This window comes from Littorina saxatilis, linkage group LG17 (genome assembly GCF_037325665.1).
Source record: "Littorina saxatilis isolate snail1 linkage group LG17, US_GU_Lsax_2.0, whole genome shotgun sequence".
Lineage (NCBI taxonomy): Eukaryota > Metazoa > Mollusca > Gastropoda > Littorinimorpha > Littorinidae > Littorina > Littorina saxatilis.
This window is the reverse complement of record NC_090261.1, coordinates 50100457-50244635: the sequence shown is the minus strand read 5'-3', so window position 1 is coordinate 50244635 and position 144179 is coordinate 50100457. Positions and strand designations below refer to the sequence as shown.

General features: G+C 42.8%; 7 protein-coding genes across 12 annotated transcripts in view; 4 read left to right on the top strand and 3 right to left on the bottom strand.

Annotated features, from left to right (window-relative positions):
• The window catches only part of LOC138953750 (uncharacterized), a 20868-nt gene extending 11129 nt beyond the window's left edge, over window positions 1-9739 (bottom strand). For 2 of the 3 annotated variants that reach the window (XM_070325642.1, XM_070325645.1), the window contains exons 1-2: window positions 9391-9739; window positions 7137-8134 (exon numbers count right to left, since the gene is read on the bottom strand). In XM_070325642.1, coding sequence (XP_070181743.1) covers window positions 7137-8103 — 967 coding nt within the window. In that variant the 5' untranslated portion in view covers window positions 8104-8134; window positions 9391-9739. The remainder of the gene's footprint in view (window positions 1-7136; window positions 8135-9390) is intronic. The other variant, XM_070325643.1, reaches the window with a different exon arrangement.
• Window positions 9740-11836: 2097 nt separating this feature from the next.
• LOC138953309 (uncharacterized) lies at window positions 11837-31740 on the top strand. Its single transcript, XM_070325108.1, has 12 exons — window positions 11837-11983; window positions 14237-14380; window positions 14733-14834; window positions 15026-15140; window positions 15699-15785; window positions 16152-16312; window positions 17574-17696; window positions 18182-18284; window positions 19266-19361; window positions 25123-25209; window positions 29220-29465; window positions 31646-31740. The coding sequence occupies exons 1-12, from the start codon at window positions 11837-11839 to the stop codon at window positions 31738-31740; spliced, it is 1506 nt and encodes a 501-aa protein (XP_070181209.1).
• A 102-nt stretch (window positions 31741-31842) lies between these two features.
• On the top strand, window positions 31843-36461 carry LOC138953816 (uncharacterized). The gene is made up of 3 exons (XM_070325760.1): window positions 31843-32311; window positions 33507-33581; window positions 35623-36461. The coding sequence occupies exons 1-3, from the start codon at window positions 31853-31855 to the stop codon at window positions 35638-35640; spliced, it is 552 nt and encodes a 183-aa protein (XP_070181861.1). The 5' UTR covers window positions 31843-31852; the 3' UTR covers window positions 35641-36461.
• A 3287-nt stretch (window positions 36462-39748) lies between these two features.
• LOC138953817 (protein lin-52 homolog) lies at window positions 39749-50856 on the bottom strand. The gene is made up of 6 exons (XM_070325761.1): window positions 50776-50856; window positions 47071-47151; window positions 44465-44499; window positions 42968-43040; window positions 42551-42634; window positions 39749-40901 (listed from the first exon to the last, which is right to left on the bottom strand). Exons 1-6 carry the CDS (start codon window positions 50804-50806, stop codon window positions 40840-40842), a joined length of 366 nt encoding a protein of 121 aa, XP_070181862.1. The 5' UTR covers window positions 50807-50856; the 3' UTR covers window positions 39749-40839.
• A 108-nt stretch (window positions 50857-50964) lies between these two features.
• LOC138953813 (probable methylmalonate-semialdehyde/malonate-semialdehyde dehydrogenase [acylating], mitochondrial) lies at window positions 50965-63760 on the top strand. The gene is made up of 14 exons (XM_070325756.1): window positions 50965-51089; window positions 53302-53343; window positions 53891-53965; window positions 54416-54577; window positions 54920-54998; window positions 56656-56810; window positions 57237-57384; window positions 57991-58055; window positions 58382-58438; window positions 58772-58831; window positions 59464-59593; window positions 60005-60186; window positions 60859-61137; window positions 62060-63760. The coding sequence occupies exons 1-14, from the start codon at window positions 51054-51056 to the stop codon at window positions 62162-62164; spliced, it is 1575 nt and encodes a 524-aa protein (XP_070181857.1). The 5' UTR covers window positions 50965-51053; the 3' UTR covers window positions 62165-63760.
• A 316-nt stretch (window positions 63761-64076) lies between these two features.
• On the bottom strand, window positions 64077-92393 carry LOC138953810 (ABC transporter F family member 4-like). Of its 3 annotated transcripts, XM_070325747.1 has the most exons (13): window positions 92334-92393; window positions 91507-91635; window positions 90888-90959; window positions 89883-90049; window positions 84872-84951; window positions 82632-82702; window positions 82035-82206; window positions 81324-81767; window positions 80195-80337; window positions 77732-78420; window positions 75361-75468; window positions 73885-73928; window positions 64077-71294 (listed from the first exon to the last, which is right to left on the bottom strand). In XM_070325747.1, the coding sequence occupies exons 2-13, from the start codon at window positions 91600-91602 to the stop codon at window positions 71077-71079; spliced, it is 2304 nt and encodes a 767-aa protein (XP_070181848.1). In that variant the 5' UTR covers window positions 91603-91635; window positions 92334-92393; the 3' UTR covers window positions 64077-71076. The 3 variants fall into 3 exon arrangements, with proteins under 3 accessions (XP_070181848.1, XP_070181849.1, XP_070181850.1); XM_070325748.1 differs by lacking the exon at window positions 73885-73928 and having other exon boundaries at window positions 71122-71294; XM_070325749.1 differs by lacking the exon at window positions 73885-73928 and having other exon boundaries at window positions 71122-71291.
• Window positions 92394-92446: 53 nt separating this feature from the next.
• LOC138953749 (uncharacterized) lies at window positions 92447-132190 on the top strand. 2 transcript variants are annotated; one of them, XM_070325641.1, is made up of 13 exons: window positions 92447-92583; window positions 93669-93774; window positions 96622-96720; window positions 97078-97230; window positions 101536-101663; window positions 101960-102068; window positions 102852-103132; window positions 104220-104364; window positions 124468-124624; window positions 125772-125901; window positions 129186-129278; window positions 129809-129962; window positions 130412-132190. In XM_070325641.1, exons 1-13 carry the CDS (start codon window positions 92522-92524, stop codon window positions 130622-130624), a joined length of 1830 nt encoding a protein of 609 aa, XP_070181742.1. In that variant the 5' UTR covers window positions 92447-92521; the 3' UTR covers window positions 130625-132190. The 2 variants fall into 2 exon arrangements, with proteins under 2 accessions (XP_070181742.1, XP_070181741.1); XM_070325640.1 differs by having other exon boundaries at window positions 101960-102072; window positions 102856-103132.
• Window positions 132191-144179: the final 11989 nt, after the last annotated feature.

Genomic DNA, 144179 nt, shown 5'->3' with positions numbered 1-144179 from the left:
AGGAGGGTGTTTTGTTTTGGGTTTCATTGTATTTCAATTAAATGACCAGTAAGAATAGTTTGTTTAACTGATCTGTTGATAACAAAAAAAACCATGGGATAAAATTATACTATGTAGTTACTTTACACTATTTGTAATGGTTGATTGTTTAAACACCTGTACCATATTTTCATCTTTTATGAAATTGAAAAAAAAACTATAAAAGGTTCGGGATTCGGGGGTGGGGTGTATGCTCCGAAACAGGTCGTCAGCCTTTTTAGAGAGCCGTTATCTGAAGAACCACGGCAGAGTTGGGAACCATTTCACCTCAAGTGGGTGCCGGGATAAGAAAGATAATAGAAACAAATCTCTCAGCTTCAGTTACTTCGTGCCAGACAACGAACAGCACTTATCTACCGTCTTCCCACGGTTTAGGGCACCAGTCTTTTTTTTTTTAACCTACCCCCTCCCATTCGCCCCCCCCCCCCCCCCCCCGCATCTCCTTCTGTTTTTGGGTCATCACAGGTGAAGAACAACCCAGCCAATCCGTCGCTTTCTCGCCCTTATCTGCGGAGTCTCTGCGCACGCGCACAGTCGTGGTCACCGCACGTGCAGCTTGAAGTGTGTGTCGGACGGAGATAAGATTAGAGAGAAAACATTGAGGTCTGCTTTGTATCTGCCCCGTTAATTTTCTGTGTGTTTCAAGCGAAATGAGGTGTACATGTCCACAACCATTTTGTACTGAACTGAAAAGAGTGAAAAACCAAACAAACAAACCGTCAAACAAGTGACAAAAACAAAAACAAAAACTGAAGCCGTAGACCTACGAGTAGACAACCATGGTACACAGTCATGGACCTATAGTGTGACATCTATATATATATATCGACTAGTGTCTGTGTGTCTGTCTGTCTGTCTGTGTGCGATGCGCGGCCAAGGTTCTCGATGGATCTGTTTCAAATTTGGTGATCTTATTCAGGTACACCCTGGACACAACCTGGTCGATGAGATATTTCAACACGTGCTCTCAGCGCGCAGCGCTGTGCGCGCTGAACCGATTTTGTTTTTTTGTGGTCTGGATCCACTACCAGTAACTCTTCCTTATCTTCTCCAGTGTTTTCAGCCGCGATTATCTCCCTTCCTCCGTGTGGCGTCAATCCATATTCCCGTTACTACGTTACTATTTTTAGAAGGTCACTGCACGTTACTATTTTTAGAAGGTCTCCAGTGTTTTGCGCGTTTATCTTCTTTCCTTCGTGCGCCGGCAAAGCAGGTATTCGGCTCTACTTCTTCCCGGCGAAGCCGGTACCCGGCGAAGCGGGTAATCATCTAGTATATATATATATCACCGTGACTTACAAAGAAAGACGAAATCCAAGTATATCGACCATCAAACAAACAATACAATCACAGTTAGTTTTACGCGGTCGTTTTTATTTGTCTATCTATGCTACTGATTTACCTATTTATCTTTTCTTTTTTTTAACGAGAGATGACATCTGATATATATATATACTGAACAAATAGAAACGTTTTATTCAAATATTTTTTCTCCGAACACTCTGCCATCACATAAATCCAAGGTGTCACTAATTAAAGCAACACTCAGCGCAAAACGAGTCACGTCTTCGCAGTTTCTTGAAACATAATACAGCCATGTGCACTAATAGGACGGGAGTGAAGAAAGCATCATTTAACCGTCTCGTAAGGGGAGGGAGGAGAGAAAGGGAAAGAACGAGAGAAAAATTAGCAAAATAACAACACAACAAAAGAGAAAAATCATTACAACCCGTATCGTACGACTCGACTCGGGCCCGGCGTTGTAAAACGTAGCGTGGAAATCGTGTCGTCTAAACAGAGTATAGTAACCTTGACCTCAAACGAGGGCATACTACGATTTGTTTTGACGCTGAGTGCGTACGTCACAAAACAGCTGATAGCGAGGCTGTCGCGAGACGACCTCGTGCAAAGCAGACTTGCCTTGCGCTATGCTCGGGCATAAGCACGTGCTGTTGCTAACGCCGCTCAGTTCTCGCGAACAGCACTAGTCTTGCTGGGCTGCGGCTATTTTTAGCGCTGACGCTTTATGTTTTGAGGGGAACATGCCTATGGGGCTGGCCCGCCGCGCGCGAAAAAAGTTTCTGTGTTGTGTGTGTCTGTGCAGCAAAAAAGTAGAACAGTTTCTGTCACTCTCTATTCTGTCTGTCTGCACGTTTTAGTAGTGCTATTTCTTGCGGGATTTCTTATTTTTGGTTGAGAGAATGTTTTTCCGTCGAGGTTTATTGTCGGAAGCATATTTTAAAAACAAACAAGCAAAAAAGGTCCCCACTAGTCAGTCTCTGAAAGTTCTTCTTCTCCCCTCCCTCCCCCTCCCCCTCCCTCTCTCTCTCTTTCTCTCTCTCTCTCTCTCTCTCTAATACACACACACAGACACACACAGACACACACACACACACACACACACACACACACACACACACACAATTTGATGAGTTTTCTGAATCGAGGAGAAAAGTGGTGAAAGAAAAAGAAGAGAAGAAAATATGTTAGCAGAACAGCCGATCAGACTTAAAATGATTATTTAAGAAAAAGAAGAAAACGAAGAAGGAGAAGACTGTAGAAAATATCAAAGGTGACTTTTGTTTTCAATCATTATGGGCTGACGCATCAATTTGGGGAAAATACAGCCGCGCAGGGCAAACGCTGTTAGTGCTATCGCACCAATACTTTTAGGCCAAGGGAAGCAATCGCACCTACTACCAGATTATTACGTCATTGAAGGTTATCGATTCATGACAGAGCGGGGTGTTGCGTAAGATTTATCTTTATCTCTGCCCTTTAGACAGCAACATGTTCGGACGTGCAGCACAGGGTCTGCAATCTATCAAAGAACGATTACAAAGAAACACACACCACACACACACCACACACACACCACACACACACACACACACAAACGAATAATGAAGCAGAAAAAAGGAGTCCTGACACTTTTTAAATACCCATATTTGTTTTGTAAAATGAAAGTCGAAAATTCAACTTAAAAAAAAAGAAAAAACAAGTCGCGTAAGGCGAAATTACTACATTTAGTCAAGCTGTGGAACTCACAGAATGAAACTGAACGCACTGCATTTTTTTCACAATGACCGCAGTCCGCCGCTAGTGCAAAAGGCAGTGAAAGTGACGAGCCTGTTTAGCGCGGATGGGTTGCACTGTGCTGCATAGCACGCTTTACTGTACCGCTCTTCGTTTTAACTTTCTGAGCGTGTTTTTAATCCAAACATATCATATCTATATGTTTTTGGAATCAGGAACCGACAAGGAATAAAGATGAAATTGTTTTTAAAACGATTTTGAAAATTTAATTTTAATCATAATTTTTATATTTTTAATTTTCAGAGCTTGTTTTTAATCCGAATATAACATATTTATATGTTTTTGGAATCAGAACATGATAAAGAATAAAATAAAAGTAATTTTGGATCATTTTATAAAAAAATAATTTTAATTACAATTTTCAGATTTTTAATGACCAAAGTCATTAATTAATTTTTAAGCCTCCATGCTGAAATGCAATACCGAAGTCCGGCCTTCGTCAAAGATTGCTTGGCCAAAATTTCAATCAATTTGATTGAAAAATGAAGGTGTGACAGTGCCGCCTCAACTGTTACAAAAAGCCGGATATGACGTCATAAAAGACATTTATCGAAAAAAAGAAAATGTCTGAGGATATCATACCCAGGAACTCTCATGTAAAATTTCATAAAGATCGGTCCAGTAGTTTACTCTGAATCGCTCTACACACACACACGCACAGACAGACAGACAGACAGACAGACAGACAGACAGACACACACACACACACACACACACACACACACACATACACCACGACCCTCGTCTCGATTCCCCCTCTATGTTAAAACATTTAGTCAAAACTTGACTAAATGTAAAAAGAGGAAAATTCTACAGATCTGATATTATCGCGTGAATTAAATTAACACAATGATTTCTTTTCATTAACGAAATTAGATCTCAGAGAGAGAGAGAGAGAGAGAGGGGGAAGGGTGGGGGGGGGGGGGGGGGGGAGAGAGCGAGAGAGAGGTCGGGCTGTGGCCGCGATAAGCCACGAGTATGCAAAATTGCCATAGAAACAACATTTGTCATTGGTCCGGGTGGATAGAGATGTCGACAAGGGTGGAGAAATCGGGTGGGGGAAGGATTGTCAAGGTCAGATCAATCTGACAGTGACAGAGAAATTCCACAGGCGCCCAACAAAATGAACTAAATAATACGATTTGCCAGAAACATTGACGCTTTTCAACATCGCGATGAATTATATTATTAATAAACACGGTCAGCTGTCTAAGAATAATAACTGTTAACACAAAATGCACACACAAAGAGAAATCGTTCTGAAGAAACGCCGGGAAGAGGTCACAGTACTTTCTGCATCATGTGTCGTCTTTCTGTTGTTCAAGAGAGAGGGACGTCAGCAAAGAAGAAGAAAGAAATACAATTAAAAAGAAAAAAGTCGCGTAAGGCGAAAATACAACATTAAGTCAAGTAGCTGTCGAACTCACAGAATGAAACTGAGCGCAATGCAACGCAGCAAGACCGTATACTCGTAGCATTGTCAGTCCACCGCGCACGGCAAAGGCAGTGAAATTGACAGGAAGAGCGGGGTAGTACTTGCGCTGAGAAGGATAGCACGCTTTTCTGTACCTCTCTTTGTTTTAACTTTCTGAGCGTGTTTTTAATCCAAACATATCATATCTATAATTATGTTTTTGGAATCAGGAACCGACAAGGAATAAGATGAAAGTGTTTTTAAATTGATTTCAAAAATTTAATTTTGATAATAATTTTTATATATTTAATTTTCAGAGCTTGTTTTTAATCCGAATATAACATATTTATATGTTTTTGGAATCAGCAAACGATGGAGAATAAGATGAACGTAAATTTGGATCGTTTTAGAAAAAAATATTTTTTTTTACAATTTTCAGATTTTTAATGACCAAAGTCATTAATTAATTTTTAAGCCACCAAGCTGAAATGCAATACCGAAGTCCGGGCTTCGTCGAAGACTACTTGATCAAAATTTCAACCAATTTGGTTGAAAAATGAGAGCGTGACAGTGCCGCCTCAACTTTCACGAAAAGCCGGATATGACGTCATCAAAGACATTTATCAAAAAAATGAAAAAAACGTTCGGGGATATCATACCCAGGAACTCTCATGTCAAATTTCATAAAGATCGGTCCAGTATCGGTCTGAATCGCTCTACACGCACGCACACACGCACGCACGCACACACATACACCACGACCCTCGTTTCGATTCCCCCTCGATGTTAAAATATTTAGTCAAAACTTGACTAAATATAAAAAGAAGAAAGGAGAAGTGTTTTCGTACAACTGACTTGCTGTCATTCCCGAGCAGTCGTGATGCGTCCGACACACTCAGAGATCAGTTTCAACGACATGAGACGTCACGAGGACAGACAAAACTAATAAGAAAGGCTTGAAATGTGTGGGTCAGCTTGTGTAAGTGTCAGTGACAAATGTTTTCCTTTTCCAGGGGCGACATTCATGAGATTGTTGTGATATTTAACTTCGCACCGAGCGAAGCTCCATTTTCAGCAGGAAAAAAAGGAAGTATTTATAATTTATAACGCAAAATCTCTCTCTCTCTCTCTCTCTCTCTCTCTCTCTCTCTCTCTCTCTCTCTCTCTCTCTCTCTCTCTCTCTCTCTCTCATATAATGCTGTTCGTTCTAGAACCAAACGATTCGCTGGTTTACATCAGCAGACGATGCTTATAATGTTCGTTTTCTAGTGACTTTTTCCTTGTCAAAGAGCAACATGGGGGAAAGAAGGTAAAACTAAGTGCAACACTTTTTTAAAAACTCGACGGCAGCCTTGACATGAACAAACTTTAAACATTTTGTTAAAAAACAACAACAACAAACTCACAAAGAATTGTAACGAGACAAACACACTCACGACAATAAGCCGAAGAACATAGCAAACAAAAGAAAAGAAGCACAAACAAAGATAAAGATATAAAGATATAAAGAGATAAAGATATAAAGAGAGAGAGTGAGAGAGAGTGAGAGAGAGAGTGAGAGAGAGAGAGAGAGAGAGAGAGAGAGAGAGAGAGAGAGAGAGAGAGAGAGAGAGAGAGAGAGAGAGAGAGAGAGAGAGAGAGAGAGAGAGAGAGAGAGAGAGAGAGAGAGAGAGAGAGAGCAAACATAAAGGCAGAAAATCGGTTTGGGTTTTGCAAGCAATCCAACCAACCGCTGCAAAACTGACTTTTGCAATCACTACCAGTCATAAAACGTTTAAAATATGCACCATACCCAGTTTGAAAACGTGCCAAAAACATATTGAATTAAATGAAGTTTCTGTCGTATGATAATTTCTGAAAATTATACAAGGTCCACTATACAAAATGTACAAGCTTCATTTTTCAAACTACAGAAATAGAAAATATTATTGAAAGCGGTTATTTTTTCACACACCCATTTTTAATTTAAAACCAACCAATGATCAACGACTGACGTTATAAGTAGTCTTATTGTTTTATTTCACACAGATAGAGTAAACACAACATAATTGAAGGCTCTTGGACCTCTCTTCTGCATAACTGAGTTACATCCCATTCTTTCAACTGATTTTTGATAAGAGCTAAATAATAAATTTGAAAGAGGATTCCGAGGCATGAAAACGGGACAGAGGAAGTATCCTAAATGTGAAGCTGATGGTATATCTTTGTGACACACGAACACGTACAGGAAGTTTATTATATATATATATATATATATATATATATATATATATGTATATTTAACACGCTAATATATACTACAGATGAAATACCAATTCGATACACGGGAACATCAAGTGGCAAAAGTATCACTGAATCACACACGAACAGAGATGGGAGAAGATATATAGATCTACACATGAATACGTGACAGAGGACACACCAAATCCTACAGCAGAAGAATTACAACTACAAGTCGACCACAGAAAAAAGAAGTAGAAATGAACATGCACATGAAAGGAATACCACAACTCGCGGACATAGACGTTTATCACGACACATGAAAATGCAACAGAGTGGGTGATATTAAAAAGATCAGACAGCTCACCTCGTGCATTTGGACTTTGCGGGAACTCCTGGGGATAGGCCAGGATCTGGTCAATGAGCTGACTGTGGAGATGGGGGGTCTGAGTGGCGGTCGTCCTTGTTAGCAAGGGTTGAATCCTCTCACCCCCGGGTAAAGTGACCATGGAGAGTGGACCGTGGTGATAGTCTGTGCTGGACACCCCCTCTCCCTCCTCCTCCTCCCCCTCGTCGTCACTGTGGTCAACAACGCGGTACCTCAACGCAGGGAAGTGAACGTTTCTGGGAGAATTACCCACACTAGCACTCCCGCCGTCTCCGCGTCCTCCTGCGCCTCTGTGACGTAATGCTGATGTCAATCTCTCGTCGGCTTTACCGTCCGTTTCGTCCTCGTTATTTGACGTTGACGGAGACTGTCCTCGTCGGGACAAGGCACTACGCGGGCGCAAAGAGGAAGCGAGCGTCACTGTCGATCCTGGCAGCTCTGACGTAGCACCGACTGGGACGTTATCCGAGGCGAAAGCGTCATCATCACCTTCGTCATCACTGCCCAAGTCGGACATAATCCTGCTGGGCTGCCACCCGGCGTAGCTGAGGGGCAGAGAAGGCCTCGGGACGGGGAAGGAAGTGCCTTGGAGGGTCCCCTGCTCGGGGAGGGTTTCGGGGGTGTCGAAGGTGAAGTGGGAGAGGGTAGAGAAGGGGGCTGGGGAACAGTCAGTATGGTAGCCGCTGTCACGTTTGGAGGGCTGGCGGGGGGTGGTGGGGGTCTTGGCAGAACTGTGTCCTCCCTCAACCATCCACCCGACACTGCCGCTGGTGCTGTCGCTACGAACACGTCCCATAGTTGTTGCTCTACTAGTACTATCTCCACCGCTGGTCACAACCACCACCTGGCTTCTGATGTTGCTGGCTGTTGTCGTCGTCGTTGTTGCTGCTGCTGATGGAGGTTGCGTACGTTGATGTCGTCGTTGCTGTGTTATCTTCTCCTCCATCTGTCTACTGGAGTCATCTGGTCTGAACCTGCTGCCAGAAAAAAAACGCAACAGTTAAAATGTCATCCAAGTTAGAGCAGAAGAGATATATACATATATACCTATGGTTAGAGGTAATAGATCAGTAAACTGGATGAACTTGTAACCGGATCACAAACAAACAAACGTAAAAACAATAATGAATAAAGGGGAAAAAAAGGAACTGTAGAAAGAGCAACAACAAAAGGCAACAGAAGGTAAAAGTAGACAACTGAAAAACGGGAAGTAGAAAACACTGAGTAGTAGCAAGAACACAGCAGCTAACACACTCGCACAAGTTACAGTAGTCATGCAGTGTCTTCAGTAGTACATTTTACTTGCGAAGAGCTGATAAAACTGATCTACTGACGAATACGTGAGACGATTCTCCAGCGTGTATCATTGATAGACAACGTGCCTATGGAAAAGAAGGGGGTGGGGGGTATTCTGCATAGTCGGTGTCTTCGGAGAAAAATGTTAGAAGATGAATATTAAACGAGCTCTATAAAAAAAATGATAAGCTCCCCTACAACACTTTGTCAGTGTAGATAAAACACAAAATATAAGACTTGTTGCAAGTGTGACGTTTTCCCCCAGTTTTTCACTCTTTATTGTTTTTCCTTTTTTTTTTCTTCTCCCTTTTTCTTGTCTTTTGTGTGCGTGTTTAGCTGTTGTTTTTTATTTTTCAAACACCAGTGACTTACGAAGTTTTTTTTCACGACCCTGAAGTTTGTTTTCCCAATGATATCTCTCTTTATTCTCCCCATTCACAAGAAACGAAGCCCAGCCTGGTGACAATCGTCTGCATTCTTGCGAAATGAGTAGAGGGAGCAACTCGGAAAGATAGCTGATGTCACGTTGTAGTCTCGATGCGCCAAGAGCGCTGAAGTGTCCCGAGAGCGCGCGTGAAGAGTAAGTGGCACTATGTCATGTAAGTATGTCAACTTAGCCTCTCTTGTGCATGATGGGTCAAACCAGTTTACACGCCCTTGCACGATTTTTGCTGAAAGTTTTCATGCTGCCACTGTCAGTACTGCGGGGAGCAAGGAAATCATTAAAACACACACTTCTGTATTTTTTACTTTCCTGGTGAAAAATCAACAGTAGAAAGCTTGGAAAAATTCAAGTCAAAACAAAAACATAAACAAGACCATGCGGGTTTGTTGTCATTCACAACCGCGCGATGTTATAGGACTTTGACGCACTGGTTGGATTTCGCCACAAATAAAATATTCACTAGACGCATAAAAACTTGAAAATGAAACCTACCTTTCACACTCGGTTGCAAATGATGTCTTCTGGAATAAGTTTCGCGTCTGAAATGAGTGACTGCAGAAAGCGATTGCCACTTTGTTTTGGAAAATGATGTCATCTGCTCGCACAGCATCGACCAATCAGAATGTACAAGAGGTGGCGTGTCCCGACCTGCGCCGCACTCCAAACGTTCGCGCGCAGCCGATCTGAGAAAATTCTGCGAAGTCCACGTGCACTTTGTGTTCGTGATGCTACTCTGCAGTGACTGCTGTAGTAAATGACTGAAATTTGCCCACTGTTCGCGGTTATAAACCCGTGCCGAAGCATACATTTGCAGAAGCCACCAATCACGCGGTTTTGTTTGTTTACATGCCCAAGTCAATGCTGCTGACCTTCACCCCCATAACAAGACAAGCGGGCAAAGTGGAAGTCTCGCGAGAACCGACCACTACACGTGTGTGTGTGTGTCAAGCGCAATGGCGCGCAGATAGTCAAGTTCAAAACAAACGTAGTTTGGAGGAGGATAGAAAGTCAGAAGATCTTACTTCACGGTCAGTTTGACGTTGTCAGGTACGACTGCACCTTGCCCCGCTCAGCATGGTCTTGCATGCATGTCTAGAGTATTCGTAACAAAAGTTTCAGCTCGAGTCGCATCAGTCAGTGAAAGAATACCTGAATACCAACCTGCATGCGTTTTATTATGTTGAACGTAACGCACACGCGCTGATTTGTAATTTGCATTGTTGATGTTCCCCCAAATGCCTATTTTAGGCATGTTCAACGTAACTGATATATTCCGTGCAGCAGGTATTTCGGTATTTCCATGCATATCTCAACGTGAGGTACACGCCCATTCTCTGTTTACCTGGCTGATGTCACTTCGTTTAAATATAGGTCCCTGGTTTGGCTAACAAGACAGTGGGTGAGTTAAATCTGTTTGCACTTTGATAACCCAAGTTTGAGGAAGGGCCAACTTGTACTTAGTAGGTGATCACTGGGAATTCCCAATCTGATTCAATGATTGAATCAGTGTTGAAGCATCGACAGTTCTCAAAAGCATACATGCAACTTGTTAATTGTCACATCTGATTTACTAGTGGAGTTTTGACAAAATGTGTTAACATAGACTTGGAATCGAGACGAGGGTAGACCTACCCACGTGGTTATGTATGTGCGTGTAGAGTGATTCCCAGAAAGCTACTGGACCAATCTTCATAAAACTTTACATTCAAATTATTCCAGATGATATCCCCAGACTAGTTTTCCTTTACCCTCCCTCCCCCCCCCCCCCCCCCCCCCCATAAGTGTCTCTGATGACGTCATATCCGGCTTTAACAAGTTTTAGGCAAAGTTGAGTGAGGCCCTCATTTTTTTCTCTCCTCAAATTGATTTGACAATTTGGTCAATCATTCTTTGACAAAGCCCGGACTATGGGATTCCATTTTGAACAGCTTGGAACTGGAAGTGGAAGCTTGAAAATTAATGAATGAGTTTGGTCATTAAAAGTCTCATATAATTCTGATTAAAATGAACATTTCAGTAATCTATTCAAAATTGATTTAATCTTATTCTTTATCAATTCCTGACTCCAAAAATAAATATATTGATAGATCTATAGATATGCCATATTTACTCTGAAAATGTACTCACAGTTGAAGAAAATAGGTTAATTAGGCACTACGTTTGCATGCTTCGCGGAGACAAGCTGGACCCGTCCCAGTCTTCGGGTTAAATCTAGAGAAGCCTCAGTACATGTATGTAGTCTCGGTGTTAGCTGTTTTTTTTAAGTGTTGATCTTTTAGTTTCAAGACGACAGATTGACTCAATGTTTTTATATCGTATCACGCGACGTTTTTAATCTGTCTTCATTCTGATTCAGCAAGAAAAGGCACATGTAACATTTTTGAGCAGATTGATCAAGTTCCTGAATATTTCAACTGATTGGCTGTCATATTGTAATATCAATTATCATGTGCTATACACATTTTGGTGTCTTATAGACTCTTAATAATCTGCTGAAGCATTTGCTGCATACATGATAATGACAATATATATATGAGTGCTCACCACCACCACAAGCGGACCCCTTCCAGGGTAATTACTATTTACATTAAAAATAGAGTGAAGTCTTAGTCTTATATCAGTGGTTCTAATAGTTCTAAATGTGTGGTGGGAGGTGGGATTCCACTCCAGTAAATAATATTCTGTTAGACAAGTGACTTTTGCACAGCCAGTACTCTGAAAATTGTGGCTGTCACTTTCAGTACCCTTCAAACTCCAAAGATATCCCTCCTCAGCCCTGAGAGAGATTTGCCGTCACATGAGAATGAATCTCAAAATGATTACTCTACATTCAGTATGAGACACCGTTTCCACAGGGCTATTTCTGGATATAGTCAAAACAATCTGATCATCTGGGTCTAACTCTTCTTTCCAGGATTAGTATCACTATCAATCAGTCATGGAGACGGAAAGCGGAAGGAGTGGTCAATTCACTAATGAGCAAGGTCAGTTCTTGCTGGCATGCAGCACAGTCCTGTTTGACCGATACCGTGTCTTGAAAATCATCCATCACCGTGGACAGTCAGCAACCATTATCTTGGCAAAGGTGAGCATGGCTAGCTGGCTGGTTCTGTTTTCAGTTGGCAATGAGATTTCTTGGATACTTAGATTTTTAGATAATATGGCATGCTAATTGCTTTGTTGATCAGAATGGGCTGGCAAACTTACCGGTTCCACGGTTTTCAGGGGGGAAAGAACGTCTTCCGGAGAGAACATTTGGGATTGAGAGAAAACATTTCCCATGAAGAAAATAATTGAGAATTACATTCGTTTTGTGTTGTACTTGTAGCTGCAAGGAGAGACCATCACATTTTCACTGTATTGTACAAGCTTTCTGTTGTGAAAATCAGGAAACTTCTTCTTCTTCTTTGTTCATGTGCTGAAACTCCCACGTTCACTCATGTTTTTTGCATGAGTGGGTTTTAACGTGTATGAGTCTATGACCGTCTTTACCCCGCTATTCTGGAAGCATACGCCGATTTTGGGGGAAACCAGGAAACAAATGTAAACTTCTCTGACAAAGGACTAGCAATTTCCAGCATGTGAAGTAGACAAAGACTGCTCTGCTGTGGAGTCAGATTAAGTTAGACAAAACTTGCTTTCACCACTCAAGGCGCACTCTTGACCTTCTTCAAGATTATTTTCATTGGAAGTCAGTGATGCAGAAAAGTGCATGGGGTCAGGGGTGGCTTGACCCTTTGCCTGTGGTTAGCACCCATGTTATCTTCACACTTCATTAGTCAGATACCTGAGCAGTGAGCTACTGTTAGAGGGACAGGTGTTTTCAGGAGAAAAAGGAAGTGCAGACACCCCCCCCCCCCCCCACATGGAAGCTTGTAAGGGATTAGAGTTCTAAATTTGAGCTGACCTTGGTTTATTTATCTCAGCAAGGTTTGTAGTGCGTATGCACTTGAAAGACGTGGATTCACTGTGGATTCACTGATACAGTCAGAGGAAAATGGTGTAAAGGGAGATAACCACATTAATTTTAGCCATGATGATGGCAGTAACCCTGAGATAAATGTACAGCATGTTGACATAACAGGGTTCGCACGGTCTTTACAAGTTTTTAAAGAACTTGTAAAAAATTACCCCCTTTTTAAATTTTTAAAAGTTTTTTAAAATATACAGTTTTTTACCGCTGCTATTTGATTTTTTATCATTTTGTTATTAATGGGACGTAATTTATTGTTGTAACACTCATGATTTTCAATTTCAGATTTTCTGTTCATGTTTAAATATTACTCCATTATACAGGGGTGAGACTTTTCCACGGATTTCCGCAGACACAACTTAAGAATTCCGCTGGAGTAATCTATTTTTCCACGTCTCATTTCATCACAGTATCTAATCCCGGTCGCTGCCGCCTGGTGGGTTAAGAGTGGAGATTTTTCCGATCTCCCAGGTCAACTTATGTACAGACCTGCTAGTGTCTTAACCCCCTTCGTGTGTACACGCAAGCACAAGACCAAGTGCGCACGGAAAAGATCCTGTAATCCATGTCAGAGTTCGGTGGGTTATAGAAACACGAAAATACCCAGCATGCCTCCCCCAAAATTGGCGTATGGCTGCCTGAATGGCGGGGTAAAAACGGTCATACACGTAAAAATCCACTCGTGCTGAAAACATGAGTGAACGTGGGAGTCTAAGCCCATGAACGAAGAAGAAGAAGAAGATCACAGTATCTATAACTTGTTGACTGAATGATATGGAGAGAAGTGAAGATGGAACAGAACACTGGAGGCTTGAGAGTTAAATTGTGCTGACGGTGAAAACTCCTGATAACTAATAGTAATTTTGAGCTTCAATGCATTGGGGCGTCACTTGGATCATACTATTGCCAGTATTGGATTATGGATACATGGTTCATTACGTAAATATGCACCATTACAATGTTACCATTGTTGTGTGAAAGTGTTTTATTTGTTTGGTTGGGTGTTTTTTTGTGTGTTTTTTTTTGGTGGGGGGGAGTGAGGAGAAATGTCTTTTTTTACCTGATCCAAACGAGTTGATATGTAGTCTAAGAATGCACCAGATCGCACAGATTTTAGTGTACCATTTAAAAAAAAATTCGGAGGAGCATGCCCCCGAACCCCCCTAGAAAAAAAGGGATTTCCTCTTTTTTCATCACAAGAGAGTCCCTCCCCTGCTTGCAAGACCTCTGGCTCTCTCATTTATGACTTCATGTTTTACGGATTTTTTGGTGGGTAAAAAAAATTGGTTCCACTGTATTTCTACCACAAAATTGACAAATATCTTATTTTTGATTATTTTTAAATGTATTTAATTTTGATTGCAGGATACACAACGTGACCGTCAAGTTGTGATTAAGGCGCTGCATGCTCACAGTGTGTGGTTTAACATTGGGCTTCAGGAGGCCAGGATACTGCGACAGTTGGCCAACGCTGATCCACACAAGTTCTCGCGTACTGCAAGGCTGCTAGTGAGTGTGGTTTATGGTTGGTTTAAAAACAAGGATGCCATTGACTGGAAACTTCTCATGTATTACTGGTTAATATCTGAAATTTAAGATTTAAAATGCAAAAACACAAAATTGGTCATTTGGTGGAAACATTCACATGAATAATCAGCCATCATTACTTTCTTCTTCTTGTCGATCACTCATATGAGCCATCATTACCAATTCGGAACAATTTGATTTCAGATTTATAAAAAAAAAATAAAAAGTAGAAACAATTAACATGTCTTTATTGTTGATAATTTTGTTGGACCTTGCAAAGCTAAACTGATGAAGTAGTTAGTTGACTATTACCTACTGCTTGTGTCTTTTGCAGGATGTGTTTGTGTACGATAGTCACATCTGTCTGGTGTTTGATGCCTTGAACCCCAAGCCAATCACTCAAGTGTTCAAAGGATCCAGTTACACTCACGAAGAGGTCAGTTGCTTTGGAACTTGAGGAATGTAACAACTTTATTTCACACATTTTTAAGTGTGAGTGTTAGTAATGAGCAATGTTCCTATGTATGGACAGCAAAGCAAAGTCTTAAAGGGGTGGGGGGGGGGGAGGGGGGACTCTTAAATTGGGGGTCTTCAAAAGGGAGTTCCACTGTGATTTTTATTTTGCAGAAGCTGAAGAATCTTCGCAAAATGACGCTACAGCTGCTACAGGTGGCTGGCTTCCTCAGACAGAACCATGTCATCCATGCTGACCTCAAACCTGAAAACATTCTCTTCAAAGACGGTGAGTAGCTTCTTCTTCTAGGTTCCTAGGCTTTTCACTCTCAGGGTCACCTTATGGTGAGACTTTAGTGTGACACACTGCAATGTTGACAACATGGCACCGTCTTTGAGGGTAAAAAGAATGAGATTTATGGGTGGGATTCTTCCGGTGTATGCCGGAAATCCGGATTCGATTATGGCGTACTGTGAACGGTGTACTTAACATTGCTGATGCTTGTGTGATATGCAGCCTAATTGAAAACTACCCTTAACTTTGCAGTGACAGACCTGAACACGATGAAGGTGGTAGACTTTGGCAACGCCATTCGCCTAAGATCAGAAGAGCTGGCACTCTACCATGAACACTTTGAAGTCCAGTCTCCACTGTACAGAGCCCCAGAGGTAAAAGGCTAAATGCAAATAACACGGTAAAATCAAATTTTCAATTTAGTTGCTGGGTGAGTAGGGTAAGCAGGGGTGGGACTCTTCCGCGGATTTCCGTGGACACAACTTACGAATTCCGCTGGAGTAATCTATTTTTCCGCGTCAAATGATATTTAACGATTTTATTCTCAAACAGACGATCTGGTGTCTGAGATGCCCAAGGGGATCAAAGCTGCTCTCTACGCAGACGACCTTGTGATCTGGTGCAAGGAGGAGCACGCAAGTACTGCCACCTACCGAATGCAACAAGCGGCAGATAGGCTGAACGCATGGGCAGAAGATTGGTGCGTCTCCATCAACCAGGAGAAATCCTCCACCACCCTATTTACACTGTCGCCAAAGCAGAAAGCCGGAACCATCAGGCTTGGTGGAACTCCTCTGAGAGAGGATGAAGAAGCGACGTACCTTGGTGTCACCTTTGATAGACGGCAGACCTGGAAACCACACATTGCACAGGCAGAGACGAAGGCCCGGCGCAAGCTAGCCATACTCAAGAAGCTGGCAGGTACCACCTGGGGAGCGAACGAGAAGATACTGAAGACAGTATATCAGGGAACAATCGGACCCCACCTCGAGTACGGCTCCACAGCGTGGTCAACCTCAGCCAAGACAAACCTGCAGACCCTCGACCGTGTGCAAAACCAGGCCCTCCGACTCATCACTGGTGCAATGAAATTCACGCCCATCAACGAAATGGAGAAGCTTACCACCATCCAACCCCTCTGTCAGAGAAGAGAAGCCAAGACTATGGTAGAGGCCGAGAAGCTCAAGTGCCTACCCGACCACCCCATGAAGCACAGACTGAGCAACCTCACCAAGAACCGGCTCAAACGGAGCAGTTTTGTACACGAGAGCAAGAGACTTTCTCGACAGTACAGGGAAGTCCTCCCACAGAACACTCTACCTCCAGAGAGCAGTAAGTCAACCTCATCAGGTGCGTACTGGCCACAACAGGCTCAATGCTCACATGAACCGAAAGTTCAAGCTGGCGCCATCACCAACCTGTGCCTGCGGTCAAGAAGACCAAACAGCGGAACACATCTTACAGCGATGTCCCTGACTAGATGAGGAACGGAAAGAAGTGTGGCCGTCACCAACTCCCTTGCAGACCAAACCATTTGGCAGTCGACAGGAGTTGGAGAAAACGACAACATTTATCACCAGTGCTGGACTGATCGTGTAACCTCTGCGAACGCCAAGAAGAAGAAGAAGATTCTCAAACAGCATTTATTTCTCAAACAGTTCGGAATCGTATTTGGTACAGTCTTCGCCTTTGCATTTTCCAGTTTGCGAAACAAAATGGCGCACCGCAAAGACATTGTCGAACGAAGCAAATGTTCAACAAGAATAGAGATATAGAAATGCGTGCTATACTCCTCAGCGCAACCGCTACCGCGCTTTTCTGGATTGTTAATTTCACTGCCTTTGCCACGAGCGGTGGACAGACGATGCTACAAGTGTACGGTCTTACGGAAAAAATGCAATGCGTTCAGTTTCATTCTGTGAGTTCGACTGAGCTTGACTAAATGTTGTATTTTCGCCTTACGCGACTTGTTGTCTGTTCAAAATGCCTGTAAATTTATCGTTTCAAAATTCCCTCCTTTCTCATATTTTTGGCGGTATTTAACAGAGGGTTCTAGTGTATCAAACTTGAATTTTTAAAACAGCATCACTTGAAATGTACACGTATTTTCTAGTTTGTTAAGGGGGTAGTAAGGTAAGGGAGGTAACTACGGGAGGCTCACCCATTGCAGTTGAAAAAGAACCATATCGCTCCTCCCAAAAGAGTGTGCATCCTCAAAGCTTTGTATTGTTTTGTTGGTGAAAAGGTTGTGAAGGTTATTTAAACATTTTGTTGGTATTGTACCTTAGCATGGCAATACACCAGGTTTTGATCTTGTTAAGCAGTTTTCAGTATATGATTCAGGTGTGTGGTTTTATATTTATTTTGAGGAAGTGACTGCTGGTCTTGATGAGGGCCGAGTTAAGACACTTGTGTGACACATTGCAGGTGTTCTTTGGGCTGCCCTTTTATGCTGAGATAGACATGTGGTCTATTGGGTGCATCTTGGCGGAGCTTTACCTCGGAAAACCGCTCATCCGTGGCACCACCAGGGTAGAAATGGTTCAATCGGTGAGCTGCTGAAATATGTAAATTCTATACACACTGACTTGTCTGTGATTTTGTCATTTTGTTGGGTTCAACACTTTCATGAGCGTCTATATGCTACCTTACTGTTTTGACTTGTATTGAAACCAGTTAGTTGAAGATTAATGGGTCGACTCTTTTCCCAAACTCTGGTAAATGTAATGTGTGGTGGTGGGGGTTGTGTGTGTGTGAAAATTAATTCATTCTGAACACGTGATTGTGAGAGGTAAAAATTATTAAAAAAATGTAATGATTGTTAATGAGTCTCGTTGAGATCAGACAGGGTACTTTTTCTATTCCAATGTAAAACTCTTACTCAAATTTAACAGAAAGAAGAAGATAAGACTACTAAGCAAACTAAGTGCTGCTTCTTTCCCAAAGTGCATCAGAATAATGCACTCACATGGCACTTGGTATTAAACTGGTTGTACATGTAGTCTGAAAGATATATTGAATTGTTGGTTCTCCAGATGAGGGATGTGCTGGGCCCACTGCCGAGAGGGGAGTTCTGTAAGGGCAAGTTTTACCCTCTGCTGCAGGAGTTCACACACCACGATGTTGACAAAGGACATGGTAAACAAAATGTGCCTTTTTGTGTTTTTTTCAAAGTTCTGAATATCTTGTGTTGATTGTTGCATTGGTTTTTGTGGTGTTGCTTAAGATCAATTGATGAATGGAGAATGAGTACTTTATTCTACAATCCAAGAACAATAGACAAACGCTTCAACGACAAGCTGTTAGGCACTTATACTCATGCATGCTTGTAAATAAGTGGAAACGTCTGACACACACACACGCACGGACATACACACACGCAAACACCAACAGCGTTATTTTAATTTCGAACGTCCTCAATTAGTATTAGGCAGAGTAATTCACATACACACACACACACACACACACACACACACACACACACACACACACACACACACACACACACACACACACACACACACACACACACACACACACACACACACACACACATACTCATACACAGTCAAACACACACATGCATATTCAATGTGATTCCGAGTGACTTCATGAAGCTGTTGTGGGTGTTACTACTCAGAGCCCTGACTTCCATTTGTTATTCATACACCACTCGATTATGATTTTGACGTCATGAATGCAAAAGTGTTTGTGCGTGAAAAGCTAATGACTTGGATTGGATGGATTGGATGGATTGGATAAGATTTACAGTCCAGTGAGGTTACCCTCATGGAAATTCGGGCTGCTTTCTCCCCGGGGAAAGCGAGCTGCCATACATACGGCGCTACCCATATTTTTTTTTTCTGCATGCGTGTATTCATGTTTCCTGAGGCTTAATGCCGTGTGAGATGGAATTTTTTTTACTTTATTCCAAGTCCCACGGGTATTTGATGGACATTTTTATCTATGCCTATACAATTTTGCCAGAAAAGACCCTTTTGTCAATCGTGGGATCTTTAACGTGCACACCCCAATGTAGTGTACACGAAGGGACCTCGGTTTTTCGTCTCATCCGAAAGACTAGCACTTGACACACACACTTGGATGGTTATTGTGCAGTGGCAGTACACCTGTTCAAAGCTTTCAAGAAGCTGACCAGTCAGGTTGACCACAACTTTGTCCACCTGCTGGCGGGCCTGCTGGAGTATGATCCAGGTCAGTGGTGTCTTGTGTGTCTGTTGTCACTTCTGCTGTTGCAATATGTTGGTAACAATTTTTAATTTCTCCATTTTCTGACAGAATGAGATGGTTGAATTTCTTGTGTAAGCGAAGATTGTTGAAGGATCCTGATACTAAAAATATTGGTTAAAGGCCGAGGGTCGGGTATAAAAGCAGAGCGGCGCGTGGCACTTCAATCTAATGTCCAGCCCTTTTCAGGAAACGAGCTCTCACTTGAAATATTATTTTCAAAAATACTCTATCTATACCAAACTCAAAAGCACCATTTTTGTCAAGCAAACATTTGAAGGTGTACACCACACAAGCACCCCAAAAAGTGTTTATAATAACCCCTGGATAACGTACTTTCAGAAAAAAAATTCACTCATCAAATTTGAATTCAAAATCAAACGGCTGTCAGTCGTGGTGGACTGGGCGGAGCTAAAGACACGAGAAAGATAATGTCCACGCACCCACCGCTCATTCCTTTTCGGCAACACACACCCGCCACATTACGTTTACCAGATGTTGCCTGACCCCAAAGTTTCGGTCACTCCACGCTCTTGCAGCAGCCATGGATGCTACATGACACCACTGGCTAATCTGCCTGAGAGTGAAACACTTTCAATAATCGTTCTGTAATTAATTAATCGTTTCAAAGATAGTCTGCACTTTACGAATGTTAGTTTGGTATTTATTACTTCTTTTTTTAAAAAGTGAAACATATTCAACCGAAAAAAAAGTTTTCTTCTTGGGCTGAAAAAGGAAGCTGAAGTTATTTGGTGGATGAATACAATCGTGAGTTAGGTACCGTAAAATCCCTAGCAAACGCCCAGTATGTAGCAAACGCCCACCCCCCACTTTTGACCAAAACAGGGTTCGTACGCTCCTTGAATCTCCTTGAATCCCCTTGAATTTTCAACCCCCCTTTTCAAGGACCTTGAATCTCCTTGAATTTGGAGAAAATGGTCATTCTTGTGTTTAACCTCCTTGAACCTCCTTGAATTCTGAAGTGCAGGCAAAAAAAAAAATTTTAATATTAAAGTTTTTCAGCAAAATGAAGCAACTTGACATTTTTGTTCGTTGCTGGAACGGGCAGCAAGTACAAACGGAATACTACGCTTCCAAATTTCTTGGACATGCTTATGCAACCACCCTGATTGATTCTCTGGAGCCTGCCATGGTGGAGCTGGGATACTGGAAATACTCCTTGAAAACTCCTTGAATACTCCTTGAATTTCACTGTCAGGTGTCTGTATGAACCCTGCAAAAGTTGTGCAGAGGGGTCACTACCTAGCAAACGCCCACCCCGGTTGTTTGGTTTTTTTAATAGAAAAAGGTACCTGATTCTATTGTTATAGTGGGGTTTTTTTTATTTACAAAATATATACAGTCCCAAAAGAAACAAACATTGATTTAAAATGTGTCTATATCACAAACCCAAAATCATCACCATCGCTCGGAAGATCACGCTTATTTACGAAAATAATTGATATCTGTTATCTTTTAGCGTGCAATCGCTTGACTGAATGGTTAATCCACGCCTCAGCGTTCTTGTTGCTTCTTCATTTATTGGAGTGACTTTCCCGTCTGGTTAATACTCGGTTTGATACTCAACTCAAATCAACTCAACTCAACTCAAATTTATTAATCCATATGGAAACTACATTGTAACAATACTCTTTTCCAATCAAAAGAATAAGAATGCATAATAAAAAAAAAATCAATTATTTTCGTACATGGTGTGTGTGTGTGTGTGTGTGTGTGTGTGTGTGTGTGTGTGTGTGTGTGCTCGCGCGCGCACGCGCGTGTGTGTGTGTGTGTGTGTGTGTTTGCTGAACAATCCACGATCTCTTTTCATCAAAGGAAGCAAGTATTCTTCCGAATCAGTCTCACTTTGCGGCGGAAACATCTGCTGCCTCAAAGATATCAACGTTGAAACTGCCAGTCAGACATATCATTTGGAGGCTTTTTGTGCGTTTTAATTGTTTTGTTTTGTGTGTGTGTTGAAAGAATGGCCCATATCTGTGCTTTTGAAGTTACAGGCTACAATGTCAGGACATAACGTTTGCAAATGAGCAGAGTTGTTTGTAGAATATATTACTTTGCAATCAAAAAGTTTTTCTGATGGATGCTTACTGCTTTCATATGTCAGACGGCTGTCACCAGAAAAGCTCACGATCCATTTAAGGCTGCCATATTGTTTTGTGTGTGTGTTGAAAGAATGGCCCATATCTGTGCTTTTGAAGTTACAGGCTACAATGTCAGGACATAAAGTTTGCAAATGAGCAGAGTTGTTTGTAGAATATATTACTTTTGCAATCAAAAAGTTTTCCTAATGGATGCTTACTGCTTTCATATGTTAGACGGCTGTCACCAGAAAAGCTCACGATCCATTTTAGGCTGCCATATTCGTAGCAATCATTAATTAATTCATATTGTTTACATGAGCCAATAATGTTATAAAACTGTACCTAAGGGGATATAATAACGATTGGCTGTAGCTTTCGAACACAGAAAAAACTTATTTCATTATTGCAAAGTGATGTTGATAGTGTCGAATGTAAACAGAACAGTCTCAAACGCCATCTTTGGTTTACGACGTCAACGGTCTAAAAATAGCCCAAGTCCTGGAGAACTGTTACTAAACAATGCAATAAAGAATTAATTATTTCTCGTAATTGGTAAGGACTTCAAACCTAAAACTTTGCAGGAAGCTTAATTTATACATCCCCGCAACGATGGGAAAAGCCCTGAAAGTAATTAAACTAATTAAATAGGACTATGTCAGCCTTTAATCTTGCCTGTACTTCTCTGTGATATCCAAAGATCAAAAGGCACAGCTTTAGTGTGCGCGTGTGTGTGTGTGTGTGTACGTGTGTGTGTGTGTGTGCGTGTGCGCGTGTGTGTGTGTGTGTGTAAAAGGAACACGGATGTAGTTTAGCGTGCAATCGCTTGACTGAATGGTTAATCACGCCTCAGCGTTCTTGGTTCTTCTTCATTTATTGGTGTGTGTGTCTGTGTCTGTATGTGTCTGTGTTGTTTTTTTTTGTCCCACTGTATTTCTCTGACATTGTTGTATCAATTTATTTCTCGTGTAAATGTGATGACACCTTATCTTGCCAAGGGGTGTATACCTAGCAAACGCCCATCCCCTACTTTTAGCCGAAATCTGTGCGGAGGGGGGGTGGGCGTTTGCTAGGGATTTTACGGTACCAATGTCTTCAATTTATGGCAGACTTTTCCAGAGAAAATAATTGTATACGCGTTGCTTGATGTTTCCGGTAGAACACCGCGTATCACAGTCATGCACGTTGGAACCAGGCACTCATGACTCATGAAAGACACTTTCTTCACTTTTTCACACACTAAAACACCATTCTTCAGGCGACTCTGCAACAAATGTCGTAATCCCTGTCTGTCACAGATATCATATTCATCAACATCCAGCAATAGTGATGCTCTGCTATCTAATTAAACATTTATTAGTCACAAAGCTGTTCTCCTCCGGACACGACGCGAGACCATGCCTTGACTGACTAAATGCAAGTTTTCCCACCAAATTTCTCCTCTTCCCGCAAATTTTGGTAACCTAGTTAGTCTTAGACAAAACCAAACATGTGGGCTCGGGGAGCGAAATGCACGCTCACAGTGCCGTTATGTATCTGGATTTACTGGTCAACCTGAAGCCAACGGTCACATGCGTAATTAACAACCGCAAACTATATCTTTTGTTCAAAATAAGGGTGTCCAACAAGTCAGTTTCAACTTGTTAGATTCACAGGCTTTACATTTGGCTTGTTATGGCAAAGACAATGGTCAATATATTTTCTTTAGAGAATGCAGTCGGTTTGTGTAACAAGGGTTCCACTGTTCCAAAAGCCGGCTAGACTGACCTACTCGTCTTGAAATCAGTACCGACCTTGATACCTTGGGAACTGTAAAACCAAGACACAGAGCTACATAGTGGCGCCAATGTCTTGGGTGAAACATTCAAACATGCATGTACAGAAAGCAGTGACACATTTAACTCTGTAGATGGTCCCTCAAGTTCTTGGCATCCGATTGTTGGTGCGATTTTCCACTCAGGTTCTGCACCAAGAGAGAGGGTATTTCTACTCTTCAGTCTACAACACAAAGTCAGGTTGACCGGTTGCGTTAGTGCATGGCACTGCATAACTTTCACCATGTGCTCAGTTGTATTGCACAAGTGTACAAATGCGGGCGCGCATGCGACGGCGTGTGTGTATGTGTGTGCGTGTAATCTGCATTCAGAGGATTTATTGCTGGTGTGAATAAATTATTGCAACTAATAATGCTTCCAAATAACCGTCAGAAAAAAAGGTGAATACCACACGCACACACACACACACACACACACACACATACATAACGGGACTTTACAGAGGTTCACAAGAAAGGCACACACACCAAGGCGAGGTATGCAGTCTGCTGTTGGCTCCCGCAGTGGGGCACTGCGGTTATGAAATTAAAGGCCCCTCCTGTTTTTGGAACCGCAGGAGCTTTCTAGTTTGCTGTTAGGTAGATTTTTGGTTCCTCTTTCCTGTCATGCTCTCTTTTTCTTCATGAATTCTTTTCTTTTTTCTGCCTTCTTGCTCATTCACCTGTATTTTTTCCAAAAATCTCTTCTCTTGCCGCTTGTCTCGCGATTCATGTATAGTTTAATCTGTTAGTGTTCTGATGTAAGTCCAGCAGTAGATAGTTAAGCCTATTTTAACATACTGGAAACTGGTAATCTTCCAGTAGGTATTAATTTAGTTTTACTAAAGCCTGCTGGGACACAAGTAATGGGTTAGTGCATTTGTAAACAGGAATCGCTTGACAAGTGGCCCCCTTCATCCCCCCCTTCCTCGTCCTGATATGGCTCTGCGTAGTCGGCTGGACGTTAAGCAACAAATAAACAAACAAACTGCTGTTGGCTTGTTTAATCAAGCGGAATGCCTTGGCCACTGCATCCACCAGACTAGGTAACTTGAGACCTGTCGGTCACTGAAAATAGGCTCCGCCCATACCCATGGGTATTCTGGCCTGTTGGACCTCGGCCTTTAAAGAGGAAATTTGTTCTGGGAAGAAGGTTGAGTATGCGTGCGTATGAGTCATTGTGTGTGTGTGTGTGTTAAAGAGAGAGAATGTGTGTGTTAGAGAGAGAACAAGAACAAGAACAAATCTTTAATTGTCTAAGGCCACAGCCCCTTACAATAGTGGTTAAAATAACAGCAATAGTATCTGCACAGTTATAAATTATAGTCACGCATAAAATTCAACAAATACAAAACACACCAAACCAAACGACAAGAAACTGTCCTCTCTGTACAGCTGATAAAGAAGAACACCATGTTGTATTTTTATGTCCTTTTTATCAAGACCTTCGAGCAAAGTATTTGAAAATCTCGAACTCTAAGACGCTGCAACAACTTGTGTATTTCTGTGGCAGTAATGAGGATAATGTGATGAACAGCTTCAGCAGATTTGTGTTCTTCATGTTACAGAAGAGACGAACCCTTATAAATCAGGTTCAGTGACATGTCATCAGGGTCTTAATGTATTTGTAGAGAGAGAGGAAGTGTGTGTGTATGTTTGTGTGCATGTGTTTGTGTATGTAACAGAGAGAGAAAGTGTATGTTAGAGTTCGTGCATGAACATAAATGCTGGTTTGACGCTTTTAACTGACGAGATTTAGGACTAATCAAATCTGTTGTTAGACGTTTGACACATACTTCTAACATTGCCCTCACAGCTGAACGTCTGACGCCACACCAGGCTGCCCTCCACCCCTTCCTGGCTCCGGAGATCTGTCTGTCCTACCTCATGCCTCAGCACTCAGGTTAGTTGCGACAAACTGCTGATACAATGGAACCCTTACACACACGCACGCACGCACGCACACACATTCTAAGACTTTCTTGTTTTTTTTTATACCTTTCTTTCTCACACTTAAACTTTTTTTTTAACCTTTGTAAGTTTACCTTCCTTTTAAGACTTGCTCCTTTTGAAGGCATGATATTTTCAGCGTTTTGGCGGTCTTAGGGGTGGGGGTTGAACAGTATCTGGTGATTGGATGATTGCAACAAATTGCTATTTGCGACTAGAGAGGTAGAGGTTACATGCCGAGTCTCAGTGATTATCAAAAATAATGGTCGAAGTTAGCGGATCATGAAAAATGCGAGCTTCAGCGAGCTTTTTCATGACTGCGAACTTCGACCATTATTTTTGATAATCACTGAGACGAGGTATGTAACCTCTTTATTCCTCCTTTCTTCAGTTATTCAAAGATAGAGGAGTTTTTGCGCAAAAGTTTGATCGAATCATATTCACCCAACCAGTCTACCTGCGATCGATTAATGCGCGGTTGTATAGTTCCGTGCAAATCATTCAATTCTGTTAACACTTAAGAATAAGAATAAGAATACTTTATTATCTCATAGAGAAATTCAGACGTGGTACATAACAATAATACAAACAGGACATTGTTTTTACATAAGACATATAGCACTATATAACAGGGCAGGTTATAAACACACCTCCCACATACCTCTGGCCATTCCTTGCATTGTGCTTACGCATTCAGTCATGAACACATCCATGTCTCACTTACACATCGCACACATGGACATTCTTATACGCTCAACTTTCTCATTCACACATGGACATTCGACCACGCTCCACTTACACATTCTTATACGCTCCACTTACACATTCACACATGGGCATTCTTATATGCTCCACTTACACATTCCCACATGGACATTCGACTACGCCCACTTACACATTCCCACATGGACATCTTTAAAGCACTGCGCTTACATATTCTCGCACACCTACGCGTATAACGGACTATGGCTAAACATCATTGCAAAAAAAAAAAATCATAGCATACAATATATCACAGAAAATTTACGGACGTACATAAAACCAATACATACATGTACATTACTGCTGATTGCACTGGCAGAAGAGGGGCTGAGTCGGGTATGTGGATGTGTTTACATGTTGCCAAGGGTGATGGATTTGGGGATGAAGCTGTTTTGCAGCCTGAGTGTCCTAGCTTTGTGCGTGCGAAGTCTACGGCCAGAGGGAAGGAGTTCATAGAGGTGGGCAAGGACATGGGACCTATCTGAAGCTATCCGCCTACTCTTTCTCACCACCCGCTTTTCATACAGGGACTCCACACTTGCTTGCTGCCTGCCAATCACCTTGCTACTGACATTCACCATTCGCACTAAGACATTCCTGTTCTTCACATACCAGGACACAAAACCAAAAGTGATGACAGACTCGATGAAAGAGCGGTAGAAAGTTTGAAGGATAGAAGGGTTCACATTCAACTTCCTAAGTTTCTTGTCAGTTTCCATGTTTTGAACTAAAATCAAGTACACAGTGATGTTGTCATTCTGCTGTGGCGGTAGGCAGATAGTGTGTGTTCTGTTCATGTTTTGGTATCGCTCAGGAAATGTTCTTTCCTCGAATGTGACTAGCAGACGAAGTTTTACATCCATGTTCCAACGTTAAAAACTGTATGAAGTTCACATGTTGACTTTAGCATGAAGCGTTTGGAACTGGGTTAGATCCAAGGGAAGTAACTCGGCCACAGGAGACACAATCGGCTGTTCTTTCCAAGTAGAACATGTTAACAGTCCTTACTGTCTTTTATCTGTTAAACATATTTTACATTTACACGCCATCATTTAGAGGATCTTTGGACATATTGATAGCTTTATTAAGGCACTGGTTGTGCCATGATTTTTAACAGAACCGGCTTCAAAACTGTCAGGGCATTCGTACATTTTTTTTTTATTTGAGAGTGATGGTGACATTAGAAACAAGTTGAATATTTGTGTTTATTCTAATACCAGTGCTCACTTTCAGAACGTCTGAAACCAGGACAAAACAAGGGCCGATGCCAGAAAAGTGTGACGTCGAGTACACCTCTACTTGATCCGAGGAAACTTTCACCCAAAAGCAGTCAGCATCACACGTCATCGGAAGAGGCTGCACTTCACACTTCGACAGCCCTCATCGACTTAAGCCTTTCTTTTTCACCAGAGAAAAGTCATCATGACACACCATCTCCAGTTAAAAGAGCTAGCACTAGTGCAGACAATGATGTGGGCTGCTCATTTCTGGTTGCAAATCCTGATGAGACTGAGAAACGGAATGCAGCCACGGGTTGCACTGACCAGAGGAGAGACAGCTTTGAGGGGTCGGATTGTTTGCCCATTGCAGAGTCATTGTGCCATGCTGCTAGAACTGAGGGAAGTATACATTCCTGCTTCTGCAAAGTGAAGCGTAGAGGTTCTGAAGAAAAATGTCCTTCAAGTTCAGTTTGCAGTGACAATGTAACTCATTCCAACTCTTGTAAAAAGCAGTCACATAGTGTGTGTGGTAGAAATGAGCACAAAGCTCAGTTAGATGTGAACCACCAGGGTTGCCTTTTGTGCCAGTCCACACACAGAAATGCAGGTCCAGAAATCTCTCACCATGACCAAATTGTAGGCAGAGAATTTGCTGGCAAGGGAGATAACCAGAGAGAAAGTGGAGAGCTTGCTTGCTCCTGTAACCAAAAGCAGCTTATCAAGTTGAAATATTTTCTGGAAAGCTACTCAGGCAACCTGAGCAAAGAGAGTGAAGCTGTTCATGCCACACCAAACTCGCTTGCTGTGTCTCCCGCTCAAGCTGACATAAACTGTGATGATCACACTAACGCAAGCTCGAATGAACATCAATTTTCAGAATCAGAGTCACATGATCTGATTCAAAAGTCAAGGACAATGTGTGATGAAACTGCTTCAATGCAAACACCCTCTGACTCCAGCCAAGAACCGGCTTGCTCAAACTGTAACGAGGTTTTGGGATCAAAGCCGACTGCTTCAAGACAACAAACAAGGACTCCAAAGCGCAGCAGTATTTCTGAATCGGCTACGAACGGTTTGCTTCAAAAGTCAACAATTCCTGCTTGCATTTGCAAGTCAGGTTTGAGTGATTTGAGGCAAGAAGAAAACATGTCAAAACATGACGTTGAAGTGCCCAGCAACGCTGCCAAGACAGACAAAGAGGCATCCGTTGAGGAACTCACAACAGTAGCAGCTAGTGTCGGTGAGAATGATACCGGCTGTGGACCCAGGATTGGACAATCTGGTGACACCTGCAGGCAGGTGTTGCCCCATCCAAAACATTGCATCGTCAGTGGCAACAAACACACCTCACAGGATCTTCATGAAAAAGATAAATTTTCTAAGAGGGTCTTCACACCTGAGAATCCTTCTGGAGATGAAGCTTTGAGTTTTCAACCTGGGCTGCGTACTTCCAAATCAGCTGCACCTGCAAGGCACCCATCAAGTTGCCCTTCTGATCGAGACATTCTTTTTCCCAGCATGAACTCCACCTACTCCTTGCAAGATAGAGATCCCAACCAGAGTATGCCAGTCCCAGAGAGGAGACATTTTCTGTCAAAACAGGCAGTAGCAGGAACATGTCTACCCAGCATTGTTCAGAAAACCTCACAATCACAAGGGGTACTAAACTCAACTTTCACATTTGTGCAAGTCAGCGACAACATTGGCTCGTTTTCAGGGATGAGATCACCGCTTATAAAATATGCAGTGTCAAAAACACACCCTTCTAGTGTGACCAAGCAAGGTTCATCAGCTTCATCAGGGCAGAAAGGCGAATATCTTCATCATTCATCGGAAGCTATTCATCAGAAATCAAGACCTTCTGCTGATGTGGTGGAGGAGGAGCAGGACCTGCAGCATTTGTGCATGTCTTCTTTATCAGATGAAGAAGATATTCATAATTTCTCAACAACTCTTCATCATAAATCATGCCCACTTGAAGAGGAGGAGGGCTTATGTCAGCTGTCAAAGGAGGAAGGAGAAGACATCCAGTTGCCATCATTTATTCACCAGGAAATGCACCCATCTGAGGAGGAGGAGGACTTCCATCAATTGTCAGCTTCATCCGGAGAGGAAAGTGAGGATCTTCATCAACTGCCAGGTATTCTTCATCAGAAAGCAATGCCACCAGAAGACGAGGAAGAGATTTGTCAACTGTCAGCTCCATCAGAGGAGGAAGAGGAAGATGGTCAGTTATTAACCGATCTTCATCAGAAATTACGCTCCAGTGAAGAGATGAAGAACTTACACCAGCAGTCAGATTCACCAGGGGAAGAAGAAGAGGGAGAGGATTGTCATCGGTCATTAACAATTTTTCTTTCAGATTCACCAGGGGAAAAAGAAGAGGGAGAGGGTCTTCATCAGTCATCAACAATTCTCCATCCAAACCCATGTACATCTAAAAAGGAAGACCGTCATCGGCTGCCTGAACCATCAGGGGTAGAAGAGGAGGATCTTCTTCAGTCATCATCATTTCTTGACAAAAGCTCTTATCAGTCTGAGGAGGAGGACTTGCATCAGTTGTCAACTTCATCAGGGGAGGATCTTCATCGAATGTCCATCGCTCTTCATCATAAATCATGCTCGTCAAAACTTGAGGGCTTCCATCGAGCTTTATCAAGGAAGGAAGTTGGAATTCCTCTGCCATCAGCAGATCTTCACAAGAAATCAGTAGAGGAAGGTAGAATTTCTGTACCAGATCTTCACAAGAAATCTGCCCCATCTGAAAAGAGGGAGCGTCACGAGCCATCATTTCATCTTCAGCAACAGCCACCTGCTTCTCAGAAAGATACTTCTCAGCTATCAGCAGATTGCAGACAGAATCACGAAGTAGAAATCCACGCTGAAAATGAAAGTTATTCACCACAAAGTTGTGGGTTTGAAAAGCGGCTGTTAAGTGTCCCCACGAATAGCCTCTCATTGTCCAAAAAGGAAGAGAATTGCTCAGATGATTTCATTCAGCCAAAACAACCGTCTTCCGTGTGCTATGACAGTGACAGCAGCAATGAAGAGCTAAACAATTCTGTGCTGCGGAATCTCATTTCAAAGTTTGCCCAGGAGACACCTGCAGAAAAAAGAAGAGAGGCAGCAGCCAAAAAGACGAAGACTTTGATCAGAAAGAAGATGACCCCAGAGACAAAACGTTCTGAACTTGACCAAAGGCTCAAACACAGTCGTCATAACACAAAGTCACAGCTTCTTCCTGTTGTCACAGATGAAGTGAACTGCTCAGGTTTTATCTCAACCGACCATGGTGCGGCTGCATCAAATTTGTTTGAGGATGAAATCCTAGCTGTCCATACTCAGAACGGAACTTTACGTAACCGTTTCAGTGCCAGTCATTCTCCAACCTTGCCAAGAACACCGGAAGAACAAACAAGCCCAAAGACCAGAACTTCTTCCAAGAAAACACAGTCAACTGACACAACTACCAAACAAGAATTGGTTCATGTTTTGCCTAGCAAAGAACCTCCACAGGTAATCAACAGAAGACAGGGGTTTTCTAAAGCATTAGCTGAGAGGGAAGTCAGTCAAGTGTTGACTAGTGAAGGCACTCCACAGGCAGCCTGCACAAGTGGACTGTCACAGACCGTGGCAAAGAGGAAAAGAAGCAGATCTGTTAGTGGTAAAGGCTCTCGGCAAAAGATGTACACAAAAGAAAGGTTGTTGCTAAGCTTAGCAGAGACAAATGTTAGCCCTTTTCGCAAAGCCAAGAAGAGAGCTAGAGAGGGGTTGAAATCCAAGGGTGCATATGCTATGGTGCAACGTCTACAGTACTGCCATGAAAAGAACTCGCCATCGCAGAATTTTCCCAGTTCCGAAGCTGTGCCAGCCTCACCTGCAAAATGTGCTGGTGGACAAATTGATAAAAATAAAACTGGATCCAAACTAAAATGTGCACACAAATCTGTGAAAGATTGCAACAGAAATTTGAAGAGAAGTAGAGTGAGTCAGGTCAAAGATGAAGAAGACAACCAACAGTCACAGGGAAAAAGGAGGAGATCTAAAGTCGTAAAGCTCAAGAAGGTTACAGCCAAGTCTCGTAAGGTTCATTCCGAAGAGTCTATTGAGAACGGGAGTGACTCTCATTCTCACTCTCAGGACCAAAGCAAAAGAAAAGCACCGCACAGAATACATCTGAACACTCGATCTGCAAGTGCTGAAATGGGAGAGAAGGAGGAAATAGGAAAGGCACATTCTGAAATCAGAAGTTCTGCAGACCATTCTAGGGGTAACAGCAACAAAGATGAAACATCTATGGCACATACTGAAAACAGCAAACCTGAAACTCTGCAATCGGCAAAGAGAAAGAGAGCTAGAAAGAAGCTGAAATATCCGGCAATATCAGAATGTCTTGCTCCTGGGCAGGCACGGAATCACTGTACGATGAAGAGCAGCAACCAGCAAAGGACAGAAACTACAATGAAGAGAAAAGACTGTGCAGTCACAAGCAACAGTTGTGAGAAAGAACACGGCAATACCAACATGACAGAAAGTGTTTGTGGGAAGAGAAGGGAGAGCACCAGTACAGAAAAGCATTGTTGTACACGGGAGCATGACAATGGTTGTGGTCAGATGAAGAGAAATAACAGTGTTAGTGTTACAAACAGACACGGTTCAGCCAGCAACGCCAAGGACTGTTTGACAGAAAACGTTCACAGACATGAAAAAGCTGCTCCAGTTGATCAGATCTCTTTCTCCTTTGATCGGCAAGTTCTCCCCGCTAGTGACACTAGTTTCTCTCCCACTCCAAGGAAGAAGAAAAAGCTGACCACATCACAGCAGACACGACCAGCCACACAAACTATGGCCAGCGAAAAGTTGTGTCCAGGCTCAAAGCAAGGTTTTACAAAAATCTCCTCTGTGCAAGCCTCCTCAGCCATGCGAACATTACCGAACCTGGGTGGAGAAATTGTAAAAACTAAACGTGACTCTCACTATGGACACAGTACTACTCCGCTGGTATTGGACCACTCTCCGCCAGCCTCTCAGGTTGTTAACAATGAGGAGCCTGCACCCCCAGCTATACTCAGGGTAAACAAAATCAGTACATTTAAATGTAGATTTCCTTTTTTGACTCACATGCGAAGCAAAAGTGAGTCTATGTACTCACCCGAGTCGTCCGTCCGTCCGTCCGTCCGTCCGTCCGTCCGTTGTGAGACTTAGAAAACTTTAACGTTGGATATTTCTTGGACACTATTCAGTCTATCAGTACCAAATTTGGCAAGATGGTGTATGATGACAAGGCCCCAAAAAACATACATAGCATCTTGACCTTGCTTCAAGGTCAAGGGGGCCATAAATGTTGCCTAAAAAACAGCTATTTTTCACATTTTTCCCATTTTCTCTGAAGTTTTTGAGATTCAATACCTCACCTATATATGATATATAGGGCAAAGTAAGCCCCATCTTTTGATACCAGTTTGGTTTACCTTGCTTCAAGGTCAAGGTCACAGGAGCTCTTCAAAGTTGGATTGTATACATATTTTGAAGTGACCTTGACCCTGAACTATGGAAGATAACTGTTTCAAACTTAAAAATTATGTGGGGCACATGTTATGCTTTCATCATGAGACACATTTGGTCACATATGATCAAGGTCAAGGTCACTTTGACCCTTATGAAATGTGACCAAAATAAGGTAGTGAACCACTAAAAGTGACCATATCTCATGGTAGAAAGAGCCAATAAGCACCATTGTACTTCCTATGTCTTGAATTACCAGCTTTGTGTTGCATGACCTTGGATCACCTTGACCTTGGGTCAAGGTCACATGTATTTTGGTAGGAAAAATGTGTAAAGCATGTGAGTCGTATGGGCTTTGCCCTTCTTGTCAACGTATTGATTGATTGATTGATTGATTGATTGAGAGAGAAAGTGTGTCCATTTGTGTTTGTGAACCTACAAAATCTGTAGATTTTCTTTCTCAACAAGTTGATTGATTGACTGATTGAGAGAGAGAAAGTGTGTGTTTGTGAACCTTTAACTTTTCCTTTGTGTCTGCCGTAAAGATACGAAATTGGCAAAATTGAAGTGAGAGTTTATTGTGACCCTATTTCCTTACAATTTGGTGGTAATGGTGCATGGATGATGATGTTTAGTGTGACATTATTTTAAAGGCGGTGATGCAAATGTCTTCAAATGTGATGGTTTTGGCGGTATTGGTGATATTTCTCATGTGCAAGGCTCAAATATTAACTGGGATGCATTTTGCTTTGCCTTTTGACAGGTCACAGCAGGGGATAAAGTAACTGAAGACCACTGTTCTGCCAACACGGATTCTCAGGAGTCTTCTGATGATGAGGTATGAATAAATATAAAGGTACATTTGATTTCTTCTTTTGTACGTGATTATGTTCATCGCCACAAGTCGTGTTGAGGCTTTTACACAGGATAAGAGGATCGTACAACTTAAAACATGTCAAAATTAACTGCCCGGCTGGTTCCTGTGTAGAGTATTCTTTTTTTTGCAGGATTACTTTTGCAGATTGACATACGTGTCGCCGACACAATTAATTCAGCAAACAAAAACACATAACAACATTGGCATTCTGCACAGACAGCAATCAGACTTGATTTTCTCGGCATGCATCGAAGTGATAGGATGCTTGTATCACATGTACATGCCTGGACAAATATATACAGTGGCCTACACAAAAGCTTATATGAGGATGGTTCTGTATCTTAAATCAATTCAAATCAAACAAATCACAGACCCTTATAAGTACCCATGCTTCTTAACTTGTCAAATGTTACATATCTTCAGTAAGAGGGCAGTTTGTTTGTTCGTTCATGGGCTGAAACTCCCACGGCTTTTACGTGTATGACCGTTTTTACCCCGCTATTTAGGCAGCCATACGCCGCTTTCGGAGGAAGCATGCTGGGTATTTTCGTGTTTCTATAACACACCGAACTCTGACATGGATTACAGGATCTTTTTCGTGCGCACTTGGTCTTGTGCTTGCGTGTACACACAGGGGTGTTCGGACACCGAGGAGAGTCTGCACACAAAGTTGACTCTGAGAAATAAATCTCTCGCCGAACGTGGGGACGAACTCACGCTGACAGCGGCCAACTGGATACAAATCCAGCGCGCTACCGACTGAGCTACATCCCCGCCCAGAGGGCAGTCACACATGCGATTCGTGAGATTTACCCTGTCACACAGGCTACTGAGTCGTGGAAATTAGCTACGACAAGTCTGCGACTCAGTCTCATGCGATTCCCTCGTAGCTTTGAGCTTTAGAACTTGTTCTATTCCTGCGACCCAGTCGTCAGTCAATCGCAGGGGCAGAGCCAATCAGAACGCGTCATTGCGGCCTTCATGCCGTGACGTAAAATAGTGGCGGACAGCATCTCTTCGTCGATTCAAAACTTTTTGGAAGAACAGTTTCTTACTCAGATATAAAGGAGACGTTTTAGGCGTGTACAGCGGTCGGGAAACATTAATTGCAACTGTCTGGGAACTTTATTTCTCGCAAAAGGCGTAATGCTGAAAGGTATTTTTAAGAAAGGTAGAGCGATGTTCGAACATTAGCGTCTGCTCTCGCAAAGCGTGTTTGCTGTGTTCACTGTGACACGTCACTTCCGCCCCGCTCGCGTACCGGCACGGTTGGCCTAGTGGTAAGGCGTCCGCCCCGTGATCGGGAGGTCGTGGGTTCGAACCCCGGCCGGGTCATACCTAAGACTTTAAAATTGGTAATCTAGTGGCTGCTCCGCCTGGCGTCTGGCATTATGGGGTTAGTGCTAGGACTGGTTGGTCCGGTGTCAGAATAATGTGACTGGGTGAGACATGAAGCCTGTGCTGCGACTTCTGTCTTGTGTGTGGCGCACGTTATATGTCAAAGCAGCACCGCCCTGATATGGCCCTTCGTGGTCGGCTGGGCGTTAAGCAAACAAACAAACAAACAAACAAAAAAGCCCCGCTCACGTGGAGTTATCGTTCGTCAATCATTAGTCTATCGTTCGTCGTGTAACGGGTCAATGGCCTACGATGTGATGTGCGATCGGCTCAAGATTGAATCGCGTGTGTGACTGAAGCTTAATCAATGGCTCAAGTGATTCAGATTTGACCTTGCTACTCAAACAGGATAGGCTTTTTTTTGTTTGTTGAATTCATGTTAGAATTCATGAACAACAGCACATTTACAGCCTGGCAATTAAAACCAGTATATTTCAATCCCTGGATTCCTCTGTGTGTGTGTTTTTTTTGTGGTGTATGCACGTTTGTGTGTGTGCGCGTGCACATGTGTGCGAGTCATTCATGTTATCACTTATTTTGAATCAGAATTCAGAAAACAAGCACAGAGCAGACAATAACACAGTCTTCTATTTTTGTGTTCCAGATATTTCTGATTTCATAAAGGGTGAGGCGGTGTCAAAGAACGAAGGGAGAAATCTGCTCTGTCTTCAGTGCCTTTCCTGTGCCATTAAGTGTGGAAGAACACGATGCAGAACCCTTAAATTTATATCTATCAGTGACTGTGATGCAGGCAGATAAACACTTTCTTTCTTTATTTGGTGTTTAACGTCGTTTTCAACCGTTCTTCTTCTTCTTCTGCGTTCGTGGGCTGAAACTCCCATGTACACTCGTCACTGTATTCTATTCTACTGGGATTTTTGCCTCCTCAGCCAAGTCTGCAAGCGGCTAGTTTGCAGCTGGCGGGCTAATTTTATAGTCAAACTCTCCCCTTCCGAGGGCAAGCGGGCGAGCCGAAAGCAAGCGTCTTATCTAGGTCACTCTGGAATGTGTCCAAGTGAAAATGCCGGTCAGAAAAAAATACGTGTTTCTTGGTGTGAAAATGGGATCGTTTCCGTGACTTGACCCTTGGATTACGTTCAATCTGTCTATTTGGCTAGTCTGATATACAGGCTTTGTGTTAGTGCAAACTAGAGGTTAGCGCAGGACTCGTTTTGTTTGATTTTGTGGTAAAACTGATATCACTCATACGGACACGTGCTTCTTTGTTCCTCTTGAAAGAAAGAGACTGTGCGCGTTGTGTACCATTTTCTAACCACGCTCAATATTGATAGCACCCACCAACTGTGTTTTTTATGTTGCCGTCAGTAAGTACTTAGTCTAAACTGTGTGATAGAGTGAGAATAAGTTTCGCGCAGGGTGTTTGTGTTTGATTTCTGGAGCAGTTTTGTGCTGTAATTTTTGTTAACCCACGCGCTGCACGGTGCTCGGAACAGGCACTCGATACAAGACACTTGTTTTATGCAGTAAGACAATCACAGTGGCTGTTGACTCTAGTGCATTTCATCTTTTCTGTTTTTTGATTGCTTGATTTGTTTTTTGTTTTCCCCCTTCTTTTCTGTTCTTCAGCATATTAGCGTTTAGTCCTGACTTAATGTTGTGACTGTAATTGTGCTAGCGTTTAGTCTTGACTTAATGTTGTGACTGTAATTGTGCTAGCGTTTAGTCCTGACTTAATGTTGTGACTGTAATTGTGCTAGCGTTTAGTCCTGACTTAATGTTGTGACTGTAATTGTGCTAGCGTTTAGTCCTGGCTTAATGTTGTGACTGTAATTGTGCTAGCGTTTAGTCCTGACTTAATGTTGTGACTGTAATTGTGCTAGCGTTTAGTCCTGACTTAATGTTGTGACTGTAATTGTGCTAGCGTTTAGTCCTGACTTAATGTTGTGACTGTAATTGTGCTAGCGTTTATTCCTGACTTAATGTTGTGACTGTAATTGTGCTAGCGTTTAGTCCTGACTTAATGTTGTGACTGTAATTGTGCTAGCGTTTAGTCCTGACTTAATGTTGTGACTGTAATTGTGCTAGCGTTTAGTCCTGACTTAATGTTGTGACTGTAATTGTGCTAGCGTTTAGTCCTGACTTAATGTTGTGACTGTAATTGTGCTAGCGTTTATTCCTGACTTAATGTTGTGACTGTAATTGTGCTAGCGTTTAGTCCTGACTTAATGTTGTGACTGTAATTGTGCTAGCGTTTAGTCCTGACTTAATGTTGTGACTGTAATTGTGCTAGCGTTTAGTCCTGACTTAATGTTGTGACTGTAATTGTGCTAGCGTTTAGTCCTGACTTAATGTTGTGACTGTAATTGTGCTAGCGTTTAGTCCTGACTTAATGTTGTGACTGTAATTGTGCTAGCGTTTAGTCCTGACTTAATGTTGTGACTGTAATTGTGCTTATGTTCTTGCCTGTCTGTATGTGTGTACATGGTTTTGCTTGTTTATTGGTGTCAATTTCTTTCAATTCTTTTCACTCTATTTATTGATTTAAGGTGTCTCAGTTAAGAATGGCGGCAGTGCAACATACGGAAGATCTCCACATATTTAGGCTAAATGCTATGTGCAGAACTTGTGGCAGAAGATCAAAGGCAGCGAAGGACAAACATCATACCATTAGGCATTTCAATGCAGCATGCATGTGTTTTTCAGATCTGTAAAGAGTGGCATAATTATATACTTGAGGAGCAAACACTTTTTTTAATTCTCTCATGTATTCTTTCTTCTGTCTTGTAAATTGTGGCATGCTTTGTTTCCTATTATTGACATACATGTACGTATCCGCCTCTGTGTTGTCTCCTGCTAAACTTTATTGTGGCACTTCGCGGGAATTCCGGTGAACGGCGCGCGCGAGAAGCAGTTTTTTATCAACAGCTCACGGAGGGAATAGACAGCGAGCCAGCCAGCTTTCGGCTTATCGCTGTGTGTGCGAAGAAAGAGATGTCTGTGGTGCCCAGGGCTAGGCGGCCGTTGCATTCCTCATTTCAGGCGCCAATGTGTAAGAAGATAAAAAGGGAGGCAAGGGGGTGGAGAGGGTAATTAGACGGGCGGGGGTGGTTCTGGCCAGTTATTTTTAACTCCAGCTGAGCGTGCCTGGAATGGAATACAGTGTCGTGTTTTTTGCACGAGTGGAATTTTACGTGTATGACCGTTTTTTACCACGCCATTTAGGCAGCCATACGCCGTTTTCGGAGGAAGCATGCTGGGTATTTTTGTGTTGCTATAACCCACCGAACTCTGACATGGATTACAGGATCTTTTTCGTGCGCACTTGGTCTCGTGCTTGCGTGTACACACGGGGGTGTTCGAACACCGAGGAGAGTCTGCACACAAAGTTGACTCTGAGAAATAAATCTCTCGCCGAACGTGGGGACGAACTCACACTGACAGCGGCCAACTGGATACAAATCCAGCGCGCTACCGACTGAGCTACATCCCCGCCCTTCAACCGTTCAAGGTTATATCGCGACGGGGAAAGGGGGGGGGGGGGGGGGGGGGATGGGATAGAGCCACTTGTTAATTGTTTCTTGTTCACAAAAGCACTAATCAAAAAATTGCTCCAGGGGCTTGCAATGTAGTACAATATATCACCTTACTGGGAGAATGCAAGTTTCCAGTACAAAGGACTTAACATTTCTTACATACTGCTTGACTAAATTCTTTACAAACATTGACTATATTCTATACAAGAAACACTTAACCAGGGTAAAAGGAGAAACAGAATCCGTTAGTCGCCTCTTACGACATCCTGGGGAGCATCGGGTAAATTCTTCCCCCTAACCCGCGGGGGGAGATAAACACTGATGGACATGTTAGGATGAGAGAAGCTGGACTCCCCCGAAAGCGGAGTATGGCTGCCTGAATGGCGGGGTAAAAACCGATGAAACTTTTTATATGAACTTCTGTATCATATGACACGCAGTAACATTTTGACTCATTGTCCATGCTGTATCATTGGAAGTAAAAAAAAATGTAAATGCTATATAAATTGTAGTTATCAGAACATGCTCCAGTCATCAATTTTGTAATTTGGATGAGTTGTGAACACATTATACACTTATGATTTTGGAGCTTCATTTGGTACTTATTGGTACTACATTGGTATTATGAATGTTGGAGAGCCTACAGCATTCATCAGCCTCCAGAATTGTTGTCTGAGCGAATTAGATATTTATTGTCATATGCCTTATTTATTATTATTTTCTAATGCAACTGTTTTTCACTTTTTGAACACATTGTAAATATGGCAGTGCATGTGATATCAAATGTTTAGATGAAGGGCATGGAAATACTGACAGTGAGACAAGATTGCAGTTACTTTGAATTTATCTTCTACTAACATGGTTTTGAAAGGTCTTTTGTAAAATATTCGTTTACTTTCAACAGTAAGTCTGTAAGTGACACATCTGTTTTACAGTACAGAGTAAAGAGAAGATTCACTGCATGAAGCTGGTTTAGACGTGTGTGTGCTGCTTTGATCCAGTTGTGCCATATCAGTCATAGTAAATAAACTGACTGAATATCTCTCAGTCTTGTGAAACACATTTGAGGCATTGTCAGTTGGTGACTTGTGTTTGAATATGTTGCATGGTGATTTGTGTCTGAATGCGTCTGGGTTTTTTTGTGCTAGTGAAAACACAAACCTTTCTCTCTCGTGCTTTCCTTCTCTCGTTGTAACGGAGACACTCTCCCTATCTTTAACTCACACAGAACACGAGTTAACATTACACATTTGATGTACTTTAACATGACATAGCACCAAGGTCAACATGCATGTACTCAAATACAGACACACTCACCACAGGTCGACCATAGTTCACTTTCTAGAACAAAACACTCATTTGACATTCTGACATCTTGAGTAGCACATGATCAATTTCACAAGTCCTCAAATGCCATTACGCAAAGCAAACCTCAAATAATTACAAAGCTTCAAGTGTAGTCCTCAAACCAACATGCATGCTTCAGTCACAAACCTCGCAGCCTCCTTTTTATCTGGATCACACTCACACACTCTATATATTTTCCTTTTCATTACTTTATTGTCCTATGGCTGGGAAATTCGGGTCGCTTCCTCCCAGTGAAAAGCTAGCAGCAACAGTCGCGCTACCCAGGTGTCTGCGTGTTTAGGTGTATTCAGCCACCTGCACTTATGGCAGGATGACCAAGGTCTTTTACTTGCCATTATCGTGACACAGGGGTGGGACATGGCTTCCGTCTCTGGGTCTGCACATAAAGTTGACCCGTGTCCGGCCCGAATTCGAACCAGCGACCTTCCCATCACAAGTCCAATGCTCTACCAACTGAGCTACCCGGCCCCCATATATCGCTGTGACAAAGCTTCAAACGCACAGATAAACACATACTCATGCTCCACTTGCAATATAAATATTATACTTTCAAATATAAGACAACAAAGGGAGTGGCTGGAGGGAGAAAGTAGACATGCTCCTGAATTCGCCTGTTGAAATTGAAAGTAACGCCACATACCAAAGTATACAATGTTTGACTCAAATTTGATGATGCACCTTAACTGGGCTAATTTTGAAGACTGCCATTATCATTATGGGATATGTCATGCCCTATTCCAATGCACCCACTGAAATACACTCAAATATAAAATACATTCACTGAAACCAACATTTTCAATCAGAAGAAAATACAACAATTTTGAACCATTTCCTTTCTCATTGATGTGTTCACACACACCACACACACACACACATACACACACACACACACTCAAGCTTGTACATGTATTTACACACATAGACACATTCACACGCACCTCACATTAATTCTTCCACTTTCAAAATCGACTCTTTGGCTTTTCCAGAATGTTGAGGAACTTGCCGCGGGTCATTTCACGTGCTGAAAATAGTAACAAATCAAGAATTGGAAATGTATTCATCTTCTTCTGCGTTCGTGGGCTGAAACTCCCACGTACACTCGTGTTTTTTGCACGAGTGGAATTTTACGTGTATGACCGTTTTTTACCCCGCCATTTAGGCAGCCATACGCCGTTTTCGGAGGAAGCATGCTGGGTAGTTTCGTGTTTCTATAACCCACCGAACTCTGACATGGATTACAGGATCTTTTTCGTGCGCACTTGGTCTTGTGCTTGCGTGTACACACGGGGGTGTTCGGACACCGAGGAGAGTCTGCACACAAAGTTGACTCTGAGAAATAAATCTCTCGCCGAACGTGGGGACGAACTCATGCTGACAGCGGCCAACTGGATACAAATCCAGCGCGCTACCGACTGAGCTACATTCCCGCCCGAAATGTATTCATGATCTGATTGCTAACTTTGCAAGCAAAACTCTAGTTGTAAGATGACTAGTAACAAAAAGAAACATCACAATCTCTTCCTGTGCCCTCCCCGGGGCAAAGATGTAAACTTGAATATTTATGCAGCCACTCATTACTCGTCTCTTTTTCTTGGGTGGATGAAACTTACTTTCAAAGTTTATTTTAAATGTCCTAAAAGTACAACCTTAAACATATATACATGTCACCGTCCTCACATGTACATGACCATGTTCACCGAAACAAATCTCTCCAAGTTATCAAATGGGATAAGAAGATGCCTTCATTTAGACACACCAAAAATCAACCTGGCTACTTCCTCGGTGAGGTGAGAATTTTTGCTGAATAAATTTTGTATTAGGCCGACCCTTTTTTTATTACATTTGTCAAAAAACACACACAAACAACAAGAAAACGAGTGCAGAATACGCAATGAAAGCGAAAGCGCCCGAGTCGCATACTTATTTCTCTGTCAAGTAGGTTTCATTTGTACACATTAGAAAAAAAAGTTAAAAAAAAAAAAGTGATTGCCTACCTTCCTTCCCTATTTTTTTTGCTGTTACCTTAACCACACCTTTTTTTTGTTTTTTTGCCTTGGACACCTTTATCAATATGCAGAATTTCGCAAAAGATTCCCACTCTGCACGGCTGTTGATTGTATTTGCAAAGTTAAAGTTTTAACCTATGTAAAAGCCTGGACAGATGTGTAATGGTGAACATGACCATTCACACGAGAAAGGATGCCCCTGTGACTGGGTAACTAGCTGAGAAAGGATGCCCCTGTGACTGGGTAACTAGCTAAGGCAAACAAAAAAGCAATGGTCAAAAAACAAAACAAAGGTAGGTAGGTGGGCAGGCAAATTCAAAAACCAAATCAGACATACTGTAATAACTTAACGTAACTCTGCGACCTAACTGTAGTGTGCATGTCAGCCCTGAAAGTCCAACAAATGGTGTACTCGCCTTTGCTAGTGATTCTGAAAATAAGCTAGCCAGAGAGCAAACTTTACTAGACAAACCAACAATTTGTTTCAGCAACTTTACTTGCATTCGGCGAGTAGATGAACATTTATACTCGCCAGTTACACGTTTCTACTCGCCATGGCGAGTAAAATACTCGCCACTTTCAGGCCTGCTTGTGTGTGTGTGTATTTTGTTTTTTGTAACCAAATAATTGGGGAGGCGGGTTGGGGTTTGATAACAGTGCTGACCTTCATCCAGACCAAGCTGATAGGCCAGGTTCTGCAAGCCTCTGACTTTTTCCATCAGCTGTGCAGCTGTCAGACTGCCAAATTCTGAAACATCATTGTGTGCATTCGATTTCACTTTCAACAAAATTGAACAGATTTACAATATACACTCCCACCCTATTCCTAGAGACAAATAATGACCAAAGAGTCCATCCTGACTTAAACGAGGAACAGCAAATTTCCTATATATATATGTTTATATCTGTATTCTGCACATGTGACCAACTTTACTCGTTAATTAACATAGTTTTTAGGGTTACAACTTACATTCTAGACTCAACGTACTAAATTTGCTACAGTGTTACAAAATCAGTCTCTCTTTCTAACAGTCACACGCACACGCCAACATAAATAAATAAAAGTGTTAACAACACTAACCTTGCAAAAGGTCTATGTCATCTTTTTCCAGATCAGCAAGCCACTTTGGAGGAGATTCAGAGTTTGAAGCAGGCTGCAGAACATAAATACCATTTGCATAAAACCATAATGATAATCACCCACAGCTTGAGCAAGTTTAACTCTTTTTAACAGGTTGTTAATCCCTTTGTGGACTAACATATAATGATGTATAATATATTCAGCCAAATACCTAACACACACCACTAACAACTTTGACACCAATTAAAAAAACAAAGAAACTACAGTTAGTAGTTATTCAAGCATGAGGAATCACATTCACTTCAGATTAGACCCTAAATAGAAGTGTTAATACATGTATTGCAGTTGCACCATGTTAAAAAGTTCACACTTAAAACTTTCACCTTACATCAACTCCCCACATATGGATACCCAGGCATGGGAATTCAAAAAAGTCAAAAAGGCTGAAATATTTAAGTAATAGCTAAGTCGACAGCGCAAAGCCTTACTAGGGGGGGTCCGAGGGCGTGCCCCCCCCCCCCCCCCCAGAATTTTTGTCTCTCCAAAGAACCCAAATGGGCATTTTGGTGTCATCTGAGCTCCAAGTTTGCCATTAAATTCAGTTTTTAGAACCATTTTTGCCTTCCCCATTTATTTCTTCGGCGGACACTTTTGCTTTTTCGGCGGATCAAAAACAATATTCGGCAGAAATTTGCCTTTCGGCGGACAATTGCCATGCCTGATACCTTCACGTGTATCACAATATTTTTGTAAACGCATCCATATGTAGAGGGTTGATAGTATGATATAGCTAACGAGAAGAAAAAAAGGGTTGATAATCAGGTGAAAGATAACCCTTTTACAACAGCTCCCCTTTTAGTTTTACAGCTGAATTTGACACCATGGAGCTCTCTCACTGTATAAGTGACCCCCAAACGACACCACCACCAAATAAATCACACAGGAGTATGGCTGGTGCCGCTTTTTGTAAAAGGTCATTGCAGCAGGACATACACAGTCAGTCAATCTCTGCACAGTAGGAGGGTGTGTGTGTATTGGGGGGGGGGGGGGGGGAGGGGTTGATTGGGGTATGGAGTGGAGTATGACACCTTGGTTTTGAGTCTTTAGGTTCTTGCATTCAGGGGAGAAGGCGCCAACACGAAATTGCCCTATGTTCTTTGTTTTCTTGCCTGTTGGACATAAACAATGAAAGCGACACTCTCTCTACCGAGGCCCTAGCAATTACCAAGAGAGTAGAAAACCACAGTACTCTGCATCGCATGGTCATGTTGTGCATACCAGCCTTTATTGCCATGGTTGATGGTTCAATCATACAAAAGATAGCTCAGCTCTGCTATGCATAACCTCATTCAATGACCTCATTCAATGACAAGATAAGCAAAGCGACTCTTTTCTTAGTCTCGGACTTGACCAGTAAGTCCTATACTTGATCTCATTCAAATCGGGCCAACGCAGATACTGCTGTGTAACAAGTGAAACACCATTTTATATACTCACAAGTTTGGTTGACGCAAACTCTGATACACCTGGAACTAAACAGGATAAGCATTTTTATACAATGTTAATCTTACCAGCAAGTAACATATATCTATACAGTGTTGTTGCCAGGCCTCGGTCTTTGGTCTCTGACGCATTCCTTTCTGATTTGACGCATTGGACCTAGCCTTGTCCGGTCGATGGATCGATAGTTTATACGTTTTGGTGGTCAACTGACCGATACATATTCATACAAGGCGGACAAGGTCTGCAATGAATGGAATGGGAGTTGCAAAGTCGGAAAACAAACCCCGATCGAAATGCTCATGTTCGCTACGAGTGAAAATGCACTCGGTGCGGAGTCCGTGTTTGTCGTCATTGACACCCGAGGCTGCGTTTACAGAAATACCCGATCCAGCCGGTGTACCTATTTACCGAAAACGGCGCAAACAGCGGAATGTTCATCAATATAATACTACGGCATGGTAATGCGAAGATCAGGCAGGATCCCTACATTCGCACACCGGGCACTGTCAGGCTCTTTCTCCTCGCAAAGTTTATGAACAATTAAAACTAGGAAGCGACATCAAAGCAATGCCAAAGGACTTAAAACAGGTTCAGAATAAGAAGGATAGGGAAAAACGCGAATTAGCCTGAAAATGGTGCAACAAAAACAGTTGCTAAAAGTTGCAGAGAAAGGTATGGCGGTACAATTTGGACCTATTGTTTTTTTAAAGCCAGGACATTTGGACCTATTGTTAATGTTATGTTTTATGGAGGTCCAAATGACCTATTGTCTTCTTAGGCCGGCAACAACACTGTATATATATAATATATATTAACATATTAATACTAAACAATTATTATTCAATCTTCTGATGCTAATTTGTGAAAATGAAGGACAAACCAATTTTCTAATTTTTACAAAAAAATCTCAAATAGTTCTACTGTTTAGCTTTAAATGAATTCATATCAAAACATACAGAAGGACTGCACACATCTGAAAATCAATGGGGAAAAAAAAAAAATAGACTCCATGAAAAATTAAATAAAAAACGCTCGCGCTGGACCCGAGTACTCTTCAGACTGGCTTGCTCAATAAATATAAATGTTTGGAATGTCTGTGGTGTGAATGTTGGTTTCTGACCAGAAATGCAGATCTATCTCTGGCCGATTCATACATTCAACCTACAAACTGCGACCTCATCTGTGATCAGATGGCCAAGCAATGCGTGAAATCTTTTATTCTAAAGCCTTATGGCTCGTTTCGACAAGCATTAAACGGATGAAATTAACCACATGCAGTTTATTCTTCAGAAAAATGCACACGAAAAATGGGTTGGGTTCGGTGATTTGTACATAAACGTCTTCCTCGCGATAGATTCGCTTATTATTTTGTCTTATGAAGCCGTCATCAACACGAACACAATGATTGCAGAAGCAAACTCTGTACCTACACGACCGAGACACAAGACTGATTATTTCACAGCCGCAATGTGAATAGAGAACAAAGACGTTTTGGGTAAGCTTACTCACGTCAGGTCTTCACTGACAAGCTAGGAACAGACGGAAAATTCCGAACAAAAGTAAATGACATCAAAGTCTCTTTCGCTTTGCGTGTAACTTTGTCATGACGTATTTTTGTGTGACGCGTTCGGCTGTTCTATCAGCTCAATGGCTGCGTGTTGCCCCGCCGGTGTGAACTCCTCCTACGGCCAAGTCGTTTTTGTGGTTTATTTCGCATTTAGGTCCCAGGTAACATTATGAAGTTTTAATACGATCAATCAGACCTATTATCAAGTTAGTGTATCAACTTTTGAACGAACTGCGCCCAGTAGTTTCCCAGCAATAAGCTGTTAAGTGGAGAAAGACACACACACAGACACACAATTAAAGTCTGCTGAGCCCAAGTACTAGCGTACTCGGGGATAAGGATTTGTATTTCCCACTGTATCATAATTATATCAGGCCACTGACCCCATATTTTAAGGTGGTCATTTTTCCACTGTATTATAATTATATCAGGCCACTGACCCCATATTTTAAGGTGGTCATTTTTCCACTGTATCATAATTATATCAGGCCACTGACCCCATATTTTAAGGTGGTCATTTTTCCACTGTATCATAATTATATCAGGCCACTGACCCCATATTTTAAGGTGGTCATTTTTCCACTGTATCATAATTATATCAGGCCACTGACCCCATATTTTAAGGTGGTCATTTTTCCACTGTATCATAATTATATCAGGCCACTGACCCCATATTTTAAGGTGGTCATTTTTCCACTGTATCATAATTATATCAGGCCACTGACCCCATATTTTAAGGTGGTCATTTTTCCACTGTATCATAATTATATCAGGCCACTGACCCCATATTTTAAGGTGGTCATTATTTTTTTCTAAAGTGAAAGCATACATTGGAACCCCCATTTTAAGATCTAAAACAAAAGTCATGTCTTTAAATTAAAAAGGAGAGACGCTTCAAATTGAGGCAAAAAATTAACGAGGTTATGAACAGACAATCTGAAAAGGCCAGGTCTCAAAAAAAAAGGGGGGGGGGGGGGGGGGGGTTGTGTGTCATAAAGTAAAGGGTCTTTAAAAGGGGTTCCATTGTACTTACTCTGTTCTGGCCATATCTCTGGAGATGCTCTAAGCTTCTCCATGCTCAGCAGCTGATCGTCCTCACCCCCTGTCTGGTAGCCTGCAAAACGGCAATATGTCACAATTAATTTATTTCCACTACAGGGATGTCGTTAAGCATCGGACATCGGTCATAGTCTGATTAACTGTCGCCAATGTCCCATCCGTATTGTCAAGTGTTGATCAGATGTCCTATCATACTTCGTAGATGGCAGACAGAGTCCAAATAAATTTGGTTTGCATCTGTCAAAGCGATTACATTGCAATCAATTTAGATCACAGATCTGGGCCTTGACAGGGGGTTCCACTGTACTGAAAAGTGCAGCCAGCACAGAAATACTATTCGGTATAAGGAGTAGGCGGGAGAAGGGGAGCACTGGGGGTGGGGAAGACTTGGGAAAGAAGGTAGGGTTAGATCCGGCATTAGAAGTTTTCCACTTCTTCTTCTTCGTTCATGGGCTGAAACTCCCATGTTCACTCATGTTTTTGCATGAGTGGGTTTTTACGTGTATGACCGTTTTTACCCCGCCATTCTGGCAGCATACACCGATTTCGGGGGAGGCATGCAGGGTATTTTCGTGTTTGTATAACCCACCGAACTGTGACATGGATTACAGGATCTTTTCCGTGCGCACTTGGTCTTGTGCTTGCGTGTACACACGAAGGGGGTTAAGTCACTAGCAGGTCTGCACATAAGTTGACCTGGGAGATCGGAAAAATCTCCACTCTTAATCCTCCAGGCGGCCGCGGCCGGGATTTGAACTCATGACCTTCCGATTAAGAGGCCGATGTCTTACCACCCCGCGACTGCGCCCGTCTGAAGTTTTCCACTCAGGTTGATGGAATTACCTAAGGTGGAGGACAGTTCAAGTCAGAAGCAGTCTCCGGAAAGAAAGAAAACTCCCTATCTGGATAGTTTAAATGTTACAGTTAATTGTTTTTTTCCTCCTAAAACCAGGTAAGTTTCCTTGACCTTTCTTTATCATTTATGATGACCTTTTGGCTCGATAAGCCTTTTGCTTGCTAAAATAATATAATATAATTATATGTATAATTTTGTCTGACTGTAGCTGTTGTTTTTTCTCCTTATTTTGTAGTCTGTTTTCTTGTTATTAGTTAACATTCAGTGTTTTTTGTTTTTTTAAGCATGCTTTCTTTTCAAATTAAAGGTTCAAGTCAACCTCCAAGTGGACAAATGTATATCTACAGAATTTTGTAATGTATTGAGTGTTCCTCTCTGATGCAGACCTGTTTACCCCTAGCCAAAACGGAATGGTAAACAGGTCTGCTGATGTGGCAATGTGCAACAGCAGATTATTCCAACTGTGCACAAATCTGTGAGTAAAAAAGTGTGCATAGACATTTGTGTAAACAGTTCTCTTTGCAAGTTTGTGTGGATAGCCTCTGGTGTTAAAACCCTGGGTTTCGTCATGTCTTGTCATCGCCCGGCGACTTGTTAGGAGAAAGCTTCAGGATTGACCAGCGACTTGTAGTGAAAACGCGAAACAAAATTATGGGGAGTTACTTTGTCCGACAGCTCAGCAAGTAGCAGGACAGCCGTGTTCAGTGCTGATGAAGCCGTAAGCATGATTTTAAATGATTGATCTGCAGATTCGGTGCCGATGGCAGGCACTGATAGTGGGGAAGAGTTCAATCTTGTCATAGCAGATTTTAATTTGCAACAAAATGGGTTACTGTAATTGAAAACTGCATCACCAGGTGTGATTTTCCAGTTGAACATGTAATGCACAAATGACTGTGATATTGGGATTTTTTTTCTGTTTGTTTTAATGCTGATTTGGTGTGAACAATATTCTATATAATTTCCTTTTTTTTTAATGCAGTCTTGTGTTCTTGTTTTTATCTCTTTTCACTTGTTTGTGCTGTTTTACTTTTAGTTTTACTTTTGTTTCACTTGAATTGATGAAAGTTGAAACAATAAGTTAGTAAATTGAGTGACTAAGAGTAAGAAATGACACCGAAAAATCTGTTCTTGTCAATTTCGATCAAAATTACCAAAAGTCACAAAAACAAATCAGTAACAAAATTGTAATTCCTGGTTTAAGCATTAAAACTAATGTTCTTTTAACCCCTTGACTGCCTTAAGACGGGTATACCCTTCATGTGCCTGTGCAGCCGCAGCGCCTACGTGACGGGTAAACCCGTCATCACAGTTCCGGGATTTTCCAGAAAGCTACGTCACTGCTGACACACAAATACGGGCGGGGATGTAGCTCAGTCGGTAGCGCGCTGGATTTGTATCCAGTTCAGTGGCCGCTGTCAGCGTGAGTTCGTCCCCACGTTCGGCGAGAGATTTATTTCTCAGAGTCAATTTGTGTGCAGACTCTCCTCGGTGTCCGAACACCCCCGTGTGTACACGCAAGCACAAGACCAAGTGCGCACGAAAAAGATCCTGTAATCCATGTCAGAGTTCGGTGGGTTATAGAAACACGAAAATACCCAGCATGCTTCCTCCGAAAACGGCGTATGGCTGCCCAAATGGTGGGGTAAAAAACGGTCATACACGTAAAATTCCACTCGTGCAAAAGAACACGAGTGTACATGGGAGTTTCAGCCCACAAACGCAGAAGAAGAAGACACACAAATACCAGCCAATGGCTTGGTAGGATACCTCATCCTCATGAATAAACATAAATGGTGACATGGTTTTGCGTCTGAAGGCTATTTTCAGCCTTGGCGGCAGTGAAGGGAAGAGAAGGCTCGACTCGTCAAAATGGCTAACGGTGACAGTCGACCGGGCCCTAGTAGGGAAAAACAAAGACGGACTGACGCTACAGGCGGTGCAAATGATTATGGATACTGACAGGGGATGGGGGAGATCTTATTCGTTGGAAACAGGTAGATGACAGTGATTATGATCCTTTCTTCGAGCAAGCAAAACAGCCACCTGTGTTTGATCCACAGGCACCGAAAGATGCGCCGGACCGATTTTTCAAAAGTTCATATTTGAACATCATTATAAGCCAAACTAATTATTATTTCCACGTTTAGACACTAAAAACAGATTCTTGGTTCAATTTCCTTTAAAAATAACATAGGTTTTACTTACCTACCTACTGCCAGTTTGGAGGTAGAATTTTTTGTGAATTATTACACCCTGAACTCCAAAATTCCATGGCAATCAGGAATGCACATAAGTAATTAAGTTTTGATTGGCAGCGAAAGGGTTAAAAAAAAAAGCTTTTTTTAATGAAAGGAATCAACCTAGTTGTGACAAATAGTGAGATATTTAACTGTTTAAAAATTAAAGTGGGTAGGGTGGTACTGGTAGGTCTTCAGCTTAACTTCTGCTGCATAGCTGTTTCTGAGCTGCAGTGCTCCTCTGCAGAGCCTGATTGTAGAGAAGTGGCTTGCCTGAATGGCTAGCGATAAACGGTAAATCACTAAATGGGGCAACAGTGTGAGTGTCGTACAAATCATCTTCTTCTTCTTCTTAGTGATAGGTAGCCAACATCAGCATGGTGATGAATCTGCTAGTGGAGTAGTGCTACGCTTGCCGCTTGGGTGATGGGTAACCTTACAAGTTTTAATCAATAAGAGGCTTAGATTGCAGTTTCTGAATTCACAACACTAAAGTTCAACATAACCGGAATCCAACCTTCATTCAAAAAGAGTGAGTATGCTTGCAACACTGCAAATTATACAAACTCGTCCAAATGATTACCTTGTGGATTGCTTGTCGAGTTCGCAGCCATTTTGAATGCGCGCACCTCGAAGAGCAGTCACGTGATAAATATTGCTACCAACAACATTCTAAAATTAAAAAAAATATCCTTTCTCAAAATGTGTTTCTTTGATTTTTGACTTTATGTGCGAGATATTAATTCTTGACCGCAATCGCGCTTTACTTGATTTCTATCGCACGTAGTATAGAGGTCAAGGTCACCACAAGCCAAAGCCCACTTTTAGCAAGTTGACCTGAGCAGGACACACATCGTCAAGATGCATTTTGTTTTGCGTTTCGTGGCTCCACGACAGGTAAGTTAGTGCTGTGAAAAGGTTTCGTAAAGTCAGCAAGACGTTTCTGTTGTACTTTTGTCCTAATAATCGCATGTCATTGCTGCTAAAATGAGAACATGTTGCATTGACTGTCGAGTTTTGGTGTCGCTGGATTTTTGACTCTGCAGTGCAGTGATTCAGTGCCAATGGTTCTATAAGACAGAAACAGACTAAGTTAACAGACAGCTTGACATTGCAGCATTGCTACGTAGCTACATTTCCTTCTCACATTGTATTTGAGTACATTTTGAGAAAGCTTGTTACTTACAATTTTCTGAACACTACATGATAATTGACTACTGACCGTACTTGACATTTAGGATGAAAGTACAGCTGACATTACATATCATTTTTGTTCCCAGGCCTCAGTGTTCTGTCCTTTACGCATACTTTTTTGATCTGATGCATTCATTTTGTTCTGACCCCAGGCCGGTCGATTGTCCAAAGTTTTGACAACCCACTTTTTACATTTAGTCAAGTTTTGACTAAATGTTTTAACATAGAGGGGGAATCAAGACAGGGTCGTGGTGTATGTGTGTGTGTGTGTGTGTGTGTGTAGAGCGATTCAGACTAAACTACTGGACCGATCTTTATGAAATTTAACATGAGAGTTCCTGGGAATGATATCCCCGGACGTTTTTTCATTTTTTCGATAAATACCTTTGATGACGACATATCCGGCTTTTTGTAAAAGTTGAGGCGGCACTGTCACACCCTCATTTTTCAATCAAATTGATTGAAATTTTGGCAAAGCAATCTTCGACGAAGGCCGGACTTTGGTATTGCATTTCAGCGTGGTGGCTTAGAAACTAATTGATGAGTTTGGTCATTAAAAATCGGAAACTTGTAATTGAAATTATATTTTTATTAAACGATCCAAAAACAATTTCATCTTATTCTTCGTCATTTTCTGATTCCAAAATCATAATACATATGTTATAGTTGGATTACAAACAAGCTCTGAAAATTAAAAATATCAAAATTATGATTAAAATTAATTTTTCGAAATCAATTTAAAAACAATTTCATCTTATTCCTTGTCGGTCCCTGATTCCAAAAACATATAAATATGATATGTTTGGATTAAAAACAAACTCAGTAAGCTAAAAAGAATAGAGATACAGAAAAGCGTGTTATCCTGCTCAGCGCGACCACTACCGCGCTATTCTGGCTTGTCGATTTCACTGCCTTTGCCACAAGCAGTGGACTGACGAAACTACGAATATGCGGTCTTGGTGAAAAATGCAGTGCGTTCAGTTTCATTCTGTGAGTTCAACAGCTTGACTAAATGTTATTTCGCCTTACGCGACTTGTTTGACATTTTGATCGATAAAATCATTTATTTTGAATCCAGGTCTAACTGACCTAAATTGTCTTCTGTGTCTGGGAACAACACTGTATTGGAATTTGGATAAAAGTACAGCTGACATTCAGAAATAGCATCAAGTGCAGGTCATGACAGTGAAATTGTAGTGTAGGGGAGCTGGTAGGTACAGAAGGTGCTATTTGTGTTGGTATACTGTAAACTACCTTGTATAAGCCCACCCCCCCTGCACACAAAAGTGACCTTAAAGTTAGGGGTGGGCTTATACAAGGTACTACCCCCCTGTGCAAAACAATAAAGATGGGGTTAGACCTGCATTTTGAAGGCAGTTTATGTCTTGAACGTTAAGTTCATAACAAGCAAGCTCTCTCTCTCTCTCTCTCTCTCTCTCTCTCTCTCTCTCTCTCTCTCTCTCTCTCTCTCTCTCTCTCTCTCTCTCTCATATTAAAATTGCGTCAATACCAATTGTCTAAGTTTACGTCATAATTCTAATTGCTAAAGTTAGGTCAAAAGCGAACAACACAAAACTGCATGCTAGACTTGACTGATAGGCCTATCACACAGTATCAGTTCATAACATTAAGGCATAGGCACACACACAACGAAGAATAATAGAAGAAAATTAATTTTTATGTTTTTGGTAAAATTAAAAAGTGGGGGGTGGGCTTATACAAGGTAGTAGGGCCTTTACACAAAATTCGTCCAAAAGTGGGGGATGGGCTTATACAAGATACTGGGCTTATTCAAGGTAGTTTACAGTACATGCATTATATATTGATCAGGAGAAGTCATGTGGAAGAGAATTTGTCATGCTGGTATATAGTTTAATTGTGCATGCAGGTGATACATTTTATTGAATGTGTGCAGGTGATAAATCGGTTGTTGGCAAGAGGCTATGCAAGCTCTGCGGTAAGTTTGCTGAACGTTAACTTAATTGTTTACATGTATGCTGGATTCTTTCCCTGTTTTAAGGTACTGTTACTTGCATACCTGTCAAGTCTTACGGTTTTTGCGTAATTCTTACGGAATTTCTGTGTTTTTCCAGTCTTACGGCGTATGGCGAAGATCTTACGTTTTTTTCTCCAAATGTGGTAAAATAAAAAAAAATTGCGAAGGTCCGTCTCAGACGGTCGGAGAACAAAGGAACAACGTGAAAATCTCGCGGTAACTCATCCGGAGGAAGTGCGAGCCATCGCACATGCGCACACCGTCAGCGTGGTTGAAATTTGTTATTTTCTCTGTTTGTAAAACTATTTTCTAAACTTTGCATGCATACATAATAAACACACATAAACGTACATACACACTTTTTTCATTTTTTTCTTCAGTCACAGATTTCAATCAAATGTATTCCAAACAAAGACTTAGTGTTCACATTCTTCTGAATGTTTTCTATTACAAAATATTTTTAGTTTGTTGTGTTATCAATTTATATTGTTATCTGTTTCGTTTTCAGCCAACCACCAAACTGTTTATCGACAATGAGTTTGTGGAGTCCAAGACAAACAAATGGGTTGATGTGAATAATCCTGTAAGATATTCTACACTTCTTATCTTTAATTCTTTTTCAACATATCTTCTAAAGGTCTACTCTTGACTTCAGAAAGAATGTTCACAAAATATGACTTTTTTTTTGAGCTGGATATAATTTTCAAATGGTAAATTTTGGTTTGTTTTTGTAAGTGGAACATGGTACTTTTTGCTGATGTTAATAGAAAGCAACTCAGTTCAAGTTTAAACTTATTACCCAAACATATATATATGGGATTCACAGCATCGCAATATTATCTCTGCTTTCCATTGTTACATGACTTACATTGCTTTGGGTACGATCATTTGAGCTTATCACCCAGCACCATTTTGTAAAGTAGCTGAATATTGTACATTATAAATGAATATTGCACATCTTGAGAAATGATTTCCAAGCGTGACAGGTGCACAAGAAAAAGACGAAGATGCATTGTTACTTGTAATCTGGCAGGCAACCAATGAGGTGGTGACACGGGTGCCTGAAGCCACTCAGGCGGAAATGCAATCAGCTGTGAATTCGGCCAAAACGGCGTTCGCCAAGTGGTCAGACACCACCATCCTCACCCGGCAACAGATCATGTTCAAGTTTCAAGCTCTTATCAAGGAGAACATGGTGAGCTGGTGTACATTGTTCTCAGCTTGTCTTGTTCATGATTCTGTCAAATTTTAAGTTCAAACTGTATAAAGATCTAAGAAACAAAGGCACGGAAGTGCTCTAACTAGTCTAAGTACATGTATACACAACAAAAGTAAGTGAGAGTTATGCAAAGTATGTCCTTTTAATCTATGGCATAACTTCCACTTACTATTGTTGTCTATGGGATAAATACATGTTTTCAAGTATTTTGATCTCGAATGAAGAAAGAAAAGAAAAATAACACAATTTGTGTTTATTTATCAACCTTAGAAAATCCTTGAGAGGCGTTGATATATTCATCTTGGTGTTGTTTGGCAGGGTCGCATAGCAGCCAACATCACAGAAGAGCAGGGCAAGACTCTGGTGGATGCTGAAGGAGATGTTCTTCGCGGCCTCCGTAAGTTTTGATTCACACTGTGACACTAATTGACATCAGCGAAAGTTGTTTTGCTCATTGCTAAGATGGAGAAGTAGCTGCGACTAGTCCACGTGAAGGAAAGAAAAACACAACAAACAGGACAAAACAAACGAAAAATAACATCAAGCCGTAAAAAGGCAGTTGAAAGTGAGAAAGTGCACAGATTTGGCCTGGGTGCTGTTTAGGTGTGGTTTTATTTTATTTTTTTATTTTACATGAAAAATCGGACGCAACAAAAACAAAAAACAAGCAAAACAGCAATAACCAACAAAAATAAAAATTTAAGATATAAAAGGAACGGAAAATGCATGTCTGTTGTTCAGTAATTTGTGTCTTGCCATGTGCAGTGAGAGAGCTGTTAGGCAAAAGAAGGGTTTTTCGGGTTTTTCTTGTTTTGTCGTTGTTTTTTCTTGGTTTTTTTTTTACAATCTCAGAATTGAACAGCGAGTTTGTGTCAGGTTGAACATGGATATTCTCTGGCATACTCCAGATACGCCCACATGGAAGTGACATCACATACTGTAAGAAGAGTGAAAACTTTGAGATTCATTCAGTGTGATAACTAAGCTCACTTATTCCCCCCTCTGCTTCTTTACCTCTGTAAACTTGTAGGGGTAGTTATTTTTCGATAATGACCCAGCAACCAAACAAATAACGACCCAGCAACAGCCTGAATCCTCGATAGTGCAATGGGTTGAGAGGTGGTTCTCAGGTTTCGGTACTACTTTTTGCGACTGAAAAGTTCCGAACGCTCTAATGTACGAAGTATACATCTCTGGAGCAAACAATACAAACATACCGCATTTAAATTAACAACTACAGGCCTGAACACATGAATCTCCATATAAAATCCATGAGTTCGGTTTTTTTCTGAATCTCATCTGCCGTGCTCAAGCCGTTCATCACAAGCAATTTCCCAAGGCAAGTAACTCATACTTTGTCTAGCGACAAGAGTAGTTCCCCTTCTTTTCACTCAGTTCCTTCGACAACAGACTGCAATCCGACGGTCAGTTTTCAACAATATTTCATTTAATAAACAGATCACACGCAACCAAATGCACACATCTCATCAATTTAAACAACATAAAGGGGTTTCATACACTATTTTCCCCAGAAAACTGAACTTCATACAGTTTTTAACGTTGGAACACGGGTGCAAAAGTTCGTCTGCTAGTCCCATTTGACGAAAAAACATTATCCTAAGCGATACCAAAACATATACAGAACACACAATATCTGCCTTTGCCGCCACAGCAGAATAACAGCATATCTGTGTACTTGATTTTAGCCCAAAATAGGAAAACTGACAAGAAGTGTTAACAGAATGGAATGATTTGCACGGAACTATACAACCGCGCATTAATCGATCGCCTGCGCAGGTTGACTGGTTGAGAGAATAGGATTCGATCAAACTTTCGCAAAAAAACTCCTCTTTTCTTTGAATAACTGGAGAAAGGGGGAATAAAGAGGTTACACACCTCGTCTCAGTGATTATAAAAAATAATGGTCTCAGTTCGCGGTCATGAAAAAGCTCGCTAAAGCTCGCATTTTTCATGATCCGCTAACTTCGACCATTATTTTTGATAATCACTGAGACTCGGCATGTAACCTCTACATATTGCCCATTCTCTTGCAGAGGTGGTCGAGCATTGCTGCAGCATCCCTTCGTTACAGCTGGGAGAGACACTGTATGGAATTGCAAAGGATATGGACACCATGACGTACCGTATGCCGCTCGGTGTGGTGGCTGGTATCACTCCCTTCAACTTTCCTGCTATGATTCCTCTCTGGGTCAGTTGTGTGTGTGTATAAATCTTTGGGATGGGGGAGGGAGGATTTATGACATTTGTCTGTGTTTGTTTGTGTGAGCGTAAAGTGTGAATGCATGCTTGGCTCCAACGTACAACTTGTTTTTGGGTTCAGACAGATTCTTGTACAATAAAATAGATGAAAGAATAAATAAATAAATAAATGGATCTGTAAAATGCTTAACTAAAAACACTAAACAAAATGACTGCGGGGGATCGAGACACGCAATGTTAAAAATAGAAGATATCTTTGCTCACCACGACAAAGACAGCACAATTAAAAAATGTCAAATATTCGCCTGTAAAAGGGTTTCATCAGGATAACATATAGGGAAGGATAACATATAGGGAAACATAAAGCCAAACGGCAACAATGTTTACCTGTTTCTTCAACCTTTGGCTTGTGTAGATGTTCCCAATGGCGTTGGTGTGTGGTAACACAAGCATCCTGAAACCGTCAGAGAGGGATCCCGGCGCTACCATGATTCTGATGGAGTTGCTTCGGGAAGCTGGATGCCCCCCGGGTGTCGTCAACGTCATCCATGGCTGTCATGATTGTGAGTTATGCTTTGTCTGTTGTATGTCTCCATTGTGTGTGTGTGTGTGTGTGTCTTCGCGCACATGCATGCACGTCCTTGCTATAAGTGGAGACTAAAAATGAATAAACACAACTTTATTTTGATAATTCCAAAAGCGCTGTTTAAAATCAGTAACCAGACAACCGTAACACGGTGGCCTAGTGGTAAGGCGTCCGCCCAGTGAGCGGGAGGTCGTGGGTTCGAACCCCGGCCGGGTCATACCTAAGACTTTAAAATTGGCAATCTAGTGGCTGCTCCGCCTGGCGTCTGGCATTATGGGGTTAGTGCTAGGACTGGTTGGTCCGGTGTCAGAATAATGTGACTGGGTGAGACATGAAGCCTGTGCTGCGACTTCTGTCTTGTGTGTGGCGCACGTTGAATGTCAAAGCAGCACCGCCCTGATATCACCCTTCGTGGTGGACTGAGCGTTAAGCAAACTAACAAAAGTAACCAGACAGAAACTTTACCCATAAAATGTGTTGCATTCTTCCCCGACAACACTCTGTGTGTTGGCCATTTCAGTAAATTTACTGAAGAAAATAAATCATAGCATCCCTGTATTTCAAATCTGTGTTTTGCTTTCAGCTGTCAACTTCATCTGCGATAACCCAGACATCAAGGCAATCTCTTTTGTCGGCTCGGATCAGGCTGTGAGTGTTCTCTCTTTTAGACTGATCATTTTGATTTCAGTGAGCTATTTGTGGAGTTCTTGTTGCCTGGAATATGCTTTTTCTAATGGATTATCCTTTGGGTGTGTTTTTTTTAATGGTTTTTTGTGTGTGTGAGGGGTTGTTGGTTGTTTTGGGTGTTGTTGGGTGTTTTTGGGGTTTTTTTTTTTGGGGGGGGGGGGGGGGGAGGGGGATGTGTTTGTGTGGGAATAGTATATATGGCTGTAAAATTGGTGATGTTATTTTAGATTCTGCCAATTGCTGTTCTACTGAGAGTCTTTATATATGTTTTGGGGGGTATTTTTCAGGGCGAGTATATCTACGAGAGAGGTTCAAAGAACGGAAAGAGAGTACAGGCTAATATGGTAAGTCTTATAGTTTTAATACCTGCTCTTCAACCGATATTTTGTTGATTTTACTTGTACGAAATAGAGCATGTGCTTTGCTAATTTGTTTTGTCCTACTTGAATACATTTTAATTTTTATAGTTTTCTTGCATTTTTGACAAAAAAACAATGCAGTTTTCAGTGAGGTCTGAAAGTTTATGTTATGCTTGCGATGTTTACATTTTTTGGAAGTGTCTGAGTCTCAAAAAAGAAGTCCTATAATAATGGTAATTGTTTTACTGAGCCTATATAGCTATTGTCATTATTATTGCCAGATATTGTCAAGTCATGTTTTTTCTTTTTTGTATCCAGGGAGCCAAAAACCATGGAGTCATCATGCCAGATGCCAACAAAGACAGTACTCTCACCCAGGTCAAAGCCTTTTTAAGAATTATGCAAGAAAGGTAGAATGAAACACTTGACCAGTGTTCGTGTTAAGCCAAAATGTTCCGTTATTTTACCCAGTTTTTTATGTGAACAGACAAGAAAAACAAATTGCCTAATGGTCATTCCTTCCAGTTTATATTGCATTTGACAGGTTTTATCAGAGCGCCTGCTACATTATTGCACCTTTGTTTGACTGTGTTTGTGCGATGCCTTCTTGCTTTTGAGGTAATACTTGTTTACTAAACCCCTGCAACAATACTGCTTAACTCATTTTAGTATATCATACTTACATCAATGATACACGTTTGTTTCAGAACTGAATCAGTGGTAGTTTCATCTCTGGATTGTACATGAGTATTATCTTGAATGCTAAAGATGCTTGATTGCTCATAGAGACATAACTGGAGACCAGCTGCCTGCACATCAATCTAAAAAGATAGCAATCCGTGTACACCCCCTGTTGCATAAATATAGCCTTTTAGACTCTATAATAACATAAATTCAGATTCATAACTTTTTTCTTTCGTAGTTTTAATGTATTTGATATTATATCAAGTTGACAGGGATTGAAATATATTCTGTTGAATGACAACATCACTGTACGTTGTTTTTGACAGTTGGTTGGAGCAGCGTTCGGAGCGGCAGGTCAGCGATGCATGGCACTGTCCACAGCCATCTTTGTGGGCGACTCTAAGAACTGGATTCCTGAGCTGGTGGAGCGTGCTAGGAAACTGAAAGTTACTGCAGGTTAGTGGACTTGTGACCTACCCTGCACGGCACACAAAGCTACAAACACGCATGCATGAACGCACGAACACATACAGACACATACAGACACACACGCAGACACACACACACACACACACACACACACACACACACACACACACGCACACACACACACACACACACACACACACACACACACACAGAGTCCCTTCATTGCAATTCAAGTGGCCTTTCAGGAGAGGAACACTTAATTGACCTTCCGATTAGGAGGCCGATATCTTGTCCACTACGCCACTGGGCCCCTCATTGCGTCTCTTTAAATTTTGCCAAATTTTGAAACTGCTTTTAGTGATAAAACCTTTCCTTCCTACTTTTGGCGAGTTTTTTTATTCTCTTCTCTGGTTGATTGGACTTTGAATTAATCTTCAGGTCATGAGCCAGGATCTGACCTGGGTCCGCTGATCTCCCCTGAGGCCAAGGATCGAGTGTGCAACCTGATTCAGGCCGGCGTGGACGCTGGTGCTGACCTCTTGCTGGACGGCCGTGGCATCAAAGTGCCTGGCTACGAAAAGGGAAACTTTGTGGGGCCTACCATCTTGCACCAAGTGGATGTGAGTTTTGCAGAGATTATGAGACTTCTGATTTCTTTTGTTGTTGGCTTTTTGTGTGTGTTTATGGGGGGGGGGGGGGGGCGGGGAGGGGTCAGCATGATTATGTGTCCTTGAGTTCAGGAAATGAGATGAATTGCTGACTTTTGGGGGGTCATGTAGTGGTGACACTATTTGCCAAAGCTTGATGGTTGACATATACTTGTATAACACACACACAATCACACATGTGCATGCACAAACACATACTTATACACACTCACGGAAAGAAGAAAGGAACTCTGTTTTTCTGTAAATTGATGCTTTCATTAGTGTGACACGAGTCTATATTCAGAATGACTACAGCATAACTTGTTTGTCTTTATTGTCACATATTCACATTTGACTTCAGAAGGATTTGTTGTGATGATCAGGAACACATATATCAGGTTGACTCTTGACATCTTTAGGTTGTACACCATATGTACAGTTGAACCTGTCCATAATGAACTGCACCCAGGGGACTGACCAAAATAGGAAATTATAGACAGTCGATAGCGATGGAAAGATGAATGATATTAAACAAAAAACTCTTAGGGGATCCTTTAGGGTGGTCGTGTGGCCAGGTGGTCGTAATTGCCAGGGCAGGTTAGACTATACAAAGCTCTCACTCTGGCCACTGTGTTCTTATTTCAGCCAAGCATGAAGTGTTACACAGAGGAGATCTTCGGGCCAGTGCTCGTCAGTATGGAGGTGCCCACTCTGGACGACGCCATCAAGATCGTCAACGCCAACCGTTACGGCAACGGCACGGCCATCTTCACCACCAACGGAGCCACCGCGCGCAAGTACACGATGGAGTGTGACGTGGGACAGGTGGGGGTGAACGTGCCCATCCCCGTCCCTCTGCCCATGTTCTCCTTTACTGGATCCAGGGGCTCTTTCCGAGGAGACACCAACTTCTACGGAAAACAGGTATGTGAAGGGGAATATGAGTACAAGTTCCTTGTTATTCTACAGACAACAGGTATGTGAAGGGGAATACGAGTACAAGTTCCTTGTTATTCTACAGACAACAGGTATGTGAAGGGGAATACGAGTACAAGTTTCCTTGTCATTCTACGGAAAACAGGTATGTGAAGGGGAATACGAGTACAAGTTCCTTGTTGTTCTACAGACAACAGGTATGTGAAGGGGAATACGAGTACAAGTTCCTTGTTGTTCTACAGACAACAGGTATGTGAAGGGGAATATGAGTACAAGTTCCTTGTTCTACAGACAACTGGTATGTGAAGGGGAATACGAGTACAAGTTCCTTGTTGTTCTACAGACAACAGGTATGTGAAGGGGAATATGAGTACAAGTTCCTTGTTCTACAGACAACAGGTATGTGAAGGGGAATACGAGTACAAGTTTCCTTGTCATTCTACGGAAAACAGGTATGTGAAGGGACGTATGTGGGACTAGTTTCTGGTCTGCAGGATGTTTGTTTCAATTTTTCATCTTGGCCTGCTTTGTTTTTTGGTTTTTTTCCTGGTGTTAGTTAATTCCTCCAGTGATGTTTTCTTGCTCTACTTGGAAACAGAGGGTTGTTGTCTTTGATCAAAACAGCTTAGAAAGCGCACAGCATTGGCACTTTAGTAAAAGTGCAGAATGTTCTGCTGGTTGATTAAAAAAGAGGGTTTGTTTGGAGAGGGAGAAGTGCAGTTTGTACACGATTCTGTGACTGACCGTATGTTTTTGTTTTGAAAGATGAATTGATTGATTGATTAGGTTTGTTTGGAGAGGGAGAAGTGCAGTTTGTACACGATTCTGTGACTGACCGTATGTTTTTGTTTTGAAAGATGAATTGATTGATTGATTACTTTTTTATTTTCCTTTTTTTTCTGTACAACAGGGCATCCAGTTCTACACTCAGGTGAAGACAGTGACACAGATGTGGCGAGGGGAGGATGCCCAGCTTTCCACCGGCTCTGCCACTGCTATGCCTGTCATGCGATAAACACTCACTACATCCTCCTTCCAACGATCTGCGTGTGTTCTGGCTATGTGTACGTGTGGAGTGTGTTGTCAGACAGGCATTGAGACTGAGTGACTGTGTTTGTGAATTGTAAAACTTCTGCAATTTGGGATCAAAGTTTGGTATAATTGAAGCCTTGTTTCAGGTAGATTTGTGGACATTTGCACTGGTTTGTTACTTCAGGAAATTTTTGTTGTTGTTGCAACTTTTTCTTCAGCATTTAATGCAACATTGCAGCAATAATACTATCAACATGTCCCACAGGACTGACAGAAATTCCAAATACTGAAAGGCTGGGGACTAGGGACCACAAAAATCCCTCCATGGCTGAAAAACCTGCAAGTTGCAAATACAGTCTGTAGACTAGTTTTAGTGGTAGTTGAGAAGAGTAGTTTAACTTACCTGTTGGTCTGTTTTGGATGAGAAAGGTAGCGAATGTTCAAGTTCAGAGACACCTTACGCCAAACTAGTTTTTGTTGTGATAATGAGATTTTGAAAGACATGTTTAGCAAAATGTTCTTCGAGTTTAAAGTGAAAACTTTGAAGCTTGCTGAAAGGTACCCATTGCAGAAAATAGCCTAGCTGCAAATATGGTTTAGCTGCAGATAAAAATGTGATATTATTATTGATTTGATCAGCATTTAGGAGAAATTGTGCTGTCTGTCAGCAGGAGTTGATTGGATATAGTTTTGCTGTAGAACTTCAGTGCATGATTTCTCAGTTTTGGGTGTCTGTTATGGTGTGAAGTGAAATGTGTATTCTTGTTTGCTCTTTTTTTGTACAGTAATCAGAAAGAAACATAATGTATTACAATGTGCCACGGTCTGTGGCCAGTTACTCCACAGTATACAGTCGAACTCGCTTAAGACGAATCACTGGGGATCGGGAAATAAGTTCGTCTTAACCGAAATTCGCATTAAAAGAATTGATTGAATTTTTTACTGTCACAATTTTAGAAGTAAAATTTAAAAAGTCGTGAAAAAGCATGTTCATGTACATTCTGATCAATCTCCGATTTCATGGTGTCCACCAGTTCTGGTGCATGTACAACCCTGGCCAAGTTTCCTCTCAAGACATCAAAGAGACCGCCCCATAGGTTAAACTCCCCATAGGTTAAACCGAGTTTAAAGATTTCGTCATAAGCGTGAGTAAATTACAGACATTATGCATGCTTGGGAATCAAAAAAGTGCTCGTTATAAGCATAAATTCGTGACAAAGAAATCGTTTCAAGCATTTTTTTTAAGCATGAAGAAAGAGGTATTCAGTTGGGAACTTAAAACTAATACGTTATAAGTCAAAATTCGTAACTAGCGTGTTCGTTTTAGGTGGGTTCGACTGTACTTCCGGATTCTATTGCCGTGGACTGTTATGATTTTGTGCCATGATTGCAGTTGCGGTGATCAGAAAAATTATTACGAGTTATGTAATAATAGGAGTTGGGATGTAAATCTCCAAAGGGCATATGCATGATATCAGAATCATGAAAGACATCTTGATGGTTGTACCACAAAGTGGGTAAATCTCTAATCTGTGTATGCAGCTACATGTACATGTATTAACATTTTGCATGAACAGTACAGCTTTGTTATATTTGTGCCTTTTGTTTGAACACTACTGCTTGTGTGTGTGCGGAATTGATAGTAATAATAATAATAATAATAACGATTACTTATATAGCGCGTAAACCTCGTGGTGACGAGCCCAGAGCGCTTTACACTTACACAATCATAATACAAACAAGGAAAGAGAACTAAATCCGAATAAATTCAAACATGGTCACACACACCCACACACGCACGCACACACACACACACACACACACACACACACACACACACACGCGCACACACACACAATCTTTGCACAACTGACATAAACAATGAAGACAGCAAATAAAATTGATACATGTTATATATATATTTGTCATTTCAAAATACCAATATGTAAAAGTTACAAAGACATGTCTGCGTACAATAGCAATACTTTTCTAAATCAAAAATAAAACCTTGCATTCTTACTGCCAGTTATGCAGATTTAAAAACGATCAACACCTACATCAGAAAGAACAAGTCGCGTAAGGCGAAAATACAACATTTAGTCAAGTAGCTGTCGAACTCGCAAAATGAAACGGAACGCAATGCAACGCAGCAAGACCGTATACTCGTAGCATCGTCAGTCCACCGCTCATGGCAAAGGCAGTGAAATTGACAAGAAGAGCGGGGTAGTAGTTGCGCTAAGAAGGATAGCACGCTTTTCTGTACCTCTCTTCGTTTTAACTTTCTGAGCGTGTTTTTAATCCAAACATATCATATCTATGTTTTTGGAATCAGGAACCAACAAGGAATAAGATGAAAGTGTTTTTAAATTGATTTCGACAATTTAATTTTGAAAATAATTTTTATATATTTAATTTTCAGAGCTTGTTTTTAATCCAAATATAACATATTTATATGTTTTTGGAATCAGCAAATGATGGAGAATAAGATGAACGTAAATTTGGATCGTTTTATAAAAGAAATATTTTTTTTACAATTTTCAGATTTTTAATGACCAAAGTCATTAATTAATTTTTAAGCCACCACGCTGAAATGCAATACCGAAGTCCGGGCTTCGTCGAACAATACTTGACCAAAATTTCAACCAATTTGGTTGAAAAATGAGGGCGTGACAGTGCCGCCTCAACTTTCACGAAAAGCTGGATATGACGTCATCAAAGACATTTATCAAAAAAATAAAAAAAACGTATGGGGATATCATACCCAGGAGCTTTCATGTCAAATTTCATAAAGATCGGTCCAGTAGTTTGGTCTGAATCGCTCTACACGCACACACACACACACACACACACATACACACACACATACACCACGACCCTCGTCTCGATTCCCCCCTCGATGTTAAAACATTTAGTCATAACTTGACTAAATGTAAAAAGCATGAGTACAAACATTCAAAATCCTGCCTTGTTGAAAGAAAGCTACTTGCTTCTGCTTTAAGAATTTAGCATGTACAATGTAAACAAGTCGCGTAAGGCAAAATTACTACATTTAGTCAAGCTGTGGAACTCACAGAATGAAACTGAACGCACTGCATTTTTTCACAATGACCGTGGTTCGCCACTCGTGCAAAACACAGTGAAACTGATGAGCCTGTTTAGTGTGGTAGTGGTTTCGCTGTGCTGCATAGCACGCTTTTCTGTACCTCTCTTCGTTATAACTTTCTGAGCGTGTTTTTAATCCAAACATATATCTATATGTTTTTGGAATCGGGAACCGACAAGGAATATGATTTTGGAATCAGACAATGATGAAGAATGAACGTAATATTGGATCGTTTTATAAAAAAGAAATTTTAATTACAATTTTCAGATTTTTTATGACCAAAGTCATTAATTAATTTTTTAGCCACCAAGCTGAAATGCAATACCAAAGTCCGGCCTTCGTCGAAGATTGCTTTGCAAAAATTTCAATCAATTTGATTGAAAAATGAGGGTGTGACAGTGCCGCCTCAACTTTTACCAAAAGCCGGATATGACATCATCAAAGACAATTATCGGAAAAAAGAAAAAAGGTCTGGGGATATCATACCCAGGAACTCTCATGTAAAATTTCATGAAGATCGGTCCAGTAGTTTACTCTGAATCGCTCTACACACACACACACACACACACACCACGACCCTCGTCTCGATTCTCCCTCTATGTAAAACATTTAGTCAAAACTTGACTAAATGTAAAAAAAAAAAAGAATAAACAAATACAGGAAGGTTGGCTTGATTCTTTCTCTTATCTTTAAGTAGACTTTGACAGGTTGTAAGAGTCGTAAATGTTTTCCCGTCTTTTGCTTTGGATTGGAAGTTCCATCAATCAATAGTCGAAAGGAAAATAGTCTCAGAGGAAAAAAATCAATACAGTAAATTAATCTTGCATGCTATCCCTCCGGCTTGAGGAAACATTGAACAACCAAATCTATCAAGTCATACAAATGCGCAAATGTCTTTCTTTCACAAATCATGAATGTTCATCAAATGATACACCACAATAATCGACTGACAATTTTGTGGGAAAAATAAAATCACACTGACAAAGATCCTCATGGCTGAATTTGCGTAAGAGTGTATATAACACACAATCTTAAGCACACATAGTAAGACTTAGTTACAGTTACACACAATCATGAACACACACAGCATGAAGCTGAACAGGGTACTTACTAACAGTAACACAACAACAAAATCCACACTAAAAAAAACCTTCTGTGCATCTTTGCAGTAATCATGGTAAGACCAATACCCCTTTGTACAATTATTATTCAATCAATTCAGCAAACACAACAGGCCAGCATATTGCATACTCGTCATGACTCAATGACGGAACACTTGCCAAAGAAGGTCTATGAACGCGGACAATTAAAGCAAATAACACACACTCAACCATCAACGGATGCTGCTACCCAGTCATTACAAAAATGTTACAGAGAAATCCAGGACTACACAGTTGTTACTGAATCGTAAAAAGAGAAACCCAGGCCTACTCTTAACGCAAAGCCCTAGAAATGTTCACAGACTAACAAGCACTGCATAACGTGACTGCCGATCAGCACGACTGAACAACACATGAGTAACATTGCACGGGTCAAAGAAAGCATCAGAAAGTATACTCTAAATACAACTTGCAGTGGTTCCTTTGTTTTGCATGCATGCAGACAAGCCGCTGTACAGCTAACAAAGAAAAAGATCAAACTAGTGACAGAAAACAGCGTCTGGACTCTGAATCTCGATAACATCAACAGAAAGTTTTGTTTTCAAACAAGTACTTTCTTTCTTTCTTTCTTTATTTGGTGTTTAACGTCGTTTTCAACCACGAAGGTTATATCGCGACGGGGAAAGGGGGGGAGATGGGATAGAGCCACTTGCCAATTGTTTCTTGTTCACAAAAGCACTAATCAAAAAATTGCTCCAGGGGCTTGCAACGTAGTACAATGTATTACCTTACTGGGAGAATGCAAGTTTCCAGTACAAAGGACTTAACATTTCTTACATACTGCTTGACTAAAATCTTTACAGAAATTGACTATGTTCTATACAAGAAACACTTAACAAGGGTAAAAAGAGAAACAGAATCTGTTAGTCGCCTCTTACGACATGCTGGTACAAGAGGGAGGTTTTCAATGAAAAATAGTTACAACAAAACAAATAACAGCAGATGTCACTCTTCACAGGCTAAGGAACAAAGACTTACAACATAGCTATCTATATCTAACATGTTCATTATTTCCAATTACTAACTTGTCTAAAGACTGTACCTTTTCTCATTCGTTACCTGAAGTCCAAGAAACACAAAAATCACTGTCACGACATAATTTCACTCGGGTGCCTGTGGTCTAGCATAGAAATACATTTTTAAGAAAGTGAACATGCCTGCAAATCTGTCTGATTCAGCACTTCTTTCAATATGATTAAATAACAGGTACATTAATAGAAATTTCCTAACTGCATACTTGAAAATAAAAGCGATTGAGGTATTTTTCAAGAAAGTTATAAAAATATCTTGTAAATAAAACTGTGTAGCCCTTACTTTCTTTCCCTTTTTTCAAAAATCGGCAAGCATTACTTCTTATTCTGAATTCTACAGTTAAAATATAACTATAAAAGCTGCTTCAAAAACCTTTCTGCATTCCTGTTCATTTTGAAAGTTGTAGTAGAAATAAAAATTAAAAAAGGTAACAAGTCACTTTCGCACATAACTGAACTTGGGGCTCTGCCAAGACACACAGACAACTAAAACTGTAAAAATGCCACAGGTATCTCCATTTTGCTTAACTGTTCTACTGTTCTGTACATAGTACCCAAAATCCTAGGGAGAAAAAAGAATAGGGAAAGCATGCAAATTGTATCAACACATTTAAGCATAACATCAGATCTGACATCAAACGTGCTAGCAACCAGGGTAATCAGACATGGGATTCAGAAAAAGTGATAATTAAGGAAAAAGAAGGTGGGGGTCTGGGGGCCTTCTGCGGCCCCCAGTAGGGTCCAGGGGCAACGTCCCTGGTCGGGGTCTGGGGGCAAAGCCCCCAGAAGCTGAAGGTTTTTAGTGTTTTAGACACACAAAAATGGCCCTGAAATGTATATTTCAGCTTAATCATAGAGCTTCTATATCAATGGCAATAACAACAATTCAAACAGCAGGGAAACATGAAAGAAAATTGAATTTTTTTTTTTTACCTCAGCAGAAGCAGAACTGTTTTCCATGAGTAGAAAAAGTTTGTCAGAGTCCACGGCAAGTTGATTTTAGCAAAAGCATCGCCAACTTTCAGTTTCACGTCTTGTGTCTTCTGGTCTTTCTGGTCTTTCCAGCTCAATGATACAACTTCATCGAGCCAGTCGAATCTCCAGAGATTTTTCTTGTACTTCTGCTGGTCAATTTCCCGGGCTAGAACGGTTTCGTCTCGCTTTAGCTTCCTCATCATTTTGGCAGGTGGCTCGAAGCGATGTAAAAATGGCGCCGAATCATTCTCATACGGTATGCTTATACTGAATCCCCGATAGCTACGTTGAAACGGTGACTGTAGGAGACAAAGAACGCGTTCCCATACGGATCAACCAGCAACAGTCTGACCGTTTTAGGAACCAACCGTTCAAGAATAGTATGGAATGGAGCGTCGCGATCAGCGGACCGGCCAAAAAACTTGGGTCTATACCTACATATACCCCCAAATTTTCTCAGCGGATTTGCACGAATCTCAAGAATGATCCCTGGAGCCTAAAAATTTACGGAATTCCGTAAATTTACGGAAGAATCCCATGTCTGGTAATTAGGGCTACAACAAACCAGGGGCTCACATCCATGAGCGGTGGCATAGGACAAATGTCCTGGACAATGCAAAAGTGATAGGACATTTGTCCTGAACAAAAATAAATCAATAGGACACTTTTTGTTAGTTATGTTGCTTTTTCCCGGAAAAAAAACCCCGCGAAGGGAGGCAACTGTCAACCGGCTTGGAGCATTCAGAGTTGTGACCCTTGCAAGCTCTTCTCTATAAAAAGCACATAAAGTCTCCCCGAGTTTCGTCTGCTTGCAGACACATCGCTTCGAAAAACATTGATAAAATAGCGAATCAAACTATTGTAAATTGAAAAGTACTGACAATGACCGGATCAAATGAAAGCATAGTCGGACAATGACCACTTTGTGACAAAAACAATAGGACATATGTAATCTGTCATGAATAATGTATAGGGCATTTGGAAAAAATATCCGTGTATGTCCGATGTCCGACGTGGATGTGAGCCCCTGACAAACCTCTATCTTGCCATAGAAAGAAGCAAAATGACACTAGATTGACAAACGGACAATAACATAGGACACAATCAAAGTCATTAAATCTGCGACACAAATTACTGCACAACCACAAATCCACTTTCTGCTGCTGTGCCTCTGGGCAGTAATTTTCATGTAAAGTCTTTCAGGCATAAAATCATTCAAAACGTTAAACAGCCTCACATAAAACCTGATGGAAAAAGAAAACAACAACACATGTATTCATATCCAAAGTGTACATGTTAACAACATTGTTAATCTCCATATTGTGGTGAAGTATTTTCATTACTGAGATATGGCAAAGCAGAAAAAGATAATGAAAGCATGCTAAATTATATAATTTCTGCTGGATTCTCTCTCTTTGTGAGATGTCTATGTTCAATGGAAAATGAGAGTAAAAATGGAAAGTAAAATAATAAAATCTGATGACTTAAAGTGTCAGAGAGACACAGGTTAAGGGAGGTATAAATGCAAGTGATAAAACAATCTGATGATCTACAATTTTGGGTGTGGGAGGTGTGAATGCAGATGACCAAATGAAGAATTTTCCCCCATCATATTTTAATTTTTTAACAATGTATTGATTGATTCAAATTGAGGGTGGGAGTGTGCACAGCACTAGCAATAACATTATTCAAAACGCATACACTTGTATGTTGCTGCCAAAGACTTTCAATTTTCAAATAAGTTTAAACATTGACAGGTTTGAAAGAACTACAAAAGCCTACATGAATTCCATGAGATGTATCAAAGTCTACACCACCATAAAGACAGAAACTTCAAAGTGGCAATCAAACCTTAAAACCATTTCTTAGAAATGATCCCGCTGTGGTATAACTAGCATCATGTGCTATCTAAAATAAATGACACTGTGGAGTTTCTGTGTTGTAATTTTGAGATATGACTAATGCACCTGAACTGAAAAACATTCCGATGACAAAAAAAATCAGGAAATGGGAGTATGAACATTGTAATGTAAGACATTCATTTGCAGCCTTCACAATAATCAACAAAACTGTGTCAAACAGCTTTTTAAAACCATTCACACTAAAACACTACCACACTCCAAGACACGCACACTCTCACGACTTTCTAAACTAGTGGTGACTCTTCTGCCAGTACTTCACTTCTCCCTCTCCAAGCTTAACTCACTCCCCCCTCCCCCACCCCCCCCGAATCTGATATCATCAGTGACAGGCTTTGCCGCCTAAGTCAGACATGGGATACTGAAATCTTCATTTTTACAGACAAAGGCAGGGTTCTGGTGGCAGCCATATAGCCTCTGTGTGGTGCAGGAGAATCAGTGAAGGGTTTTTATTTGTTAAAATCAACGCTACAAGGACATCCCATTCATGATTACATCTCTATATACTCCCAAATGTACTAGTCCGATTTTCACGAGACTGGGGTTTTGAAATACAGCTGTATACAGAAAATCGTAAATTTACATAAAAATCCTGTTCCAGCACATTCTGGTCACTCCTCTCCCCTCAGAATATTACACATTGTCAAAAACACTTTGTAATCATCCCCCTCCAAAAGACTGATTCTTTATCTTCTCTCCTAAAAGAATTACACATTGTCTGTGACAGGTTTGGCCATCTTCTTGTTCATGGCAAAGGACTTGGCTTCTGCTTTTAACCTGTCCACATCTTCCTCATCCTCGGTACCCTGTGTCTGAGCCAAGCTCTGGCTTGCGTCGTTAATGAAACTATCATTGTAGTCGTAGGTGTTGGGAAGTCCGTCATCATCTTCTTCGTCCTCACTTTTTGTCTTCTTCTCCTTCACTGCTGCAACAAGCCAGAACACAGAGAGGTGGTCAATTTAAGTGTATGTCAAAAACTAAACAAGATTTGAAGTGCATGTACCAAAGACTAATAAATGTCAAACCATGATCATGTCTAAAAAAACAACAACACCCAAGCAATGGTCATTTTTTGGCTTCCTTGACATCTTTTCAGGGAGCAACCAACTTCAAAGCTATGTTTTCCTATTATTCTTCTCATTATTTGTCTGCTGTGAATGCTGTTCGTTCGCTTCAAAGACTAATAGGTCCAGGTGACTGTGAATGGTTTCTACTGTACTCTATGTAACATTCCTATAAAGTTTTCAAAGTTATGATTCTGTCAGCCTCAACAAATATGATGCTCAGCATATAAAATGGTAAGTGTAACTGGATATTTTCTGAAAGGCCATAATATTACCAGCTATTGTGTTTTCAGCGTAGCAATAGGGCCCGATATTTAGACGAGACAAGTATAATGCCGACGAGTCGAAGACGAGTCGTATTATACTTGTTCGAGTCTAAATATCGGACCCTATTGCTACGATGAAAACACAATAGCGGTTACATAACTATTCTGACATTAAATTCTGTGTTAAAATCATGTTTTTGTCAGCAACAAGTACCAGAATGGTCCATGTCGCTGATTGCAGACGACGGTTCCCTTTCCGCATGAAGCCACGGAAATAACCGAACATTGAAAAACCCACGGACATGTATTACGGAGAAAACTTGAGATAACCGGATGTTTAGCATTACGTCAATATGCTAGGAATCATATGACGTCATGACGTATCATGCTTGCCTACGTATATTGTATGTTCGAAAGTCTGACTTCTGTTGGGAATTCGCGTGGTGAAGACTGCGGTAAATCTGTAGATGATAAGAGAAAAAGGATTGTCTCAGAAGAAACGACTAAATGTTTCAGACCGGTAACTTCATTTCAACATTGCACTATACAATGGACATTCTATGTGACAGGAGAGTTTGCTGATTTTGTGTTAAACATTGGAGAGATCGTCTGCTAGAATCAGAGATAGGTCGCTTCAGATTGCAGCTTCTGGAAACATGTACAGTAAGCAACAACAAAAACACACACAAAGCAAATGGCATCGTCTGTCGACTAGTCACAGAAACAAACCTGGCGAGGTATGCGTGTACTTTATACACGTGGAAGAAACCGGAACCATGCGTCTTTGTTATCGACAATATGCTTTTGGATATTGAGTAAAATGGCCGACTTCCGCCGCATTATGCTTTGATGATCGGAAGAGACCATCCAATCACAGCCCCCGAATTCCCCCACGTGTTCAACAGAATAGCTATATAAATGTATGTAGAATTAGAACAAATATTATCTATCTTACTCTTCATTGACTGCAGCATTTCTGCTGAGTTGTGCCCCGGCCAATAAAAAGTACCAAAGGGCACAGAATCATGCACATTTTTTGGTTAAGCACTGATCACAACGATTTTGAAAAATAACGTTATAGGTACGGCAGCATTAGTTTGTTATGTTATTGTGACTATTGTGTCTTTATGTTTTATCAGACAGACGGACATGAATGGCATATTTGAATTATGATGACAACCAAAGCACACACACACACAAAGTATAAATGATGCACAGGTAAGGAGGCAGGAGGTAAGAAGTAGGGAACAAAAGAGTTTGAAGATTAAATAAACGCTTAAATAAAAATGAATGAAAAAAAAGAGAAAAAGAAGGTTTTGGGCAGATTGGTTTTGGTGTTGCAGATTTAGAAGACTTTAGAAGCATGGTCTGCAAGAGGTTACACTGTGCCACTGCCTTTGTGCTTATACTGTAGCAGTTAAAAGTACCATCCTTCTCATGTAAACCATCATGCAAACCACAACAGATTTGTCCACGCTTGCACAAGGAATAAGACTTAGAGAGCATCCCTTCACTTGGACACATACCCAAAATCAAGAGCGTGGCTGCTTTCTGCACAGAGTGGATGTTTTTTTTTGCTGAATTAGTGTAGCACATTGACATCAGAGTCAATTACGAAACTTTCTTTTCTTTATTTGGTGTTTAACGTCGTTTTCAACCACGAAGGTTATATCGCGATAGGGGAAGGGGGGAGATGGGATAGAGCCACTTGTCAATTGTTTCTTGTTCACAAAAGCACTAATCAAAAAATTGCTCCAGGGGCTTGCAACGTAGTACAATATATGACCTTACTGGGAGAATGCAAGTTTCCAGTACAAAGGACTTAACATTTCTTACATACTGCTTGACTAAAATCTTTACAAAAATTGACTATATTCTATACAAGAAACACTTAACAAGGGTAAAAGGAGAAACAGAATCCGTTAGTCGCCTCTTACGACATGCTGGGGAGCATCGGCTAAATTCTTCCCCCTAACCCGCGGGGGGGATTACGAAACTAATTCAACACAAAATTCCCACTCTACCCAGAAAGCAGCTGGGCTGTTGAATTTTGGCATGCGCTTAAATTATCACGCGTAAAAGTTTGTACAGATCTGTGATGGTATACATGACAGTTTGTGTGAGAAGGAAGGTACCTATAAACAATGTACAACAGAAGCAGCAAAGGCTTCAGCTGAAACCATACCTGTGGCAGGCTGAGGTTTTGCTTGCTTTGTCCCTCCCCCCTGCCTGCGACAGACACAAGCTTATTCACACAACTTTCCAACAAACTCTCTCACACACACACACACACACACACACACACACACATACAATGATACAGTAAAGTGTGTTTGGTATCACATCTGCCTTATGATTAAACAATGGAAACACCCTTTTAAGACCCTGCATTTTAAGGCCGCCACCTCCTTTTTAGACCATAGTTTCCGCAGATTTTCTGTTCATTATCTCTGTAAATTTACCTCCAAAACAAGATTATTGTGTGGATTTTTCTCAATCTAAACTTAAAAGTGGGGGTTGCGCCTTTTACAACAAAGCGCTTTATAGTCCCGAAAATACAATTTATATGTATATTCATTGGATTTAAGTCACATCAGACATTCCTCACCAACCACACACTTCCACATCAAACTTACAGCCATGCAGCATGATTACAGCATGATTGCAGTTACACTGCTTGTCTGCAGCCGCAGTTACCACCATCAAAACATGCTGCTTGGGTTTTGATAATGCTTGATTGCTACAGACTGCAATAGCTACAAAATCTACTGTGAAAGGGGTGTTATCAATAGATCAAAACAAATCAACACGCGTGACTGGGAGTTAACCATGCAAAAACACTAGTGCCTGACACAACAGATCTGATCTTATTTTTTTGGATGCAACTTGTTAGTCATCAAGGCATAAAACAAGATATGTTAATAAATGAAATGCTTGATAAGGTACAATAAAGAACATTCATGCAAAATCTATTCCATGGGTCATTCGTGAACAAAACAACAAACATGACAGACAGATAATAATGAGATGAGAACTACATGCGCCTCAATAGTTTATTTATGTTCTTACGTTGTATGTTGTATGTTGTAATGCTGTGATACACCACACCTGAGTTTCTCGTCGAGATAATAAAGTGATCTATGTCTATGTCTATGTCTATGTCTATGTTCTGAATAGACGAGTTCCGGAAATAACTTTTGCTGCGGAAAAAGGAGGGCAAACAAACCCGCGTGACAAAATAGGCCAATCACTATTGAGTTGCGTGTCTTACATGTGCTCGCGACAACGTGTAGCAACATGCCGCTTGCTAGTGATTGGCCTATTTTATTCCGCAGTAAAAGTTATTTCCGAACATCGTCTATTGAACTTCATCAACCATGCCATTCATTAATCGATCTTTACTTTTTGAGCCTTTACTAGTTTATATTAGCAGGTACTAAGCTGAAAGAGGGTTTCCCTGAAAAATGTTGATTTTCTCTTGAAGTTGAAATTAACAAACAAAAAGTTGTGGCCTTTTTTTTCTTCGTTTTTTCAACTTTCGTTTGATTTCCGCAAACTCGCAGAGATGTACCATACCTGCAGTCAATTTGATTTTTAAATCATCATCACTAAAGGAGAAGAATATGGTGACGAAATGATTTCTTCACTACACAATGCTTACCTGTCCTTGCCTGCAGGATTTTTCTCACTGTCGCTCTCCTCCTCTCCTTCCCCCTCGTCATCAGAATCCCCGGGATGTGAAAACTGTTGGAAGTGGTCGGGATTCCTCCTAGAAACACAATCAACAGTTCTTGATGACGAATGTTGGCAACATACACACAGTATTAAAATAGCTGACAAAAGTTTGCTTGTTGACTAGATCACTATGGACCCCGCTTTAAAAGATGTTCTGTTCATAACTTACGTAAATTACCTCCATTTTTAGGATTCCCTCCCTTTCAAGACCACATTTTTTTGCAGGAGGGGGGTATGGGTGGGGTGGGTGGTCAGGGAACTGTGCATGGTTCACGGCACAGCCTTAAAAAATCATCTGACCAAAAGGTACAACATTTTTCGTATTGACTTGGTCACCATGGACACTTTCACACCCCAAGTAAACGATGGCCCGGGAAACGGAACCTAGTGCAGATCAGCTAAATACCATTCAGAACTGAATTAAAATTTCAACATATTCCTTAAATGAAAGTTACAAACAGGGTTCCACATCACGTAGAATTAAGGGTATAATACCCTTTGACCCTCCAAATCACGTACGAGATGCTCTCCGAAGAGGTATAAATACGTAACTGTTTTCTTCCAAAGAGGTAAAAAAACGTACGAGTCAAACGCTGAAAGGGTATAGCCTTTGCTAGTTTACAAGCAACAGCACGCAGGCCGCCTGCTCTACTGAGACCACTAAAGTACACGCCGTGTTCGTGCCACTCCTCTGTCGACACTGACACGCCGTGAAGCAGAGGTTGCCTCCCTTGTCCTCAAACTGCGCGATATCTTTAAACTGATCATCTCGATGGCACTGTTCGCTTTAGCCTGTCCAGTGCTGTCGCCTGCTCAATAAAATGCCTCGCAAAACGAAAGAACAAAAACCCGACCCCAAACAGACAAAATTGTCGTTTGGCGGTTGCAGCCAGAGCAGCAATGAGTCAGTATCAGTCAGTATCATTATGGGTTGCAGCAAGAGCAGTGCTCAGTGAGTCAGGGAAAGACAAGGTGTTCCAGCAAAAATGGATGAATGAGTTTCCGTGGCTTGAAAGGACCGAATGCATTGATACACTATGATATACATGTATTGTCACAACGTCAAAATGGCAAAGGTGATAACTACCAGACAGGCAATCATATGGGAAACAAGAAGGGCAAAGCCCATACGACTCACATGCTTTACACATTTTTCCTACCAAAATACATGTGACCTTGACCCAAGGTCAAGGTCATCCAAGGTCATGCAACACAAAGCTGTTAATTCAAGACATAGGAAGTACAATGGTGCTTATTGGCTCTTTCTACCATGAGATATGGTCACTTTTAGTGGTTCACTACCTTATTTTGGTCACATTTCATAAGGGTCAAAGTGACCTTGACCATATGTGACCAAATGTGTCTCATGATGAAAGCATAACATGTGCCCCACATAATTTTTAAGTTTGAAACAGTTATCTTCCATAGTTCAGGGTCAAGGTCACTTCAAAATATGTATACAATCCAACTTTGAAGAGCTCCTGTGACCTTGACCTTGAAGCAAGGTAAACCAAACTGGTATCAAAAGATGGGGCTTACTTTGCCCTATATATCATATATAGGTGAGGTATTGAATCTCAAAAACTTCAGAGAAAATGGGAAAAATGTGAAAAATAGCTGTTTTTTACGCAACATTTATGGCCCCTGCGACCCTGACCTTGAAGCAAGGTCAAGATGCTATGTATGTTTTTTGGGGCCTTGTCATCATACACCATCTTGCCAAATTTGGTACTGATAGACTGAATAGTGTCCAAGAAATATCCAACGTTAAAGTTTTCCGGACGTCCGGACGGACGGACGACTCGGGTGAGTACATAGACTCACTTTTGCTTCGCATGTGAGTCAAAAAATGACATTTCATGGATACACCGATTGTCACACATACCCTGTGAAAAATCTGGAAGGGGTATAAAAACCCTTTACTTTTTTCCTGAAAGGGTATGAATACCCTTGACTTTTGGGGTTGTGTGGAACCCTGACCAAGTAAGATGTAGGAAACAAACATGTGCAAGAGAAAGTTACCAACCATTGATGATGATTGATTGATTGACTGGATGGGATTGAGGTTTGTTTGTGATTTCAACCAATGCGGCCCCGAATCTGGCTCCCTCCCGAGTTGGTAACTTTCTCGCGCACATGACCTCTGACAACAACTATGTAAATTAAAGTAATCAGATGTTGTTCTTACACATGCACTGAACGTATGTGTGCTTTGAGACATACTCATTAAGATTGAGTCTCAGGCTAAACCCAAGGGAGACATTATTAGTTGTTACGCCTTTTTTTTTTTAACCAACCTGTAACACTTAGAACCATAGTAGCAGGGTTTCTTTTCCTTCTTGCCAGGGCTTTTGGTTGGACTTTTCTTTGCTATCTTCTTCTCCTGTCCTTTCTCTTCCTCCTCCTCCCCCTCGCTGTTCTCTTCTTTCTTCCTCTTATTCTTGTCTTCTCGGCTCTTTTTCGGCATTTCCTCTTCTTCCTCCTCTTCTTCCTCGCTGTCGTCTACTTTCCTCCTCTTGTTCCTGGCTGCCCTGTTTTTCTTCGGCTCCTCCTCCTCCTCTTCTTCCTCCTCCTCCTCACTGTCGTCTGCTTTCCTCCTCTTGTTTCTGGCTGCCCGGCTCTTCTTTGGTTGCTCCTCTTCTTCCTCCTCTTCCTCCTCGCTGTCATCTGCTTTCCTCCTCTTGTTCCTGGCTGCCCGGCTTTTTTTCGGCTGCTCTTCCTCTTCTTCCTCCTCTTCCTCCTCACTGTCATCTGCTTTCCTCCTCTTGTTTCTGGCTGCCCGGCTTTTTTTCGGCTGCTCTTCCTCTTCTTCCTCCTCGCTGTCATCTGCTTTCCTCCTCTTGTTGCTGGCTGCTCCTCTCTTTCTGGATGGCCGTGGAACATATTCGTCTTCTGAGACTTCAAAATCTTCATCATCTTCTGAATCGGACCCCCTCCCTCTCTGCTTGCGCCCTCTCTTTGCTGGAGTGCGGCCTCCCTTCCTGCCCTGTTTTGGAAAATAATAGACAGTAAACGAGCTGAACAAGTAAATCTAACATGCATACACTCAAAATCAAACAACTTATAGAAACTTCAGTTTCCTGGGTAACTGTTTTGTTCAAAAGCAACTGCAATGGTCTAGAGTTACATCAAATGTACGGTGGCACCTGCAATGTGTGGCCCCTCACATGAGAGGACACCTCCTTAACATGGACACCTTCTTTTGTCCCTTTTTCTATTACCTCCACCACAATAAACCTGTCATGACGGGCAGGGAGACTTTTGGTTCGCCCCAATGGTTTCCTCACATCGCAGGTACCCCTGTCCACATTCCAGTTTTAAAATCAACAAACTCTGTCAATGTTTGGTATCAGAAATGAATTCCGAGGGAGGATCAAAAGGAAGAATGCCCAAGCCTGAGCACTGACCTGGGTGTTTGTGAACCCACCTTCTGTGAGCACTGACATGGGTGTTTGTGAACCCACCTTTTGTGAGCATTGACATGGGTGTTTGTGAACCCACCTTCTGTGAGCATTGACATGGGTGTTTGTGAACCCACCTTCTGTGAGCACTGACATGGGTGTTTGTGAACCCACCTTTTGTGAGCATTGAGATGGGTGTTTGTGAACCCACCTTCTGTGAGCACCGACATGGGTGTTTGTGAACCCACCTTCTGTGGGCATTGACATGGGTGTTTGTGAACCCACCTTCTGTGAGCATTGACATGGGTGTTTGTGAACCCACCTTCTGTGAGCACTGACATGGGTGTTTGTGAACCCACCTTCTGTGAGCACTGACATGGGTGTTTGTGAACCCACCTTCCGTGAGCATTGACCCGGGGTGTTTGTGAACCCACCTTCTATGAGCACTGACCTGGGTGTTTGTGAACCCACCTTCTGTGGGCACTGACATGGGTGTTTGTGAACCCACCTTCTGTGAGCACTGACATGGGTGTTTGTGAACCCACCTTTTGTGAGCATTGACATGGGTGTTTGTGAACCCACCTTCTGTGAGCATTGACCTGGGTGTTTGTGAACCCACCTTCTGTGCGCACTGACATGGGTGTTTGTGAACCCACCTTTTGTGAGCATTGACATGGGTGTTTGTGAACCCACCTTCTGTGAGCACTAACATGGGTGTTTGTGAACCCACCTTCTGTGGGCACTGACATGGGTGTTTGTGAACCCACCTTCTGTGAGCACTGACATGGGTGTTTGTGAACCCACCTTTTGTGAGCACTGACATGGGTGTTTGTGAACCCACCTTCTGTGAGCACTGACATGGGTGTTTGTGAACCCACCTTCTGTGAGCACTGACATTGGTGTTTGTGAACCCACCTTCTGTGAGCACTGACATGGGTGTTTGTGAACCCACCTTTTGTGAGCATTGACATGGGTGTTTGTGAACCCACCTTCTGTGAGCACTGACATGGGTGTTTGTGAACCCACCTTCTGTGAGCATTGACATGGGTGTTTGTGAACCCACCTTCTGTGAGCATTGACCTGGGTGTTTGTGAACCCACCTTCTGTGAGCACTGACATGGGTGTTTGTGAACCCACCTTCTGTGAGCACTGACATGGGTGTTTGTGAACCCACCTTCTGTGAGCACTGACATGGGTGTTTGTGAACCCACCTTCTGTGGGCACTGACATGGGTGTTTGTGAACCCACCTTCTGTGAGCATTGACATGGGTGTTTGTGAACCCACCTTCTGTGAGCATTGACCTGGGTGTTTGTGAACCCACCTTCTGTGAGCATTGACATGGGTGTTTGTGAACCCACCTTTTGTGCGCCCTTTGCTTGGTCGCAGTCACTGCCAGATTCAGCATCGTCAGCTCCTTCAACCTGAAAGTCGCTGTCACTGTCCGGTTTGGCTGGCACCTCATCGCTCTCATCAAATTCATCACCAATCATAAAGTCCTCCACTGCAAAAAAAGAATGTCTAAATAGCACCATCCATCACAGTGACAACCCAATTAATGACTTGTTTGTTTTGTTTTACCAGCAAAGCTAGCTGCTCTTCGAGGTCACCAAAAGCCAAAAAGTGACCAAACAAAAAATGAGACTGAAAGTAAAATGGCAATCATGCATGTCAAATTTCAAGTTACAAACAAAAACCAACCCAAACAATCTTCAATTCTCCCAGTAACTTTGACATTGGAGAAAATGGCCCCTAGCCCCAACCTTAATTTCACGTGTGTGTCCATGTGTACATGCACACACGCAAAATTATGGTTAGGCATGTGCACACACAGAGCAAGACCGTAATCATGGGTGAAACTGATCAGAATTGAAAATAAGGAAAATGAGGCCGGGGTCCAGGGGCAGCCCAGGCCCTGGTGGGGTGCAGGGGCAACGCCCTGCTAGGGGGCCCAGGGGTCAAGGCCCCCCGGAAGAAAACAAAAAATCAGGCTTTTAAGGGTAAAAGTAGGCCTCTTCTGGTATCTCAAACACACAATTTGCACATTAAACAATGGTAACAAATGCCAAGCTGTAGCCCGATAATTCGCGCGCTTAGTGAAACAAAGACTAAGCGATGTCCGGTCACTGTGTTAGGGGAAATACGGATCGGATCGCCGGAAAAAAAAGAAAAAAAAATTAAAATAAGGAATTCCTTATTTGAACAATTTCATTTGGCGGATTTCCGCACTGAGGCGGAAAAGTTTCACCCATGCGTAATACATTTGTTCACGACTTTGCAAATGTCCGTCATTTATTCAATGGAACATGAGAATTTCATCTTTTATTTTGAGATGACCAAGGTCAATTGCTGTCCATTACTTTATCTACTCAAATGGAAAAATGTTAAAACTTTAGCAACACAACAATTTCATTATGCTTAACTCTTGAGAAACAAAATAAGAATGTGAGCACTGACTCAAATGAAATATGCCACATTAAGCAAACCCACCATAGCTGCCTCGTTTTGCCGTTGCTGCACGTCTAGGAGGTCGCTTTTCTGATGTGTCTGTGTCGGCATCTCGTCTGCTGCGAGTACCCTTGCGCTTCCCCCTGCGTCGAGAGACATCGTCGTCTTCTTCTGATGACCCTCTTCTGCGTCTCTTTGCTGGCTTTCTCCTTTTTGGTCTCTCCTCTTCGCTGTCGTAATCCTCGTCTGACGGAGATTGCCTGCGACTTCTTTTTCCTCTGGACCTCCTTCTGGGCTCATCTTCAGAGTCTTCTCCGTCATTGTCATCGAGAAATTCATCATCCATGTTGCGTCTTCGCCTTGGCGCTGCTCTGGGGCTTCTGGAAGGTTTCCTTCTTGCAGGCCTGTCGTCTTCATAGTCGTCTTCATCATCATCATCGACGAAATCCTCATCAGACATTCTTGCCTTGGATGGTCTGCGAGCAACTGTATACACACCAGGGAGAGCTTGATGAATAGACTTTAGACTTTAAAGACAACTCAAAAGAAGGTTAATTATTTTCTTCACTGAAAATTCTTCAACCAGCAACAGCATGCATTCTTCAATATTAATGTAATGTGAGTTTACAGAACTAGACTTTTGTGGGAGAAAAAAAACACCCAACAACTATTACAAATAAATGCATATTTTCAATGAAGAAAAACTATAGTCATGCCTTGCAACAGCATACATTTGGGTTCTATGGTACTTACCTGCTACTCTCTTGGGTGGAGATTCTATTCGTATAGGTGTAACAAATCTCTTCTTGACCTGAGGTGCACTAGCTCTTGACAGGCGAATCATCCAGGCTGGCAGTGTGCGCTTCGTTTTCAGAGGGAGAGCGATGTTCTTCCCATCCGCCCGAATGACACTGATGATCCCGATCTAGACAAGACATTTCATCATTATTCTTCTGCTTCTGTGTTCATGGGCAGCAACTCCCACATACACTCATGTTCTGCACGAGAGTGGTTGTCTTTTCCACACCATTTAGGCAGCCATACTCCTTTTAGGCGGCATGCATGCTGGGTATATTCGTACTATAACCCATCAAACTCTTGGATCAAAAACTACCATAACTCTTGTTGTCAAATTCTTGTTTTTCCTTTTATCTTGATACTGACTATGACCATTGTCATCACATAGCATAACCATGTACTTGGATGGCACAACAATGTAAGCAATGATAAAGGCATATGCACAACAGTAACATGCATGATCCATGATCAATATCAATCACATACAAGTGATGCTAGAGTGAAGCTATTTTTATCCACTGATACGGCTATAAATATGCTGAAATTACAAACCTTTCCCTTTGGTTCATCTTCTTCCTCCTCTTCTTGTTCCTCTTCCTCTTCTTCCTCCTCCTCGCTCTCATCTAAATCACCAGTCAAAAACATACAAGCCATACAAGCAAAGCTACAAAAGTAAGAGGGATGCAAAACTGTCAGCACGCACCAAACTTGCTGGATTAACTTTAGCTGAAACTAACAATGCACACTTGCCTTATTTATATGAAAATAACAGGAATGATGAAATAATACCAGGTTAAAATGCATCCTTTCCTGCAGCCACAGAGCACGACAGAAACTTTCCTTGGTGTTCATTTCAATGAAGTGAAATGAAAATTCAGACCATCGTTGTTGGGTATAGGACAGGAAAGTCAACCTGAGTTTATAGAAGCCTCTGCTGGCTTGAGAAAGTAAAATCAAGGCCAAGCCATTTCTTTTTTTTTTTTTAAACTTGGTAACTTTTTTTATTTGCACTGTTCTTACTGCTGCATCGGTAAAAGTTAAATCAGGTCAAGCATCCGACATGCAGTTTGCATATGACATTCAAATGCTCCTAAATATACTGTTCAAAAAAAGAAACGCATAGCTTGTAATATTTGGTTAATTTAGTTATATGGCTACAAGGATATCCACCAAACTGCAGAAAATGTTTATCTGGTCGTCGACCTTTCGTCCATTGCCACAAGTGAGCTCTGCACGTGACGCATGCGTTATCAGTGGCTACAATGTCAAAATTGCTCATTTGGCATGACCACTCGTCATGCTTCAGTGTAATCTCGTGAAACTCGGGGAATATTGAGCTCTCACCATGTCTTCCAAAACCCATAAAAGCGGATTGTTCGCCACAAAGAAATCAGACGACAATTCAGCAACGAAAGATGGCCCGATTGAGCAGAGAAGACCGCCAAATTGCATTGGGTCGTTTACAAGCAGGCCAAAGTCAAAGTGCAATCGCCAGGCACTTCCACGTGTCCCAGAGCACCATCAGTAGACTGTGGGTCAGGTTTCAAGCCACTGGCTCCGTTGCTGACTTGCCACGAGCGGGAAGACCAAGGGCGACAACTGCTGCTCACGATCGCGTCATACGGCTCCGCCACCTCCGGAATCGTTTCCTGTCGGCCTCATCTTCTGTCCAGGCTCTCCCCGGGCCACACCGATTATCGGACCAGACCGTGCGGAACCGCCTGCATGAAGCTGGTTTGAGAGCTCGCAGACCTCACAGAGGAGCTGTCCTCACCCGCCGCCATCGCCAGAACCGAGTGCAGTGGGGCAACCAGCACCTTCGCTGGACCGTCCGGAATCACTGGAGACACGTGTGGTTCAGCGACGAGTCCTACTTCCTGCTCCAGCGACATGATGATCGGAGGAGGGTCTACCGGAGAGTAAACGAACGTTACGCGCCCAACTGTGTGGATGAGGCACCCGTTCATGGTGGTGGGGGCGTCATGGTGTGGGGGGCGATCAATACCGCTGGAAGGAGCACCCTGGTGCACGTCCAAGGGCGCATAACTGCCCAGCGATACGTGGAGGAAATTCTGCGCCCACACGCCCTTCCTCTTCTGGCTGACCAGGATGCCATATTCCAGCAGGACAACGCTCACCCGCACACAGCACGACTCACCACCCAGTTCCTCACCGACCACCATGTCCAGGTGCTTCCCTGGCCATCCATGTCGCCAGACATGAACCCGATAGAACACCTCTGGGATGAATTGGACAGACGTGTGCGCAGGCGAGAAGAAGCGCCGGCAAATTACCGCGATCTATTGCAGGCACTTCAGGAGGAGTGGGACACCATCCCACAGCAAGATATCCGGCATCTGATCCAGTCCATGCCCAGAAGGTGCCGGGCAGTTGTTGCTGCTCAAGGCAGTCACACCCCCTACTGACTTGACAGCCTCGGCACCCAATCGTATTGATTGACTGATTGATTTGAAGATGCAAATGAACTGTCTGTGCATTCAACTGTGTCCATACCAAATTTCAAACAAATAATCTAAATATTGGATTTTCTGTTAATTTTTTCGAAAAATAAAACAAATTTGGCAAGTAGCAACTATGCGTTTCTTTTTTTGAACAGTATATGTATAAAATACACACAGTAACAATGTCAAGAGAAATAGGATTTTTAATGACACTTAGGGTGTACGTGTAAGAGTTTGTTTGTTTGTTTGCTTAATGCCCAGCCGACCACGAAGGGCCATATCAGGGCGGTGCTGCTTTGACATATAACGTGCGCCATGTGTAAGAGTTACCTTTTCTGGCAGGCTTTTTCTTTTTGGCTGCTATTTGGCTGACAGGTTCTTTCTTTACCGCATCTTTGCTCTCGCCATTACTGAAACAAATCCATTCAAACACATTAGCAACTGTCACTGCAGTTACCATATGGACAGACATCTGGCATGTCATGCAATTTGTAAGATTAACACAAAATCCTAGATAATCTGACTGCAGCGTTTTTATTTGAAAGTGGCAGTGCTTATAGCACAACACTAGCCTGATTAATAAATTGTTTACAAATCTATGCATGGCTGGAATGAGTCAATGACTAATGAAAGTTATCTTTCCATAAAGAGCACTGAAAAACTCAATTCCTTCTTCTCTTCTTCTTCTTCGTTCATGGGGTTAGACTCTCACGTTCGCTCATGTTTTTAGCACGAGTGGATTTTTACGTGTATGACCGTTTTTACCCCGCCATTCAGGCAACATACGCCGATTTCGGGGGAGGCATGCTGGGTATTTTCGTGTTTCTATAACCCACCGAACTCTGACATGGATTACAGGATCTTTTCCGTGCGCACTTGGTCTTGTGCTTGCGTGTACACACGAAGGGGGTTAAGTCACTAGCAGGTCTGCACATAAGTTGACCTGGGAGATCGGAAAAATCTCCACTCTTAACCCACCAGACAGCAGCGTCCGGGATTCGAACTCACGACCTCCCGATTGGAAGGCCGACGTCTTACCACCACGCCACTGCGGCCATCAATTCCCTAGCTGTGGGCAGCAAGAATTAGCCAACCAACAGAAGCCATCTCTATGTAAATAATGTTGACATCAATAGGTCATGCAAAATGTCTTGTTTTACATCAACATATTTTGAAACCAACCAAATAAACTTACAGTTCCCCTCGTAGGTCTGTCATGTTGACAGATTGCCCAGTTAAGGGCAGAGGTGGCACGGAATTTTAGCAAACATTTGTTCAAAAACGTGTTTTGGGTTTTTGTTTTTTTCAGGTACTTTGAACATCATAGAATCACTGTGTGTTGTTTATTTTGTCAATTTCATCGTTTATTTTGCAATAAAGTGGTGATTTTCAAAGTATGTGTACATGTGTGAGTGCTGCAAGTGTGAGAAATTGCTGAACAATCTATGTTTTCAAGTCCTTGCAACAACCACGATTCCCCGAATAAGCTTGGCAGTAACACATCGAACGGTTGAGCGGGAATTCCCGTTTTCTGTGAACGTTAAAAATAGACATGAACAGTCCGTTATTTCCGTACAACGGCCGGATCGCGCATCAACTTTTTCAGACAGTAATATGAATATTCATGAGAACAACCTCTAACCTTTGAGAAACTTCTCTGGTTGGTCGTTGTCAATGACCACAGTGACGCGCATGCGCAAACTGCCTTATCCGTTGTAAACACAGTGTCGATTCAACGCAGCTTCTTCTTCTTCTTCTTCTTCGGCGTTCCAGGATAAAGCAAGCAGCAATGTCTACTCCGAAATTCGCAAGGATTTTCCCAACGCATTCTTCCCGCAAAAGGAAGAATCAGCTTTCAGATGCTCGAACAACGAGGAAGGAAAAACCAGCAGGCGACGAGAACGCGCCTGAAGTTGGCAGAGCAGAGACAGTTGTTTTGAGAGATAGTGGTGACGCGTATGTTTCGAATCGACTCGGAGTCGAACCTCGGCCAGTTTTGGGCGATGTAAACCGTAATCAGCCTCAAATCGAAGGTATTTCTGCTTCGGCGACGAAACTGAGGAGATTTAGTGGTGCAGGCATCGACCCGAATGCTCAACCACCAGCTGAGCTAAATCGCCGTTCGTGGTGTTTTGCCGAGTGCAGTCAGTTGAACTCGCTTCTCTCTGATGTGAAGTGCCCGGAGTGCGAGGCAGGACATGTGACAATTCGAGTTGGTGACTCGATGGGCTTGTCCCAAGAACTAGTGCTGTGTTGCGACAGCTGCCAGTATTCACGCACAGAGTATTCGTCGCCAAGAGAAAACAACCTCAACCACAGACAAAATGTTCCCTTTGAAGTGAACACAGAGATTGTGCTATACTCTCATGAGATAGGTAAGGGCTACTCCAGTGTGGACAAACTGTGCACAGTCTTTGGAATGCCAGCGATGAACAAGAGTTCCTATCATCGCATAGACAAACGAGTCAATGCCAGCATTGTGGAAGCTACAGATGCCACACTTAACGAAACAGTGGAGTTTGTGAGGGAAGCCTACAGGGAAACATTTCCTCAAGGCAGAGTGAATGCTGTGAATGATGATGGTGAGGAGGACAATGCTTGGGAAGATGATGATGGCATTCTCTGGGTGGATGTTGCCTTTGACGGTACATGGCACAAGAGAGGATTTTCCTCACACTATGGAGTTGGCGTTGTTGTTGATGTTCTGACTGGGTATGTGCTGGACTTCTGTGTGAAATCCACATACTGTCACACATGTGCGATGAACAAAGAAAAACTAGAGGGGATGACCGCTGCTGAGCAACTACAGTGGAAGCAGCTTCACCAGCCTGACTGCAGCATTAACCATGAGGGATCTGCCAAGTCTATGGAGAGGGATGCAGCCTTGGAGTTGTGGGGAAGGTAAGAATACTGTTCTGATAGCCTATACACTCTTCCCTATATCCTTTATTTTCAAATACAGAATAAGACAACATGAATAAGGTTGCGCTAAAAAGTAAAATTTATTTAAAATTGTATAAAGCATGGTACATTGTGGGTGTTTGTTTTTGTTTACAAAGAAAGATGAAGACCAACAAAACACAACACAGAAGCACATATTTTTGCAACAAAACATTGTCCACAAACCCTTCACAAATACATTTTCTTTTGTTGAAAAATCATTAAATGTTCACAATGTCCTAAAGGATCAGGCTGGGAAATTTTTATTGAATCTGCAAATTTCAGAGGAAACCTGATAAACTTTTCTATTGAAAAGAAAAAGTGTCCCAAACAAGTTGGGATCAAACTCATTGTCACCGTGTGTGTGTGTGTGTGTGTGTGTGTGTGTGTGAGTGTGTGTGTGTGTGTGTGTGTGTGTGTATATATTCTAACAAGTACAAGTTAAATGTTCACCCTCTATGAAAAAATCACTTTATACAGACTTAGTACACAAGCAATGTAAATTGGCACACTTTCCAGTAATAATAATACATGTATGTATTTTCTGCTAGGAGAGGGCTCCTGATACTCTTCACTAAAGTAATATCCAAAATCATTTTCATTCGTGGGTCTGCGTCTGTATCTCACCAGGACCTTGTTGGCCCATGAACCCCAGTCTTTTTCATATTTTTTTTCAAAACTAGTTATCCAGCCAGTACTTTACACTAAGTTTTTAGAATTTTTCTATGCTGCAGGTCTGTTGAGCGTCACAACCTCAGGTACAGAACCATGCTGTCGGACGGAGATTCCACAGCGTTCAATGCTCTGGCTGCAGCTCAGCCCTACGGTCCCACACGTCCAATCACCAAGCTAGAATGCACCAACCACCTCCCCAAGAGAATGGGCACAGCTCTCCGCAAGGCATCAAAGGATGGAAGGCTTGGTGGAAGAGGGGAGGGGCGACTAACCAAGGAAAAGTGTCAACGCTTGCAAAACTACTTCCGTAGCGCGATTCTCAACAACCTTGAAGATCAGCGAGCCATGGAGCAGGCGATCTGGGCCACTTTTTTCCATGTGACTTCAACTGACGAGGACCCTCACCACGACAGATGTCCAGCCGGGCCAGCCTCATGGTGCTTTTTTCAAAGAGCCAGGGCAGAAGGGCAACCACCACCTCCACACGCAGGGCACAACGGCACCGCCTTGTCCAGGGAAGTCTCGCATGCTGTTCTGCCCATCTACAGGAGAATGACAAATCCCATTCTTCTCAAGCGCGTGGCCCATGGCAAGACCCAGAACAGCAACGAGTCTCTCCACAATGTCATGTGGGGACACTGCCCCAAAGAAGTCTTTGTTGGGAAAGACCGGGTGGAAGCAGCCACCGCTGAGGCTGTTGCAAAGTTCAACAGAGGCAACTTTGCACTGGCACAGGTCATGGACCACATGAGCTTGCCAATTACTGAGCTTACTCATTCTGCTTTGGCCAATAAAGACAAGGTGAGGGTCCAGAAGGCGGAGAGAGCAACAGATGTGGCCGCTGTAGCAGCTCGTAGGGCAAGATGTGCTGGTCGTCAACGTCAGCTGGAGCAGCGAGAAGACCAGGAGGGGGAGGTGTACGGTGCTGGACTGATGGGGGATGGAGGGGAATAAGTACCAACATCATTCGAAGAAGACTCGGAACAATACGTGGACACACCCAGACTCTTTTTTCAGCAATGTGTCTTCATAATGTGTAGAGAAACACTTCACAAACTTTCAAATGCAATTTTCTCTGAATATGGGTTTTCAAGGACGGTATCAACGCGGGAAATGATATTTCGTCAGAACTACTTGTGGTAGAGTTATAATTTTTCTTTTACAGGAGTAAGATTTGATTTTGCTAGACTCTTACAGAGCGGTTTTTGTAAAACCCATCAAAAAATTTTTTTAGAGAATATAATATAAGCCTGATTGGGTATTTTGGGGGCAAAAATTTATATCTCTCAATTTATGCTGCTGAATTCGAACTGGGGTAATTTGGTCAAAATGGCTCTGTATAAGTCTGAAACTGATATCTGGGAGTAATTTTCACTGCATTTGAAGCCTGTAGCTTCAAAAATGTCTTTTGAATTTCATGGGGCGTGGTGTGTAATTTTCGTATTTTTTGGAAGAAATTGGTATTTTTTTATGAAAATATTACTTGCTTGGTCAAAAACTGGGCATGCAGGTGCTTTTTCATGCTTTCTTTCTATAAAGTACCCCTAAACTTCAAAGAAAACTTACAAATATTCAGATTTCATTTTTCGTGCCACCTCTCCCCTTAATACGACAGTTACAGCCGTGATTCATACTTGTAAAGTTATACCAGAAAGGAAAAAAGTAGCCATGCAGTGCAATCGAGGTGAAAGCATTTCAGCTATTTTTGACGTCAGGCCTCAGTTACCTTTTCACCCCATTGACCGGACCTTTCCCATATGAAACAGTGTAAAAGAGCTGGTCGGGCAGTAGACCAAAGACGTCCCCCTCCTCCAGCATCTGACGCAAATCTCTCTGCAGCACCTCCTGTTCACTTTCATTCTTCCGCCGCAAAAAGCAAGGGTTTGTGTGGGTCTGAAAAAAAAAAGAAAAAGAAAGTTAAAAAAGGAAAGTCAGTTTCATAACAAAATGTGTACACACTAAGTGACAAACAATAGGAGCGAACCAAAAGAAGAAGTGACAAACAATTACAAAAATCTCTTAAGCAACTCGAAGCTTCTCATTCAAAGCACCATGCAATTGTATACCCAAAATCAAACAGATTGTGCTTTTCTCACTAAGATCAAGCAGCAAATTAAGACAAACATACATACACATAATCAGACACAATGCCTCAGCAGGGATCACAATAACCAGTGATCTCCATTAAAATGGCCTGGCCATGGTACTACAGGAACATTTTTCAACTGCCTTTACCATTGTATATGGATACATGTAGTACATTCAAAAGGCTACTCTCCTGAACAAAACCCAGTTATTAAAACAAATACAATGTATATCTTATCAGAGGAACTAAAATGATCTTATACATAAATAACAGGTTAACTTGCACACAGGGGGGAGCTGCCCCCTAGAAATCAGGCATGGAAATTGAAAAAAGTAAAAAAGGCTGAAAATGTGTAAGTAATAGCAAAGTCGACGACGCAAAGCGCCTAGCCCTGCTAGGGGGGTTCGGGGGCATGCCCCCCCCCCCCCCCCCCCTGGAATTGTTTTTCTCCAAAGAACCCAAATGGTGCAATTTGGTGTTATCTGAGCTCCAAGTTTGCCATTAAATTCAGATTTTAGAACCATTATTGCCTGCCCCATTTATGTTTTCGGCAGACACTTTTGCTTTTTCGGCGGAACAAAACAAAACAAAATCGACGGAAATTTGCCTTTCGGCGGACAATTCCCATGCCTGAGAAATACTCACAGGAGTAAGATGTAACTTTCCATCGATAACCTCCAGCAATGCGTGACTTCTGGATACTCGCTTGTCTGTCACCTGAAAAATTAGCAGCAAGTGTCAGAAGGAACGTATTGATAAATTTGCAATTGTGATTGTGAGTGTGACTCGGGCAATACTTGCAAAAGCACCACACAAAAAAGTTGTTCTAAAGAAAATAACAAAAATCAACAATATTCCACTCTTTGACTTAACAACTTTTTTGTAAGTTACTAGTTGCTAACAACCTAAAACCTGCACCCAGTAATGAAAACTTCCTATAATATAACTGATCATTTACATTTTTCACATCTGTTGTCTTTTCGCTTCTATAAGTATAACGTAGGTTAGTAATCCTGGCTATGCTAAGGCACATCCATTATAAAATTAAAAGTCTTTTTTCAAAAGCAGCCAGAAATGAAATACAGCAAATCAAAATGGAAAACATGCATAAAATATTATGTGATGCAGTCGTTAACTTCAAGTTCTACACTCACATCTCATTTTGCACTGCAGAACTGCGCTGAATGGAAAATACAATCACAACAGCTACAGTTATACAATGAAGCAAATTTCTTACTGTGAAAAAAAAACGGATTCATCTTACCTTCAGGAATGCACCACGACCGATGACAGTTGATTCATCAGGTACATCAATTGTCTCCCCTCCGCCTTCTGGTACCAGCTGGATAATCGCTGACATGATTGCCTCCCTTGATGGTACTGGTAGCAAAATCTGAAACATCAAAACACCATCTGACTAAATTGTCTTCAGATTTTGAAATCATCATTCTTACATATCCTGAGACATTTCTTGTACACCCCACCCTGTTGCTTATTTTACCGAATACATGAATATCCACATAAATATTAACCAAATTGAAATATCAGTCACCAACTAAACCTTGCGTTAAAAACATAAGTTACATCAAGGAAACAACATTGTGAACAATTGAAATTAATTCCTTGATTCTCTGTGTAACAAACTGACCCTCCTTTAGATATCCACAATAATGTGTATTGTGTTGTCAATAGTCTGAATAGATAGATCTATATATATTTGTACGATGTGGGTCACTTCATCGGTCAGTGCATCATGCATTCCTTGTTTCGGCGCTATCTGTCTGTAAACAGAAATCAACGATCGCTGGGCTTCGTTGTTAACGTTTAAAAAATGAGAGCAGAAAACCAGTAATTGTCGGTCAAAATTGATAGCCTGCGGGAGGGAAGGTAAACTGCATCTCAGAAGTGAAAGCGTCTGTGAAAAATGAAGCGTCTGTTTCAGCTCATCGCTTTTTCTCTAAACACTTCAGATTTCAGGATCCGCTGCAGAACAAATCGCAGTGCACCAAATTATATGATATTAGTTAAGGATAAGCACTAAACAAACTTCTATGCAAAGTCCGAAAAACGAAGAAACAAACCAAAAAATACCTAGAAATGCATCACAAAATTGACAAAAGAAGGTTTCGCCAACTTTCGCATTTTCTTTCCGAGAAGAGCAAAACAAGGGGCCTAACTCTATTTACTGTGCTGGTGGCGCGCGGTTCAGAAGTTCACCCGGGCAGACGATCCACAGCAACCTTTGACTTACCCACCTAAAAGAAGCTGTATGCGAGACAATGGGGCTAATCTTCTCGATTGCTTCAAGTGTGATAAACAAATTCTTCGTTGAAAGACCATGGTATTGCACTCAAACTTTGAAGTCACGTACAAGTTTTGCAGTTTGGAAAGAAACAAACCCTTGGCCTTGTGTCATTTCACTTTTCAGTTTTCACACTTAACATCCTCATCGCCTATTTTCGCCGGCGAACAGATTTGCTCGGGCTGCGCACAACAGACTCTCTGACTGAATCAATATTCCTCGGTGTCCTTGCTGATTTAGGTCGACCAGAGTGGGATCCCCTGTTAGGGTTTTTACTATTGAGGTTATTGACAGTCCCATGGTCTCTGAACTTATCCCTCCATCCATAGATAACTGATTTAACAGGAAAGTCTCTACGTCCAAACTGTCTTTTGAATTCCAGTTGAGCAGCGTGGATAGAATTCGACCGAAAATAGGCCTCGACTATAAATGTCTTATGCTCCGTTGTCCATGACATCTTGAAGCTCAAACTTGGTGGGCTGTTAGAACATCATTTCAGCTTGGCTCACCTGAAAAAATAAAAGAATCGGCTGATTATTTCAGAAAATATTAAACTTTTGGTGGGATCTGTTTTTTTCGTGTCACCCTGTAATATACTAGATGAATACCCGCTTCGCCGGGAAGAAGTCGAGCCGAATATCCGGCTGCGCCGGGGACCCGGCTTTGCCGGGTGTACGCCGGCTTTGCCGGCGCACCGCACGAAGGAAGGGGGATAAACGCGCAAAACACTGGAGAAGAGTAAAAATAGTATAACGGGAATATGGATTGAGCGTTGTCGACAGTGACCTTCTAAAAATAGAAACGAGAATATGGATTGACGCCACACGAAGGAAGGGAGATAAACGCTGAAAACACTGGAGAAGATAAGGAAGAGTTACTGGGAATGGATCCAGAGAAAAACTAAAATCGGTTCAGCGCTGCGCGCTGAGAGCACGTGTTGAAATATCTCATCGAGCAGGTTGTGTCCGGGGTCTACATGAATATGCCCACCAAATTTGAAACAGATCCATCGAGAACCTTGGGCGTGCATCACGGACACACACACACACACACACAGACAGACACAAGTCGTATATATATATAGATATGTCAAAAGTTTCATGCTGCAATCTGTATGTTTTCAGCCCATTTGAACCTCAGGAAGGGATTACACTATACGACAATGCACTCAGTCCATGTGCTCGGCGTGTTCGCATGGCACTGTTGGAAAAAAAACTTCTTTACAGAAAGGTATGTGTATAGTATGGATGATATGTGTGATGTATTATCATGGCAAAGTCTAAATTCAGGGTGTTTGACCATGCACTAACTTGTTCATTCAATCGGGTTGTTTTACCTCATCGTTTTAATCTCCCCAATCTCCCACAACTCATAAAACTCCCAACAGATTTATTTTGGAACATTGTTGACTCACACCCCGTATGTGCTCGTATATATATATATATACTAGAATGAATACCCGCTTCGCCGGGTAGCCGGCTTCGCCGGGAAGAAGTACTTAGAGCCATACGCCGGCTTCGCCGGGTCCGAACAATGGACCCGCCAAGCTTAGGTCCCTCCCAGATTTGTGGAATAGGAACTGCACGAAAATGATTCAGTGGCCATAATGCCATTCCTGACCATACCGAGTCCCATCCTTGTCGACGAATGTAACCGTGTTAATCACCTTTGGAGGCGAACTCCACTCAAACAGGATTGAGCAATTTAGAGGTTATCTCTAAGCCCTTTTGAACTGTTATGGCTTCTCAAAGGAAGGCCAGTACATACAAATACACAAAAGCCGCCAGACCACATCACAAACAGAACTGAACAATCCCCAGGTGTTGCCCACATAGAGAGACACACACACACACACACACACACACACACACACACACAAACACAGAGAAGCCGTATATATAGAGATAGATGACAGTGTATTTTTCGCGTGGCTATAAATTGATTCGACCTTTGCACTTTTACAGTGAGGATAATTTACAGGTCCAATTTACGTTCTGGACACTGCGGTGACCTTCTAAAAATAGTAACAGAACGCCGGGAATATCCGAAGATGCCCCACTCATACTATAGTGCACCATACGAAGGAAGGGAGGTAAACGCTGAAAACCTGGAGAAGATAAGGAAGAGTTACTTATAATGGTGAAATGAACACAAAAACCAAAATCGGTTCAGCGCTGCGCGCTGAGAGCACGTGTTGAAATATCTCATCAAGGATATTGTGTCCGGGGTGTAGCTGAATACGGTGTCCAAATTTGAAAAAGATCCACCGAGAACTTTGGCGTTGTGATGTGGTGTAGCGGCTATGGTGTGTCAGTATGGGGGCCCGGGTAGCTGAGGTGGAACCAAAATCGGTTCAGCGCTGCGCGCTGAGAGCACGTGTTGAAATATCGACCAGGTTGTGTCCTGTCCCGGGTCTACCTGAATATGCCCACCAAATTTGAAGCAGATCCATCGAGAACTTTGGCCGTGCATCGCGCACAACCACACACACACACACACACACAGACAGACACACAGACAGACAGACAGACACTAGTCGTATATATATATATATATATATATATATATACTAGAGGAATACGCGAGACAGAGACAGACAGCGTGGCGGTTCACCACAATCACCTTTGAAGGCGAAGTCCTGTCAAACGGGATTGAGAATTTTAGAGCTTATTTCTAAGCCCTATATTATCTGTTATGGCTTCTCAAATGCCAGAACATACAGACAGATGATGATAAAATCGTTTATTTAACGTCACTCTGTAAAAACATTGGCGACATTTGTCTTAGATTAAGAACACACACAGGCACGCACACAAACTTTCCCTTTAAAATTAAAATACAGACAGACAAAAGTCGCCAGACCCCATCACAAACAGAACTCTACAATCCACAGGTGTTGCCTCCACACACACACACACACACATAGACACAGACACAGAAGCCGTATATATCTATCTATATCTATAAATATATAGAGATAGATGACAGTGGAGTTTTCGATAAATAGATTCGACCTTTGCACGTTTACAGTGAGGACAACTTACGGGTACATGCAAGGAAAGCCCACAACTTCTAAGGCGAACAACTCTGCAGAGTCTGCTGTGAAGGGCGATGGTAGTCTCCCTGTCACATTCGACCCCCTTTGAATGAACTTAGGTCCCTCCCAGGTGGAATGGGAACAGCACGAAAATGATTCTGTGGCCTGAACATTTCATGTCGAGTCCCATCGCTGTCGACGACGCCAAATGTAACCGAGTGCCAAAACACCACAATCACCTTTGAAGGCGAGGTCCACTCAAACGGGATTGAGAATAACTGTTATGGCTTCTCGAAGGAAGGCCTGAACATACTGACACACTAAAGCCGCTAGACCACATCACAAACAGAACTCTACAATCCACAGGTGTTGCCCACACACACACACACACACACACACACACACACACACACACACACACACACAGAGAAGCCGTATATATATATATATATATGTATATCTATATCTATAAATATATAGAGATAGATGACAGTGTATTTTTCGCGTGGCTATAAATTGATTCGACCTTTTCACTTTTACAGTAAGGACAACTTACGGGTGCAATCGTGACATTCTAAAAATAGTAACGTAGTAACGGGAATATGGATTGACGCCACACGAAGGAAGGGAGATAAACGCTGAAAACACTGGAGAAGATAAGGAAGAGTTACTGGGAATGGATCCAGAGAAAAACAGAGAAAAACCAAAATCGGTTCAGCGCTGCGCGCTGAGAGCACGTGTTGAAATATCTCATCGATGAGGTTGTGTCCGGGGTGTAGCTGAATACGGTCTCCAAATTTGAAAAAGATCCACCGAGAACTTTGGCTTGGCATCGCGGACACACACACACACACACAGACAGACACAAGTCGTATATATATGTAGATAATATGATATATATTATATATAATTATAATTTTTATAAAAACATGACAGATTCTTCTGTTTGCTGGATTTGTTCAGATGGATGTTAATTTTATAGTTCTACCAAATGTTGCTTTTGATGTAATGTAATTTAGATTTTTTTTTTAAAATTGTAGGTAGAGGTTAATTTGCTGAAAGGAGAGCAGTTGACATCAAGATTCAAACGTATCTGCCCCAACAAGAAAGTGCCTGCAATTGCTTTTCGAAATGTGCCTGTAAGTATGCCATATTGGATGCAGTTTTGTGACACTTGGCAGGTCAGTTTTGTCAGACCATATATCTCTCTCTGTCACTCTCTAGCTCTCTCTTTCTTTTTTTTTCTTCTCAAATTAGCACATTTATATATATATATATACGTGTGTGTGACTGCTGTTGGCATTCTGATTACTAGATTAGCATTCCAATTTCATTTTAGGAATGTATTGCTTTTTTTCTCCAGATGCCTCTACTGGGATGGAGTGTGTGTGTGTGTGTATTAACATTATTGTTAAATTTACTGATTAGACTAATTAGTATTGGTTTGAAAGTCAATTGGGTTTTTCCTCTGCTAATGCTCTGCAACATGTTAACAGGGTCTTGAGCAGGACTGCACTTTGTACGAATCCAACGTCATCACAGAATTTTTGGATTCAGACATCTTTCCTGGACCCAAGCTGTACCCTGTCAATGCCTGGGAAAGAGCTCAGGTCAAGATGTGGCAAGACTGGGAACTTGGCCTTGTGGATGTGAGACTTTCATTTTTTGGCATTCATTTACGCAAGTTTCAACGATTGTATTTGTTTGTTTGTTCGTGGGCTGAAACTCCCAGGGCTTTTACGTGTATGACCGTTTTTACCCCACCATTTAGGCAGCCATACGCCGCTTTTGGAGGAAGCATGCTGGGTATTTTCGTGTTTCTATAACCCACCGAACTCTGACATGGATTACAGGATATTTTTCGTGCACACTTGGTCTTGTGCTTGCGTGTACACACAGGGGTGTTCGGACACCGAGGAGAGTCTGCACACAAAGTTGACTCTGAGAAATAAATCTCTCGCCGAACGTGGGGACGAACTCACGCTGACAGCGGCCAACTGGATACAAATCCACCGCGCTACCGACTGAGCTACATCCCCGCCCTGATTGTATTTGTAATACATGTATTTATGTAGGTTTTCGACTTTTGCTGTAACTAACTGGTAACTTGTACTTGTGTGTGTCCAAGCTGTCAACGGAAGAGAAATTTGTTTCCTGTTCACTGAAGTATTGTCCTTGCATGAACAATTAAGCAATTTATTAGAAAATTTCTATGCCTTGCTGCAAAACTTGACTACTGCAACTCTCTTCTCTCTGGCTGTCCTCTGTACCTCCTGCATAAACTACAAAAAGTCCAAAACTCGGCAGCACGCCTCATTCTGAAAGCACGAAAACGAGATCACGCAACACCACTTTTTCACACACTGCACTGGTTACCTATTCAAGCCCGCATTGACTACAAACTGTCCACCCTCTGCTTTAACTTCTTTTCTGGCTCGTCTCCTGCTTACTTCTCTGAACTCCTCACCGTCTATTCCCCAGCAAGACAACTCCGTGCCTCTTCTGACTGTCGCATCCTTACCATTCCACACACCAAAACCAAAACATACGGACAACGCACTTTTACTTTCTGCGCACCCACACAATGGAATTCTCTCCCCTTTCACATCCGCCACTCTCAGTCACCCCAAGCATTCAAACGAGCACTTAAAACGCACCTCTTCAAGAAATACAACCCCTGATTTTGTTTTCTCAGTCCATCAGTAGGCTACATGTAGTGTATTTGTTGTTTTAGTGATAATGTATATAAACATCTAGGACTGTTTTCAGCATTGTTGATAACATCTTCTGTTTGATTAAGGGTATTCAGCTGGTATTTCCTTGTTTTTTTACTACCTATTTTATTCATGTTTTTATTACTTAGTTAGTGGAAGAATCTTTTGTAATGTATGTTTGATGGTGTATGCTTTTAATTAAGCGTTGTTGACTATGAATGTAGATGTAAATGCTTGTATAACTGTGTTTTAATTTTAAATGTGTCAAGCGCAAAGAGCATAATTGTAAAGTTATGATGTTGCGCTATATAAATGCTCATTTATTATTATTATTATTATTTATTATAAAAGAAAATATGTGTTAATAATATTTGTTGATAATTCAAAAGCTCTCAAGCAGCGTACAGATGATCACCTCTTGAAAACGACCACCTGCCCATTATTACTATCCAGAGAAACCCTGACGAGATTTTGTATTATATATATATATATATATATATATATATATATATATATATAAAACATCAGAAATTGTGAAAGAAACAATTGAAAGTCAGCAGAGACTTTCTTCCGAGATTTGTTAAAATCTCTTAGCAGAGAAAGAGAGAGAAGTAAGTATCCCTTCACAGACAGCCTATTGGGAGCATCAGACCCTCCTCAAGGGGGATCTTCTATGTATATATACGACTTGTGTCTGTGTGTGTGTGTGTGTGTTCGCGATGCACGGCCAAAGTTCTCGATGGATCTGCTTCAAATTTGGTGGGCATATTCAGGTATATATAGGTAGGTGTATTCAGGTGGACCCTGGGCACAAACTGGTCGATGAAAATTTTCAACATGTGCTCTACGCGCGGCGCGGTGAACCGCGGTGAATACTCTGTTTCGCGATACGAATTACGAAACTAAACACTTTTTTTTTCGTCTCTACTTCTTCACTTCTTTCACTTCCGCGACACAACGAAAACGAATCTAAGCAACGCTTTTCTGCACAGGTAGTACATCTAAGTATTGCAATTCGTGTACAAAATCCCTCCCATCTTCAAAATATTGCCACTAATACTACCCCTCCCATCGTAAATATTCATTGCAACCATTAATAGTCAGGAGCTTTGCCGGTGTTTCTGTGTCTGTCTTAAAAAAGATCAAATCACTTTCAACACTGTGCCCTTTTCTCTTTCAGCAACAACATGGCTTACCAACCACCACCGCATTGTACTCTCTTGCGAGTCATTCAAACTGGTCGATGAAAATGTTCAACACGTGCTCTAAGCCGGCGAACCGCCACGCTGCATACTCTGTCTCGCGATCTCTAGTATATATATATATATATACTAGAGGAATACCCGGCTTTGCCGGGTGAATCGCGAGACAGAGACAGACAGCGTGGCGGTTCGCCGTCTTAGAGCACGTGTGAACATTTTCATCCACCAGTTTGTGCCCACTCAAAGGAAGGCAAGAACATACAGAGAGACAAAAGCCGCCAGACCCCATCACAAACAGAACTCGACAATCCACAGGTGTTGCCTGGCGAGCTAGCTATAAATAGCTCACTACTTCTAAGGCGAACAACTCTGCAGAGTCTGCTGTGAAGGGCGACGGTAGTCTCCCTGTCACACTCGACCCCCTTTGAATGAACTTTGTCCCCAAAGTTCCGAAACCATGGACCCGCCAAGCTTAGGTCCCTCCCAGGTTGGTGGAATGGGAACAGCACGAAAATGATTCAGTGGCCTGAACATTTCATGTCGAGTTCCATCCCTGTCGACAACGCCAAATGTAACCGAGTGCCGAAACACCACAATCACCTTTGAAGGCGAAGTCCACTCAAACGGGATTGAGAATTTTAGAGCTTATTTCTAAGCCCTATAATAACTGTTATGGCTTCTCAAAGGAAGGCCCGAACATACAGACACACCAAAGCCGCCAGACCACATCACAAACAGAACTCTACAATCCACAGGTGTTGCCCACACACTCACACACACACACACACACACACACACACACACACACACACACACACACACACACACACACACACACACACAGAGAAGCAGTATATATATATCTATATCTATAAATATATAGAGATAGATGACAGTGTATTTTTCGCGTGGCTATAAATTGATTCGACCTTTGCACTTTTACAGTGAGGACAACTTACGGGTGCAAGGAAAGCGTTCTGGATAGTGCAGTGACATTCTAAAAATAGTAACGGGAATATAGATTGACGCCACACGAAGGAAGGGAGATAAACGCAAAACACTGGAGAAGATAAGGAAGAGTTAGTGGGAATGGATCTGGGAAGATGAACAGAAAAACCAAAATCGGTTCAGCGCTGCACGCTGAGAGCACGTGTTGAAAATTCTCATCGACCAGGTTGTGTCCGGGGTCTACCTGAATATGCCCACCAAACTTTGAAGCAGATCCATCGAGAACTTTGGCCATACATCGCGAACACACACACACACACACAGACACAAGTCGTATATATATAGATATATAAAATGATATATGTATAGTTTACCTTTCCAGGGTTTATCCTGGAAAAAAGACAATGGGACATTTGTCCCTCTCAACCAAATTCTAATGGGACATTACATAGTCGAAGGCAACACGCGCAAAGCAGGCTAGGCGGTCCGAAAATGCTTTTGTCAAAAGATGCAAAATAGTGCTATTTAGATCATTATATGATATGAGAATTTGCCAGTGTATCAGGTTAGTGTGTGTGTATATGTGTGTGTGTGGGTCTGTGTTTCGATATCGTTTCTGTTGACAGTTTCCACAGACGTAAATCAGAGATAGTTCGCAGGATTGGTTGAATACTAATGAATTACATTTTAAAAGCCAATCACAGCGCGTTTCACAAACTCGCAAGATGCCCGGCTTGGCGCGCGTTTTTGCTTAGGTCATTCCGAACATTGTACTCCCGTGAAAAGTGTGCATGGGGTGGCGCAGTGGTACGTAATCTCAGTGCGCCCCTTTGACGCACTGAAGGGAATTCCAATGGGACATTTTGAAATGTTATGCGCCAATGGCGCAAGGCGCACTAGTAAATGAAACCCTGATGTATAGTTGACCTTTCCATAACGACCTCCTGTCTCCAAGGACCACTTTTGGTTGGTCCCTCGGCTGGTTGTTATAGACAGGTTTGACTGTACAATATTGTGTTGCTTGGAAGCAAGTGTTAAAAAGTGTGCACTGCAAAGCCCAGAATGAACATGGTGTGCTTCTTGTGTGCAGGACTTTGTGCCCTTCGTGTATGCCAACATGATACCCTTCATTCTGCAACTTATACACTCATCCAAAGAGTCCTTCCTTGCATCACTGCCTAAAGAAATTCCACCAGCCAAGAGAGATTTCTGGTCCAGGTAGGTGCATTGTCTTGAAACTTATGATCGACTTTCAAGATGTTTTAGGTTGCAGCATGATCTTTCATCCCAGACCTTGCCCCTCATATTCACACACACACACACGCACGCACACACACACGCACGCACGCACGCATGCACACACACACACACACACACACACACACACACACACACACACACACACACACACACACACACGAACAAACACACATTATTTGGCAGAGAAGTAGAAGTTGTGTGTCATTTATGTATTTGAATACCTTTTTTCTTCTTTTTTTTTTTTTTTTTTACAGAGTTTATGATGCTTCAACATCAACACCAGATGAACTCAAACAACATGCTATCATGTGCTACAAAAATCTTACTGTGTTGGAGAAGGCATTAAATGATCGCCCGTATTTGGTAGGTTCTTAGTGTTCTGTCTGTCATGGTCGCGATGGTAAGGTAAAAATTGGTAATTTACAAAGTTTTAAAAGTTTTTAACACGAATTTTCTTTTTATGAAAAATGGTCATGCACACCCTGACAGATCTGTCGAGACTTTCTTTACATTGAATAAGAGCCTTAATTCTTCTGCTTGCACACTTTCTGAAAGATCAACAGCCTGGCAACATTCATTTGTCAGATTATTGACATTTGTGTCACTTGCAAAATTTATTCAGCAAGAAAAAGCCTGGACTGATCTCCGTTTTAAAACCTGCACAATTCTGAGAAAATCAGGTCTTGAAAAGGAGAGAATCTTAGAATTTGAGGTACATTTACAGGTCTCATGAACAGGAAATTAGGCCAAAAAAAATAGTCTGTTTACAGTATCCCGACCGACCCTATTTTTTCGCGCGACCCTAGACTTTTTTTGGCATTTGGCCCCCCCAAAAAAATAAATGAAAATTAATAAATAAAAATTTTAAAAAAATAAAGTCTTTATTTTTTGGCAAAGTAACTTAAAAATATGTTGTTGTTTTTAAAAAAATAAAAAAATTAAAAAATCCCGACCTATTGACCCTATTTTTTGGGCCTATGTTACCGTAAACAGACTTTTTTTTTCTTTTTCGTGGCCTTAGGTAAAAAAACAAAACACCAAACGCGGTCTTAAAAGGGGGTGTTGTTTTAAAAGGGGGGGGGGGGGGTCTTAAATGGAGGGTTCTACTGTACACCTCTCACATCTGCGCACTCTTCCTCCACACAGGTAGGGAACGACTACACAGCGGCAGATCTGTCGGTGTTGCCTCGAGTGGAAATGTACAACACAGTTGGCCTCTACATTCCTAAGGCCACTTTCCCCAACATTGTGGAGTACCTGCATCGTCTGGAAGGACGGAAGAGTACCCGTGACAGCCAGAGACTGTTGTTTCGTCTGATGCGCAACGTGATGGGGTATACGTACTTCACTGGCTGGGTGGTCAAGCTAGGAAACTGGCGTTCTGGACGACACCTCACTCGCTTTGATGGATCTGTTTACTTGGAACAGTACGCTTTTCTTGGTTCCTTTGTTATTATCATTCATTGGGTTTCAAAGTACAGTGGAACCCCCCTTTTAAGACCTCCAGAAATCTGAGAAATTCAGGTCTTAAAAAGGAGGGAGTCTTAAAATGGGGGTAAATTTATAGAGGTTATGATACAAAAAATCTGAACAAGCAAGGTCTTAAAGGGGGGAGGTCTGAAATTGGGGTGGGGGGGAGGGGGGGGGGTTCAATCGTAGTCTCTAAGTGATAGGAAGGGCACTCCCTGTATTATATCGGTGCCAATCCAAAGTCCATTTCGCCCACTTCTTTCAATATTGGCTTGACTTTTCTAGATTTTTCAGTCAGATTTACTATTATTAGAAAGGTATACATGCTGTGAAGAAGCCAAATTCTCTTGTTCATTGTTACCAGAGGAAAATGAATGTCCAAACAAGGACAAGGAATCAGTGATTTGGGGCCCATGTGACATAAGCATGGTGTGTGTTGTGTGTGTGCGTGCAGTGTTGTTCTGAGGCTTCGGTCATTGACTAGTTTTTTGATCTGGTGCATTTATTTTCTCTGAAAAAAGGTCATGCCCTGCATAAGGGTTAAAAGGCAGTAGTCTTCAATGGGGATGAGGGTTTGGAAGGGGGGATGTGGTCCTAAAAAGGGGGTTTCACGGTATCCTGGGTTATTAAGGGTAAAAAGGCAATAGTCTTCAATAGGGATGGGGGGGGGGGGGGAGGGGGTCTTATAAGCCTTATAAGCCTTTGCTTAGCCTGAGTAGACTCTCCACAACTCTATTCTGTTTTGGAACTCTCTACCCTGCATGTGCTTTATGGTCTATTTGTCAATGGTATCTTTGTGTGTGTGTGTGTGTGTGTGTGTACTTTTAACATTGTACGCTAAGTTTTGCTTAGTGCTTGGGATCTTGGTGTTATGTCTCAGTTAAATGTATGCTTTGTATGCTTGTTGATTTGTGCTAGTTTATTCTATAATGAATTTGTAAAGCGCCTGGAGCCAATTGATGGGACTCGCGCTATAGAAAAGTTATTTATTATTATTATTATTTATAAGAGGGTTCCACTGCATCCTAAAGATTTGCTGTGCAGGACGATGGCCAAGGTATCATCCGACCGGAGCAATCACCCAGGGTGGAGGGCGGAGGTGGATTCGATGGAGTGGGACTGCGTGCTGGTGGCTGACTGCCCCTGCTGTCCTCGGTGCTGGCAGGTCAAGCTGCTTCTGCTGGAAAAGGTAGGACTGTCTTTGTACAATGGAACCCCGCTTTTAAGACCTTCAAAAATCGTACAAAATGAAGTCTTTACAAGCAGGGGGTCTTAACACTTTCGCGACGGGACGCTGATAAATCAGTAACCGCGCTGACACGCCCATGGACGGGACGCGCATTTTTCAGTATCAGTCATACAAGGTACAAGACTCGTGATTGCTTCCCGGTTTTTGAAGATTGCAATAAATTGAGTTGTTTCCCTTGATACACGTGGTTTTCTCTTCCGGCTTGATCAAATTAGTGCAGATTTGCGTGGTGTTTTCGAACAAAAAAAATGAATCGAAGGCGAGCCTTGTCACGGGAGGAGATTCTCCGGATGTTGGATCTTGAGGATCCTGTAGATCATGATACATCGTGTCGTTTTAGCCTCAAGAAAGCGATAATAGCAGTGATATTGAGGAAGAAACAGTCCAGTTGTTGCTAGTACGAGTCGGCAAACTACACGTGGTAGGGGGTGATACTGCTAGACGAACATGTATCTCGGAATCGTGCAGGAGCTATGGGGGCGTGGCAGCACTGATAACAATGGATGGCTGGAGCCTTCTAATCCTTTTGGAAATGTTCATAGGTGTACAGTTGGTACTTTGTTGTGAAAATGTGACTTATATTCAATATGGATTACCTAGACATCATTTGGTGAGTGTTACAGTTTTGTTTCATTTGAGTCAGGATGCTGTGAGTGAATGCGTGATTTGCTTGTTTTTTTCTTTGTACTGTCTCCTTATTTCTGTGTACAATGTTAACAATATTTCAGCTAATTCATAGGTTTTACACCTTGTTTGGTTATAACATTATTTATAATACTTTCTGTTAAAAAATAACTTTTAAAAAAAGCAGTGGAAAATAAAACACACACAAAAAAACCATTAAAAAACACAAATTATCCCCCTTTTACCCCCCTTTCACCCCCCTTTGCTAAAACAAATCGCGTGACAAACTTATAAATAGCACGACTGAACTGGGCATCCATTTTTGAATTAGTACACAAAATTTGGTGGTGATTGGACTTAATTCAAGCTTGCTAGACAGATTTCTTTACAGTTACTGATTTTTTGGGAAGTTTCTTGGTGGCAAGCTTGGGCAGGCAGGACGTAAACGCCGTGGCAGTGCTAGTCACAATAGTGTTAAAATGGGGGTAAATTTTCAAAGGTTATGAACAGAATGTCTGAGAAAACGGGGTCTTAAAAGGGAGGGAGTCTTAAAAAGGGGGTTCCACTGTACGTACTTTACTTTATTGTCCCATTGGTCAGAAATGTGGGTTTCTTCCTCCCAGTAGAAAGCTAGGAGCAACAAGCGGCACGTTACCAAGGTGCGTACATGTTTAGGTGTTATATCAGCCGCATGCACTTCGAGGTCTTGTATTAATTTACCCCTTTGCCTTTCTGGAACAGGTGGGACTGGCTTAGTACGTATTTACTTTATTGTTTCAATTTGGATTAAATTACATATTCTTACCTTATTCTCATAAATGCATTGACTTCAATCTCATGCTAGATGTCGAAAAACTACTCAAATTACCTACCCTTGCAAGGGCAGAGACTGATCACGCTTTTCACTCTCACTCTTGGCGGTGTTATCAGCAGGAGTTTTAGGGCGCTGCCTCCCCCGTCTCCTCTCCTTTTGTGTTTTGACACAACGGCTGGTCGGGATTCGGACTCCTCGGTTGAGGAGGGAGAGTGTGTAGCGCTGCCTATAGCTTGTAGGCTTGCTATGCAAAAAGCGGATGCTGGGGCAGCTTACTTTTTCCCGGGGGGGTGGCGGATTCAGAGCAGGGTGTCTCTCTTCCTCCCTCTTCCGCGGATGACTTTGGGTTTACGCGGGCTTACTCGCAATCGTTTCGATTTGCCGAGTCTCCGCTGATTGCCTACCACATGTCGCAGCTCTTGGTTTGACCCGCACCTCAGGGTAGTGGTCTTCAGCCTACACCTTTCCCGCTGCTTCATGCGCATGGTCCTGCTCCTCCTTCTGCTAGCCAGTGGCTGGCTTCTGGGTTTCAGGCTGCTTCGTTCTCACTTTTAGTGTGGAAGAAGATAGGTTGGAATGTCAAGTCTCAGGATCTGATCCAGACATTTTCGTTGCCAAGGGCTAGTTTTTCTGCTCCGCCGGAACTAGTCTCCGGGCTTCACAAATAGACCACAGGGAACGTGGGGTTTCGTGATGTCACTCCTCCCTCTCCTCTCTGGAGGAGGTGGGACGGCATGGTCTAGAGTTATCTGCTTTTGCTGAGACTTTCATCTGTGCTCTCATACGAGCCATCTTATCCTCCCTGGACTCTTTTTGGTTTAGGGAGGATCCCTCGGATAGGGCCGTAGCCATGCTGCTGGCAGCTCTGGCTAGGGTCATCACCGAGCAGATGAGTTCGTCAGTGATGTTCTATGCCCACACTGTCTTCACCAGGTGTGATCTCCTTCTTTTCAAGGGGTTTGATTTCACACCGGTTACAGGAAGCAAGGGTCAGGCTTTTTTCGGGGTTTTGTTAAAACCTACTCAGAAGCCTCAGTCTTGCCCTTCCTTCATGGACAAGTAGCAGCGCATTAATGCGGTCCCGGTCACAAAGTGGGTGTTTCGTTCAGTGTCTCCTCCCTCTCTGGAGGAGGTGGGACGGCATGGTCTAGAGGTATCAGCTTTGGCTGAGATTTTGCTGTGTGCTCTCACACGAGCCTTCCTTATGCGTTCCTGCAGACAGGAAGTGGCTCCGTTTCTGGAGAGCTATTCGTCTCTGGACGACCTCGGGGACTGGTTGATCTTTTATCAGAGTCAATCAGCTTACCAGCTGCACTTTCAGATGGTGTTGAACCAGGCTTTTTGCCTGGCGTTCTCAGTAAACCAGGCTAAATCCAAGCTGTCCCCATCCCAGGTTTTTTTTACCCGGCATGCCGTTCGACGCTGTCTCTTGGAAGGGTCGTCCTTCACAGGAGAGAATAGAAAGGCTTTAGGCTCTTATCACTGCCAGACTGGCACGAGAGCAGACCTCTGCGAGGTCCTTAGCCTTGATCCTCGGTCAGACGGAATCGATGGCTATGCTGGCCCTCTAGTCTTTCCTCAAGTCTCTTTGGGACTCGGCCTCACAGGTCTGGGACAAGAGGGTCCTCCTCCAGGGTGGGTTCCTCCACGCGAGTAGGTGGCTGGAATCCAATTGGATTGCTCAGGGCGTTTTCCCTAGCTTTGTTCCCCCCCGGACTTAGACCGCTTCATGGAAGCGTCTCTGTCTGGATGGGCGTCTTCTTTGGCTGTGGATGTATACTCAACTCCTTGGGCATCTCAATTGCCTGGGGTTAGGGGCAGTAGCTCTCAGTCTACTAGCCTTTCTTTTTGGCTATATTCAGGCATGTCCGGTTGCATACGGACAATACTTCTGTTGCTTCCTATGTGAACCAGCAGGGAGGAGCAAGTTCTCACTCCCTGTCAGACAGAGTTTGCGGGATTCTGATTTGGTTTCTTTCACACTAAATCAATTTCTCAGGGGAATTTCTCCCCAGCCGGCTCTATAATCTGGCCGGCTCGTTCAGCAGGACCTCTCAGGGCTTGCACACGAGTTGGGCCATCTGCATACGGGGCTGGAGGTTGTGCTGTTTGTGTTACAGATCGTGGGTTTTGACTCTGGTCTTGGTGCATGAAGCACATAGGTGCTCCACTTTCTCTGTGTATGCCCCTCATTGGCCTCCTTGGCCAATTGGCGTATAGAGCGGGGGTGCAATTCCTTAGCGCCCCTCTCTCAATCCAGGTGGTTAATCACCTCTGTTTCTTTTTGGCTCTGGGCAGCTTGGCCTCTTCTTGGAGGTTCCGGCGTCTTGGCTATCTCAGCTACTTTGGAACAAATAGGCTTCTCTTCTGATGTTCATGGCGCTTTTGCGGGCATGATCAAAGGACCTTGTTTTTAGAGGTTTAGAGGGGGCGGGGATGTAGCTCAGTCGGTAGCGCGCTGGATTTGTATCCAGTTGGCCGCTGTCAGCGTGAGTTCGTCCCCACGTTCGGCGAGAGATTTATTTCTCAGAGTCAACTTTGTGTGCAGACTCTCCTCGGTGTCCGAACACCCCCGTGTGTACACGCAAGCACAAGACCAAGTGTGCACGAAAAAGATACTGTAATCCATGTCAGAGTTCAGTGGGTTATAGAAACACGAAAATACCCAGCATGCTTCCTCCGAAAACGGCGTATGGCTGCCTAAATGGCGGGGTAAAAAACGGTCATACACGTAAAATTCCACTCGTGCAAAAAACACGAGTGTACGTGGGAGTTTCAGCCCACGAACGCAGAAGAAGAAGAAGAAGAAGAGGTTTAGAGGCGTCCCCTTGTTTAACGCGTAGGACTTTGTTCTTCTTACTCTGGGCCTCTGCCCCGAAGGGCAGTGAGGCACATGCGTTGTTGGGGTTTACCGGAGCTTATAGTTCCGTTTTTTCATGGTTTTTCGGCCAGATTTCCTTGAATCAGAAACCTGGTCAATCTCCTCTGGTGTTTAATTCCCTCCTCTCGGGAGGATTCTTGCTCCGGGCGGTTTGGATTTGCTAACTGTCTGGTTAGAGTTTTTAGAATCCTTTTTACATTTAGTCAAGTTTTGACTCTGTGTGTGTCTGTCTGTGCGTGTGTGTGTGTAGAGCGATTCAGACCAAACTACTGGACCGATCTTTATGAAATTTTTCATGAGAGTTCCTGGGAATGATATCCCCGGACGTTTTTTTCTTTTTTTCGATAAATACCTTTGATGATGTCATATCCGGCTTTTTGTAAAAGTTGAGGCGGCACTGTCACACCCTCATTTTTCAATCAAATTGATTGAAATTTTGGCCAAGCAATCTTCGACGAAGGCCGGACTTCGGTATTGCATTTCAGCTTGGTGGCTTAAAAATTAATTAATGACTTTGGTCATTAAAAATCTGAAAATTGTAAAAAAAAACGATCCAAATTTACGTTCATCTTATTCTTCATCATTTTCTGATTCCAAAAACATATAAATATGTTATATTTGGATTAAAAACAAGCTCTGAAAATTAAAAATATATAAATTGTGATCAAAATTATATTTTCGAAATCAATTTAAAAACACTTTCATCTTATTCCTTGTCGGTTCCTGATTCCAAAAACATATATATAAGATATGTTTGGATTAAAAACACGCTCAGAAAGTTAAAACAAAGAGAGGTACAGGAAAGCATGCTATCCTGCTCAGCGCAACTAATACCCGGCTTTTCTTGTCAATTTCACTGCCTTTGCCACGAGCGGTGGACTGACGATGCTACGAGTATACGGTCTTGCTGAAAAATTGCATTGCGTTCAGTTTCATTCTGTGAGTTCGACAGCTTGACTAAATGTTGTATTTTCGCCTTACGCGACTTGTTTGATTTGCGCTCAGTCAATTGGAACTAAGAGCCAAAAGCTCATGTTCTTATCTCTTCTATCTATCTATATATATATACGACTTGTGTCTGTGTGTGTGTGTGTGTGTGTGTGTCCGCGATGCACGGCCAAAGTTCTCGATGGATCTCTTTCAAATTTGGTGGCCATATTCAGGTACACCCCGGACACAACCTGGTCGATGAGATATTTCAACACGTGCTCTCAGCGCGCAGCGCTGAACCGATTTTGGTTTTTCTCTGGATCCATTCCCAGTAACTCTTCCTTATCTTCTCCAGTGTTTTCAGCGTTTATCTCCCTTCCTTCGTGTGGCGTCAATCCATATTCCCGTTTCTATTTTTAGAAGGTCACTGTCGACAACGCTCAATCCATATTCCCGTTATACTATTTTTAGAAGGTCACTGTCCAGGCGAAGCTGGGTATTAATAATAATAATAATAATAACGATTACTTATATAGCGCGTAAACCTCGTGGTGACGAGCCCAGAGCGCTTTACACTTACACAATCATAATACAAACAAGGAAAGAGAACTAAATCCGAATAAATTCAAACATGGTCACACACACCCACACACGCACGCACACACACGCACACACACACACACACACACACACGCGCGCGCGCGCACACACACACACAATCTTTCTTTCGTCATTGTCAATGTTCAGGTAACCCGCAATGTCATTCCATGTACGCATACGTTATTCTGGTACAACACACACAGGCACATACACATCCTCATGAACGCCACACTTTAGTAGATAATACACGTGGCAGCGCCGATGACTCACCGATCATGGGATCTCCTTCAGAGGTCTAACTTAAACATGTGTGTTTTGAGGGCTGTTCTAAAGGCAGATGGTGACTGGGAATCCCTAATGCTCCGGGGGATTTTCTCCCAGACAAGAGGTCCCTGGTACTTGAAGGATCTCTCAAATCCATAGTTAGTTGATTTTCTGTTTCTTTTTGGTTTACTAAGTACATTGGTATCTGTTGCAGAGCGAAGAGAGGAGAGGTTTGAATATTTTGATAACATCTCAGAGAGATAAGCAGGTCCTGTACCATGAAAGAAAGAGAAACAAATGCATGCAATTTTGTATTGAATACGACTTCTTACAGGCAGCCAGTGAAGGGATCTCAAAACAGGTGTGATGTGGTGTCTTTTAGGGGTCTTTGTGATTAATCTAGCGGAGTTGTTCTGTACTTTCTGCAGTTTTTCAATGAGATAGTCAAATGAACCAGAAAGAAGGGCGTTTCCGTAATCTAGCCTTGAAAGAACGAGAGAGCAAATGAGGGTTTTTGTAGCATCGGAAGAAAGGCAGTGGCGGATGGAGCTAATTTTTCTCAGTTCATAGTAGGCATTTCTACAGACAGTGGAGACTTGTTGTTTGAAGCAGAGAGTTTCGTCGAAGATGACACCGAGGTTTCGTACTTGAGAAGCCAACTGAATATCAGTTCCAGCTATAGAGATTTGGGCAGGAAGGGATGGTTCTTTTTTAAGAGAAGGGGGTACAACTAGCATGATCTCGGTCTTGTCGTCATTAAGTTTCAATTTATTTTCGGTCATCCACAATTTCAAGTCAGAGATGCAGTTCTTAGTTGTCTCGATTGTGTTGGGGAGGTCAGTAATAGGGCCAGATTTTTGTAACTGAGTGTCATCAGCAAAGCTTTCATAGGAAACAGAGTGGCGAGAGATGACATTAGATATTGGTTTCGTGTACATGATGAATAGCACCGGGCCAAGTACAGATCCTTGGGGGACACCGAAAGTCAACGGGGATGGAGCAGATTGGAAGCCGTCAATGGAGACTATCTGAGAGCGGTCTGTGAGGTAGGACTTAAACCAAGCTAAGGCAGTGTGGCAAATACCAAAAGAATTGTGAAGTCTTGTCAGGAGAACGGAATGGTCAATAGTGTCAAATGCTGCCGAGAGATCTAATAGAGAAAGGACAGACACATGCTTTTGATCGAGAGCTAAGAGAAGGTCATTTGCAACTTTGATGAGAGCGGTTTCTGTTGAGTGGCCAGCCCTATACGCGGACTGATGGGGGTCGAGGAGCTTGTTCTGGGTGAGGTGCCCAATGATCTGAGAGAGAACTATCTTTTCAAGTAATTTCGAGAAAAAAGGAAGATTTGAGACGGGTCTGAAGTTTTTTAGGCAGTTAGGGTCTAGGGAAGGTTTTTTAAGCAGAGGGCGGACTACCGCCGATTTGTATACAGATGGGAAGATCCCGGTGGCCAGCGAGTCATTGACGATACCGGTAATGCATGGAACTAGCGCATCAATACACTGGTTGAGAATGCACGAGGGCAATGGGTCAAGCTCACATGTCTTACGGTTGGATTCAGCAATTTTTTCTCTGACAAAACATTCTGACACATAGTGAAAACCCGAGAAAGATGTTCCTGAGAATTTTTTCTCTGTGAATTTGCTGGTGGTAGAGGTTAGCTGAGAGTCAAGTTCTTCTCGTATTGTCTGTACTTTAATTCTAAAGTAATCGGAAAATTCACAGGGTAGACGACTTGGAGTGTATATGGTCGGGAGAGGACAGTTTTTCTCTTTACCAAGCAGACTATTTGTGACAGAATACAGCTGCTTCATAGTCTTAGCTGCGAGTACCTGGGCTGAGTTATATGCAGTTTTGGCAGCTTCAACAAAGCGATTAACCTGGTGTTTAGCTCTGTTAAAAATCTCTGTGTCGATGTACGTGCTCGACGGTCGCAGCATGCGGCGTTCAGCTCTGCGTCGCTCCTGCTTCAGTGGCCGCAGCTCATCAGCGACAGCGCTATACCATTCACATGAAGACCGCGACGACACCTTGCGACGTCTTGGCGGGGCATGCGAATCTAGAGCATCTTTGAGGTACTGGTCGAGTTGATGAGCGGCGGGATGGACGGAAGAGTTGATGGAGGCCAGCATGTCCTCTGTCAGGGCGGCAACATCAACAGCGGCGATATTCCTTCTCATGACGAAGGTAGGGCGATGTTCAGGTTTAGGGAGAAATAAGTCCAGTACAGCACAGTAGTGATCCGAGGGTAGAGTGTAATCCATAGTCAAAGACTTGATGATCGATTCATCATCTCGGCAAACAACCCAATCCAAGGTGTGTCCGTTGCGCTGTGTTGGAACGGTGATGGTTTGGGAGAGTTTGAATACGTTGAGAATATCCCACATATCCTCAGTGAGGGGATGGCGCGCATCATCGAACCAGACGTTGACGTCACCGACGATGAGCAATTTGCCCCTAAGCCCATTGCAGTACTCCAGAAAATCCGGGAACTCGTTTTTAAACTGCATATGTGTGAGCTTGTTCTTACGGCTAGGTGGGGGGCGGTAGATGACGAAGAGGTGAAGGGTGTCAGATGGAAGGACAAGAGTCAGCTCAACGAGCTCAAAAGACGGGTGGGGGAAGTTGAAGTCTGTTTTTGGTTTGATGTTAGGGAGAAGGGATTCCTTGATGATAATTGCAATCCCACCTCCTACGCGCCCTTCCCGAGAGTAAGGCAGCGTTTTGTAGCCGGGGGGTGTTAAGTCCTTGATCTTAGCGTTAGCTCCTTTATGGGGGAGCCACGATTCAGTAATGCAAAAGATATCCGTGTCGTTGTCCATTATAAAAGCGTTGATTGGGGCGCTGGTCTCTTTATTTGCTGCTGACTGAGCGTTAAAAACACAGACAGAAAGATTTTCAGATTGCTTTATGTTGCAAGGCACACGGACAAGATTGCCGTGATTTACAGTTGAATGGCGCGTATGGTAAGACGAGTGAGGGAGGAAAGGAGCATGGATGTCGTCAGTACGATTGAGAGCTGGGGCGGAAAGAGGTAGGACAGTATGACGTCTACTTTCTTTTTTGTGCTCTTCTTCTGTGTGTTTTCCTGATGACGTCAGCACCAGGATTTTCCTTTGCTTTTTTCTTCCCCCTCGGCAGCCACGCTTTTTAGGAAGATGTACGTATTACTCTTCCCCAGTGTTTTGCGCGTTTATCTCCCTTCCTTCGTGCGGTGCGCCGACAAAGCTGGCGTACACCCGGCAAAGCCGGGTCCCCAGCGCAGCCGGGTATTCGGCTCGACTTCTTCCCGGCGAAGCCGTACCCGGCGAAGCGGGTATTCATCTAGTTACACTATAAGTGAAAGAGGCTTCTCTTTATTGACTCTCACAAGAGGTGTTGCTACTTTCATAGGACAGTCCTATGAGTGGTGGCTTATTGAACACGGGCGGAGGGGGGGGGGGCATTCGGTCCTCCCTCTGTTCCTTTACAGGTGTTCAGGAGTCCAGAGCCTGGGGTTCTTCTCTTGCTGGTGGTGTTCCTGTCGCCTATGCGAAGTTTTGCCAACAGCTCTTTGGAGGTCTGATGACGTGTTCATTAATTTTTTACCTCCTGGACATCTCCTGCTCTTAACTTGATGGGGCAATTTCCTTGCCCTCATTAGTTTCTGCAGGACAGGTTCTCTCAGGGACATAAGTAAGTTCCCTCCGCCTTTAGGAGCAATCTGCATTTATGAGAATTGGGGTAAGAATATGTAATTTAATCGAAAATTTTATTGTAAATTTTCATTTAATATCATATTCTTACTCCGAATCACATTAGCATTGAGTCACCTGAGATGCTTATCACTGAAAAACGCTTACCCGGCTAAAGAATTTAAAGGGAAGCAACCCCATCACCAAAACGAAAGTGAAAGTAGCTTTGGTAATGGGCCAGTACACCGGGAGTTACCTCCCATACGGGTGTATGCCACGTCACTTCCTCTAGGAACACGTGCCTATTATCATACGTCTTTTTCACCTCGGAGAGGACGGTTCACTTTTTGACGCTCTGTGGCTGACCTTGTGTGTTTGAGTGACACCCGCCGGCCACGTTACCCAGCTTGTCTGCTCGCCTTGCCTACAGTTTGGTGAGCTCGTTCCCGTTTGTTGTTGGTTGTTTGCGCTGTTTCGTTACTGTACGTTGTCCGTTTTTTACGGACTTGTGTGTCAGTGACTTGCGTGTTTCGCCATTTTGTTGTGTGAGTTAGTTAGCTAACTCGTGTGACTTTGCTAGTAGCTCTGCGTGCCCTCTTTCTGTTTGGGCAAGTGTAGCTTTAGTATTTTGTTGACGCGTAAGCGTGTGTGTTTACTGTGTTTTCAGTCGTTTTGACTTACGTTTCAGTAAATCTTTTTGGCTTTGCCACGTGTTGTTGACGTTTGTGTCAGTGTCTTGCGTGTCGCCATTTTGTTGTGTGAGTTAGTTTTCTAGCTCGTGTGACTTTGTTTGTAGCTCTCCGTGCCTCTGCTTGTGGGGCAAGTTTAGCTATAGTATTTTGTTAACGCATTAGTGCGTGTGTTTACTGAATTTTCCAGTCGTTTAGACTTATGTTTCAGTAAATTTTTTCGCGTTGCCACGTGTTGTTGTCAACATGTCTGATTCAGACAAGCGCCGTGGCAAGTCGGACCCCAAGGGGAAAATTAAGGCTAAGTCTTCCTCTTCCAAAGCAACTTTACTTGTTACAGACCAAGAGCGTAACACTTTGTTGGCTGTACCAATTTCGGCGCCTAGCGCTGTTACTACTTCTGCTTCTTTTGCGGCGCCTAGCGCTACTGTTACTTCTGCACCTGTCTCTACATCGGAGACTTCGTCTTCTTTGTTAGCACCTGGACAAGGTGCGTTGGTTTCCTCTCTGTTAAAGTCACTGGTTCCAGAAATCCGCAGCTTGGTGCAGGCAGAATTTCAGCGTTCCGTCGCCAGCAGTTCGGCGTTTCCGGCATCTGGCAGTGACGTCCGGGCATTGGCTTCCGTGTCTTTGTCCTCCACTTCCGGCTTGGAGCAGCGTCCTCCCTCTTCAGCGTCGGTTGGTAAGCAGAGCTGGTCCGATAGCCCTCGTGAGGCGCCTGGACGTTCTCCTTCGGGGGACAGCTCTTTCGCATCGGGTCACGACCGATACCTTGCTGATCTTTCATTTCCGGCGATAACCTACGAGGCCCCGGACTTGTTCGAACAGCGGCGGCAGTCGGTTTCGACTGCCGCATTTCCGGCACTTGCCGGAAGTGATGATCCGTCCGCTCCGGCACGCTACGGCGGTCGCGGCAGGATGGAGTATTCACTGACTTCCGGTCCTTCCGGATCGCGAAGTCAACCAGTGCAGTCTTCACTTCCGCATTTTGCGGTTCCGTTGACTACACTTCCGGTTTCGGCCGGAAACGCTTCTTCCTCTTCTGGTGGTTCCTTCCGGATACCAGATAGTGGATTACAGCGTGCGCCTTCCGGCTTTCAAGCGCCTAGGCTTGAGCAGGCATCACTCCACTCAGTCGGGGGAGTGACGTCAGCTCATCCAGCTCCGGTTTTTGCGGATGGTCGTCCTGCTTACCCTTTACCTTCACAGGATTTTGGGCGGCAGGATGACGTTAGTGCTCAGGCTTTTCCGGTTTCCGGTTTGCCAGGGCATGCTTCTGCTTCCGGAACTGGTGACTTCGGTCATGGTTCCACGTGTGACTATTCTGATGCTCCATCAGTGGTCAGCGAGGAGTCGCGGGGCGTGTTTCCGTCGAAGCTCAAGTCTGTTCTTGACGTCGCGGCGGAAGTAACGTCTCGTTATTTTCCTGAAGGGGTGGTGGCTGCGGACTCTTCCGCATCATTCGTTCCTTCTGCCATGGCGGACTTCCGGCCGGCACAGGAGGATGTTTCTTCCTTCCGGTTCGCCGAGTCTCCGTCAGTGGCTTACCAACTTTCGCATTCACTGGTTCGTCCAGCACATGCGGGGAGTGGTATTCGGCCAGTGCCTGTTCCGTTACTGCTTCCTTTTGGTCCAGTTCCGGAATCAGCGCAGCAGTGGGTGGCTTCAGCTGCCCAAGCCTCTTCCTTCGTGCCTACGGTCAATAGGAAGCTTGGCATGCCCAATCAGAGCCAGAATTGGCTGGCGTCTTTTGCTATCCCTAGGGCTACCCTTCCGGTTTCCCGGGAATTGCTGCCTCTTCTGACTAAACCGATCAAGCGTGATTCGGTTTTGCCGGTTTCCGAGGCTTCCCTCCTCTCTGCTGAGGAGGTTGGACGTCGGCAGATCGAACTGTCCTCCATTGCGGAGACTCTCGTTCGGGCTCTGTCTCGGGCATTGACCGATTCGCTAGTTCCTTTCACTCTCAGTGAAGAACAGAATGCGGACGATGTCTCTGCGCTTTTGGCCGCATTGGCCAAGGTCAATGAGGAACAATTGCGTCTTTCCTCCCTGCAGTACACCCAAGCGGTACTCTGCAGGAGGGATCTCTTCCTCTCGCAGTCCCAATTCACGGAACTGGCTACTAGGGAGACCTTGAGAGTCTCCCCGGTCTCAGAGGAGTCTCTCTTCTGTCCGCTGGCACTGGATGCCAGACAGAAGGAGATTCAGTCAAACAAGGACAGTCAGTTCCTTGACTACACTCTGAAGGGGGTGAAACAGTCTCAGCCTTCTAAACAGAAGCAGGCTCAGACATCGTCTAACCCCAAGCCAGCTCAGAAGCGGCAGGCTCCGCCGGCCGCTCGTGGTGGGAAGAAGAGGACGGCATCGGGGAGGGGGCGTGGCGGCTCTGGAAGTAAGCCACACCCCCAATGAAGCGCTCCCGATCTCACCTCCCTCCCGCCCTCCACCTTGGTGATGGCGGGAGGCCCCTCCCGGGCACTTTCTCGTTGGATGTCGGTAGTAGACAGCCAATGGATTGTGGGAGTGGTGAGATCGGGCTTCCGCCTACTCTGGCGGGAGGAAAAGGCGCCTCTTACCCGAGTGCCTCCGCGGTTCAAGCCCCCCTTCTCGCAGGAAGCACGTTCCGTCTTGCAGTCGGAAATTGCCTCCCTGGAGCAGAAGGGCGCGGTGGAGAGAGTTCGGGTCCACAGCTCCCTGGGATTTTACGGGCGTCTGTTCGCTGTTCCCAAAGCATCAGGAGGATGGCGTCCCGTGTTGGATTTATCTCTCCTCAATACTTTCTTGAGGGAGATAAAATTCAAGATGGAGACGCCAGCCTCTGTCCGAGACTCTCTCCGCCCAGGAGACTGGGTGACCTCGATCGATCTCACGGACGCATACTTTCACATTCTTATGCATCCGGCCGACCGGAAATGGCTTCGTTTCCGGTGGGGAGATCAGATCTACCAGTTTCGCGCACTCCCTTTCGGGCTGTCTCTCGCACCATGGATTTTCACCATGGTGGTGAGACAGGTCTGTGCACTGGTGAGGTCCCAGGGTATCCGTCTGCGGGCTTATCTGGACGACTGGCTCATCATGAACCAGTCCCAGAGCGGCTGTTCGCAGGATACCCTGACGGTTCTTCGAGAATCCAACTCGTTGGGGTTCTCGATCAACCGGGTAAAGTCGGAGCTGACCCCGTCACAGACATTCACTTATCTGGGGATGTCTTTCGACACGGTCGCTTGGACTGTCCAGCCTTCTCAGAGAAGGGTGGACAAGCTCCAAGCCCAGATTCGCTCCACTTTACCTCTCCTGATGGCTTCCATCCGCTCGCTCGCCTCCATCTTGGGGCAGATGGAGTCTATGGCTCTTCTGGTTTCACTGGGCCGGGTCCACAAACGTCCGCTTCAGTTCGCGCTGAAGCCGTTTGTGGACTCTCCTCTGGTGGACTGGGACGCCCTCATCCCTTTGCAGGGATGGTTCCAGTCTGCGACCCTTCCGTGGTTGGACACGGAGTGGGTCTGCAGAGGTGTTCCGATCGTCGTGCCCCTCCCCGACCTGGACCTCTTTACAGATGCGTCCAGGGAGGGTTGGGGGGCACATACAGATCTTCAGACTACTTCCGGTCTGTGGACGACGGAGCAGTCCTTGTGGCACATCAACTTGCTGGAGCTAGAGGCAGTTGCTCTAGCTCTGGCCAAGTTTCTGCCCTCCCTGTACGCCAAACATGTTCGTCTGTTTACAGACAACATGACAGTGGCGGCGTACATCAACAAGCAGGGAGGCTCGCGGTCCCCGTCTCTCTCGGAGAGGGCTTGCGAGATCCTGGTGTGGTGCTTTCAGCATCATATCACGATCTCGGCCAGGTACCTTCCAGGGAGGCTGAACACTTTGGCGGATGCGCTCAGTCGTTCCGGTACGGTGCTTCAGTCGGAGTGGACGATCACTCACGGGGCACTGCTTCGCCTTTGGGCCCAGGTCCAAAAGCCTCTGGTGGACCTTTTTGCCACAAGGTACTCAAAGAGGCTTCCGGTGTTCGTCTCGCCATTCCCGGACCCTCAGGCATGGCGAGTGAACGCTCTGGACTTTCCCTGGACGGGTCTGGAGGCGTACGCCTTTCCTCCCTTTCCGTTACTCAGCCGAGTAATCCGGAAAGCGGAGATGGAGGAGCCGGCCCTTCTTCTTCTGGTCGCTCCTCTGTGGCCGTCGCAGGTCTGGTTTCCAGATCTTCTTCGGCTCGCCCAAGGGCCCCCCATTCCTCTCGCACTCGTGCGAGGGGAACTAGTGCAGCCCCGAACAGGCATTCCACACGAGGAGCCCAGTCTTCTGAAGCTTCACGTGTGGAAGTTGTTCGGGACTCGCTGAAGCGCTCTGGGGCGTCGTCTTTGACTCTGGACTTGGTGGCTCGCTCGCATAGAGCGTCCACCTCTTCAGTTTATGCTTCCCACTGGAAGGCATGGACTGCCTGGTGTTCAGCTAGAGGGGTGAGTTCGGTGGCTCCGCGCTCTATTCAGGTCGCTAACCACCTCTCTTTCATGTCTTCGCAGGGCGCCTCAGTCTCCTCGTTGAGGGTCCGGCGCTCCGCTATCTCGGCGACTCTTAAGCAGATTGGTCGTTCTGTTCGAGTCGGGGGCGTTATAGCTGCAGTCATTAAAGGGGCTGCTCTTAAGGAAGCTAAAGCTCGTTTGCCCGCTCCCAAGTGGGACTTGTTTTTAATCCTGGAATTCCTTCGTTCTGCGGATTTTGAGCCTTTAAGCGAGGCCAGTCTGTTCAATGTCACTCGCAAAGCGCTGTTTCTCCTTTTGTTGGCTACGGCCCGACGGGGTAGCGAGGTCCACGCCCTGTCGGGTCAGCCTGGAGATATCTCCTTTGAGCCGGACGGTTCCGCATCTTTGCGTTTCCGGCCTGATTTCCTGGCCAAGAATCAGTCTCCGGGGCAGGCCTCTCCGCTGGTTAGAGTTAAGGCTCTGACCAGCGCGTTGGCCCCGGATGACCCCGATTCGGTCAATTGCCCTGTGAGGGCACTTCGTCTGTACTTAGCCCGGACTCAGCCGATTCGGTCTAGTTCTCAGAAGTTGTTGTTTATCTCTCTCCTTACTAGGCGCGAGAAAGATTTGTCGAAGGTAACGTTGGCCCGGTGGGTGTCCTCGCTCATCAAGCAGGCTTATGAGTGGAGTCGCACAAAGAGGGGGGGGGTTATGCCCTCCTTGCCACTTGACTCGGCCCGAGCCCATGAAACGAGGGCGTGGGCATCCTCTCTGGCAGTTCTGCGCTCCAGACGTCTAGAGGAGGTGCTGACAACTGCGTATTGGCGTTCCGAAGATGTTTTCATAAACTTTTATCTTCGGGACGTCACAGCTCTTCGACAGGATGGCTCCAGAGGCCTTCCAGCGCTCATAGCAGCAGGCCAGTTCCTGTCCAGAACTTGATGGTGAGTTTTGATTCATTTCTAGCCCACCGCCTTGTTGATGTTATCTGCTAATGTGATTCGGAGTAAGAATATGATATTAAATGGAAAATTTCCTAAATAAATTATCATTTAATTAATATACTTACCCGAATCACATACTGTATTCCCTCCCACCTGCCCCGCTTATGGTTTTAAGATTTTTTTTTTAAAGCCGTATGATAATAGGCACGTGTTCCTAGAGGAAGTGACGTGGCATACACCCGTATGGGAGGTAACTCCCGGTGTACTGGCCCATTACCAAAGCTACTTTCACTTTCGTTTTGGTGATGGGGTTGCTTCCCTTTAAATTCTTTAGCCGGGTAAGCGTTTTTCAGTGATAAGCATCTCAGGTGACTCAATGCTAATGTGATTCGGGTAAGTATATTAATTAAATGATAATTTATTTAGGAAATTTTCCATTTTAATATACTTACCCAATTCTCATAGTTAAGGGCAGACACCACAGTGAAAAAAGTGATTTTTTTGTTCCCTGGTCATTTCGGTTTTCTTTCTGATTCTGGATTTTGAACCTCTTCTGGTTACTCTGATGTACTGATTTTAGATCAGAATTAATCATAAACGGTCAAAACGGCTAAATGAACAATGTATGTGTATGCAATTGTGTATTGAACAAACACAAAACAGCAAAAAAATGCGTATGTTTGAGAGGTGAATGTGAGTCAAACACATCGTCAACGGTGGTCACGTTAGCATGACTGGAATGAGTTGTCTTTTCTTTGCTACAATCAGTTCATACCGCGGACAACGGGAATTTCCGTTTACAGATTTCGCGCCGTTAGTAACAGCAACTAGAAGACATTCCAATGAGCCGAAGACAACCGATGAAGATTCCGGGAGATTCCGTGTGAAAATTTTTGTCTACCGACCAATCGAATCGCGGATATTAAACTTCGTTTATGCTCGGTCTCGTTCGGTTCGATTCGGCCTTCCCAGAATGCAATATTCTTGATTTCCGCCAGGTCTCGCCAAAGGCGATGTGAAACATCTACAGCTGCGATTTTCCTTGGATATCTTTGTGGAAACTTCAGTTTATCACACGTTTTGCCCCGATTTCAGTGCTTGACACGCAAAGGAGATAATTATCGACTAAAATCAGATCAGTTGCAGAGGCTGGCGTGACAGAAGTTTAAAAAGAAAGTGCGAGTCGATAGTGTCGTCTGCTATTGCTACGAACGAATCGGAAGATCAAGTTTGTGCATTCTTCTTCGTCCAGAATGAAAATTGGCTGGAAACTATGCTGCTTCCCTTGCAACAGCTGAGATGGAGCAAGAAATCACCACCGGTGGTGTACGTTTGAAGCACGTTGCCATGAGTGTTTTGAGCCACGACTTATTTTAGAGTTGCGGAGCGGAATGCGTACGGCAATAAGGACAACACGGAGTTTGCCATTTATGGCAACGAGAAGGCAGACCCTATATCTTTTCTCTTGAAAAAAGCAAATAAACTGCTTAGAAAAAGAACAATCAATACAAAAATGACTATGTTCAGCCATGGTGCAACTTGCATCTCCTGGGAAATCTGGTGCAGTGAATACTAGCCCAAGCAGAGCAGGGAAGATTCCAAGCAGCTGATAAGCAAGATGGTAGTAGGTATGTATTTTTTTCTTCTTTTGACAAACATGTAGAAGTTTATATATTTGTTTGGTTATGTGTGTGTGTGTGTGTGTGTGTGTGTGTGTGTGTGTGTGTGTGTGTGTGTGTGTGTGTGTGTGTGTGTGTGTGTGTGTGTGACTGTTTTATGCTGAAGAACAGAATCTAAGTAACAACACCCTGATGCAAAGAAACTGAATAGGATGCAAATTTAGTCAGTTATGTGCTGCTACTGTGAAGCTTGGTTGTCACAAGGTTTGTCAGTGTTGGGGCAAAACATCTGTTCTTTCCTCATTTATTTTCTTGAGCATATTATATATAGCTTGCTCCTGTGATCACAGTTTTCTTGTGGCTCAAACAAACATGCATTCACATGGCCCAGTGAGTGAACATTGCTTGTGGTCATACGTCCCATGCAGACCATATGGTTTCTGCATGCAATGTATGTGCAATAGCTGTAAACCAGATCAGCACTGCCTAATAGCACCATTCACATGATTTGTCAACATCTTTTTGTTCACTGCTTGACTATCAGCACTGACATATGCATGCGCCCAAATATCGTGTTACCATGTATCACAATATTAGAATACCTTTTTTCAAATGTGTGTGTAAGGGGGGGGGGGGGGGGGTCATTGTTGGGAAAATGTGAATAGCAGTATATGAGTTTGTCATAGACATATATTAATTTTGAATTTATGTTGTCTCTACAGATGCAGAAGCTGGAGAGGAGCTTCCAAAGTACCCATGGCATTGCAAGGCAATTCACAGAAGTCAACCCAAATATTGTAGTATAGAAAGTAAAGGACACTGTCATATGACTCCCTGATTATTCAAAGCAAGTCCAAAAGAGGTCCAAGATAAAAGGCTTCACTGATAACAAGTTGGGAGTTATGGATGGGCATACTTTACGCAGCGTGAACATAACGGATGACAGTTGATCATTGTGACCTTCGAACAGTTTCCTTGGTGCTTGCAGAACACTGGGTGTTGTTATTTTAAATTTTGTTGAATTTAGTTTCTGTTTTTCTTGTGGAACTAAGCAAGACTTGTTGTTTTGTTTGTGTTGTTTTGTTACATGTTTCATAAACGTTTGTGTACAAAAAATACATTTTCTTCGCGTTTTGTGTATTTTCTCAAAACTACTTTTTTGTCACTTCAAAAGCCTAAGGCTTTTTTTCTTATGAACTTGCGTTGTTGAAACTTTGCATACATCTTGAGTGTGTTATTTTGCAGAAACTGATAGAGTGATTTCTTGAAAAAAATATTTATTGAGAAGTTATACCGTTTTGGGGGGCGTTTTTTCATGAAACTCAACATCACTCACTTTCATCACTGATATTTTTTAAATGACTTGAGATATCAAAAAACGACTCTATCAGTTTCTCGGCATTGTGCTAAAGTATAAATAACAAGCATCAAAACAAAATTTCATGCAGTTTTAAAAAAGCCTTAGGGTTTTAAAAAGGGGCAGTTTGGCGGCCATCTTGGACTGCTACCATGGCAACCGATGGTCCAAATTTTTATTTTTTTTCATTTTCTCAGGAGATGGACTGAGTACTTAAATTCTGAAACATTTGTTGACCCAAGAGTTAAGAAACAAAAAAAATCACTTTTAACACCAGTACCTCCCCTTAATACCCTCCCATCCATCCCCGCTACTTAATTTCCTAAGGGTTTTTGAGAAGTCTCGAATGATTATTCCGGATGCCTGCGCTCACGTGGTGCGCGGTGGGTTATGGGTAACCAGGTGGGAGAGGGCATAGCAACGGCTATGGCGTCTGTTTTTAGCTTGGTTACCACCCTTGCAAGGGCAGGTAATTTGAGTAGTTTTTTGACATCCAGCATGTGAGATTGAAGTCAATGCATTTATGAGAATTGGATAAGTATATTAATCAAATGAAAATTTACCATTGAAATTTTTCATTTCTTCCTCCCAGTAGAAAGCTAGGAGCAACAAGGTGTGTGTGTGTGGATGCTTGGGTGTTAATTATTAGTCACATGCACCTTTGGTAGAATGACTCGGAGGTCTTGTATATTTTGTTTGTAGGGGAATGTGTCCGGTAAATTTCTGTGTTTGGTGACACCTGACAAATGACCTTTGAAGTAGCCTTGCATGCTGTGGGAAGCGGACGTTTAGTGCTTAGGGTTGGTTTAGGGGTCCACTGTTCACAGGTGCAGCACAATGCAATGACAGCCCTTGCACCTAGGGATCAGAGGGACATCTTTATTTGTTTTACATGCCTCGAAGGGAATTGAGTGAAGGGAGAGTGTGTGTGTATGTATTTTAGTGGGGGTGTATTTTTTATGTTTTTTCTTGTAGGGAGTGGATTTCAAAACCTACCAGCTCTCTGTGTATGCATTTCAGTGTGTGTTTTTTGTGTGTTTTTTGTGTAGGGAGTGGATTTCAAAACCTACCAGCTGCCTGTGTATGCATTTTAGTGTGTGTTTTTCTTGTAGGGAGTGGATTTCAAAACCTACCAGCTCCCTGTGTATGCATTTTAGTGTGTGTTTTTCTTGTAGGGAGTGGATTTCAAAACCTACCAGCTGCCTGTGTATGATGTTGTTGGTCGCTGGGCTGGATCTGGTGGCCTGATCCGCATCTATCACAAAGGCCATGAGGTCGTTGGCATTCGAGCAGTCCTGGACTATGTTGATGCCTGCTTTGTTCCAACGACAAGTAAGTGTGCGGTTTGGGAGCAATTTTAACTAAAATTTGAACAAGAAAGGTGATACAGGGGACTCCTCCCACCCACCACCCTTTAAAAAAAAAAAAATTCAAGACATCCACCTTTTTTGGAGACCTTACGTTTTAAGAAAGTCCTTACTCTTTAAGACCTTACTCTCTGTTCAAAAAGTCAAATTTACTTCCTTTTTGTTTTTTTTAAAACCTGATTTTCTCAGATTTTTGGAGGTCTATAAAGGGGGGTTCCACTATCATGCAAAAAACGAGAAAAGACAATGGCTTTTATTGCACAATTTTCTACTGAAATATGAAAAATGATACCGAGAAAACTCTGACCTGACCATAAGTGCGAGGGCAAGCGTGTGTTTAATCGACGGAAAAACTATTCATGGTAACAAAGGAAATTAAAAGTAAGCTCATGAGCCTCTTTGAAGATATCTTTCTTGCAAGTCACTGTAGATCCGTAGGGCGAGGATGTAGCTCAGTCGGTAGCGCGCTGGATTTGTATCTAGTTGGCCGCTGTCAGCGTGAGTTCGTCCCCACGTTCGGCGAGAGATTTATTTCTCAGAGTCAACTTTGTGTGCAGACTCTCCTCTGTGTCCGAACACCCCCGTGTGTACACGCAAGCACAAGACCAAGTGCGCACGAAAAAGATCCTGTAATCCATGTCAGAGTTCGGTGGGTTATAGAAACACGAAAATACCCAGCATGCTTCCTCCGAAAGCGGCGTATGGCTGCCTGAATGGCGGGGTAAAAACGGTCATACACGTAAAAGCCGTGGGAGTTTCAGCCCATGAACGAACAAACAAACAAACGGTTGATCCGTGCAGGCTTTCACCTAGGTTGAGGACATCCTTGTGCTTGTACTCGCACCAAAAATCAACAGCCTCATGTTTCTGCGAAGAGTGGGAATTTGTTGATGGATTAATTTTGTAATTGACTCGTACGTCAATCTGCCAAATTGATTCAGGAAAACAATTCCCAAGGTGCAGAGGGCACAGCTGGACTGTTGACTTTTGGGGTGTGTTCACTTGGCAGGATCATGAGGATGCTCTTACCACAAAGATGTATGGTATTTTACATGATAGTTCACACAAGAAGAAAGGTATGTCTTTAAAGGTGTGTTTTTCTTTGTGCACAGGGTTTTTCTCTGAAACTCCTCTGGAAAAGGCCAGGGTTCAGTGCTGGCAGGCTTGGGACCAGACCATGGGCTACCAGGAGTTAGCCCCCTTGTTAGAGATGAAGCTCATCTCTCTGTACTTGGTCAAAATGTAAGTTGCAGTTGGGGTGGGAACCTGGGTGCATGTGGATTTGCTGAAAGCCGAAACTCTGGCTTTTTTGATAGGTGTTCTGGGAGGCAGTGTGTTGGAATAAAATACAGGTGTCCAGTGTTGTTGCCAGGCCAGGCATGGGAATTGTCCGCGAATTTTTTTTTTGTTCCGCCGAAAATGCAAAATTGTCCGCCGAAAAAATAAAGGGGGTAGGCACACAAAAAAAGCACCGGTCACTTTGGCCTTTGCGCAAAAGCCCGCGAAAACTTTCCGTACTTTGTTCACGCACTGCTACCGCCCGCCTCAGTTATTGAACTTTTATGTTTGAAAGTAAACCAGATTGCAGAGATTGTGTTACAAGTTACATTTTCCTGTTTGTCTCAACAGATCAATTTTTTTTTACAAATTTAAACCATATAATACATGTATATATTTTTGTTCTTCAAAAAAGCAAAAATTGGTACATTTTTGAGTCACTTGAGAAAAAGTGACTCTATGTAATCGGTCAGTGTTAGTCTGTCCGGCCGGCCGTCCGGCCGGCCATCCGGCCGGCCGTCCGTAGACACCACCTTAACGTTGGACTTTTCTCGGAAACTATCAAAGCGATCGGGCTCATATTTTGTTTAGTCGTGACCTCCAATGACCTCTACACTTTAACGATGGTTTCGTTGACCTTTGACCTTTTTCAAGGTCACAGGTCAGCGTCAAAGGAAAAATTAGACATTTTATATCTTTGACAAAGTTCATCGGATGTGATTGAAACTTTGTAGGATTATTCTTTACATCAAAGTATTTACATCTGTAGCCTTTTACGAACGTTATCAGAAAAACAAGGGAGATAACTAGCCTTTTCTGTTCGGCAACACACAACTTAACGTTGGGCTTTTCTCGGAAACTATAAAAGTGACCGGGCTCAAATTTTATGTGAACGTGACTCATTGTGTTGTGAATAGCAATTTCTTCCTGTCCATCTGATGCCTCATATAATATTCAGAACTGCGAAAGTGACTCGATCGAGCGTTTGCTCTTCTTGTTGTACTAAAAACTCTGATTCTAAAAACAGAATTTAATGGCAAACTTGGAGCTCAGATGACACCAGATTGCACCATCTGGGTTCTTTGGAGAAAAAAATTTTCCGGGGGTGCATGCCCCCGGACCCCCCTAGTAAGGCTAGGAGCTTCGCGCCGTCGTCTTGACGCTTCGCGTCTTCAGTTCTAAATTTTCCACCTTTTTTACAATTTTCAATTCCCATGCCTCAGGCCTCGGTCTTCGGTCTCTGACGCATTCCTTTCTGATTTGACGCATTGGACCTAGCCTTGTCCGGTCGATGGATCGATACTTTATACGTTTTGGTGGTCAACTGACCGATACATATTCGTACAAGGCGGACAAGGTCTGCAAAGAATGAAATGGGAGTTGCAAAGTCGGAAAACAAACCCCGATCGAAATGCTCATGTTCACTTCAAGTGAAAATGCACTCGGTGCCGAGTCCGTGTTTGTCGTCATTGACACTCGAGGCTGCGTTTACGGAAATACCCGATCCAGCCGGTGTACTTATTTACCGAAAACGGCGCAAACAGCGGAAAGTTCATCAATATAATACTACGGCATGGTAATGCAAAGATCAGGCAGGATCCCTTCGCACACCGGGCACTGTATTGGAAAGGGTTGGCCAGGAATGTCAGGCTCTTTCTCCTTGCAAAGTTTATGAACAATTAAAACTAGGAAGCGACATCAAAGCAATGCCAAAGGACTTGAAACAGGTTCAGAATAATTAAGAAGGATAGGGAAAAACGCGAGTTATTCTGCATTGCATGTATCAAACAGGGCCTAGCATTGTAAGCCGTTCGGCGTACTTTACGCCGAAATAACATCTCCAGTACGCGGCACTCAATTTGGTGTACGCCGAAATGCAAAAACCTGTTATTCCCAAACGGTAAACCCAAACGGTACCAGATTTTGTTTTGTGCGCCGTTCGGTTCAATTCTCAATCGGTTTAACAGTTTCCTTGAGCACGCACTTCCTCTGGCATCGCGCGAGCATGCTTTGTGCCGGTGTTTTGTGGCTCTAGACTTGAAATAATGTCTCAAAGCGACATTAAAAAATTGTTGAACGTGGTCAGCCATTCAGTGACAAAGAATCCAGGTATTCCTGGAAGTGGGAATGGCACTTTTAGGCCAAATAACACAAGATTGTCAGTTTTCTTGTTTTCTGTCTGTGTTTTGCTTGTTGGTGAAGGCATAATTTAGTTGCTCAATCTTCTTGGGGGGGGTGTCATTTTAGGTAAAAAATCTCAATTTTTTTTTCAAATTCTTAGCCCCCCGAACTCCCACCAGGGGCTTTGCCCCTGGACCCCACTGGGGGCCTCCAGCGGCCCCCAGACCCCCGCCTTTGTAAGCTGAACTCACTTTTTCTAATGCTAGGCCCTGATCAAAGGTATGGCGGTACAATTTGGACCTATTGTTTTTTTAAAGCCAGGACATTTGGACCTTTTTTTTTTTTTAGGGAGGTCCAAATGACCTATTGTCTTCTCAGGCTGGCAACAACACTGGGTGTCAAGCAAAAGTTCAAGAAAAGTTGAGTCAGCCCTGTTGGATACCACATGATACCCATGGGTGAAGAGTGAGAGGAGGATTGAGCAGGAAGTCAAAAAAAGAGTGTTTGTACAAGCTCCAGCATGTGAGCAAAGAGAATCATATTTGTAAAGTTAACAGCATAGAGTTTGGGGGTTTTGACTCGCATGTGAGCAAAGAGAATCTTCTTCTTCTTCTTCGTTCAGGGGCTTAAACTCCCACGTTCACTCATGTTTTTGGCACGAGTGGATTTTTACGTGTATGACCGTTTTCACCCCGCCATTCAGGCAGCATACGCTGATTTCGGGGGAGGCATGCTGGGTATTTTCGTGTTTCTATAACGCACCGAACTCTGACATGGATTACAGGATCTTTTCCATGCGCACTTGGTCTTGTGCTTGTGTGTACACACGAAGGGGGTTAAGTCACTAGCAGGTCTGCACATAAGTTGACCTGGGAGATCGGAAAAATCTCCACTCTTAACCCACTAAGCGGCAGCGACCGGGATTCGAACTCACGACCTCCCGATTAGGAGGCCAACGTCTTGCCACTGCGCCCGTCGCAAAGAGAATCATATTTGTAAAGTTAACAGCATAGAGTTTTGGGGTTTTGACTCATTATGATTACATTAAAAGGGAGACTGGTGTGCATGATTTTTCAGTTTTCAAAACAAATCAATAAAGATCACTTTTATGTTTCTGTCTTTTTCAGGTTCAGCAAGGATCTTGCACAGTTTTATGCCCTTGGCAAGGATCCCATGTATGAATCCAAGTTCCCCTCAATCCTCCAGTGCTTTGTCTACGGGTACGTACATATAGTGCTGAAAGATTTTGTGTTAGTTATATGTCAACAATCAGGAAAGGTTTGTTAATTGCACATTTACATACAAAAAGATAATCAAGTGAATGATAAGAGTATTTTTCTGGAATAAAACGTGTTTTTAATTCTTGATAATTTGAATGCACATATATACGCATTTACACTCAGAATCAGGCTTCAGCTGGGGGTGCGGAAGTTGAAATATTTTTACTCGAGAGAATGTTTACGTGACGCCATTTAGTTCAGCCCTTAACGTCAGAGGTTTCTCTTTGGAAGAGAGGCTCAAGAAGTGACGTCTTGGCGGGGAGAGATGGCTCGAAACATTAAAACTGGCTGTTTGCACATTTATTTTGCAATATTTTGATGTACTTTTAAGCTAAAAAGCATAAGTCAAATGCATGGTTATTTTTAGAACTAGCACCAACATTTTTTGAAAAATGGATGATTTATTCTGAAAATTCCCAAAAAGTGACTATACGATCCATCTCATCATTGCTGTGGTTTGTCATCAACAGATTGCTGACCGGGCAGGGTAATGCAGATGTGCTGGAGAAGGTGGAGAAGGAGCACAGGGAGGTGGTGGTCAGGGCCAGGGAGGTGATGCAGCGTCAGGGTCAGTGTCGGGAACTGCTGCGCGAGAGGCTCAAGCACCTGGAGTCCCACCTGCATGTGAGTCGATGTCCAGGAATAGACAATGATTGGAAACAACTCCGTCAGGTCTTTTCATGGACAATGGAAGAGTTGTGCCATGGACAATGGAAGAGTTGTGCCCCGGGGTACTCATCTCTCTCTCTCTCTCTCTCTCTCTCTCTCTCTCTCTCTCTCTCTCTCTCTCTCTCTCTCTCTCTCTCTCTCTCTCTCTCTCCTCTCTCTCTCTCCTCTCTCTCTCTCTCTAATAGTGTGTGTTCTTACTTCACTTTTCTTGAGGAAGTCTAAAAATGCAGTAAATTTACAGAGGTTATGAACAGAAAATGTACAAAGGGAGAAGTCTGAAATCAGGGGCGATGGGGTGGGCTTTTTAAAGGAGGGTTCCACTGCACAAGCATGAAGTTTGGGTGGACTCATTATTTTTTCTCCTTTTTGTTGGTGAACTATTTTTCTTCACTCTTCCTTTTAAGGACAAGGTGAGTGCAGCGTGCATTCAGGGGAAGAATGTGTCAGTGGCAGACGTGACCATCTACGTTCGCTTGAGCTTCATGTGGGCTGTGGGCGGTGTGGTAGAGGATGCCAAGTGCCCAACCATTGCCAGCTGGTTTGAGCACCTGGAAGAGACCAGACCCCACTTTCTTGCTGTCAGCGACCAAATCTCCGAGGTCTTCAACATTAAGTAACAGGGGCTCAGGCAGGAAGCACCGTGTCATTTATACAAGTAATGGGAACTGAGGAAAAACCCAATGTCTCGAACGCAAGTAATGATTGAGAGGCAAGGAAAGTGTGTGGGACCAACATCAGAGACCATTGATACCCACTGTACATGGCAGCTCTTGTTTAGAGACATTGATCTGGGGTCAGTGACCGCTTTTGCTGAGATCGGCCCCCTCTGATGTCTGAGATACCCCCCGCGGGTTAGGGGGAAGAATTTACCCGATGCTCCCCAGCATGTCGTAAGAGGCGACTAACGGATTCTGTTTCTCCTTTTACCCTTGTTAAGTGTTTCTTGTATAGAATATAGTCAATTTTTGTAAAGATTTTAGTCAAGCAGTATGTAAGACATGTTAAGTTCTTTGTACTGGAAACTTGCATTCTCCCAGTAAGGTAATATATTGTACTACGTTGCAAGCCTCTGGAGCAAATTTTTGATTAGTGCTTTTGTGAACAAGAAACAATTGACAAGTAGCTCTATCCCATCTCCCCCCTTTCCCCGTCGCGATATAACCTTTGTGGTTGAAAACGACGTTAAACACCAAATAAAGAAAGAAAGAAAAGAAATGTCTGAGATGGTGTAAAAAACCAACATCAGAGATCATTGATACCCACTGTACATGGCAGCTCTTGTTTAGAGACATTGATCTGGGGTCAGTGACCGCTTTTGCTGAGATCGGCCCCCTCTGACAGTTGAGACGGTGTAAAAAACAAAAACTTCAGGGACCAAACAGGTCTTTTGCCTGCATTGATTCCCACTGTACTTGGCAGCTCTTGTTACGAGACATTGATCTGGGGTCAATGACCGCTTTTGCTGAGATCGGCCCCCTCTGACAGTTGAGACGGTGTAAAAAACAAAAACTTCAGGGACCAAACAGGTCTTTTGCCTGCATTGATTCCCACTGTACTTGGCAGCTCTTGTTACGAGACTTTGATCTGGGGTCAGTGACCGCAATTGTGAAGATCGACACCCTCTGATGATTGAGATGGTGTAAAAAAAAAAAACATCAGCAACCAAACAGGTCTTTTGCCTGTGATGGTGTTGTGGTGTGCATAGACTCACTCAGTGTGTTTGTGTGTGTATGAGTGTGAGTCTGTGTGTGGTTTGCAGGGTTTTGCCTGGGAGAAAAAGGCAATGGGACATTTGTCCCCCTCAACCAAATTCCGATGGGACATATAATCGAAGGCAAGAAGCAACAAGTCGCGTAAGGCGAAAATACAACATTTAGTCAAGTAGCTGTCGAACTCACAGAATGAAACTGAACGCAACGCAACGCAGCAAGACCGTATACTCGTAGCATCGTCACTCCACCGCCCGTGGCAAAGGCAGCGCCCGTGGCAAAGGCAGTGCCAGTGGAATTGACAAGAAGAGCGGGGTATTCGTTGCGCTGAGAAGGATAGCACGCTTTTCTGTACCTCTCTTCGTTTTAACTTTCTGAGCGTGTTTTTAATCCCAATATATTATATCTATATGTTTTTGGAATCAGGAACCGACAAGGAATAAGATGAAGGTGTTTTTAAATTGATTTGGACAATTTAATTTTGATAATAATTTTTATATTTTTAATTTTCAGAGCTTGTTTTTAATCAAAATATAACATATTTATATATTTTTGGAATCAAAAAATGATAAAGAATAAGATGTACGTAAATTTGGATCGTTTTATAAAAAAAATATTTTTTTTACAATTTTCAGATTTTTAATGACCAAACTCACTCATTAGTTTTTAAGCCACCAAGCTGAAATGCAATACCAAACCCCGGCCTTCGTCGAAGATTACTTGACCAAAATTTCAACCAATTTGGTTGAAAAATGAGAGCGTGACAGTGCCGCCTCAACTTTCACGAAAAGCCGGATATGACATCATCAAAGACATTTATCAAAAAAATGAAAAAAAAACGTATGGGGATTTCATACCCAGGAACTCTCATGTCAAATTTCATAAAGATCGGTCCAGTAGTTTAGTCTGAATCGCTCTACACACACACACACACACACAGACAGACACACACACACACATACACCACGACCCTCGTCTCGATTCCCCCCTCTGCGTTAAAATATTTAGTCAAAACTTGACTAAATATAAAAAAGAGGCCTGTACGCGTTTTGACCAAAGATGCAAAATGGTGCCATCTGAGAATTAGCCGCTATATCGTGTTATCTGTGTGTGTGTGGGTGTGTATGTGTAATCCGATGTAAAATGTACATTAAATTACATATTCTTACTCCAATTCTCATAAATGCATTGACTTCAGTCTCACATGCTAGATGTCGAAAAACCACTCAAATTACCTGCCCTTAGAGGGGTGGTAACCAAGCTAAAAAGAGACCTTGCTCGGTTACCCATAACACCCTGCGCACCATGTGAGCGCCAGCATCCGGAATAATCATTCTCGACTTTCGACAGCACACGGTGGACGTGTCGATTTTTGTCACTCACTTTTGGCCTTCGCATGCCGGCTTGTCCGTGAGACTAGCTGTTTCTTGTGGGTCTACCTGTCCATCTACATGGGTGTTACTCTTCCGGCTTTTGCCGGATTTCCGGTTTTTGAAAAAATCTGAAGCCGGAAATTCCGGTTTTCCGTTTCGTTTCGCTAAGTTGAAATAACGAGCAGCGGTTCCGATCCGACTTTTGACACCGGTTCGCGTGCTTTCTCGGTTCGCTCCCTTGGATTTGCCGCCATCTTGCTTATTATGATTTGGTTTCGTCGGTGTCCAGAAACTTTCTTTCAAACTTGAGCATTTTGCTCGATCAAAATGCCTTACATCAGTGATGATGTCGATCCTTCTAAACTTGAAAAACTAGAGGAAGGTGTTACAAACAAGTGGAGGTGGGAATGGTTGGGAAAGGGGGGAAACGTGCTGCTTTACAGAGTGCAGGAGACATTCGTTCCTTCTTCAAAAAGCCTCGCATGGATACATTATAGGACTCAGATCAGAAGCAGTGTTTGTGTGTGGCTTTGATAATGCCACTGAACTCAAGAAAACGCGGGATGCCTTGTTTCTTGTCAGACATTTTTCGAATGCTCTAGAATTTTTTTTGAATTATTGACGGTGATTTTGCTTGGTTGATTGGGACAGTAAAGTATCCCATTTGTATTATTTTTGTGGACTTTTTTTGTTTCTGCTTCTTTTCTATGGTTTCTGACTGTGAGAATGCTGGAAATGGCCACTATATGCTTTCATTTTGGCAAATTTGCTTCAGCTTCAGGGGGGCAACACCCCCCTGAATCCCCCCAACGGGGCGCTGCCCCTGTGCCCCGCTGGGGCCTCAGCGGCCCCTGGACCCCTGCCTTTCAGGTTTTTTGATTTTTCCCAGTAACACCCATGCATCTACCTTTTGGTGAGATCTTTCTGTTTTTGTTTGGTTGATAGCTTTTTGTTTGAACAGGCACGCAGAATTTTTTGTTCTGGGTGACTGTTTTTCGTCGGTGTTAAAATGGCCCATAACAAAGCTAAACTTAGCGCGAGACTGGAAGGAGACAAGGCTCTTGGCCCGGTTAAGAAAGCTAAACCTAAGATTAAACCTAAGAACGTGGATTTGCCTATCATGCGGGTCCAAGATCCGTCGAATAGCACTTCTTTTGATGTTCCTATCCCTCCAAGGGCGGTTTCAGGTCCTCCTCAGCTCGCTTCCCCTGATGGGGTTAATCAGCCTGGGCCTTTAGCCTTAGGCTCCTTAAAGACTGAATTGTTTGAATTTATTTCGCAGCAGTTCGCGTCCCGTTCTGGGGTCCCTCCTCTGCCACCGGCGGTAGGGGATCTTTCCTCCCTAGCTCGGCTGGGGTTGTCGTCGTCGGCGACTTGACTGATATAAAAAGTGTTGCTTGACTTTTTGTGAGTAGTTTAGCTCTCTCTCCGCTCTTTCTCTCTATTAAGAGGAAGCGGCCTCTCGCATTTTAGGAACCTACGCTTACATGGCCTTTCAGAAATCAGGGGGATGTCATATCCGGTGTCGATTGTAAACATGGACGAAGTTGCCGAGGTAAGTTCTGAAAATGCTAAAATAAACTCAGCTAAAGTGCATATGGAACATGTTTTTCGATGAGTTTTGTTAAGTTGAGTTTGGAGTTTTGGAAAATCCAGTTCATTGTCACCTCCCATTGTCACAAATAACTGGAGCGTGCTTTCTTTTCACTGTCTTCGAATCGCTGGCCTTTCAAACCGGACGCTAAGCGCCCCTGAAAGTCGAGCGTCGTAACCTCGAAGGGTCACGTTACGAGTTGGCGGTCCAGGCTATTTGGTCTATGGCCAAACTAACATCTTAGAGGCAAGACGGAAGGCTCTGTCGCTCCAATGCGCAGGAGCCTGTCTATCCGGAGCGGATGCTGCCGGAAGACGAGAACTTTCTTCGCGAGAGCTTCGTTCAGGAAAGCAGACGCAGGACCCGAAACAGATGGAGCGGAGGATTCCTGACTATCTTTGATGCGGAGCCATTTTCGCGAGAGCTCAGGGAAGCAGACGCAAGGAAACGGAAAAGACTATGAACGGAGGATATCTTCGAGTCTACACTTATGAGCAACTCAACAGACGTCTACGGCTATGGTGGTAATTTTACTCATCTAGTGCCCTGGGTCGTTATGTTGAAGGATGATTGAAGAATTGCTGTGAGTGTATGTGTATTTGTATGTTATGTTCTGTGAATCATATAAACAGTTAAGCTATATTTTTTTTCTCATATTGTTTGGAATGAAGTGTGGGAGAAAGACGAACGCGTATGAAAGAAAGAATATTAACTTCTGACTGTCTATAACTATTTTGAGTACTTCATTCCTGACAACCACACAAAGAGAGGATCGCTTCATTCAGAGGCAGGCCATGCAACAAAGAATGGCTACGGCAAACAACATTAGGCAACGCCTACAAGCTACCACCAACACTGTTGTTAGTGGTCAGACGATCCGAAACCGCTTACACAACTTTGGCTTGCGTGCAAGGCGTCCAGTCCGAGGAACAACCCTGACTGCAATCACCGAGCAGCTCGCCGAGCCTGGTGCACTCAACATGTGAGGTGGCAACTTCAGCAGTGGGCTCAGGTGTTTACAGATGAGTCCCGCTTTTGCTTGGAACCTGCTGATGGTCGCATCCGAGTGTGGAGGCGTCGCGGAGAGCACTTTGCAGAAGGCGCTGTTCTGGAACGACAGCGTTTTGGCGGAGGCTCCGTGATGGTCTGGGGAGGGATCATAACACATCTAAGGACACCTCTGTACCATGTAGTGGGCAACTTGACCGGTGTCCGCTACCAGAATGAGATCCTGGAACCCCTGGTCGTTCCAGCCCTCCAAGCGATCGGCCCTCGTGCGATTCTTCAGGATGACAACGCACCTCCCCATCGCTCTGCAGCTGTAAACACCTTCATCCAGCAGGCAAGGGTCAACAGAATGCTGTGGCCAGCCAACAGCCCGGACCTGAACCCACAGAGATATAGAATAGAGCCACCAAGCGCCGCAAACCGTGCAGTAACCGAGACCCGCGCGCCGGCCATCGCGGTGTGCCCATTCTTTCGCTGGCACACCCTGTTTCGCTCTGTCCGGTCTTTGTTTTTTGAGAGCTACAATCTCAATACCACCTTGTTTAAACCTTAAAATCATGTTAATAAAAAAAAAGCAAAGTTGTAGAATAATGATGCGTGTGTCTGTATGCTGCTTAATTTTGCTTTTTGAGTCACTTGAGAAAAAGTGACTCTATGTAATCGGTCAGTGTTAGTCTGTCCGGCCGGCCGTCCGGCCGGCCGTCCGTAGACACCACCTTAACGTTGGACTTTTCTCGGAAACTATCAAAGCGATCCGGCTCATATTTTGTTTAGTCGTGACCTCCAATGACCTCTACACTTTAACGATGGTTTCGTTGACCTTTGACCTTTTTCAAGGTCACAGGTCAGCGTCAAAGGAAAAATTAGACATTTTATATCTTTGACAAAGTTCATCGGATGTGATTGAAACTTTGTAGGATTATTCTTTACATCAAAGTATTTACATCTGTAGCCTTTTACGAACGTTATCAGAAAAACAAGGGAGATAACTAGCCTTTTCTGTTCGGCAACACACAACTTAACGTTGGGCTTTTCTCGGAAACTATAAAAGTGACCGGGCTCAAATTTTATGTGAACGTGACTCCCAGTGACCTCTACACTTTGACGTCTGCTTTGGTGACCTTTGACCTTTTTCAAGGTCACAGGTATGTCTTGAAGGAAAAAAATTGAAATATCATATCTCTGAAACTATTCATCGGATTTGATTCAAACTTTATAGGATTATTCTTTACATCAAATTATTTACATCTGTATTGTGTTGTGAATAGCAATTTCTTCCTGTCCATCTGATGCCTCATATAATATTCAGAACTGCGAAAGTGACTCGATCGAGCGTTTGCTCTTCTTGTTTTAATTTTGTTATTATTGAAAATACTAACCTGTTGATTTTGTAGTAAGACCTCTCTCTCTTTCTTTCTCTCTCTCTCTCTCTCTCTCTCTCTCTCTCTCTCTCTCTCTCTCTCTCTCTCTCTCTCTCTCTCTCTCTCTTATTCTCTCTTTTTCTCTTCCCCTCTCTCTCCCTCACCCTCTCTTTCTCTCTCTCCCTCTCTCTCTTCCCCTCTCTCTCTCCTCTTTCTCTCCCTCTCTCTCTCTCCCTCTCTCTCTCTCTCTCTCTCTCTCTCTCTCTCTCTCTCTCTCTCTCTCTCTCTCTCGTGCGAGAAAGACGAACGCGTATGAAAGAAGGAATATTAACTTCTGACTGTCTATAACTCTTTTGAGTATTTCATTCCTGACAACCACACAAAGAGAGGATCGCTTCATTCAGAGGCAGGCCATGCAACAAAGAATGGCTACGGCAATTTATATCGCGCACATTTTCAAGGCGCAGGGATTTATCGTTCATCGAGGGCCAGATGCAAAAAAGCATATCTATGCTTATTCTTGTCACCCTCGAAAAATAAAGATTTGTCATTGTCATTGTCATTGTCATTGTCATTGTCTCTCTCTTCTCTCTCTCAGTCGGTTTTCAGTGGGACCATTTTGCCTGCACTGCTTTTTCTTTAGTTTTACTTTCAATTATATTGTATATTTATTGTATGGAGGACAATCGACTTCAACAATTCAGATTCGTTTGAAATACTCATGTTTTAATGATGAGATTGATGTATCGTTCATAAATAAGTTCACTCATGTGTTTGTACTTAATCATGTATTAAAGATTTTGGCTGAAAGATGTCAGGTTTGTTTGACTGATACTGACACTGACATGTTTCACTGATTTTAATAAGCTTGTTGTACATTCTTCTTTTGAGTACTCTTCTGTGTATAATGCTCGGATTTAAAGAATTTAGCTTTGACATGATTTCAGCCGACTTGTTTGGTTCGAAAACAAATGTATCATTTATCAAATTGCTGTTTCTTTTACAATGGAAACCCCCTTTTAAAGACACCCCCACCCTCAAATGGCTGTATCGTTTTTGTGTCACTCGTGTATACTGACTTAAATTGACAAATTTAGCTTTGATGTCACTATTGCATTTCTTATTACGGCAAAGATTTGTTTCATTTACAGAGAGAGAGAGAGACAGACAGACAGACAGACAGACAGACAGACAGACAGACAAAGACAGAGAGAGAGAGAGACAGAGGTGGAGAAGGGTGGGGGCGAGAGAGAGAGAGAGAGAGAGAGAGAGAGACAATGACAATTCTTTATTTAACGAGGGTAGTAGATTAAGCAGTAGTCTGCTTTTGTACATCCAGCCCTCGCCCTAAAGATCAATCAATCAATCAATCAATCAATATGAGGCTTATATCGCGCGTATTCCGTGGGTACAGTTCTAAGCGCAGGGATTTATTTTTTTATTTTTTTATTTTTATTTTATGCAATTTATATCGCGCACATTTTCAAGGCGCAGGGATTTATTTATGCCGTGTGAGATGGACTTTTTTTTACACAATACATCACGCATTCACATCGGCCAGCAGATCGCAGCCATTTCGGCGCATATCCTACTTTTCACGGCCTATTATTCCAAGTCACACGGGTATTTTGGTGGACATTTTTATCTATGCCTATACAATTTTGCCAGGAAAGACCCTTTCCTGGACCCTTTTGTCAATCGTGGGATCGTTAACGTGCACACCCCAATGTAGTGTACACGAAGGGACCTCGGTTTTTCTCATCCGAAAGATGAATAAAGAGAGACTAACTACAAAAAATGAAATAAAAATACAAGATAAAAAAAATAGAAAATAGAAAAACTAAAATTCTACATTTTAACAAATAACTTAAGTAAAAACACATTATACATATATGTACACAAAATGCATTGCATTGAGGTCAATTGCGAGTTAATTGATGTGAATTAAGTGGTATAGTGCAGCTTGCACTTTCAGTCAACATCATGCGAGAGAGAGAGAGAGAGAGAGAGGTTTATGAATAACATCTACAAATTTGTTTAACTTTGTCATCTTGATGTTTGCTTCGTCTGATTGGCTTCTCTTGTGACACTAACTGGTTTTGCATCATTTTTTCAATTGTTATAAAATTAATGTTCTTGGTTTCGTATAACCTTTTTGTCTCAATCTGTCTGACAGTCTCTGTCTCAGGTGTGTGTGTGTGTGTGTTCGTTCGTTCGTTCGTTCGTGTGTGTGACTGTGCGCCCGTTTTTTTCTCTCTTTCGATCAGTGTAACGTATTTAGTATGCGGTAAGAAATACCATTCTCCCCCTTCCATCCACCAGGTACAGCCACTAGCAGATCATATCATTTTCTGAATAGTTTCTTCATTACTCAATAACAATATGCTGATTCTAATCAACCGACGGAGATAAGAAGCCCAGTGTGCCACATTCCCACTGAAATGTACACTGGTCAGGCTGTGGGATGGGCACAGCGAAATGGCGGCCCGGTAGCTGCAATCGTTTCCCCTGCCAGCACAGCGCTTGGTGGCTCTATTCTCATATCTCTGTGCCTGAACCCCATAGAGCACAGTCATGTGGGACGAGCTTTGTCGTCGGGTACAGCAACATCACCCTCCTCCTGCCTATTAATCTGGGTCAACAGCTGCAATAGCTCCAGCAGGAGTGGAATGGAGTTCCCAGAGCATTCATATGCAACCTGATCCACTCCATGCACCAACGATGTGTTGAATGCCTGGGACACAACGGAGAGCACACGCGTTATTGACACTGATTCACATTGTTGTGAATTCCATTTTTGAGGGTTGTCACGTTTGACACACTCTGGTAAATTGTCGCTGCCGCGTTCGATCTTTGCTTTGTTTGTCATTACTCCTTGGTTGTTCAATTATATAATTTAAAAAAAATGAAAGAATTCGGTCTTGTCTGTTTTGTGTGGCGTGCTTGTAAAAAAGTGATCCTTAACTCTTTTTGAAAAGTGTACACCGACACGACACACATGTGACAGGGAAACTACCGTCGCCCTTCACAGCAGACTCTGCAGAGTTGTTCGCCTTAGAAGTTGCGAGCTATTTATAGCTCGCAAGGCCGCAACACCTGTGGATTGTAGAGTTCTGTTTGTGGTGTTTCGGCACTCGGTTACATTTGGCGTCGTCGACAGGATGGGACTCGACATGACATGTTCAGGAATGGCGTTATGGCCACTGAATCATTTTCGTGCTGTTCCCATTCCACGAACCTGGGAGGGACCTCAGCTTGGCGGGTACATGGTTCGGAACTTTGGGGACAAAGTTAATTCAAACGGGGGCGAGTGTGACAGGGCAACTACCGTCGCCCTTCACAGCAGACTCTGCAGAGATGTTCGCCTTAGAAGTTGCGAGCTATTTATAGCTCGCAAGGCAACACCTGTGGATTGTAGAGTTCTGTTTGTGATGGGGTCTGGCGGCTTTTGTCTCTCTGTATGTTCATGGATTCCTCTGCGAATGCATAACAGTTTTTATAGGGCTTAGAAATAAGCTCTAAAATTCTCAATCCTGTTTGATTGGACTTCGCCTCCAAAGGTGATTGTGGTGTTTCGGCACTCGGTTACACACACACACTCACACACACACAAACTCACACACACAAACTCACACACACAAACTCACACACACACACACAACTCACTCACACACACACACACACACACACCGCCACACACACACGGACGCACACACACACACACACACACACACAAAGGATGGTTAATCTCCGCAAAGTGGTTTATTTCTCAATTTCAAAAGCAATTACCAGCGCCAAGACTTGTCTGCAGTTTCCATAGCAGGAACATGTCAGAAATATAATTGTTCTCATTCATACCATATACACACTGATGGTTAACACACATTCCTTCCCGTGTCACAGAAAACACGAGAGACATTTTAACGGCATAATGACGAGAACATTTTCAGTATACTATCTGCACTTTTAGGATGACTCTTACTTGTTGTTATTAAGCGTATCGGCTTTTTTTTGTTTTTCCTGTCATTGCATCCTATTTGCAGGGAGTGTATGCGTGTACGAAGTTTATCCACACCAGAACAATAGTAGGCTAACCAGCTGTTACGCTAGATTGTGAATAACATTTTTGTTCTCTTGTTCTGCCGATAACATTTGCTTTACTTTTCTTTCTTTATTTGGTGTTTAACGTCGTTTTCAACCACGAAGGTTATATCGCGACGGGGAAAGGGGGGAGAGGGGATAGAGCCACTTGTCAATTGTTTCTTGTTCACAAAAGCACTAATCAAAAATTTGCTCCAGGGGCTTGCAACGTAGTACAATATATTATCTTACTGGGAGAATGCAAGTTTCCAGTACAAAGGACTTAACATTTCTTACATACTGCTTGACTAAAATCTTTACAAAAATTGACTATTTTATACAAGAAACACTTAACAAGGGTAAAAGGAGAAACAGAATCCGTTAGTCGCCTCTTACGACATGCTGGGGAGCATCGGGTAAATTCTTCCCCCTAACCCGCGGGGGGCACTAACATTTGCTAACAGTCAGCATATTAGAAATAACTCATAATGCTCATTGACTCAGATCTGTCCCGGCGGCCTTCACAAAGACTAATAATATCCTTACACTTGTGCGTGCGTGTGTGTTTATGTGTGTGTGTGTGTGTGTGTGTGTTTGTATGTTTGTGTGTGTGTGTGTGTGTGTGTGTGTGTGCGCGTGTGTGTGTGTGTGTGTGTGTGTGTGTGTGTGTGTGTGTCTGTATGTCTGAACACACTGTCAATATCGTTACATTTTGTCCTCAAATGATTTTACAGCCCTCTAAGTCTCCCTGGATGTATGCGCTTTAAAAACCAAATGTGTTGTTATCATTACTAGTAACGGCGTACGTAATGGTTTTCACGGGAAGGATGTTACCTTTAATGTATTAGTCAGTTATTCCTTAGAAAGTAATAGGCCTAACTACACAAGATTTAGACATACTTCTTGAAATAAGAAACACGCATCAACCATAAAATTCAACCATACAATTCAATGATAATGAAATCCTGGTAAACATGAATGCGATTTTAAGAAAAAATCTTTCAACGACAGTATTTATAGCAGCTTTACGCACAAAACTTGAAATGACAACATCGTCATCTGTTATAAGTTCAAACAAAAAAGACCACAAAAAGCAACAACTGCAGGTTTACAGTCAAGTATATTGCACTGGGGCCAGTCAATCTCTAACCACACCAGCGCATTGCCAAGTACACAAAATGTCAGTAGCCTATATGAAATATGGGTTGATACAATGATAAATGCTCAAAATGGATAGAAACTGCGATACACTTCTCTCTGATTCACCATGGATGTTTTGAAGCGGTAGCAACATTTGTAAGTTATTTTGGTTTTGTTTAACCCGAAGCAGATGGTACTGAAACAACGGAAAAAAAATCTCAGACCCCCCCCCCCTCTCTCTCTCTCTCACTCTCTCTCACTCTCTCTCTCTCACACACACACACACACACACACACACACACACACACACACTTTTAGTCACTATTCTTGACTAAAATGTGACCGTCGGTTATAATAAGCGTTTACATGTTAGAAAAGGTGTACAATAAAATAATGCAATCATGTTCTCAGGAAAATTCTCCTAAATTAAAACTTCAATACATATGAACTTGTTCTGCATTGTTTGTTCGCTTGTTTGTTGTTGATATCGAGAGAAAAAAAGTCATGTATCAAGCAATTTGACAATATTTTAGATTAAAATATGCGGTGCGAAAATACGTTTTCAGTCGCAAATGAATTTTTAGACACTCTTGTTGAAAAACGGATATAGACTCTGTCCTTGATTTTTGCTGACGATGAGTTATACTCAGTTAATTAACAACCCAATGTGCAAAGTCAAAAGACCATAACAAATCCCAGCATAAGAGTTAATGTTCTCGTCCAGTTTCACATAATTTGATACATGAGTTAGGGTTTCATAAAAAAAAAGTAGCCAACTTAAAATCCTTTTTATTTGCCCGCAAAGGTTTCTGTATATCAAACAAAGCTGAATGTATTGGCATCTAATGACTTTTTTTTTTTTTTTTTTTTGACCTCAGTTGCATGCAAGGCTGCTTCAACCCATCTTTTTTGCCTCTTTCGTTTTTTTTTCTTTTTCTTTCTTTCTTTTTGGGCGGTGAGCATATCCTTCTTCATTGGTCTTTTTATTTATTTTTTTTTCAATGAAATTTTACTTTTGTTTTCTTTTACATTACAGGTTACATTTCCATTAAATTACTTTTTAATTCAACAACAATTTAACTAATGTTTGCGTGTATGTGCATATGTGTGTGTGTGTGTGTGTGTGTGTGTGTGTGTGTGTGTGTGTGCGTGTGCGTGTGTGTGTGTTGTTGTTGTTGTTGTTCCCATAATTCTGTTATATAATACATTTTCAGCGGGACAATACATAACAAGTTAATTAATCCAATTACAGTACTAGTTTTCAGCACAGCATCATACAGCGCATATATAAATAACTTTACATTAACAGCACAATACTACTAGTTATCTATATTCTTATACACAGTTCAATTTTACTAGAGATTTCGAAGTCGAGCTTGGTTCTGAAATAAGATCTTCATGTTAGTTTTTGGATTTCCGTACTTAAACTGGCTTACGCACATTTTCGATATCAATATAAGGTGATTAATTATGAAGGTTTTCTCTCTGGGGATATCACGTGTGAAATACCCAAAAAGAGCCTCTTCGCAGCTTAACTTTATATTTTTGCCTGTATATTTAAATATGTACCCTTGACATTCCTGCCATATGGGTTGCACTGCTCTTCACTGCCAAAAAAAGTGCTCGATGAAGTCGGTTTCGTTACAATACTGACAGAGATTTGTTTAACGAATTCCCATCTTATGTAGCAAAATATTGGTGGGATATATATTGTGTAAAATTTTCCAATGCAATAGACGAAGACGGGTTTCTGTCGAGCATTCGTTAGCTAATTTCCAGTGTTTATCTTCTAATGTAATATTTAATTTGTTCGACCAAAATCCAGCTGAGCTTGGCTCCTTTATCTCATAATTTAACATCTTTAGGCGGATTTGGCGTGGAGATAATTGTATATAGTAAATGGTATA

Coding starts and splice junctions, on each gene's coding strand:
- LOC138953309 (XM_070325108.1), top strand. CDS start 11,837: ATGGAGACGGAAAGCGGAAGGAGTGGTCAATTCACTAATGAGCAAGGT. Junction 19,362..25,122: donor CCTGCTGGAGTATGATCCAG/GTCAGTGGTGTC, acceptor TTGCCCTCACAG/CTGAACGTCTGACGCCACAC. Junction 29,466..31,645: donor AGAGGAGGAAGAGGAAGATG/GTCAGTTATTAA, acceptor GCTCCTGGGCAG/GCACGGAATCACTGTACGAT.
- LOC138953816 (XM_070325760.1), top strand. CDS start 31,853: ATGAAGAGAAATAACAGTGTTAGTGTTACAAACAGACACGGTTCAGCC. Junction 32,312..33,506: donor CACCCCCAGCTATACTCAGG/GTAAACAAAATC, acceptor GCCTTTTGACAG/GTCACAGCAGGGGATAAAGT.
- LOC138953817 (XM_070325761.1), bottom strand. CDS start 50,806: ATGGCTGCGAACTCGACAAGCAATCCACAAG. Junction 44,500..47,070: donor AGAGATATGGCCAGAACAGA/GTAAGTACAATG, acceptor TATCCTGTTTAG/TTCCAGGTGTATCAGAGTTT. Junction 42,635..42,967: donor TGACATAGACCTTTTGCAAG/GTTAGTGTTGTT, acceptor ATGATGTTTCAG/AATTTGGCAGTCTGACAGCT.
- LOC138953813 (XM_070325756.1), top strand. CDS start 51,054: ATGCATTTTGTTTTGCGTTTCGTGGCTCCACGACAG. Junction 56,811..57,236: donor CTGCTATGATTCCTCTCTGG/GTCAGTTGTGTG, acceptor TGGCTTGTGTAG/ATGTTCCCAATGGCGTTGGT. Junction 60,187..60,858: donor CCATCTTGCACCAAGTGGAT/GTGAGTTTTGCA, acceptor TTCTTATTTCAG/CCAAGCATGAAGTGTTACAC.
- LOC138953810 (XM_070325747.1), bottom strand. CDS start 91,602: ATGTCAGCGATTATCCAGCTGGTACCAGAAGGCGGAGGGGAGACAATT. Junction 90,050..90,887: donor GAAAGTTACATCTTACTCCT/GTGAGTATTTCT, acceptor TTTTTTTTTCAG/ACCCACACAAACCCTTGCTT. Junction 82,207..82,631: donor AAGATGAACCAAAGGGAAAG/GTTTGTAATTTC, acceptor TGTCTTGTCTAG/ATCGGGATCATCAGTGTCAT.
- LOC138953749 (XM_070325641.1), top strand. CDS start 92,522: ATGGGGCTAATCTTCTCGATTGCTTCAAGTGTGATAAACAAATTCTTC. Junction 96,721..97,077: donor TTGCTTTTCGAAATGTGCCT/GTAAGTATGCCA, acceptor ACATGTTAACAG/GGTCTTGAGCAGGACTGCAC. Junction 102,069..102,851: donor TAAATGATCGCCCGTATTTG/GTAGGTTCTTAG, acceptor TCCTCCACACAG/GTAGGGAACGACTACACAGC.